This window comes from Calidris pugnax, unplaced genomic scaffold (genome assembly GCF_001431845.1).
Source record: "Calidris pugnax isolate Ruff unplaced genomic scaffold, ASM143184v1 scaffold11, whole genome shotgun sequence".
In the NCBI taxonomy this organism is placed as follows: domain Eukaryota; kingdom Metazoa; phylum Chordata; class Aves; order Charadriiformes; family Scolopacidae; genus Calidris; species Calidris pugnax.
In genome coordinates, this window is record NW_015090803.1 from 6672680 (window position 1) to 6816858 (window position 144179).

Genomic DNA, 144179 nt, shown 5'->3' on the forward strand with positions numbered 1-144179 from the left:
CTCCATTAAAAACACTAAACTGTCCCTGATTACCCTTGGCAGGCAGCTCTTCCCCAGCGTCAGTAATCTGGAGATAGTAAAAAACCCCAATACTTTTCCAAGAAAAGGAGGAGGTTTAGGGTGGATGAAGACCACAGACACAACTTGATACAGACACCTTAAGTATTTATACTCATGAACACCGAATCAGGAAGGTATTTGTTTACCGTCCTCCAGCATTGTCCCACCTCTGTAAGAACCACTCAGGTTTATGCAGACACGTCTCTGAGAGTGAATGAATGAGGATGCACAGAATCAGTAGGGCTCAGCTCACCAACAGTATCCATACCGTGCCACCTGCATGCCACAGCCTTTAGCCCAAAGCCCCCAGGTTCCTGTTGGGGCTGAAGTGTAGCCCTGCAAAGCAGCAAGACCACACCGGACTGTGAGCACCAACAGGCATTCCAGTTCAGTGGTATTTTCCTAGGATTCAGCTTCGCTTAAGGAGCTGCTGCAGGCTGTCTTCTTCTGGCACCCGGGGGCTGAAGGTGGCTCTACTGTAGCTGGCAGCACAGTGTGGTGAAGAGGTGCCGAGGCAGATTTGGCGTGGTCACTGCTGCTGCCATGGCAGTGTGAACATCAGCAGCACAGCGTGCATTAGTCCATCAAACTGGTTTCATGCAGACAGTATGGGAGGTGGAAGTAGGCCACTTGAGAAAAGGCAACCAAAAAGCAAGACTGTGATTGACTGTATTGTCTAATCAATACAGCAGAAAAGACAGCCTCAGGAAAAACAAAACGACAAAAAAATACCCCAAAAAAACAACATTAAAACCAAACCATAACAAAAAAACCCATCAGCGTTCCAATATACACCAGAATCTTTTGAAGTTCACTTGTCATACGGGCTTTGCTTACATCCACAGTCCTAAACAAATGGTTTGTATTTAGCCCTGCAAGCTACATTGTCTTCACATGCCCCCTAAAATGTTGTTTGACATCTGGGGGTCAGAACTGCTAAATTCCCTCAGGAGAACTGCTGTCGGGGGTTGCAAACAGCACTTCTCCATTTAAAAAAAAAGGAAAAAAAAGGAAGGAAGTTTACTCTGTAACCATGGCTGAACAACCACACACCATATCATCAGTACCATGTCCCTGAATACCTGAGAGTGACTGACATATTTTGGAATTTTAATGAAACCCATCAGGGAATATCTGATAGGTAAAACATCTGGAAATCAAAAATCCACGGAGCTGTGCAATACTCAAGTGAGGACTGTTTCAATTCTCGTTTTCGTCACACCTTCTTTATGTATTTTTACATGCATTTCTACCTTTAAAGTTAGCTCTGCCAAGCCTGCTGTCAGTGCATTTGGTTATTACCCGTTCCCAGCTGATGCTATCAAGCTGACCTGTGGTGAGGCAGGGCTGTCAGAGTAAGCGGATTCCAATGTACAGTAGTTGAAATAATAAATGATAGGGGCTGTACACCAGAGAAAACTGTGCTTATATCATCACTCCAGCGCCCATTAAGCTCAGCAATTTCTAGCTATTTGAAAAACTGAGATGTCATTTCTGAAACATGTAAGTGTTTTATTGAATGTAATAAAATCCACCATTTTAACAGTGATTGCTTCTCAGGATCTGCTCACAGGACTGTTATCTAAATAAACATTTCAGGAGGTTACTTACCTCTATCAGACTTTTAATTCATAATGTGAAGCTATATTGTTTTGGAAATGACAAGCACTCAGTGACTCATTTCTTTCTATGTCTGCCAATGGTCACAGCATCAGGATTTTTACCAGAACAGTGTTCAAAGCCTGGGAAGTGCTCAGGCCCTTTAATCTCTCACTTCTGGAAATCTTGCAAGGACTGGCTCTGAGAATTTCCCACACTCTCCTTCCACTCTTTGTACTAGCAAAAAAGTACAGCAAAACTGGACTTTTAACACTTAGTCTTCTTCTGCAAATGGAGAGTGTAGTTAGTTGAACTGTCTGAACCTTAGCTAGGTTTGCTTTTCATTTTGTTGTGGTTTGGACTGGCCTGGCCACTAAAATATTTGAAGATATTTTTGGAAAGCTTTTTATTTTTCCTGAAGCAGTTCTTCCTCCATGAAGTCCTAAAACAGATGACTAAATGTAAAAGTGAATTTCATCATCTATTTCTACCAGAATGTGGCACACAGTCATGGTAGAACTTGATAGAGAATTAATGAGAGGCTCCTCACAGATTTCACTGGGCTTTGCATCAGATCCTGAGAAAGTCCAAAGCTCTCTTTTTCTTCTTAGGCAACTTCCACTTCTAGTTTTGTGTCAGCTGAGTCACAAAAACAGAACTTGCCCTCCTGAAGTGGGGGAACCCAGGATCAGCATCCAGGGGAGAGATCTTAATACATAAATGCTCTCAGGGAGAAAATATAAAGCAACTCTTTCACCTTTGACCCAGAGGCACTTAATGAACCTGGATGGGAAGTACAGTTTCTAATTGCTGAAATATGTGCCCAAGAACCATCTGAATGATCATTTATGAACGATGACTGTGAATTAACTGAAAATCTGGCTCAACAAAATGGAAAAAAAAAAACAAAACACTAAAACCAACAAAAAATCTAAAGCAGGAAACAAATGTAAACAAGTTTTACCAAGAAACAGATGATACAAACACTATATAGCAGAACAGAATGAAAGGACATGTGCAGACAGACTGCAGACGCAAAATATACTTACATCTTTTTAAAACCAATTAAACAGATGACAGAAATAATTCAATCAATGCTTCTAATTTACAAGGAAAGGATGCATATAAAGATGTTTGTGAGTGTTTGTGGGAGGGCAGATTTGCAAGCAGCGTCTTGGTGGTAACAGTTTGTTTATCTGAAAATAAGGGTTAGTAAACCAGGCTTGAGCCATTTTAGATTTAAATCAAGATTTAGGGCTAAGACACCAATAATTTGCTAGTTGAGACTTCACTATCCCAAATATAGTCACAAGGGAAGATTTTAGATTGTAGAAAGGGACTAAAAAATAGTTTGATCTCTTTCTTTCTGATGTTATTGACTTCAGCAGAGTTACTCCTAATTTATTCACTGTTAGTGAGAAAGCAGAAGCAAGTATCTGCTAGTCAGTTGTTGAAGACCCATATTTTTCACTAAAAAAAGGTGAAACATCTGTTATTTGAGATTAATTTTATTTTGAACTGTTAATCCTTACAGGTTTACGGGATTCTTTCTTTATGTTCTTCTGTATTTAACTTGTAACTGTCATGGACTGAGAAACAAAGTGCAAGTAGTTCTAAAAACCTGATATTTAAAGCATATGCTTTTGCATCTTGCTAAGGCTCTGCTTTCCATGAGTTGTTTTATGCTGAAAACTACAATACAGTACTCATTCTAAGCTGCACAGTAAAAAGAAGCCCCAAAATTTTCTCCTCCATTTTCTTGAGCTAATCTGGTAACCCAGGAAAAGGTAGAAAGGTCACATCAGCAACCAGAAGATCCCTCTTGCCTGTGTTATTTGCTGCTGATTTTTCAGCTGAGTCCACAAGCATGGCCAAAAAATTCTCCTTCTGTTCTTAGCCCAGAACTCCAGGTAACTTCAGGATATAAAGCAACCTACATGGTCACCATGGTGTTTAGGAGGCCTTCCACTTCCTTTATAATTTTTTTGTGTCAGAATCTGGTCCAGATTTTTACTCTTGTGAAATGTTAGTACAAAGCTTCCAATGTAAATCTCCCCCAGTCAGTAGCTGGGAGCTTCTGGTGCCCTAGAAATGTTGAAGCTCTTAGCAAATCATGGTGTACAGAGCATCCTAAGATATCCCTTGCCACTCCTGAGATGGAAGTTGATCCATACTTCTTTGTTTCCCTTTTAGACTTTGTTTTTATTTTATCATCTTTTTTTTCAATAAAAGTTTTGGCCACCCTACTTACAGTCCCCTGAATAGCTGCATATATTTTGAAAGCTGAAATACCTTATGCTTGAATTTTACTGCATGTTGTTTGGTGGTTTTTTTTTTAAACCCCAAGACAAAGAATTTCAAGGTATACGAAATTTAATCATTCCTAAAGCCTGATTTAGGACAGAACTTACCCTGAGACACAGGGACAAGTAATAGTGAAGTCTGGACAACGAAATTTGCAATGATTCATTCCTCTAGCAAAATACTCTCCTACAAGTCCTAACACACATGAAATTCCATTTCTTTAAGTCAATAATTTGTAGCAGTAGAAAGTTAAGGAATGCCACATTTATGTGGGATGGGGATAATCTGGATCTAAAATGAAAGATGAGTCATAATAAGTGACAGTTATGTGTTAGATTGCATTTAATTTTTTTTCCCTCTTTGGCTACCTCAATATGATTACCATGTTATTACTGTCTTTTTCTGAAGAGAAATCCCTCTTCCTCCCCTTCTCCTGCCTTCTCCTCCTCCTCCAGCTTTCAAGTTAAAATATTGAGAAATATTTAAAATGTATCTTACCATTTATAAATACACGATTATGAAAATCACTGAAAGCAATGGTGCCAAACTGTATCACACCTCTTCCACCACTAGTGCCTCACTCATACACACAGAGACCACAACAAATGATCCTGTTCCTGCTCCCTTCCTGAATAGCCTGTTTGGCCCCATCACAGACTCCATATGCCCTTAACTTCCAGGGAGGACCACTGCATCCCACATTTCTGTCTGTGGCGTATGCTTTGGCAAAGGAATCCTGCCGGAGGAAAAGGGAACATCTCAGCTCAAGTACTGCAAACTTTTAGCACCAATGTAGACATTATGCTCAGAAACCCCAGTAACTTAGTAATTTAAGCATGTCACCTTCCGGAACATTAGCCACGCAAGCACGTCAGGTTTATTGATAAACTCAGTGGGACGTATGACAATAAAGAAAATGAATCCTCAGACAGACTTTGAACAGGAAAATCAATCAAGTTCAGTTATGCTTTGCCGAAGAAATACCCAGAATCAGATATAATGCTAAACAGACCTGAACCTCTTTCTTTACCACTTGAAAAACTTTTTGGGCCTAGGGCATGGGCCTATGGAAGAGAGCTTCTACGAAACCATGCCTCTGCTTAGGACATTTTCTCCATGACCTAAATTGTCTTTCTCTGCCCCAACTGTTAAATAGGACCCTCTGATTGTGACCTTGCTGGTCTTTAAGCAGTTCATCACCTTGTCCTACCAAGTTTGTAGTTGGTATTAACACTTCTTTCCCTTGCTCTGGCTCTTCCCTTGCTCTTGCTCTGCTTGCTGGCTCACAGCATTTGGAAGAAGTTGAGTCCTCCTATGATATTATCAGGCTTTAGTTCTCCCAAGACGAAGGTCTAGCCACACTATTATTGTTCCTAGTTATTTACGGAAAGACACATCAATGGCATTCCCATGTCCTTCATACCAGGACATGGAGTGAGCCCCTGTGTAAGAAGATAAATGCCTTGTGAAATCACACCAGAGCCTTCAAATTTTGGCAACCAGTGTCCAAAGCTATCAACCAAGAGATCCTCATTGTGTTTCCCACCCTTAATATTCACTTGACTTTGAATTTGAGGAGAACACCTGCTTTTTAAACACGGTGTCTGTGTTTAGACACCAGCACCTTTAACTGTGCTGACAGAGCAGGGAAAACTAATAAAGACCAGAGACACTAATCCTAAACTAATGGAAGATGTCATATCTCCATGAAAACTATTTGATGAGGTGAAAGCCTTTCTGTTGCTTTTGGTGAAAGCCACAATACCATGGGTAATAATTTCTCAGAGCTGATGTACTGGCTGTTATATATGGAAATGAATCACACCATAATTGAAGGCATTTTAAAGTTATTATTTGAGACCTTCAGTCCTTGGCCATGTACAACAGTTTTTCCTTGTGAATTCTAGGATATAGGCTGCAAGAAGCAAACACAGAGACCACGCATGTCAATGATCTTTCCTTCATAAGACCTTTTCGGGACTGATTCTGTTTTCTGAAATAAATCTAGAGTGACACCTTCTGTCAAGTAAATTGCAGCCTTCTAAAACAAATGAGCATAACAGAACCCTTTCTTCCTTCCTTTCTTTAACCTAATGTCAATGCTATTGAAGAATCTCTATTCATAGAGGTTTCTACCTTCTAGTGGCAGAGATCCTGAAATGCAGCATGCAAAGGGCCAGTTAGGGACCACATAAGGACAACTGGCAGTGAAAAAGAAAAAGAATAGGTCACATTCAGAAAGGTTGCGAGTTCTTGCAAGACACCATCTTGCTGCTTCTCACAGAGCTGTATCTTTTCAACTTAGTGTTGGTTTTTTTCTAGACTTTGTAAACTCTCTTACAGCATGAATAAACTTCAATAAATTAAGTTACTTCTGCATGTTAAAACTGGCTTAATGTGTATGTCGAAGCTTTAGAAGATTACAGCAAGAGAATCAATTAATGGGAGTCTAAAGGTGTAAATTAAGGTAGCTAACCTTAGTTACTTTATGTAGCTTCTTGACAGAGAAGTTACTATGTAGATTCAATTTCACACAAGTACGGATAAATAAATATCGGTAGATCTAAGTGAATCAAATTCTATAAGACTTTAATGTTTATGAAAACGCCGAAGTATAACTTACACAGAAGCTCTGTCTTTGTTTCAAGAACTGAATGCTTTTAAATAAGTCATTCTGAAATTAATAATTAGTCTTTGATGATTCTTCCCTTGTTGTTGTATCTTTTCGTGACACTTTGGTTGGGGTTTTGTTTTGTTTTGTTTTTTTTCCAGGTGCTCTATTCCTCTACACAGAAGAATTGGGGAGAGCTGCCATTTGGGCAGATGGGACACACAGCCAGCATGGCCACTCTTCCATCGCTTGGCACACAGCAGGAAAGCTGGAAGAGGATACAGTCTCCTGAGCCGCCTAATATAGCTGCATCCCAAAAGCATATCTGAACTAAACACAGCAGATGCAGAAGGTAGACATTGCACTGTTGATGCACATCACTACAAGCTAAAAATTCTACTGTGCATCAGACACAACACACTATAAAGAATTAAGATCATCTCTGTCACATCAAGGGAAGGAATTTGGGTTGATATGAGTTACTTCTGCCTATGATATGTGTAGGCTCTGGCTTCCACATTTGTCAAATTTATGGCTCAGAAGTTATCTGCTCGCAGCCTCCGACCTTTTAATTTAGAGCTGTATTAGGTGAAAACATCTCACTCATAGACAATTTCTGATGGCAGTAATATGATGATATACCCATTTCGTATAAGGGACGACTGTCCAAATTTGAGGCTTGGAAAGACAATAGCAATTAGTAAATCAATTGTCTTGAAGACATCCTGGGACAAATTCTGGAAAGGTCTATGGGCTGAGGAATCCTTGGCCTTTCTACAGGCACCTCAGGAGATGGGGACAAGTCAACGAGTTCTTTTTTGCAGCCCAGGGCAGTACACAGTACTACCATGCTGGGTCGAGAGAGACTTGTTGCCTGCGAATAGCCAGCAGCACATACTTGAAGAAGAGATGAAGAACAAGATATGAGGGAAGTCGCTATTCCCTTAACCTTCTTTACCAGCTGTCAAGGATTTCTTCAGGCAGGTTATCAGCTCCTTTTTCAGTGCATTCCCACTGGGGGCAAAATTTCTCCAATCAAAATGACACCTAAATGCTCATACAACACCTAGACTTTCCAAGTGTGCCTGGCAAGGAGATACTTGTAGCTTTTTCAGTGAGAAAATTTGCTCTCCCTGCCCCTCCAAGATGCCCATTCATCAAGCCCAATATTTTTTCTAATGGAGGGCCTAGGAATTTTTGAATTGTTTTTCTTCACTCTCTAGAAATATACTTTTCAAATTGTAAAAATATTTCCTAGGGAGGGAGATTGTTCTCTGCTTCAAAATAAGGGTTTGGGTGTTATTTTTGGTATTGCTGTTATTGTTTTATTAAGTTGCCTACCACTACAACTGTTTTTAATGTTAAAAAGTTAAATGAAGCATTTTGATGGATAAACAGCACATTTCTTCTGAAATTTCATTTGATGAATGTTTTTTGAAAATTAACTCTGTCTTAATATAAAACAACAATTTATTTAATCTGTGAAAAATTTTCACAAGATAGAAAAATCCTTTCTACAGTTATAATTAAGCAGGAGCTTATATGCATCTTTGCATAATATTTCCTTCCCTTATGTTTATTTGAATCTATTCCCTCTGTCCTAAAGGCAGGCTTTATGCACATAGTATAGTTGGGTCCTAAAAAAAAAGTGTTTCAAGTTTTCAAAGCTAAAAGTGGGTGATTTAGTCAGTTTGCTTAAGCTGTTTAAAAATAAGCCTGGTCTAAGCAAGTTTTTTAGGCTGTTTCTTTAGTTAATGAAAAATGAATATCAGCTGTACAGGGTGTTGGTTCAAGAACAGTGTCTAAGATAGATGGGATTAATTATCTTGAAGACTTGCCTACAGGCTGACTAGAGAGCAATCCAGGTAACTAGCTCAGACTAGATGAACATCTTTTGATGTCTAAAGTTATATGAGATTAATGTCTTCTCTCCTTCCCAATGAAGTAGTCAAAACATGTTTTTAGCTGTGTTTAAGTTGAGTTAGTCTTTTTGAATCCCTAGATTTAAATCCCTGTCATCACAGGACCATATAGGAAAAAAAGAGGATAATATTGTTGTCCTCAATTTATAGAAGACGACGCAAGGGCATACAGAGATGAAATGATGCTCCAGGTCTTCCAGAGCTTTCAGAAATTATTCATATAAATACGAGATTGGCGGTAAGTTGCTATTAGAAACAAACTAAAACTAAGTAGTAGCACAGAAGATACATACAGTTCCTCATACAGCTACATAAAGACCCATAACTGAAGAGTTCATAGACTCTTATTCAGTACTGCTTTTTTTTGGATTGTGAGCGATCTCTTAAATATGTACACTTGTTAAATATATTTATGTAGCAGATTATGTCAAAACAACAAGTAACATAATTCTTAATAAATGCAAACCTGGTTTTCTCCTGTCTTTTGGGCTCACCAACATAATGGGAAAAAACAACAATCTCTATTAAAGAAATCAAGCATCTGTAATGTAGAGTCAAGTCAAAAGTAGCAGAAATAGTGTATCACATGCTACTTTATGTTCATCTTCCATGTCTAAGCTGTCAACCTTTCAGTCTCTGTTATTTGAAAGGGAGCACAAGAATTGTCATTTAATAGTCAAAGGATATTAACAATGAAAGAACTATCATTTAAATAAAAATAAGAGTTGTGAAACTGATAATGCAGCTGTCTGATCTCCTTTTAAGTTTTGTTTTGTATGGCAGGCAATAATATTTCATTCAGTAACACCAAAACAGATACGAGGCCTTGCCTTTAGACCTCTGGAAAGACACCTGGACTGAGCGGGTTCATGGCAGGCTGCCCCAGATGATTGACGTAAGGTAAGTGCTAGATTTAGCATGTCTTCATTTGACAGCTGACCCAGCAGAACAGCACCTCAGCAGGCTGCCAGTCTTTTTTATATCTCCACTCTCTCGATTATAACATCACATCCCATTTACCACTCCAAATTCAGTCATTTACAGACGCTAACCAAGCCTAGGCATTCACCTAAAAGGATAAAACCCTCTTATTATTAGCCATCAAAGTTCTGAAACATTGTCATCTGGTGGCAAGTTGAGGACATGACAAGGGAAATAGCCGCTTCTCCAAGCTATTTCCCTGGCCCTGGAACCAACCGGCATCAGTGGGGGGATTTCAGGTGCCAGGCACACGCGTATGAATTGCTGCAGAGGATAATGTGGGCAGATTGGGACAGACTAAATCACAGCAGACTTACATGGGAAGAGCAGGTCTTTGACTTGTGGTGCTGTGTTTTGGATTCACAGTGTAGCCATACTCACTAAATACAAAGTGATCCAGGCATTAGACCCTCTCCTTTTTTTACCAGCCTTAGGACGCACCAGAAGTTTGCATAGTTATAGCTGTTGCCTGGCTACATACATAACTGACCAATAAAAATTGTACCAGACAGGTACAGGTTAAAAGGTGAGCTATAGCAACTTAATGCTAGTAACTGCTGTACCACCATTACACTTTTTTGCTTGTTTTTCGGAGAGCTCCTACAAGAAGAGTTTTGCCATCTCTGTTTTGTACTGTCACACTTCCAGAGCATCTGAAGGACATGCTAAACTCAGCACAGTTATTCCCAGCAATTACACTGGGTGCACTCATTATCCCAGAGAACAGTGTGTCACCTTACCTTGAGTCATCACTGAGTCAGAGTTTTAGCTCGATAAGGACTTCAAGACTCAGTGTCATAACTTTCTAACCACAGCTCCTGAATCAGAGGAAAAAGAAAGGAGGGCTACAAAAACCCTTCACTTCATGTAAACACTATACACATGTCCAAGTTAAGGACACATCTGTAAAGGTGTATGTAGTCACGTCTGAGACCACAGAGAATGAAATATTCAAACAGGCCCAGCAATACACCATTGCAGCTATATAGATCTTAGAGTGAAGGTCTGGGTTCAGCAAATTTGACGGCCCATGTTGACATATCACTGGATGTCTTCACTACCTAAGAGAACCCAGGCTCCAGCACCATGTGGCAGCCTTCTCCCATTCCCAGCTCTTTGCTAGTGTATTTCTAGTAGAAAACAGCTCATACAAGTCCCCAACCTCTTTCATATGAAGTCAAGTGAGTGAGTTACACTAGAAATGATCTGTCAGCATTGCATCTGGCTTAAAAGAACTACTTGAAGGTTTACTGTTTCCTGAAGAGTCAAGCCCAAGGCCATCTGGTTCACTCTGTAACGTAAATTACCATTTTCATATGCCACCTGATAGTGGATGGAAGCCTTATGGAAGCTAATGATAGCCTCATTATACGTATAAAGTTAATATGTTCCTTATTCTGACTGAAAGGTATAAACAAGAACTACCACAGCAAATGCAGGTCAAATCAGGAGCTGAGCAATGCCAGCAGGGAGAGGTTCAGTAGAGAATGAAAGCAGATGAATATAGCTTGCTTTTTTTTTTTTTTCAGTGGAGATATATGCAGGCATGTGTAAGCATAAACAGAGACACAGAGAAAGATCACAGACACAGAGCCCAACAGAAAGTCAAAGGCAGCTAGTTGTTGTTTGACCCTGACCTGAAAGCAAGCCGGGGAAGCTTTGTGAGAAGAATGCAGACTGGAAAACAAAGGAGGATGGGAATCATAAGAAGGCAAGCATTCTGCTCTTTGATTTCTACTGATTCAGGGAGACCGGCTTTTATGTACATTTTTTATTATTAAACATTATGAAATCAAAGAAATATTGTGTCCTACCTAAAGGTTTCCTCCCAGTAGAAACAACCTGCAGAAACCTAAGTGTTTGCTGAAGGATAGGGCTGCAAAAGGGAGGGATGCACCACATTTAGGCTCCTGTATGAAGGCTCCTAACCCCACTGTGGGGAGTGTAAAGGCACAGTTCTGCACTGACCTGCCTCAGACCTGGATTTCTCAGGACCACTCAGCCACATGGCCCTAACCCGGATTAGGCAGGTAGGCAAAGCTGGTTTATGCTACTCACAGGGGAGGAGAAAGTACCTGACTGAGAGTAACATCAGAACTGAGCACTCAGATAATATGTGAGCTGGCATAAAATCTAGTGCATAATTACCTGCCACAAAAATCCCTTGAGCACACCGGAACAGTCAGGGTTACTTTGCACCAGGGCTACTGCCGCACCATATGGCTATGACTTTTTAAATCCTATGTTGCATTTTCTAAACCCATATTTTCCATTCCTTGCAGCTACAGCCTAAGGAATAAATGAGCAGGGAAAACACTGCAAAGATAGCAGCCAGCTGAGAGGCAACATTAAAGCAGAAGTATGCCTCAAATCCCATCCCTCCATGGGATTTATTGAATATAAATAGACTAGCAGGAACAGAACTGAGGTGCCCCAAGCACTCCTGTATCATGTTTATTATCTGGCATGATGCACATTTATTTATTCCATATAAAACAGAAGCTTTAACAGAGGGAATGAGAACATCTTCAGTCTGCACACAGTAGTTAATCCCAGGTTCAAATCACTTCAGAAAGATGAGGAAAGTTAAATCCTTCCCATCATCATCATAAAGTCTGAGTTATAATTAGTAGGTGACTGATTAAAACAGGAATGAGATAGAGGCAGAGAGAGACATGTCAGCACCTCCAGAGATGCTCCATGTGAAGCCCAGTACAATAAGCAACACCAGAACATGCTTACAAATCAGTGACAGAGACAAGTTAGGCGATTTGTGAATCTAGCTCAGACCTTTAGGCACTTGGGGAGCTTCACTGCCACAGCATTCAGCATTTGAGCCCTTCAGGTACCACCACTGTGAGGCAGCAGTGAAGCAAGACGACAAATCCACATTTTGGACCTAACTATTTAAAGTACCAGTGGGGTGGGTCGTCAACTCCAGATGCTTTGGGTTAATAAGAACCCAACATCTGTATGAGAGCGCATGGCATAAAGGCACTACCTGCTGCTGACTTGGAGAGGACCAGGTTTTCTCCTCTAACTGTGCGAAATTGCACTGTGGATTCTTTGCTCTCATGGCTACCCTTTAGCATAGAGATTGTGTGCATGGAGCTATGAGAAGGTGGATATTTAATACCATGCCAGACAAATCCCTGGTTTAACGTCTGTCAAGACCAATAAAGTTTCACCATGGAGGAATTTGACCTACTATTATAATTCAAGGACCTTCAGGTCTAAGGGAAACTAAAGGACAATGTGCTCACTGCTTAAAGGACGGTCTAAGTAGTATTTTTCCAAAGCCATTCATTAATACATTTTTTTTTACACCTAAGAGAGTCACACTTCTATAAATGCTGTCTCATATATTTTGAAGCATGAAAGGTGACCAAACCCTACTTAAATGAATGAAAACAACATCCCTTTCTAATCACATATTAAAGGAGATCACTAATCAGCAATTTTTGAAGGAGGAACAGTAGCCAGCTAATCCATATCCTGTGATACCTTCACCTTCCCATTTATCTTCTCAGTGCCATTGTTCACACGGCTATTTAGCTGATCAGATGCTGAAATGCTGGGTTGGCGTTTATTCAAGCTACATAAGCAATTTTATGCAGACCAAGGGAAAACACCTAAACAGTACCAAAGCAAAGAGCAGATGTCTGCAGTTTATTTTCCTTGATTGGATTTCAATGGAATTTACATGAAGTCCTCTTCATATTCAAGTTATCACATTAGGGAGTCTGGGCTCGTGGTGGAGAATGACAGACGCTTGAGAAATTTGTCCAGCATTTGCCAAGGGTGAGCTTCCAGATCCAAGCAGAGAAAACAGTGCAGTTCACTTTTGCAGGACTGGAAAGGACACCGTGAATTGCTTTTGTGTTAAGCTCACAGTTGACAGTCTTCTCAAGTGGCTCATCTGATGCAGCACTTTCAATTCCTGAATTAAGCCAATGTTCTTTAGGGTAATTAGACTTTAAACTGTCTTAGCTGAGTATCTTTGAGGCTTAATATTTTGGCTTATCTTGGAGGTGAATTGTAATGTCATTTAATTTAATCAGTTTTGTTCAACAGCTGGCAGCCACTGCAGTCACACAGAGTTCTCAAGGAGTTAGGACACAAGCTCTGCTCCCCCCCCGCTTTGTAACTTTTCTTGCACTACCTTCCCAAGGCATTAGAGGAGATAAAACCTTATCATCCCCACTGATCTCTGGTGCTGGAAGGAAGGCTGAGAGGTCAGGATTATATGAATGATCCTGTCATTCCTCTGGAGAATCATGCTACCAGGAGTAGAGAAAGGGGAGTTCTTCCCTGGAGAACGAGCTGATATTATGGACTTGAAAGATGGTTGATATTCTGGTTGCTCCAGCAATTACTGAAGTAGACTTGGTGTCTGGAGTCTTTCAAAGGCAGAGTGTCAAACGATATTTTACTTTCCAGGCTAGAAGTTAAGCACATAAGTATAAACTGAGCAAGAGCCAAGAGATGCTACCTTTAAAGATGGCAAAATGCCATCTGTCAGAAGTGCTCAGCCTCTCCAGGAGGTAGTGGTTTCTGGCTCATGCTGAGTTCAAAGTCCCATGGGACTCAGGAACTGGAAAGCATCAGTATCTCCTTCATGCGCTGGCCCTGCTCTTTGCAAATCAGAGTCTCTCTGGCACCCAGCAGTACTGACTGATGACAGAGACAGCCTCCACAGCTGACAGATGTAGGCTTCTACAACCGGATTTTTAAGAGTTGGGTGTGCAGGACAAGGAAGCTTCCCAGTGCAAATCCAGTATGAATCAAGGGAACCAAGCACACTGGCATACAAGCACCGTGCATTCCCATAGCGTGCTCCTCTCCAAGACTGTAGAACACAAAAGTGACCCTGCTTGGCAGGCGTATGTTATGGGCAATCTATTCTTCTGTCAAATGGGCAGTTTCTGAAGATCTGGTTTTTATTTTTTCTCTGGCCTGGAGTGCTTCCTATGCAATATATTAGAGTACCAACCCCGGAAGAACCAGTGCCTTTTGTGTTAGCAGACACAGAAGGGCAGTTTCACATTTGCTCCACAAGCAACACCTGACAGCAGACTGCAGATCCTCTTGGAGCTCCTTCTTCAGCCTGCTGCCACCAAGAAGAGGAGCGGTTGCACTGCCACACTGCTGCCTGCACTGCAGGGCCACTCACACCCCCCTTCTCCAAGTCATCGTGTTCTGCTTGCAATGACTGCTCCTTAAACAGTGAGGGAAAGTTGGTACTTCTGGAAACCCAGAGGAGTGGCCAAGGCTGCTCAAAAGGAAATGCAGCAATTACAGGTGATCTTTTACCTCACCAGTCTCCTCACTCTCTACCTTCCTGCCTCTTTCTGTTGTCCTGATCCTTTGCATGTACATCTATCATTTCTTATCATTAAATACAGAGAGAAACAGGTACCTTTGAGGGCAAGGAAAAAAGGGACAAGGAAGAGAGTATTTTATTTGTTCAGAGCCCAGAACAACTTTAATTTGCTCTGGCACTAGCAGGCTGCCTAAAAACACATACTAATTCAGGTTAAAGAACAAGAGTAATTCATCAACTTTTCCGTTAAATCTTAACTTGCCATCTGTTCAGGCCATTGTAATTCAAATGCTTTCCCCTCCTCATGTCAGACAGAGCTTTTACTCTTAAGTACCTGTTCAGAAAAAAGCTTTTACTTTCACTACTATATATATTCATGTGTATATCAGCATAGGCATATAAAAATACAGAAGCGTCATCCATACTTCATCACAGACCGGGCACATTAGTCATCATGCTTTTTATCTTTAGTCATGAGTGGTCATTAAAAAAGCCTTTTAGGAGAATCTTTAAGCTTATTAAAACCTGTGTTACAGTACATTTCCTACTGGTCAGTCTACAGGTATGCTGATACAATGGTTATCAAGAAATTCATAGCTGCAACTAAATTACACGCTGCAAAGACAGGATGTGTACATTTGAGACTGGACTCTCTAGACTGCCAGTGAAAGACAGGTCCCATCCCCAGAAGTTTCATTCTGGTTAAAAACAGTCACGAGTGGGAGAAAGAAGCATCGTTAAGCACAGTGTACATATGGGGAACAGTAATACAAAGAAAAGGACTTGCCCAAGATCACACAGGAAGACAGGGACAGAGCTGGTAATCGAACCCAAATGTCCTGAAATGCAGCCCAGTCACCTTAATAGTAACTTTTTCCATTTTATGCTGTCTTTAATGCTTTTCACTTCACTTAGATATTATGGTGACAGCTGCCTTACGGAAACCTAAAATGAAAGCAGGTGTCAAGAATTTCTTGGACATAAAAGTAAGCAAGAGATTTTTACTTTCTCCAGGGTGTATACTGACTTGTCTGCTCTCTTCATCAGAAGAACACCACGCTACTGTGATAGCTTCTCTAGCCCTTTTATATAGCCTATTTTTGCAATTGATAGGTCTTACTGTGAAAAGCAATCTGCCGCTGAGTTAAAGATTAAACCAAAACTAAGCCCTTAGTTGGTGTGAATGTGTGTATTATTTAAGGATCCTGTTTATTATCAAGGTAATTCTACTTTTTAATGCCCATGAAGATTAAAAATAAACAAGTCAAAGCAAAGAGCTTACTATAAATTATATTCCCAGAAGGGACAAGTCTGAATTGTCATAACCAGAATAGTCTGCCTCAATCATTTTGAAAAACGTTGTGTTATAAAACAGGATGATCCATATGCATTTTATACAGCTCAATTTCACCTAATATTTTTCTTTTTAAGTTCAAGAGCTGGCAACACATACATGTTCCCACGCTTTCTTCATTAACAGGAGAGAAAGAGAGAGAGATTTTTTTTTCTTTTTCAACACAGTCCAGCTGAAGCCAAGTGCTCCAGTAGGACAGCAGAGAGAAGAAAGAAACAAGCAGCCTCACAAACCCACAAAAAGATTTCTGCTTGTTGTGTGCAAAGCACTAACCTTAAAGCACAGCTGGTTAAAGAAACAGTTCATTGTCCTGGTGGTAGCCAGGAAAATTTATCTGACTGCTGTCCACTGCATCCACTGGCATTGCCAGCACATGCAGTATTAAAAGCTTCACTGACCTGGAAGAGAGGAAAGCCAGGCTCTGGCCACAGACCAGTGGGGCTGCGTGACCTTCTGTTCTGCACCTGGTTCCTCTGACTAAACACCGATACCTACACATAAGCTAGTCACTGCAAACATAATTGAGAGCAAATGAATTCGTCCAAACTAGATGTCTCAAGTATGACAACAAAAGCCCATCCTGAAATTGCTTTTCTCTCTCCATTAGTCAGAAGAGGACTTTTTTGGCAGCTTGCTCAGCTGAGAAGGTGTAAAGCCAGTGAGATGAATCATGGCCCAGCACCTTCTTCAGACTTTTACAGTGGATAGAGCATTTGTGAGTTGTGTTGCTTCCACTATGCAAATAAGTATAGGAAAAACAGACTTGGACCTCTTAGGGTGGGTCCAGAGGAGGGCCACAGAAACGGGAAGAGGGCTGGAGCACCTCTGCTATGAAGAAAGGCTGAGAGAGTTGGGTTTGTTCAGCCTGAAGAAGAGAAAGCTCTGGGGAGACCTTGTTGTGGCTTTCAATACTCAAAGGGGGCTTATAAGAAAGGTGGAGAGAGATTTTTTACCAGGGCCTGTTGTGACAGCTCAAGAGGCAACAGCTTTAAACTAAAAGAGGGTAGATTTAGATTACAGAGGAGGAAGAAACTCTTTAAAATGGTGGTGGTGAGACACTTGAACAGGTTGCCCAGAGAAGTTGTGGATGTCTCATCATTGGAATTGTTCAAGGTCAGGTTGGATGGAGCTTTGAGCAACCTAGTTTAGTGGAGATGTCCCTACCCACGGAAGGCTGGATGGAAATAGATGATCTTTAATGATCCCTTCCAACCCAAACCATTCTATAATTCTATGATTATTAAAAAAGACTGTCTTCAAAATACCATAAATTCAATGAAAATTCATGGTCAAGATAAGCATCCCTTGGGGCCTGGGGTTGTGATCTTTCATCCCAATGTGCCTGCCCTCATCAGCTCCTCTCTTTGCTATGTAAATATGCAGCATTACTGCAGCATGAGGGGCAGCTATTCATAGCATGACTTGCTTGCATTTTTTCAGTTGCTATATATTCACAACTGATTGCCTTGCAACCCTGGTTTTGTTTACATTTCTCTAGTAATGGTTTTATCAGTTGTGCATACATACTTAAAGGCTATTTTAGTACAAGGCCATTTAAAGCCTTTCAAGCCAATCAGTGCCATTGAGAAGTCACAATTTATAGGCACACAGGGGACATGACAATTTTGCCATCTGGATCTGAAGCAAGAAATGGAAACAAGAACATTTTATGTTAATTTAAATAAGGACTAACCCCTGACACACCAATAATTATTTAGGAATCTTGGTCATCTCCCATGAATGCATTCTCTGTGTTTCAGGGACCCAGAAATGCAGCTGTGGTACCTTCTCTCTGAGGAGGGAACATGGACCTGATCCACGCTTAGAGTTTGAAGCCAGCTGCCCTACAAGCATTGTCCAGAGATCACAAAGCAGAAGCAGAAAAATGTGGACCAAAAAACCTTGCAAACACACCACTTAAGCAAAAGGCAGATTCAGCCCCCAGCCTTGTCCCTTCTTGAAACAGCAGCTGTAAGATCTTGTACAGAAGAATGCTGAATAAAATCCTCTCGCAAACCAATCTGAATGTTGAATGTACAGTTTCAGAAGAACGTTGAATAAAATCCTGTCACAAACCAATCTATTCTCAAGAAAAATTACCATCAAAAATATTTGAGATTTCTTGAATGAGATGAATCATGGCCCAGCACCTTCTTCAGACTTTTACAGTGGATAGAGCATTTGTGAGTTGTGTTGCTTCCACTATGCAAATAAGTATAGGAAAAACAGACTTGGACCTCTTAGGGTGGGTCCAGAGGAGGGCCACAGAAACGGGAAGAGGGCTGGAGCACCTCTGCTATGAAGAAAGGCTGAGAGAGTTGGGTTTGTTCAGCCTGAAGAAGAGAAAGCTCTGGGGAGACCTTGTTGTGGCTTTCAATACTCAAAGGGGGCTTATAAGAAAGGTGGAGAGAGATTTTTTACCAGGGCCTGTTGTGACAGCTCAAGAGGCAACAGCTTTAAACTAAAAGAGGGTAGATTTAGATTACAGAGGAGGAAGAAACTCTTTAAAATGGTGGTGGTGAGACACTTGAACAGGTTGCCCAGAGAAGTTGTGGATGTCTCATCATTGGAATTGTTCAAGGTCAGGTTGGATGGAGCTTTGAGCAACCTAGTTTAGTGGAGATGTCCCTACCCACGGAAGGCTGGATGGAAATAGATGATCTTTAATGATCCCTTCCAACCCAAACCATTCTATAATTCTATGATTATTAAAAAAGACTGTCTTCAAAATACCATAAATTCAATGAAAATTCATGGTCAAGATAAGCATCCCTTGGGGCCTGGGGTTGTGATCTTTCATCCCAATGTGCCTGCCCTCATCAGCTCCTCTCTTTGCTATGTAAATATGCAGCATTACTGCAGCATGAGGGGCAGCTATTCATAGCATGACTTGCTTGCATTTTTTCAGTTGCTATATATTCACAACTGATTGCCTTGCAACCCTGGTTTTGTTTACATTTCTCTAGTAATGGTTTTATCAGTTGTGCATACATACTTAAAGGCTATTTTAGTACAAGGCCATTTAAAGCCTTTCAAGCCAATCAGTGCCATTGAGAAGTCACAATTTATAGGCACACAGGGGACATGACAATTTTGCCATCTGGATCTGAAGCAAGAAATGGAAACAAGAACATTTTATGTTAATTTAAATAAGGACTAACCCCTGACACACCAATAATTATTTAGGAATCTTGGTCATCTCCCATGAATGCATTCTCTGTGTTTCAGGGACCCAGAAATGCAGCTGTGGTACCTTCTCTCTGAGGAGGGAACATGGACCTGATCCACGCTTAGAGTTTGAAGCCAGCTGCCCTACAAGCATTGTCCAGAGATCACAAAGCAGAAGCAGAAAAATGTGGACCAAAAAACCTTGCAAACACACCACTTAAGCAAAAGGCAGATTCAGCCCCCAGCCTTGTCCCTTCTTGAAACAGCAGCTGTAAGATCTTGTACAGAAGAATGCTGAATAAAATCCTCTCGCAAACCAATCTGAATGTTGAATGTACAGTTTCAGAAGAACGTTGAATAAAATCCTGTCACAAACCAATCTATTCTCAAGAAAAATTACCATCAAAAATATTTGAGATTTCTTGAAGACATTGCATATTTTGGTGGGGAAAAAGCTTAAAGTTAAAGGTCAAAACATTTTGTCTGCCATTTTCAGAACTAAATAATTTTTGATTGACACTGACTGTTGCCCCAGCAGTTACCTTTAGGGTTTTTTTTAAAATTATTCCTCAAATTAACTCCAATGAAATATTTTAAGACTTCAGCTTTTTTAATAGGATGAGCAACACCCCCCCTTCCCACCCCACCCCAAGAAATCATTCTGGGTCAATGTGAACGGAATTTCTTTCAGTCAGTGAACTGAAAAAATCAATTATTCCAACAGCCACTGCTGTGAGCAACTCAAGGGCAATGTGAGACCAAGAGACAAATTGGGAAAGAAGAACTGACTGATCCTGCCATAATACTTTTCAATATAGTGCTACCCATTTTTTTCCAACAGGTTCCACGTTCAAGTTTGCAGCTGAGTCACATCTCTTGCTCAAATCTTTCTATGGTTGGTGTTAAAAAACAGCAACAACAGAAACCAACAAACAGCACAACACAAAAAGGAAGATGAAAGCAGCAGTATTCAATTTCCACAGCTGGAAGCCAAGAAGGATATAAATTTACTTTCAATAATTACTTAAATTAGAAGCCTTTTTGAGAAACTGACCTATTAATGTCCCCTCCAATCTCAGGTAGAGTGAGCAGGGGAGAAGGGACAGTAAAATACTCTTCATAGGATCATGATACAAACGCTAACACCAGTGTACTCACACTTATTATTTTCAGTGATTCTTAAAATACCAATTCATTTCTCATTTCTGGAACTGTATTTTCATTCTCTGCTTACTCTGAAAAAAACCCTACATATTTATCTATATTTCAATACGTCTTCAGATACTTAACCTTCCACTTCCTCTTCTTCTTTCATCTCGTTTACTATAACTGGCTTGGGAAGCATTTAGAGGATATAATGTATAGCTTCAAGGCACTTGATATGTGGTTGTACTTATCTATACCACTGCAGAAACACAGAAGTTTTGTTAACTTGCGAGTTCTCCCAACAGCAGCACAAACCAAATTTAGTTCTTTTGGTAAAATTGTGTCAGATATAGGTGGGAATATCAATTCTGTTAATTGATGAGACCTGACATTTTCTCCTCTTTCTGCACACAAGGTCAAATGAAAGTAATAACAAGTTCCTTCAAACTCAAGATCCAATCCCTCACATAACAGGTCACCTAGTTCTGTGTGCACCAATATATTTCATTATCAAAAACATTTTGATATTTAGGGGGGGGGAAAAATCCATTTTTAATTTCATTTTTTCACTTCTCATTATTTCCCTGTTTTTCTACAGCAAAAGTTAAATTGGTTTGAGCGCAGCTGCAGCTGCCTGAGAAAGAGTAAAGATCTGTGCCTGGAAAGTGGTAGCATTTGATGAAGTCTGCCATCTGGCCATGGGGCATAAATGTACGATTAGCAACATCTTTTACCACCTATGACTCCCTTGCTTGGATGACTTTACAAATAGCTTAACTGGCAACATCCTGTGGCAGGATTTTTAAGTATTCTTCCACAATCGTACTAAAGGTGAAAATAATTTCATACTGAGGTACTAAAATTAAGTGACTCAGTCCTCACATGTTAACAGTATTTTCTTAGTGCCAACAAGACTTTCAATTTCCAGGTCTGAACTAATTTTTGGATTCTGTTTTTGAAAAAAAAAAAAATCTAAGGCCATTGAGTAATCTTTATGGAAGAGTAAAGGAAAAGAAGAGTAAATTAATTTTCATTTAATTGAGGATCAATGCCTTTTGCCTTTAAGCAACACTACTTAAAAGTCACTCTGTTGCCTGAAAGTAATGTGCTTTTTATTGTTTGGCATAATTCCAAGGCTTGCTATAACTACAAATAACTGGAAAAATGAAAAACTATTTCTGTTTCTTTCTACTTTGTTTACTTCTGCATTTGCATGCACTCTGTGTATCTTCAGTTTCATTATTTACCGTGTTTCTGTGCCTCTTTCACATTGCAATAGCAGAATGAAAATCATGGCTGTAATGCCCCAAGAACTTGCAGAGCAAGCACAGAGTAGGAATTTTATCAGATACTACTTTTAACACTTTTTAAAGAAATGAATACATTTCAAGTTGATAGGGTCCCTTTAAATCCTTCTACTCTGATAATCTGTATTTCTGATTATCTTATGCATAAGTAGCAGTTTGAATTTTTCAAAGCAAAACCTCATTTTCCATTTTTCTGCAAAGCTTTGCAACATACATTTTCTGGATTTTCCCACTGATGCTCAGATGAGGATTTATATGACATTTCTAAGTTCTGACAGTGACTAGATTTTCCTCTTCAAACACCCCAGGTATCTTGCCTTCTTTTAAGCATTCTCTTTCATGGGCCAGTTCAGCAAAAGCATTTAAGCACAAGCTTAATCCTCAGTCAAGTAAAGTACATAAACATGTTAATATGAATGCACACCCTAAAGCTAACTCCAAAATGTGTGACCATTCTGTCTCCTCCTGACTTCAAAAGACCGGTAGTCCAGGTATTTTTAGAAAGGCAATATATTTCATTTAATAATAAAAAAGAAATTTGTATTTCCATGATCTTTTAGAACTCATAAAGGCCAAAATTTTTCCATCTAACTATTGCCTCATCTCATACCAGAATAAAGAAAAAAAAAGTTTTAGCCGTTTTGACAACAAAATATTTTTCTTTCCATTTGATAAAGAGAGCTTCACACTGAAAACTGTAAAACTGAAAGGTACCACAGTTTAATGTGTTTGGATTCACCATCTTTAGTAGAGCAGGCTGAGAATTTTCCAACAGACTACTCCTCTGCTGGAAAACACTGCTTCATGGCTGAAATATGCTGCTTTTGGAAGTCCCCTGCTCCCCTGCCTGCCCCAGCTGGACCCAGCCCTTCGGTGTGCCTATGGGACCACGATGAGAAGGAGGAAGTGGAAGGGGAGGAGTGAGAAGCTCCTGCCAAACCTGGTGATGGCAAGCAGCCTGAGAGATAAGATTAACAAACATTTTGGGAACCAGCTATATTTCTAACAGCCAGCTGGACTGGATCACTTGCAACACGCTCTGGTTTCAATGAGGCAACACTTTATGGTGTTAATTTCCTCATTCTTTTCCTTTACTTTGTCAGGATCACTGAAGAGACACTCCACACTAAATTTTTATCTGGAAGTTTGACCCTAGTGTTCTTCAATTTCTGTTGAAATGATTCCCTTGTAAAAGGAAAGCCATCAGCATTTGTTCACTGTAGAAGCAATTTAGCAAAGTTTCACTATTTAAAGTAACTTTTTTATGCCCGAACAATCTACACAGTGATAAAACACGTACTTTGTTAAGGCACATTCGTAAATTTATAAACTTTTTCAGGTCCTTGCAATTTTTCCTTTGATTTTTACTAGAATCAATGCTTGGACTTCTTCTGACCTTTAGAAATGGGGTATCACCGCTGCTTACAGTGTCCTGACTTGCTGGATCCGGATGGTATTCCCATTTTAGGATGGGCTATTCAAGGTATTTCAGGATCCTTGGGCAAGTCCCTGCTGTTTACAGTACATTTTTGTAAAGTACATTTGTATGTGTCTTGCTGAATAGTGGCTAATAGAGTTAAATGTGGCATGGCATTTGGAAACATTGCAAGCTCAGAACTTTTCACAGCTAATAATACAGGAAAAAAACTGAACAGACTGCTTTATGGCAGTGTGGGTTTACTGTGCATCTATGTTTTGTGCGGACTGCATTTATGTTACATTAGCATGAAAATCATGCCACTAATGAGATTCAGTATGTTTTAAGAAACACTAACAATGATCTTTGAGAAAACCCAGAATATAAATTCCACACTCCATCGTCAAAAATAACATTCTACTATTCATATTTTTAAGTGTGGTGTTGTAAAGATGTCTTGATTTCTTTTCAAGCCCCGTAAGCGTTGTATAAGAGTCTGCGCTGGTGAAATTACCTGGCAGTGCCTGATGTTCCATGATCATTGTTCCTGCAGCACAGCTGGAAATTCGAAAATTCAGCACTCAGCATCTGATTAGCCATGCTTAATCATCATGAGCAGCAGTTCTGGGAATTTATGCCTCATCCTGCTAACTCAGTCCTGCCACCTTCTCCACAATAAAAAGGTTTCCCCACCGATGGGCTATTTGCTCCCAGTTTACTTGATGGTAAAGTATCCACTGGATTCTTGTCATCTCTCCAGTGATGGAGGATTATTTCTTGATCTGCCTTGAAGCAAAGCTATAACTTTTCCGGACTAGTCTGTGAGTCTGGCTGGTAATGAGGTGACTGATCCTTTTCTAGATATGAATGATTCATTTTAGATCAGAAAGGTCCAGTTTACATTACATTACATTGTTCAGTTTAAAATGCATTTCTTGCGTTGCAAATTGCCCTAGTGTTTTTGTAAAAAAATCACAAACTCATTATTTGCTATTTTACTTAAGACTGCTATGTGCTAATATGAAAAACAAGGTTAGCAGTTAAAATAATTTTCTTTAGGAATAAAAATGATGGGAACCTTACAAAATCCACCTTGTGGTAAAACCAATTTTTAATAAAAATATCTTTTATCTTCTATAAATATAAAATTCTTATTAGAGCAGGTTAAGAAATTACTTTTTTTTTTTCTGGCAAAAAATATATAAAGAGGGAACTATCTTTAGTTTTAGCCTTTTAGCTAAAAAAAAAAGCTTTTAGTTAAAAATGCCATCCAATATCAATGCATAAAATCAAAGAGGTTTAATTGGATTTAAAGCACTTTGCTTTTTTTTATTAAATTTAATGCAAAAATAAAAGTGGAGTCGTACGCATTTTGAGCAGCACTTCAGAATGCAATAAAGTGAAAACCTACATTTTTAAGTTACTCAGACTGGTTCAGGGCTTACAATTAACCATTGCTGTGCTTATTGAAGAGGTTTTCACAGACAGAGCAGAAGTGCTAATCACCTTCTCAAAAAAGTTGTTTTGAGTCATAATAATTTGAAAAGCAATACATTTCTTAGTACTTTTGTCCGTGTGACCCCTTTTTCAGAAGCAGCACTGTGCACATACCTACTCAGGCATTCCAAAATGCACAGACTGGTTTAGCAGCCCAATATAAGGGCTCTACCCTGACAAACTCTGAGCTTGAATACCTTCAAATGTCTACACGGGAACTGCCACATCTACAGGGATCTGCCTACCCAGAATGGACAAGTTCATTAGCATTTAATTCACTCTGCAGAACCTGGGTCTCATTTAGTATTTCCCTAAGCTTCCAGTGGAAGAGTTTATTCCATCCTTACTACACTCTCAGAGCCTTTTATCTTTTAACAGGAAAAGATTAAAAATGAAAAAAAAACCAACAACAACCAAACAAACAAATAAGCAAAACCCCAAGCAAAACATTTACAACTAGAAAAGTTTAGGAAAATACTTCTAACCAGTCACACGGAAGGCAAAGGAAATGTTAGAGTTCCAAAGTGTTCCAGCTGAATTTCTGAAAGGCATCTTGAAAAGCCTTCTGAAGTTTTCTTAGCTTCTGAGCTAAACAGCCATCTAAGCAGGTTTCTGAAACTCTTCTTTAATAGCAAACCGAAACCTTCCCTATCTCCTGTGCTGCTGTCAGTCTCTCTTCCATGCCCTAACCCTGCTACGATTTGCACCTGTCTTTTAGGAACATCAGAATTGCTTTAATGCTGGAATGCCCTAAGAAGACATGCCTTTTTTAGGTAATATAGATCCGTCAATCTGTCCAAAACCAGTACATCATTCCATAGTCAGTAGCTTATTTTATGACAGTCATAGGCAATAAAATAATGCAGTGAAATATTTTACCGTGAGAAGTCTAATTCAGTATAGGTTAATAAAGTCTGGGTGATTCATCATGGCACATTATTTATCCACAGTAATTTACTAGGTAGATGTGTGAAATCCCATTGTAGTCAGTTGATATTTATGTGCTGGACAGTCTTTTTCCTTTTTTTCCTTGTTTTTTTACCCGCAAAGGACATTTACTGTCCCCATAGCAATTGAACAATACCAGGAGCTGTAAGAATTGCATGATTTCTGGTTTAAAAAGCAAACCACAGGTTAATGTTGGTCTTTTTTACAATGCAGATCTGGGAAAACCTTTTAAACTGCTGCTTTTTAAAAGTGATGCAAATTCTGCTGAAAGCACTGTTACGGTTAAAAACAGTTTGGGAATAAAACCACATTTGAACACATAATTGAATAGTTAAAAATATATATACACAAATAGAAACACCTACCTAGGACAATTTTTAAAACAATTTAAGTTAAATCACTGTAGCTTACATGCTAAGACAAGCCCCACTAGTCTGAATATTGGAATAGAGCACTAGATAATGGAAATTTATGAAAAATGATCACAGAACTCTGCAAATGAAAATATTATTCATTAACTGCATGAGAAAACAGCATCATAAAGCACTTGAGGGTATTTTCCAAAAACTTCATTACTGATAGAAAAGACAGAAAACTTAAGAAAAAAGTTATCTCTTCTCTCCCACAATCAGAGCATCTCTGGTGCTAGCAACACAATGTGAGGCTTGTCTGTGAGCAAAATACTGTCTCCCTGGAAACCGCTAGAATGTGTCACTTCATCCGATCCCAAAACGAGAGATAAGCAACAAGAAGTGTGAAATCCTTTGCTGTGAAGGTTAGCATTTTATTAACAAACACCTGCAGTTTGATGTTTAGCAGTACCTGAGATGTGATTTCCTAATTGCTGCAAAAGGCATTGAATCTCCTTTACAGTTGCATCTGTCGAGACAGAGGTCCTTCCTTTCACTGTTATTTTCCTGCCTGTTTAGCAGATCATAGCCTCGAAATAAAATTATAAATATCCCTGTGTATAATTTCCCAATTAACCCACTCTTTATTAAAAATTACATTAACACTTTCCTGGAAGCAAACTTAACATATATGTTCAACACCCTCATTGGGACTTTATCAACATAATTGTTGTGTGAACACTAGACCTAGACCTAGGATTGCTCAAAGCAAAGTCACACTAACCATTTTAACCAAGAACACCTCCTAAACCAAAGCTGTAGAAAAGGGACACTGATTGATTCAGTAGCAAACCAGCCAGTGTGCATTACAAGGAACATTTTTTTCTGTTAAAGCTGCTCTGGATTCTCTGATCTGACTAAAAATTAAGGCTTGCTAGGGAGCTTCTCAGTCTCCACGCACATAATTCTCCAGATTTAGACTGGAATTTCTGGTCACAATCAGAGAGAGAGAGAGAGCGCACGAGAGCATGCTGTAGGGCAGCAGTAGTCATGAGCAGGCTGATGCCCTTCACAGCTTTTTCTGTACTATGTGACCTGGATCCATGCAGGAGAGTAGTGGAGGCTACAGCTAAAGTGTCCTTATATTTCTTGAATGAATCAGTGTATGAAAAACAAAAAAAAGGAAAGAGAACACCAAGCTTTTGGCTATCATGGGATGAATGCCTTATCCTTTTTCTCTCTGGTTGGAAGGCAAGCTGCTTCAAAAGCCCTTTGTTTCCTACCACTGCAGAAGGGAAAGGAAATTAACTTCTCTAGAAGAAACATGAGATACAAAACACCTTAATATCTAATCCAGTTATTTACAACAAGCTTTACTGACATGACCGTACTTTCCACCAGGCCTGCTGAGCATAAGCAGAACTCTGCAGTGAATAAGATATTTGAACACAGGACCCTTAACTTTTTCTAGACTTTGCAGGTGAAGATGAATTTCTGGAGGACTGCAGAAAGAGTGCCTGAACACCCAATGTATTTGAGAAGTGGACTCTACACTTGCTTTCTCCATACAGTACCAAAGCAATGGTGGGTAAGTGTCTTTGTCACAGTGATAACAGCTGCACCAGTGATGACAGTTTGTCCATCCATCATCATATAAGCCTTTGAGTTATGAACATGCTTCACAAAAACACTGTAGCAGTGAATGGATGGTGAGACATAAAAAACTACATTCATATTAAGCACTCTGGAAATAAAGCCAACCATCAATTGAATCTTATGAATTGAACATTAGGAAAGCTCCCCCAAAGTGGAATGTTCCAACCCCAAACTGCCCATGCTTTGGTGTCTCTGTCTGTAATACAAGAATGTCATAACCATTTTGTGTAGCATGTTATGAAAGTCAGTTCATTAATAGAAGAAAAGAAGCCCTCAATCCATACAGAAATAGATGTCTTTTTTTCTAGAGAACAGTTTGAATGCCATGTCAAGCAGAGGACACAGGCCAAGCGTTCAGCAGTAAGGGTAAGATGGAATGGTGAATCTCTATTCATTTAAAGATCAGTTGCACTCTGACAAGTGGAGACGGTTTAAAACAAAAAAAGTATGTCATCATGAAATTAAAGTATTATCTCTATTACAATGCAGCCTTTTATATCATGGTCATACAGTACTAATGCTACAAAATGAATCAATACTTAATTTCAGTATTTCACATCTTTCAAAAGGTAAGTTTGGAGTTCCTTCTGTATGTAATTATATATGTAACTGAGACAATACCTTCTTTTTGAATCTTGATAGGAACACTTCCATAATGCAGCTCCCAAGATGAGGTTAGCTGTACAGAAGTGATTATGGGAGAGAAGTGACTAGACTATTCTTTGAAAGAGTAATGTATTTGTTAGATTTTGTTTCCTAATGCATTAGTAAAAATGAGGCACAGTTGTCAACAAAGAGAAAACCAACCAATTATTAAAATGTTAGGTCCTAATCTGAAGCAGCAGATATGATTTTAAATTCATCCATGGAAGAATACGGTTTGTCATTCCCAGACTGACAACTTTTAAACTAGATATTCTGCTATGCATCGTGGAGAGAGATTTTTTACCAGGGCCTGTTGTGACAGCTCAAGAGGCAACAGCTTTAAACTAAAAGAGGGTAGATTTAGATTACAGAGGAGGAAGAAACTCTTTAAAATGGTGGTGGTGAGACACTTGAACAGGTTGCCCAGAGAAGTTGTGGATGTCTCATCATTGGAATTGTTCAAGGTCAGGTTGGATGGAGCTTTGAGCAACCTAGTTTAGTGGAGATGTCCCTACCCACGGAAGGCTGGATGGAAATAGATGATCTTTAATGATCCCTTCCAACCCAAACCATTCTATAATTCTATGATTATTAAAAAAGACTGTCTTCAAAATACCATAAATTCAATGAAAATTCATGGTCAAGATAAGCATCCCTTGGGGCCTGGGGTTGTGATCTTTCATCCCAATGTGCCTGCCCTCATCAGCTCCTCTCTTTGCTATGTAAATATGCAGCATTACTGCAGCATGAGGGGCAGCTATTCATAGCATGACTTGCTTGCATTTTTTCAGTTGCTATATATTCACAACTGATTGCCTTGCAACCCTGGTTTTGTTTACATTTCTCTAGTAATGGTTTTATCAGTTGTGCATACATACTTAAAGGCTATTTTAGTACAAGGCCATTTAAAGCCTTTCAAGCCAATCAGTGCCATTGAGAAGTCACAATTTATAGGCACACAGGGGACATGACAATTTTGCCATCTGGATCTGAAGCAAGAAATGGAAACAAGAACATTTTATGTTAATTTAAATAAGGACTAACCCCTGACACACCAATAATTATTTAGGAATCTTGGTCATCTCCCATGAATGCATTCTCTGTGTTTCAGGGACCCAGAAATGCAGCTGTGGTACCTTCTCTCTGAGGAGGGAACATGGACCTGATCCACGCTTAGAGTTTGAAGCCAGCTGCCCTACAAGCATTGTCCAGAGATCACAAAGCAGAAGCAGAAAAATGTGGACCAAAAAACCTTGCAAACACACCACTTAAGCAAAAGGCAGATTCAGCCCCCAGCCTTGTCCCTTCTTGAAACAGCAGCTGTAAGATCTTGTACAGAAGAATGCTGAATAAAATCCTCTCGCAAACCAATCTGAATGTTGAATGTACAGTTTCAGAAGAACGTTGAATAAAATCCTGTCACAAACCAATCTATTCTCAAGAAAAATTACCATCAAAAATATTTGAGATTTCTTGAAGACATTGCATATTTTGGTGGGGAAAAAGCTTAAAGTTAAAGGTCAAAACATTTTGTCTGCCATTTTCAGAACTAAATAATTTTTGATTGACACTGACTGTTGCCCCAGCAGTTACCTTTAGGGTTTTTTTTAAAATTATTCCTCAAATTAACTCCAATGAAATATTTTAAGACTTCAGCTTTTTTAATAGGATGAGCAACACCCCCCCTTCCCACCCCACCCCAAGAAATCATTCTGGGTCAATGTGAACGGAATTTCTTTCAGTCAGTGAACTGAAAAAATCAATTATTCCAACAGCCACTGCTGTGAGCAACTCAAGGGCAATGTGAGACCAAGAGACAAATTGGGAAAGAAGAACTGACTGATCCTGCCATAATACTTTTCAATATAGTGCTACCCATTTTTTTCCAACAGGTTCCACGTTCAAGTTTGCAGCTGAGTCACATCTCTTGCTCAAATCTTTCTATGGTTGGTGTTAAAAAACAGCAACAACAGAAACCAACAAACAGCACAACACAAAAAGGAAGATGAAAGCAGCAGTATTCAATTTCCACAGCTGGAAGCCAAGAAGGATATAAATTTACTTTCAATAATTACTTAAATTAGAAGCCTTTTTGAGAAACTGACCTATTAATGTCCCCTCCAATCTCAGGTAGAGTGAGCAGGGGAGAAGGGACAGTAAAATACTCTTCATAGGATCATGATACAAACGCTAACACCAGTGTACTCACACTTATTATTTTCAGTGATTCTTAAAATACCAATTCATTTCTCATTTCTGGAACTGTATTTTCATTCTCTGCTTACTCTGAAAAAAACCCTACATATTTATCTATATTTCAATACGTCTTCAGATACTTAACCTTCCACTTCCTCTTCTTCTTTCATCTCGTTTACTATAACTGGCTTGGGAAGCATTTAGAGGATATAATGTATAGCTTCAAGGCACTTGATATGTGGTTGTACTTATCTATACCACTGCAGAAACACAGAAGTTTTGTTAACTTGCGAGTTCTCCCAACAGCAGCACAAACCAAATTTAGTTCTTTTGGTAAAATTGTGTCAGATATAGGTGGGAATATCAATTCTGTTAATTGATGAGACCTGACATTTTCTCCTCTTTCTGCACACAAGGTCAAATGAAAGTAATAACAAGTTCCTTCAAACTCAAGATCCAATCCCTCACATAACAGGTCACCTAGTTCTGTGTGCACCAATATATTTCATTATCAAAAACATTTTGATATTTAGGGGGGGGGAAAAATCCATTTTTAATTTCATTTTTTCACTTCTCATTATTTCCCTGTTTTTCTACAGCAAAAGTTAAATTGGTTTGAGCGCAGCTGCAGCTGCCTGAGAAAGAGTAAAGATCTGTGCCTGGAAAGTGGTAGCATTTGATGAAGTCTGCCATCTGGCCATGGGGCATAAATGTACGATTAGCAACATCTTTTACCACCTATGACTCCCTTGCTTGGATGACTTTACAAATAGCTTAACTGGCAACATCCTGTGGCAGGATTTTTAAGTATTCTTCCACAATCGTACTAAAGGTGAAAATAATTTCATACTGAGGTACTAAAATTAAGTGACTCAGTCCTCACATGTTAACAGTATTTTCTTAGTGCCAACAAGACTTTCAATTTCCAGGTCTGAACTAATTTTTGGATTCTGTTTTTGAAAAAAAAAAAAATCTAAGGCCATTGAGTAATCTTTATGGAAGAGTAAAGGAAAAGAAGAGTAAATTAATTTTCATTTAATTGAGGATCAATGCCTTTTGCCTTTAAGCAACACTACTTAAAAGTCACTCTGTTGCCTGAAAGTAATGTGCTTTTTATTGTTTGGCATAATTCCAAGGCTTGCTATAACTACAAATAACTGGAAAAATGAAAAACTATTTCTGTTTCTTTCTACTTTGTTTACTTCTGCATTTGCATGCACTCTGTGTATCTTCAGTTTCATTATTTACCGTGTTTCTGTGCCTCTTTCACATTGCAATAGCAGAATGAAAATCATGGCTGTAATGCCCCAAGAACTTGCAGAGCAAGCACAGAGTAGGAATTTTATCAGATACTACTTTTAACACTTTTTAAAGAAATGAATACATTTCAAGTTGATAGGGTCCCTTTAAATCCTTCTACTCTGATAATCTGTATTTCTGATTATCTTATGCATAAGTAGCAGTTTGAATTTTTCAAAGCAAAACCTCATTTTCCATTTTTCTGCAAAGCTTTGCAACATACATTTTCTGGATTTTCCCACTGATGCTCAGATGAGGATTTATATGACATTTCTAAGTTCTGACAGTGACTAGATTTTCCTCTTCAAACACCCCAGGTATCTTGCCTTCTTTTAAGCATTCTCTTTCATGGGCCAGTTCAGCAAAAGCATTTAAGCACAAGCTTAATCCTCAGTCAAGTAAAGTACATAAACATGTTAATATGAATGCACACCCTAAAGCTAACTCCAAAATGTGTGACCATTCTGTCTCCTCCTGACTTCAAAAGACCGGTAGTCCAGGTATTTTTAGAAAGGCAATATATTTCATTTAATAATAAAAAAGAAATTTGTATTTCCATGATCTTTTAGAACTCATAAAGGCCAAAATTTTTCCATCTAACTATTGCCTCATCTCATACCAGAATAAAGAAAAAAAAAGTTTTAGCCGTTTTGACAACAAAATATTTTTCTTTCCATTTGATAAAGAGAGCTTCACACTGAAAACTGTAAAACTGAAAGGTACCACAGTTTAATGTGTTTGGATTCACCATCTTTAGTAGAGCAGGCTGAGAATTTTCCAACAGACTACTCCTCTGCTGGAAAACACTGCTTCATGGCTGAAATATGCTGCTTTTGGAAGTCCCCTGCTCCCCTGCCTGCCCCAGCTGGACCCAGCCCTTCGGTGTGCCTATGGGACCACGATGAGAAGGAGGAAGTGGAAGGGGAGGAGTGAGAAGCTCCTGCCAAACCTGGTGATGGCAAGCAGCCTGAGAGATAAGATTAACAAACATTTTGGGAACCAGCTATATTTCTAACAGCCAGCTGGACTGGATCACTTGCAACACGCTCTGGTTTCAATGAGGCAACACTTTATGGTGTTAATTTCCTCATTCTTTTCCTTTACTTTGTCAGGATCACTGAAGAGACACTCCACACTAAATTTTTATCTGGAAGTTTGACCCTAGTGTTCTTCAATTTCTGTTGAAATGATTCCCTTGTAAAAGGAAAGCCATCAGCATTTGTTCACTGTAGAAGCAATTTAGCAAAGTTTCACTATTTAAAGTAACTTTTTTATGCCCGAACAATCTACACAGTGATAAAACACGTACTTTGTTAAGGCACATTCGTAAATTTATAAACTTTTTCAGGTCCTTGCAATTTTTCCTTTGATTTTTACTAGAATCAATGCTTGGACTTCTTCTGACCTTTAGAAATGGGGTATCACCGCTGCTTACAGTGTCCTGACTTGCTGGATCCGGATGGTATTCCCATTTTAGGATGGGCTATTCAAGGTATTTCAGGATCCTTGGGCAAGTCCCTGCTGTTTACAGTACATTTTTGTAAAGTACATTTGTATGTGTCTTGCTGAATAGTGGCTAATAGAGTTAAATGTGGCATGGCATTTGGAAACATTGCAAGCTCAGAACTTTTCACAGCTAATAATACAGGAAAAAAACTGAACAGACTGCTTTATGGCAGTGTGGGTTTACTGTGCATCTATGTTTTGTGCGGACTGCATTTATGTTACATTAGCATGAAAATCATGCCACTAATGAGATTCAGTATGTTTTAAGAAACACTAACAATGATCTTTGAGAAAACCCAGAATATAAATTCCACACTCCATCGTCAAAAATAACATTCTACTATTCATATTTTTAAGTGTGGTGTTGTAAAGATGTCTTGATTTCTTTTCAAGCCCCGTAAGCGTTGTATAAGAGTCTGCGCTGGTGAAATTACCTGGCAGTGCCTGATGTTCCATGATCATTGTTCCTGCAGCACAGCTGGAAATTCGAAAATTCAGCACTCAGCATCTGATTAGCCATGCTTAATCATCATGAGCAGCAGTTCTGGGAATTTATGCCTCATCCTGCTAACTCAGTCCTGCCACCTTCTCCACAATAAAAAGGTTTCCCCACCGATGGGCTATTTGCTCCCAGTTTACTTGATGGTAAAGTATCCACTGGATTCTTGTCATCTCTCCAGTGATGGAGGATTATTTCTTGATCTGCCTTGAAGCAAAGCTATAACTTTTCCGGACTAGTCTGTGAGTCTGGCTGGTAATGAGGTGACTGATCCTTTTCTAGATATGAATGATTCATTTTAGATCAGAAAGGTCCAGTTTACATTACATTACATTGTTCAGTTTAAAATGCATTTCTTGCGTTGCAAATTGCCCTAGTGTTTTTGTAAAAAAATCACAAACTCATTATTTGCTATTTTACTTAAGACTGCTATGTGCTAATATGAAAAACAAGGTTAGCAGTTAAAATAATTTTCTTTAGGAATAAAAATGATGGGAACCTTACAAAATCCACCTTGTGGTAAAACCAATTTTTAATAAAAATATCTTTTATCTTCTATAAATATAAAATTCTTATTAGAGCAGGTTAAGAAATTACTTTTTTTTTTTCTGGCAAAAAATATATAAAGAGGGAACTATCTTTAGTTTTAGCCTTTTAGCTAAAAAAAAAAGCTTTTAGTTAAAAATGCCATCCAATATCAATGCATAAAATCAAAGAGGTTTAATTGGATTTAAAGCACTTTGCTTTTTTTTATTAAATTTAATGCAAAAATAAAAGTGGAGTCGTACGCATTTTGAGCAGCACTTCAGAATGCAATAAAGTGAAAACCTACATTTTTAAGTTACTCAGACTGGTTCAGGGCTTACAATTAACCATTGCTGTGCTTATTGAAGAGGTTTTCACAGACAGAGCAGAAGTGCTAATCACCTTCTCAAAAAAGTTGTTTTGAGTCATAATAATTTGAAAAGCAATACATTTCTTAGTACTTTTGTCCGTGTGACCCCTTTTTCAGAAGCAGCACTGTGCACATACCTACTCAGGCATTCCAAAATGTACAGACTGGTTTAGCAGCCCAATATAAGGGCTCTACCCTGACAAACTCTGAGCTTGAATACCTTCAAATGTCTACACGGGAACTGCCACATCTACAGGGATCTGCCTACCCAGAATGGACAAGTTCATTAGCATTTAATTCACTCTGCAGAACCTGGGTCTCATTTAGTATTTCCCTAAGCTTCCAGTGGAAGAGTTTATTCCATCCTTACTACACTCTCAGAGCCTTTTATCTTTTAACAGGAAAAGATTAAAAATGAAAAAAAAACCAACAACAACCAAACAAACAAATAAGCAAAACCCCAAGCAAAACATTTACAACTAGAAAAGTTTAGGAAAATACTTCTAACCAGTCACACGGAAGGCAAAGGAAATGTTAGAGTTCCAAAGTGTTCCAGCTGAATTTCTGAAAGGCATCTTGAAAAGCCTTCTGAAGTTTTCTTAGCTTCTGAGCTAAACAGCCATCTAAGCAGGTTTCTGAAACTCTTCTTTAATAGCAAACCGAAACCTTCCCTATCTCCTGTGCTGCTGTCAGTCTCTCTTCCATGCCCTAACCCTGCTACGATTTGCACCTGTCTTTTAGGAACATCAGAATTGCTTTAATGCTGGAATGCCCTAAGAAGACATGCCTTTTTTAGGTAATATAGATCCGTCAATCTGTCCAAAACCAGTACATCATTCCATAGTCAGTAGCTTATTTTATGACAGTCATAGGCAATAAAATAATGCAGTGAAATATTTTACCGTGAGAAGTCTAATTCAGTATAGGTTAATAAAGTCTGGGTGATTCATCATGGCACATTATTTATCCACAGTAATTTACTAGGTAGATGTGTGAAATCCCATTGTAGTCAGTTGATATTTATGTGCTGGACAGTCTTTTTCCTTTTTTTCCTTGTTTTTTTACCCGCAAAGGACATTTACTGTCCCCATAGCAATTGAACAATACCAGGAGCTGTAAGAATTGCATGATTTCTGGTTTAAAAAGCAAACCACAGGTTAATGTTGGTCTTTTTTACAATGCAGATCTGGGAAAACCTTTTAAACTGCTGCTTTTTAAAAGTGATGCAAATTCTGCTGAAAGCACTGTTACGGTTAAAAACAGTTTGGGAATAAAACCACATTTGAACACATAATTGAATAGTTAAAAATATATATACACAAATAGAAACACCTACCTAGGACAATTTTTAAAACAATTTAAGTTAAATCACTGTAGCTTACATGCTAAGACAAGCCCCACTAGTCTGAATATTGGAATAGAGCACTAGATAATGGAAATTTATGAAAAATGATCACAGAACTCTGCAAATGAAAATATTATTCATTAACTGCATGAGAAAACAGCATCATAAAGCACTTGAGGGTATTTTCCAAAAACTTCATTACTGATAGAAAAGACAGAAAACTTAAGAAAAAAGTTATCTCTTCTCTCCCACAATCAGAGCATCTCTGGTGCTAGCAACACAACGTGAGGCTTGTCTGTGAGCAAAATACTGTCTCCCTGGAAACCGCTAGAATGTGTCACTTCATCCGATCCCAAAACGAGAGATAAGCAACAAGAAGTGTGAAATCCTTTGCTGTGAAGGTTAGCATTTTATTAACAAACACCTGCAGTTTGATGTTTAGCAGTACCTGAGATGTGATTTCCTAATTGCTGCAAAAGGCATTGAATCTCCTTTACAGTTGCATCTGTCGAGACAGAGGTCCTTCCTTTCACTGTTATTTTCCTGCCTGTTTAGCAGATCATAGCCTCGAAATAAAATTATAAATATCCCTGTGTATAATTTCCCAATTAACCCACTCTTTATTAAAAATTACATTAACACTTTCCTGGAAGCAAACTTAACATATATGTTCAACACCCTCATTGGGACTTTATCAACATAATTGTTGTGTGAACACTAGACCTAGACCTAGGATTGCTCAAAGCAAAGTCACACTAACCATTTTAACCAAGAACACCTCCTAAACCAAAGCTGTAGAAAAGGGACACTGATTGATTCAGTAGCAAACCAGCCAGTGTGCATTACAAGGAACATTTTTTTCTGTTAAAGCTGCTCTGGATTCTCTGATCTGACTAAAAATTAAGGCTTGCTAGGGAGCTTCTCAGTCTCCACGCACATAATTCTCCAGATTTAGACTGGAATTTCTGGTCACAATCAGAGAGAGAGAGAGAGCGCACGAGAGCATGCTGTAGGGCAGCAGTAGTCATGAGCAGGCTGATGCCCTTCACAGCTTTTTCTGTACTATGTGACCTGGATCCATGCAGGAGAGTAGTGGAGGCTACAGCTAAAGTGTCCTTATATTTCTTGAATGAATCAGTGTATGAAAAACAAAAAAAAGGAAAGAGAACACCAAGCTTTTGGCTATCATGGGATGAATGCCTTATCCTTTTTCTCTCTGGTTGGAAGGCAAGCTGCTTCAAAAGCCCTTTGTTTCCTACCACTGCAGAAGGGAAAGGAAATTAACTTCTCTAGAAGAAACATGAGATACAAAACACCTTAATATCTAATCCAGTTATTTACAACAAGCTTTACTGACATGACCGTACTTTCCACCAGGCCTGCTGAGCATAAGCAGAACTCTGCAGTGAATAAGATATTTGAACACAGGACCCTTAACTTTTTCTAGACTTTGCAGGTGAAGATGAATTTCTGGAGGACTGCAGAAAGAGTGCCTGAACACCCAATGTATTTGAGAAGTGGACTCTACACTTGCTTTCTCCATACAGTACCAAAGCAATGGTGGGTAAGTGTCTTTGTCACAGTGATAACAGCTGCACCAGTGATGACAGTTTGTCCATCCATCATCATATAAGCCTTTGAGTTATGAACATGCTTCACAAAAACACTGTAGCAGTGAATGGATGGTGAGACATAAAAAACTACATTCATATTAAGCACTCTGGAAATAAAGCCAACCATCAATTGAATCTTATGAATTGAACATTAGGAAAGCTCCCCCAAAGTGGAATGTTCCAACCCCAAACTGCCCATGCTTTGGTGTCTCTGTCTGTAATACAAGAATGTCATAACCATTTTGTGTAGCATGTTATGAAAGTCAGTTCATTAATAGAAGAAAAGAAGCCCTCAATCCATACAGAAATAGATGTCTTTTTTTCTAGAGAACAGTTTGAATGCCATGTCAAGCAGAGGACACAGGCCAAGCGTTCAGCAGTAAGGGTAAGATGGAATGGTGAATCTCTATTCATTTAAAGATCAGTTGCACTCTGACAAGTGGAGACGGTTTAAAACAAAAAAAGTATGTCATCATGAAATTAAAGTATTATCTCTATTACAATGCAGCCTTTTATATCATGGTCATACAGTACTAATGCTACAAAATGAATCAATACTTAATTTCAGTATTTCACATCTTTCAAAAGGTAAGTTTGGAGTTCCTTCTGTATGTAATTATATATGTAACTGAGACAATACCTTCTTTTTGAATCTTGATAGGAACACTTCCATAATGCAGCTCCCAAGATGAGGTTAGCTGTACAGAAGTGATTATGGGAGAGAAGTGACTAGACTATTCTTTGAAAGAGTAATGTATTTGTTAGATTTTGTTTCCTAATGCATTAGTAAAAATGAGGCACAGTTGTCAACAAAGAGAAAACCAACCAATTATTAAAATGTTAGGTCCTAATCTGAAGCAGCAGATATGATTTTAAATTCATCCATGGAAGAATACGGTTTGTCATTCCCAGACTGACAACTTTTAAACTGGATATTCTGCTATGCATCCTATCTTGCCTTCCCCTGTACTCCTTAATATTTAGATAAATGACCTGCCTGTTTAGCTTCTTTGGACTCTTTTGTTATCTTTGCAGTGGAATTAATCTGTGGCTCTGCATCTCACAACTACTGTCATGATTAGGCAGTAGAGAGAACACCAAAGTGGCTAGTCTGACCAAATATTGACTACTGATAGATTAAAATGCATAGAGAAATTTCCTTACATTCCTAGAAGACATTTGTGACTTTTGTTTCTAAAAAGGAGGGACAAGATGATCTTTTGAGGTCCCTTCCAATCTGTGCTGTTCTATGAAGAACATAACATTTTCATAGAACATACAGGTCTATGAAAAACAAAATCTGTCAGGACAGGATATATTCCTTTTAGAGCAATTTATTTTTTTTTAATAGGACATATCATAATGGAAAAAAACTTTAAATAATAACTCTCTTAGCCAGCTATTAAAAAAGTTGTTGAGAAGAGGAGATAAATAAGGATTTTATGTTCTAAGTAAACAATCAAAAGAGAAGTGAACTGTTCAGCTAGTAGCTAAGGTAACAACAATAGGACACATGGATGAAAATCTGAAGAAATAGAAAGTAGGATTCATGGAAAGTATGTGACTAGCAATGTCAGGCTCTCTAACAGCCCATACTGATACCTATAAATATAGTTGGAAACTCATGCTTATTAGCATGAGGATGTTGTTTGTTGATTCTTGATTGCCTGGTGTTTCTGCCTAGAAAGAACTAACATAGTAGGAAAGTACAAAACTTGGAATTACTAGGAAATTTCTTCACTGATTCTACTTCAGAAGACCATGTTAGTTACTTTGGTGAATCTGAATTGAAGTACAGTACTGATCATATGATGGATCACGTTGCATGAGATATTTAAGTTAATGAATTTTTTAAAGAGTTAGCAATAATCTCTATCCACTGGAGCTGCAAGCCCTTGAAATATCATTTCCTCCAGCTCCAGTACTCTAATCCCAATGGAAAGCAAAAGAACCTGGTATCTAAGAATTTATAAGATAAGACCCTACAAGAACATTATAGTGATTATAGCATCATCTTTTTCCATTTTCACTGGCCCCAGACAAGTCCCCCAAATACATATGCTCACAGGAACTCTAGAAAGTTGGTTGCCTATAGCTCAATTCTGCAGCAAATCCCAAAAGGGCCCCTTGTTGCCAAGCAGCAAAAATGTAAGCAGAAGTTGCTGGAGTTGTTACACGGAAGCACCACAGAGAAAATGCTATAAGAAATTGTAATTCTTCCAAGAAACACATTCCCCCTCCACCTGGAATTTAAAGTACATGAGAATGCACCAGAGATATTAACAATGGTGAAAACAGTGGTGAAAAATTGGTGGTAGTGAGGAAAAACCCATCATTTTTATTGATGTAGAGATGAAACGGTTACTGGAAGAGGAAAAAGCAGAGTTTGAAATACATGTTCACAGTCAACCTCTGCTTACCCCAGAGATAAAGCAAGCTTTGCTAGCTACAGAAACAGAAGTTAAGAAACCCCTGCTCCTTGTGGTTATGTTTCTGTTAAATCTGTTTTGGGATCTTAAAGAAGCAAGCTTGTAGCTGAAAATTGCACTGTTAGAAAGCAGCCCTGTCTGCTAAAATTCATTAACAATAATGCTGGAAAAAAACCAGCATTTGATGTAGTTTCTCTTTCTCAAACGCTTCCCATAGTTAAAATGCAGTACTGAAAGATGAGCAACAAAAGCGTTATGAAAAGAGAGGAATGAAGTGGTAGAGGCAAAAGAGAACAGCTGCATTTTCAGTTGAGGAGGGTTTATTGTACTGAAGTCTGAGCAGAATAGTAAAGGAGCTACAGGAAAAAAGGAGTAAAAGAGTAAAGAAAAGCTAAAGAAAATTAGAAAGAAAGAAGAAAAGGATATTGCCCTCCCTTCAAAAGTATCAACGCAGTGCAGAAGTTTAGCAGTGAGTCCTAAAAGAGCACATGATTTTGAAAGCTACGGGTCTTTGCATGTCTTCAAATTCTAACACTTCCCCACATAAAACAAAGCTTTTCTGCTCTCTAATTTTGCTGTCTTCCAACTATGATTTTCTCCTGGAAGATATTCACCCGTAAAACAAATTCTATTTGAAACCTGTCCTATTGACATTGGCAATAGGAAGGAGATTAAGATTCTCCACTTTTTTCTGCTTTCCCCAGTAGACCAGGGTTACCATTGTCGATCTTCACAAGCTAGCTCAGATAACAACAACAGTCAGAAGAATAAAGCTTAGGAAATGCTAGCTTACTCTATTTTTATGATTTCTGTTCTCCACTATATCTCACCACCGAAATCTACCTTGCTGGTCAGATTTTAACGGTGAATCAGGGAGCAGAATAGGCCTTTGTGGCCCTAATGCTGCCTCAGCAGGACTCAGAGAGGTGCAGAAAGGTTTGAGTGTAGAACAGCTGTGCACCACTGCCTTATGCTGTAACTAAAGTTATGGCAGAGAATTCAGTTTCCCTGGACACTCCATTCTGATATATATGATTTAAAACAGTGCTTTGGTTATAATGGCTTCCAATATTTTCTCCATGTGCAGCCTATTTGTTGTGATGGTTTTCTTGGTTGAGTCCCTTTCCTCTATTACTATGCACTCCCTCAATGCTTCCTTTGAGCTAGCAGCATTCCTCCCACACAGATTTTCAGGACTCCTTGCTAGTGCCAAAGGTCTGATTTCCAGCTTATGTCAATATTTCATAAGATCACAATATCTTTTACCCTTCCCAAACTGTCAGATAGAAGTTGGCAGAACTCGGTAACAATTTTAATGCTGTTTTCTGAGGAAAACATGATGCTCTAACTTCTATTTTTCACATAGTTTTTTACTAATTCAGACTTTGCTTTTGGCTACAGGGCTTGTCATTAAGTCCTTACAGAGGAATGGTTTTGTTCTTGTGAATCAGGCTTACAGGCTGACAGAAGCTTTGTGTTAGCCTGCTTCTTGTTGTATGGAGTAGAAAAGGATTTAGCCTTCTAGTGAAGATAAAACAACACTTTTGGGTTTTAGCAAAAGCAAACAACTACTTTTTGTAGCTAGTCTAGACCACACTGAATTAGTTTGAGCAAGAAATTTCACAGAAACCTCTTCTGTTTTGTTGTATACGGAATCTGTTGTCCCAGCTTCCAGCAAAGGCATCACCATTTTTTTCATTCTCACAGGTGATAGACTTTAAAACACCTCAAGGGTTGTGCCAGACTACTGCACACCTTTAAACTCTGCTTCAGTACAGCTCTGGTTATTGCGTGCTCTGAACATCAAACACAAGCAAAGCACAAAGAAACTGCCACATCAGCAGGTCTAACCAACCATAACGTTGACATGGGGAATTATGACATTTACCAGTGAGGAGCAGAATACTGAATGTAGTCAATCTGAATGTTAATAAGCAAACTTTTTTCTTACACTCTTTCTTTCTCTATAGCAAAGGAAGAAAAGTATGCTAAAAATAGTGGCTTAATTGGTAAATAGGCCACTTCAGTTGGCAATCTAGTATTGTAGATAAAACTATGGAAAGGTGGAAAATAAGATTTAGCCTCCAATATTCTTGTTAATTCCTTGGTCATTACTTGGTTAGTTCCTCTCATTTATGCCCACAGCTAAATGGCACAAAAGCTAATATGAAACCCATAATTGCACATTTAAAATTCAGGAAAGCCTGCAAAAGTAAGGCCTCATCTTCCTGGACTAGGAATGCATATCAGAAGTCAAAATTAAAAATCCATTACAATCTCCAGATGAAGCAGGAACAATGACAAGTCTTTCACAAAGATCTAAGCTCTGTTTAAACCAGGAGAATAATAATAATTATATAATAATAGATATTATTAAGAAAATAGTAATAATACATCTATTCTTTTACTTCCTTGTACTGAGTTGTTTAGTCCTCAGTTAAAGGGTTGTGGATACACTTAGATGCTCTCCAGCCCTTCTGAAACATTTCAACTTTTTGTCAACTCTGGTTCCCTATGTGCCTTCTGAGACACACAGCCAGCAGCCTTGAAGTACAAGGCATAGACAGACGCAGTAACACCCCTCTCCACCATGGGAACACTGGAGGTTCAGGAGGGGAATCTTTTCGGTCCTTGCATCTCAGTGCGACTGCATTATGGCTGACATTATCTGGTCACACATGTATTGATTATTTTTTTTTTTTCCAAAAGTTATCTTCGATAAAGGGACAGGGGAGCAAGTGCCTCTTGATTTTCAGTATTCAATAAGTATTCTCTTAAAGGAGTAAGACCTCTTAGAAACCTGACTTAATACCTTCTCCTAGAAGGAAAGGAAACCCACTCAATTCCAGGGAAGTAGAATATCAAATTACATTGTGTGCTCTGGAAAACTCAACTGCATCTCATCTCTACCAAATAGTTAAAACACCATTTGAACCTATCCAAAAAAAAAAACAACTTTCAACTTCTTTATATTTGCAGCCCACACAACGTCCTCACCTCATATTTATTTCCACCTTCCTATTTTTGCTAAGGTCAATGGAGGCCCTGAAAATGTTAAATCTTTTTTCAACCAGACAGGAGAGGGAGGGACTCAAAGCATCACCTTCAGAAATTCTTGATACTATTGAAAGAATCACTGTTAAATTTGTTATCCCAAAGCAGGGTCATCTACCCAGTGTGCAGATGCCAGTATACACACAGAGTAGAGGTATTATCTATTTATTTATTTTCTGCAGAGATGGGTGCTAGGTTGTAATCCACAAAGCTAGCACACTGGCCTAAGAACTCTTAGGAATATTTATATGGTTCAAAACACAGAAATAGGCACCCTTAATTATAATAATTGGTTAGGACCTTATCTTAACAATTTCTATTGGTTAATACAGTCTCTCGCTTTCACTTAAAGTTACAAGGTCCTTTAATTGATGTGCACATGCTCCAGTACCAGGGTGCGGGGTAGTCCAATTTGGTCTCCAACTGACTTGGTGGTCACGATCTCCCATTGTCACCTTTACCTTTTCCCCAGTTACTGTAAATTTTTGTTGACTTTATGTCTTATCCAGCAGCTGTCTGGTTTTCAGTCGGTTTCAGTGCCTCCTGTTGTGGGATGTTCCTTATTATCATCTTCTGTTCTTTTCCAATGGTATATTCATTAGCAAGGCATTTATTGTTTATACCAAGTGCCCAGTTTCACAGGGCCTTGTGACCTTTTTACAGCTCTTTATTCTAGTATAGTGAGATATTCTAATTTCTAAAATATATTTTACCTTCTTAAAAGTATATTCTACATTCTTAAATCACATCTTTGCATTAATTTCAGAAGAAAAGAACCGGGTGTCGGAGTTTAGAATGGGGATGACTGTTAATGCTGTGATGGAAAAAGCTTGGGGGCACAGAGAACTGAAGATTAAGCTGCTGGTACCCATAATATCAACAAAAGATGAAACAATCCTACCAAGTACTCTGACCCCTTCCTATGAAGCATTCCTCGAAAGTCAACTAATTTTGGCTATTTTTTCCCTGCAGCCTGCTTCCAGAAATCTCTTTCACTGGTAGAGAGCCAAACAACACTCACAACCAGGGAAGAATGCAGAAAAACACAATAATCCATAATACAACATTCTGTTTCAAAAATCCTGAAACACAGCTACAACCCAGGGCTAAAGGGACAGGGGAGCAAGTGCCTCTTGATTTTCAGTATTCAATAAGTATTCTCTTAAAGGAGTAAGACCTCTTAGAAACCTGACTTAATACCTTCTCCTAGAAGGAAAGGAAACCCACTCAATTCCAGGGAAGTAGAATATCAAATTACATTGTGTGCTCTGGAAAACTCAACTGCATCTCATCTCTACCAAATAGTTAAAACACCATTTGAACCTATCCAAAAAAAAAACCAACTTTCAACTTCTTTATATTTGCAGCCCACACAACGTCCTCACCTCATATTTATTTCCACCTTCCTATTTTTGCTAAGGTCAATGGAGGCCCTGAAAATGTTAAATCTTTTTTCAACCAGACAGGAGAGGGAGGGACTCAAAGCATCACCTTCAGAAATTCTTGATACTATTGAAAGAATCACTGTTAAATTTGTTATCCCAAAGCAGGGTCATCTACCCAGTGTGCAGATGCCAGTATACACACAGAGTAGAGGTATTATCTATTTATTTATTTTCTGCAGAGATGGGTGCTAGGTTGTAATCCACAAAGCTAGCACACTGGCCTAAGAACTCTTAGGAATATTTATATGGTTCAAAACACAGAAATAGGCACCCTTAATTATAATAATTGGTTAGGACCTTATCTTAACAATTTCTATTGGTTAATACAGTCTCTCGCTTTCACTTAAAGTTACAAGGTCCTTTAATTGATGTGCACATGCTCCAGTACCAGGGTGCGGGGTAGTCCAATTTGGTCTCCAACTGACTTGGTGGTCACGATCTCCCATTGTCACCTTTACCTTTTCCCCAGTTACTGTAAATTTTTGTTGACTTTATGTCTTATCCAGCAGCTGTCTGGTTTTCAGTCGGTTTCAGTGCCTCCTGTTGTGGGATGTTCCTTATTATCATCTTCTGTTCTTTTCCAATGGTATATTCATTAGCAAGGCATTTATTGTTTATACCAAGTGCCCAGTTTCACAGGGCCTTGTGACCTTTTTACAGCTCTTTATTCTAGTATAGTGAGATATTCTAATTTCTAAAATATATTTTACCTTCTTAAAAGTATATTCTACATTCTTAAATCACATCTTTGCATTAATTTCAGAAGAAAAGAACCGGGTGTCGGAGTTTAGAATGGGGATGACTGTTAATGCTGTGATGGAAAAAGCTTGGGGGCACAGAGAACTGAAGATTAAGCTGCTGGTACCCATAATATCAACAAAAGATGAAACAATCCTACCAAGTACTCTGACCCCTTCCTATGAAGCATTCCTCGAAAGTCAACTAATTTTGGCTATTTTTTCCCTGCAGCCTGCTTCCAGAAATCTCTTTCACTGGTAGAGAGCCAAACAACACTCACAACCAGGGAAGAATGCAGAAAAACACAATAATCCATAATACAACATTCTGTTTCAAAAATCCTGAAACACAGCTACAACCCAGGGCAATTTGCAATTCTAGATTCTTCAAATGAAGCCAAACAACCAAACCTGGTAAAAATTAAGTTGGCAACTTCACAGTTTGAAACTAGCAGCCTCTCTCCTACCTCTTCCTTTTATTATTATTATTATTATTATTATTATTATTTATTTTTCATTTAGGAAAGAACACTGGAAAAGGCAACACTGAGATGGATGGCCTGGAGCTTTAATGGTGCTTATAACTTCGGGTTTACACAATGAGGAATTCATACCTAGTGCCTTAATAACATTGATAGCATCATCAATCTTGCCTACAGAAAATGGCTAATCTACTTTAGCAGCAAGTTCATTAAAGGTTGAGTCTTTTTTTTTTTTTTTTCTAGAAAAGAAGGGGGGCCAAGATAAGGACCTTCCACAGAGTATTTGCAAACTATTCCTATAAGCAGGCTAATACAGCAATTCAAAACTAGGAAGGGAGAGAGGAATGGAAAAATCATAAAGTCTTAAGAAAACATTATAGCACATAGATTAAAAAGGTTATTGCTTAGAAGATTGAAGAGTTTTAAATGAAAGTGGCTCGGGCAGAATAAAATGGATATCCACAAAAAATGAGATTCTAGGAGGAGAGTTAATGATGAAGTGCTGAGCTGGCAGAAGGCCAGCATTGTCCAGATTAGTTCAGTTGAGTAGGAGGGATAACGTCAGCTGACATGCTGGCAGCAAGAAAGGCCTAGGAGATGGATGGCAGCTTAAACACAGGCTGGTCCGGTAGTCAATGGAAAGCTTGTTGCAATGATCAGACTGATTATTCTATCCACTGGGATTTGGGGTACTTCAAAACAAGTACAGAATCCACCTGTCAGGGAAACAGTTGGGAAAAGGGCAATCCCATCAACCGAAAATGCACATGACTGGTGACAGACCAGACATATCACCAAGAGAGATGGCAGGCTGTATTCTCATCAGTGTAACACTGAAGTTAATCCAGGGCAATTTTACTGACATCGTCAGAATTGACTCCAGATTTCACAGAATCTTCATGGTTGGAAGGGACCTTTGAGATCATTGAGTCCAACCACACAGAAACAAATGTTTCTGTTTTACAAAGAAACAAATGAATTCAGAGTGTAGCCATACTGAAATTTCCTACCAAGTGTTCAGGGTTTCTTTTATAAAGAAAATCCACTGCTTTGCAAACAGAAATTGTAGTTAACATTTGCTAGAACTTCATCCATGGGCTAGATGTTCAGCCAAAGTAAATGAGCACACTTCCATGATGCCAGCACAGAGTCCAGCCCCCTAGTATCTTCCATGGAAGAGTGGCAATATTTGCAGAACTGCAGTCTCTGTAGTTTTTTATTTGTATAATAATATTTCTTTTTCATTTTATTTATATATAATATTTATACTGTAGCATAAATATTACTCACTAATGTACTAAACTGAAACTGAAAATCCAATCTTGCTGTGCATCACCACACTGAGAGGTTTTTTATTGCAGACAGAGCTAGAGGGCCTCGCCAGATGGGATCCTATCAGGCCACAGATTAAAACACAAGGAACCCGATGACACCTTGCCAAAAGGCTTATAGAGGAAAAGAAAGGCGTTATGAAATGGATAGTCAGTGTGGGATCTAGACTTGGGTAGAGTTTGACTAAATAATTGCAACTGAGCCTGGTATGGCATAGAGTAATTGTTCTGGGTATGCTGTCCTTAGAATAGAGACCAACTCTAGGGTGGATACAGTGAGTCTAGGAGTAAGATGGTAAACTGGGGACTTTCTAGGTTTGAAACTAATTTGAGCAGAGGGAGAGAAGGAGCCACCTGCAAGCTGGGGTAAGAAATCAGCAGGCAGTGACCAACCCAGGGATCAGGACCTCCATTCCACACCTAATGGGCATGAGGAAGAACTGCTCTCGAGCCAATTCTCTGGAGGAATCTGAACAGGCTAACGGCACACTTAATCATTGCCATACTTGACGGGAGTGTTTGTAGAATAACTTTCCCAGTAAGCAGGGATGGATGGAAAGATTATCAAAACTCATAAAACTGGACAATTGCAACCTATAACATCATCCACATTTTATTTTTCTGCAGATAGCATTCCATTTTTACTTTCCACTCACATTCTACGAACAAGGTTAAATGAACATCTAATTAGAGAAGGGTATGACAAACATTTATGCAAATCAATCGTTTTCATGAGTAGCATGGTGGACAAGTATGAAAATGAACTGATTTGTTGTCAGTGTTTCAGTTCCCATTTTAGAAACCCAAATTAACCATTTAATCTTTGATGAGATTGTCTTTCTCTGATGTCAAGTCTCAACATGCTTATTTATGTTGCTTTTGTTGTTTATTATCATGTTTAAGGTCAAAAAGACTCCTCTGCTGTCTCACATAACCGCAAGTAAAGTCACATTTTCAGGGTCTGTTTGAAGTCTCATTCCAGTCTAACTTCACTGATGTCACTTTGACTTAGCAAACAATTACACCAAAGATATACTTCAGGAAATAAATTCTTCCCTGAGAATGTATCTGGTTGTTTCTTTAACTTCTGCAACACAGGAACAAAGACATTCCTTAAATTAATAGGTGGACGTGAAATTTAACACGGTCACAACAGTTCCAAACAGATTGGAAGATAACGATCACATTTTCCCACAGATTTCAGTTATAGATTTAGGTCATGAAAGTAATTGATGGAATTATTTCTCCAACTCTCTCTACTTCTTGCATCCTAACTCTCAACCTTAAACTATTTGGCTCTAAGAATATCACTCTTACTGGACTTCAAGAAATATTGTAAACTGGTATTGCTCTCATCACATTAGAAGGAATGAGATTTCCATAGGTGGCAAGTATTGTTAAAGCACTGACTACAGCTGGGTGCAACACAAGCCACCATAAAGCAATCAACAGCAAGTCTGAAGCCTTAGGTTCAAGACAAAAAAAGAGAAATGGAAGTCACTGTTGTAATCAACAGGCAACCAGCTGCATCACTTGGATGCAGGAAGGGGTTAGAGGGCAAAGCAGAAATCAACGTAATAGCAGCCAGAACAAATTTAGGAAAGCTTGTGAAGCATACTTAAAGGGGATGAAATGCAAGTAAGTGAAACTTTTTTTATTATTATTTTTATAATGCTATGAAGGTCTTAAAGGATAAATGGGTTTTTAAAACTCCCTATGCAATACTGGCATACTGTATTCCTCAAGGCTAGTCAGATAAAAACTCTGGAGGTAATTGAAGAATCTGTAATTCCATCAAATAAGGATTTCTTTTTAAATTGGCCTGGCAATCATAATGCAGTAGAGGCAATAAATATACTTAAAGAATAAGTATTAGGTGTTTTACTGAGATGCACTGTTAAAGATTGTAGGCTTCAGTGCAGAGAATAGAACAATCCAGATCAACAGGGCCAAAATAGTCAGGCTGCTGATTTCACCTTTCTCCATTTTTTAATGTATGTCCTTGAATAATTACAGCTATGCTCCATGAGATGCTCAGAATCAGCAGTTTTCATGGATTTTACTAGTGTTGAGTTTCTCTGTTACTGTGGCTGGAGAAAAATAATCTAAATAGAGAACCAACAGACAACGCCTTCAAATACCTAATAATTTCAAATTGAGCACCTACATTTTTTGGGGCACCTTCTGAATTTCCTTCCTGCTGAGATGATTTTGTTGCCAATAAGAGAAGCAATGTAATGTAACATTCTGAAGGGCCTGTTTAGACTCAAAAAGCAAAGGAGATCATTTCTATTCCTATAAGCTGACTAACTTACACACATTCCTCATCTTTTGACCATTTCCAAACTTTAGGGTATTTTTTCAGATGTCGACAAATCACTGTTACTTGGATTTACAATGCCATTCTTCAAATAGAAGAAGCTTTTGATGCTTAAATAAGAGCAGTGACAAACAAAAGAATTTTACTTTAATTTGTTAGAAGAAGAGTGGAAGACTCTTCCTATCCTGGGTGACGTCCGTAAGTATTCTGGAGGAAAAGTATGTGAAAGTAGATATGGTACACCTACTTTACACAAAAAAAGAAACTACTTTGGAGAAGTTTGACAAGCATTCATTTATCTCTTTCTTTCTCTCATTTGTTCTGTAACTTTTGCCATCCAAGCATGACATCACAGTTTGTCAGAAAAGTGTGTTTTATGGCCTAAGTCCTATGATGGAGCATTCGACTAAAATCCATTATTAGTTCTGCTCATAATGGAAAGCAGTATGATACATACTTTTTAAATCAGAATTTAAAAAAACCAACAAAGTGTTCAATAAGTAGAGCTGGTGCCAGATATTCAACAGCCTTTTGGCAGGTAAGCACCAAGTTACTTGTATGTCAATGAGACGGTAGTGAAATTCAAACTACTGAAACAGCATTCTCTGTTCCCTGGCTGCAGCACCATGATCTTCAAATATGAAGTAATCCTGGCTTGGAGGAGGTCCTGCACTCAAGAGATTTGGTCCCTGTTACAGCTTCTTATTAAAGGGCAATTGTCATGGCAATGATGTCAAAGGTAGTAGAAAACTCTTGATGTAGCTTCCCCTCTACACTGTTGTTAGTTATTGTCAATTCCTGGTGGATTATCTAATCAGCCAGATTTACACTGATAACCTAGTAGTGAAAGACTACTTCAATTTCCTTTGTTTTCTAATCCTATATCAACAAGAGTTTTGTTTAACAGCATGTAAACAAATGGAAGGACTAACAACAGGCTAAAGCTGGGAATTGCCATGAAGAATGGTTGTTCCTCTCCAGGGAGTCTCTGATCAGTTCTGAGTAGGATCTCTGCTCTAAGTGTCAGACACAAGCAAGAGCTCCAACTCATTTCCCTCTGTGCATCAGCTTTGCTCTGGCATACAATGGGTAAGGTGAGCCAAAAGACAATGTATTCTGCCTTTTGCTTGGAGAAAAAGAAATTAAGGAAAAGAAATTAAGATTCCCATGGGGTTTTTTCTATGTGACCACAGGGACAGCACAGGCAGGTAAGCAAGATTAATATCTACTGAGGATCTGACCAACTGTTCAGATAAGTCACATGAAGCAGAGGGCAGCTTAAGGGACTTGCTCAAGGTGAAACAAATGACAGCACTGAGCAGAAAACTCTAACCCTTGCTTTCCCTTTCTACTAGAGAGCTTCTCTCCCAGGCACCCACTTTTGGATTTAGCTAGAGGTAGAGTCCCACCTACACTGGAAGTACATAGCACTAGCAATTTTTGGGTAGCTGGGAACCTATATTAGGCTCTTTCAGCTCTACCCAAGAAAGGAAAGAAAATGACTCAGCACCATCATTCATGATCATAAACAGCCTTGGGACATGTCAATATCCTCAAGGATACCTTACTCCCACAGAAACTGGATATCTTGCAAAAAAAGTGGGTAATTGTTTTTGACAAGGGCCTGAACAACTGAAGGAGAATAACTTGAAGCTGACTCTTAAAATATAACATTTGCACTGCATGGCATACTTCAGACAACTAATATACAGAGAAGTCAAAAAGGGAAACGTATTTACTTTTAGGTTGGGTTAATAGCTTTCTGGAATTCCCTGCAACACTGAATACATTCTGCAACAACTGCTACCACCTATTATTCTCATTTTACATCAAGGAGCAGGTAAAACACCATCTTACCTTTTCATTTTTTTTCTTCTTTCTTTCTTTATTCTTATTCCAGTTCAACTTTCATTTAAGCTAAATATTTAAGCATGAAGTCCTGAATAGTCCAGAGGTATGAATACTCAGCCTTTCGCTTCTAGCTCAGTTATGTAACTGAGATAAACAGTAACCAACATGTGATGATTAGTTGGCATAAACCCTGCTTTTAGAAGATACAGAATATTTTTTTTTAAGTGTCATCAGTTAGCATTATTTGTTACTCACTAGCCTACAGAGGAAGACAAGGTGCTAGTCATTTAAAGTCGGGACTTAAAGAGATAAATACACATTTATATTTACATTTTCTCAGGTTGCTTGACTTCATCACATTGCTTTATCACATGCCTGCTTCTAAGCAAATTAATACCTATGCATTTTTAAGGAGCAGAGAAATAATTAAAAAACAAAACATAACCAAAAAAAAAAGAAAAAAAAATTGTTAAAATAAAGTTAAGTCAGAGTCGAAACCAGTAACTTCAACAATTAAAAAAAACCCCAAAACCAACAACCAAAACCAAACCCCCAACCCTCCAAGGAACACAGAATTATCCAGTGTTATAAAGCCTAGAAAATTAGAGCCAAAGTTAATTTTAAAAGAAATCTAAACATGTCAAGGTAGAAAAATGCACAGAAAACAATGTTGTTTCTATTTTTTTGTGACTTCATTAGTAAAAGCCACATGGGAAAAGGGAATTTAAAATCACAAATAATAAAATGCAATCAGTATGCACTGATCATAATCATATGGCTATTGCATGAATTCAAGTCACTCATTCTTATACATGGATAATTTAGAAATTAAGCTGCTCATTTCACTAATGGCAATAAATATCCTTATATTTCATATCTTTTCCAAATATTTAGGCTCTGCAATCATAAGGCTCATTTCATCAAAGAACATTGTATGTACACTGGGGAAAGGATCAGAAATCAAAACAACCAGATGGCTAGGGGGCCTTAATCAGGACGTCCTACAAGAAGGATCTCTCTGAAGAGATGTGAGGAAAGAAAGCAGAGACATCAAACACAGAATCAGTGATCACAACAGGAAAAAGTAAAGGACAACACACAACACCGTAGAAACCCTTAACTGAATGATGGTGCAATTCACATGAGAGAGGAGAGACATTAAAACAAAGCAAGGGAAAGATCTCTGCAGCCATCCTGCCAGCACTCCCAGTTTTGAGGTCACTACCACTCTGGGAGACAAGCCTGCTTTCTGCCTTACTAGAAAACATCCTGCATTTCAGAAGCGAGAAGAAAACGTGTCTGAATGTTGTAGGAGAGAGAGAAATAATGAAACAGGTTGTTGCTTTTTTTCAAAAAGCATCCAAATTAGGATCACAAACACAGAAATTCCTACTAAACATGACACAGTTATTCTATGTGGCCATTACAAAAACGAGTGAGGTTGTTACAGAAGTCCTATCCTGCCATTAGCTACTGGGGCCTTAGAGTGAAGCTTAAACATAACAAGTTTCTCAAGGCTCAGATGCAAAAGGTATGTGGATATGATGACTCTAACACTCAGTTTGGAGACAAATGCAACAGCCCTGAAACAAACTTTCCTTAAACTAGTGATGGATAGTCTAAAACTCATACAATTTGGTCTATGTTATGGGAACACACACACACATTCACGTGCATGCAGAAAGACACTAATCGTTATTTTAACAAGTTTCTGACTGGTCAGCCAACACAAAGTAACTAACTCTAATTGCTTAAGCTTCTCTTTACATGGTCAAGGAACATGCAGGCAGTCAGAAGACATGTTTATGCCAAGGAGATGATAATATCCAGCTGTATGGTGCGTATGTGGGCAAGGTGAGGACAGACAGTAATATATTAGTGGACTACTGCAACCTTCCAGTCACATGAGCAAGCCAGAAGGTCTAACTGGTTTCAAGTGTATTCTTCTGTTTGCTGTTACTCATCCTTTCTGATATGCAAGTTTACCAAATTTTTCACTGCATTCCACTTATGCACAATGTGCTTGTACAACATTACATTCTATGTCCACGGACACACATTTTTGTGTGTGTTAGAACAAAACTGAGTTTGAAGCTTTACTTATCCTCCAGCAGAAATGTCTTCCCAGGTAGGGATGGCCTGTCTCAGGTGGTAACCAGGCTCACTGCTGATTCATTGCATGGGTTGGAACTCAATCCCTGCTATGAAATACTTTACATCAGCCTGACTGTTTTGCAATCCTGTTAACAAGATGATTATAAAGTACACAGATATATGTGTATATATAAATATATATATGTTATACGTGCACAAGTTAAAGGCAGGTAATACATTACTGTGAATGTTCAAGATTTCATGGCAATTGAGGGCCAAATCCCCAACTGATGTAAATTCATATACCTCAATGGATATTGATCAAAAACTATTTTTTCATTAACATTGTAAGACTTTGCCACATAAATAAATTAATTGTATGGGGTCAAAGAATTCAGTAAAAGTAGCAGTGTATGCATTCTAATGATATTATTTTCTTACTGCTTTTTAATCAGATGTGAGACTGCGATACACTTTTTCAAAAGTGAGACTTGATTTTGAGTATCTCAGTTTTGGCAGTGTTCCAGAGATCTTGTTTTTAAAGACCTAGTCCCCTTCACTGTGCCACGTCTTGAATATGCAAAGACTCAGAGCTCTGAATCACCAGTCACTAGAAATGTAGGTCATAGTTTTTTAGCTGTATTTCTCGTTCCAGTTTACTAAGCACTGACTCACTCTGATGGCTGTTAAACTCCATTACTGCTAGAATGTCAACATTTAACATGTTTCTCTAAACTGAACCATATGATTTTGTGTTCCTACAGCAGAGTGATTTCTCTCCTTTCCTCTACTTTTAATGCTCCCTTTGATTAACTATACTACCACAGTAATAACCCTGAAGTCTCAGAAGCTACTGCATACTACAAATAAATGTTCTGAGGTGCCATTCTGCAGAATGGGATATGCAATGCATCTGGATATCAATTTTGAAATTTGTATAAAAAACATCGTACAATGCAAAATAAAACTTACTGTGTAAATTACCTGTTAGCAAAAGTTATTCTGCAATTTTGCTTTCAAATTATCCAAAATTAAATAGTTCTTCATATTAAATTGTCAAGTGGCATTCCTCTTCCTGTAATATAGATGAAATTGTTGGTATAAAGAAAACAAAACACTCAAACCTCCTTCTTTTTAACTGCTCCGGTGCAGTCTACTTTTCTACATCTGCATTGCCATTTATTTAAACTAGATATGTATGGATATGCATGGAATTACCAATTGCTTTTTGCCTGACTCATATTATTTCAAAAGTTCTTAAAAGAACCAGGAATTGTGAGGAGGAATGAAAGGAGGAAGCTAGAACAGCTAAAATTGTGATTCAATGTCATCAATAATGTGACACTTGATGAAGGAAATAATTGAAATCTAAGGATATTATGTATCACAGTGACATTTTCCACTACCCCTTCTTTTTCAGCCTTGAGATTGAAAGGAGTCTTCATCTTAACTTAGATAACTGAATTGACAGCCCATCTAACATAGAGAAAAAAATATTGCCATTGAGCAAGAAATGCAAGAGTTAGGTCATCTATAGGAAGGATATACTTTTTATACAAATCACAAACATAAATTAATATTAATGTATACTTCATGGAGATAGAGGGAATTCAGAGAGGACCAAGTAAGTCTGGAGTAATTGGAAGAACTTTCTTAATTTCTAAATCTGTTTTCTAAGTAAGAGAGAAGAACACTCTGAAAGAGATTTTAGATCATAAAGCCAATGGACTGTATGAAGTAACATTTCAAGTCCACAGAATTAGAACTAGAGTACAAGGGCAAGAAGATAAATTCCCTTCTTCTGTGCTCTGATCACCAGTAAAACCAGTACAGGAAAGCAGAATATGAAGCAGAGTGTTAAGGAACAGATATGGTTTTGAAATGACGTAATTGCACAAGACAGAAAAACCAGTAACGGCTGGAAATTTAACCTTAAGTTCATCCTTACATGTTAAGCAACTCTTCATCCATAAATATATTAGGCATAATGAATAAATAACCTAGTGGCTCGGACAGACATGTCCATAGAACCCATTTTGCTGGAGCAGTATTGATAAGAAGTGGCAGTATTCATTTTGCAAGTGTTGGTAAAAAGTGTTATTGTATAACAGTCACCAGTAAAGGCTCTGGTTACAGCAATATAGTGTAAAATTTTGCACAGCTTTGAATTACTTTACTGTCCGTGTACTGTAAGTTACACTAAATCCTATAGTCTGAGACTTGGTTTGGTTTCAAACTCCAGGAAAATCTACAGAAGGAACCAAGAGTGAAGCAAACGAGTTCAAAGATTTAAAAAAAAATAAATAAATATGGTGACAGATCCATCTAGAAATTTCCATTGGTGGTGTAGTTTGCTGAAAAATAGGCCAAAGTATTCCATCAAATATTTGACCATAGTTTTCTTGGGTTTTTTTTACCCTAAAAATTATTCCAATTTCATAGAGAACAGAGGCTTCTCTATGAACCTGTGGTTCATTCCCTACAATAGTGTCTCTTCAGCTAGTCATTGAAGATTTATTTTCACATATGTTCTTTGTATATAAATATACATACAGATGCCCATGTAGTGCCAGAAACAGTAACGTCAGCATGGAAAGGAAAGCCCCAAGCAGAAGCCAGGATTACATTAGTGAGCTAACACTTTTGAGTATATATGCTTGTCTGTATTCACTACATACACAGGTACAGAAAAAACAGAATTAAAAAGAGAAGTGTCCCCAGAAAACGTCACATTGCTGAATTCAGGCAGCCTCTAGTCCTTCAATCTCATTATGAGAATACTCTCATTGAAAAGGCAAGAAATCCAGCTCTGATCTAAAACATCCGTACAAGACTATACAAACATCTATACAAAGTCACCCACTTTTTTCCAAGGAGGAATTCAAAACCAACCTACTACCGCTGTGTCACCAAAACCAGTAGTTCTTTCATTAGAGATGTCAACACACAGTAACATTGATGCATTGCAAGAGGGGAGAAAGTTGTGACTTTATGCCACAGAGATGCAGTATCTGGGGAATGACAACGTAGGCTACCGATGAGAAGGAGCACAAGAGGAAGTGGGAGGGTGCTGTGTCACTCCTGAGGAAAGGTAGGAATTGAGGCAGTTACCTCCCACATCTTTCACAGACGCAACTAGAATTTCATCTTTATTATTAGAGCAGCGTTTGGGAGGGGAAGACACTGGGTTCCATACAAAAAAATGAGATTTGGAGATTTGCTCAGCAGTCTTTGAAATTGTGCTATGTTAAATGTGATCGCTGCTACTTAGATGGGAAATGGAAATGTGAAAATGGCATAATTTCAAAATCCTTGAGCCGGATGTAACTGAGGCACGTTTGCAGGGGCACATGCAGACCAATTGCAAGGCAGGTGAAGGGCACAGTGGATCTGATTCCTTGCGTCTGAATAATCTTTGATTCATTTTATACAGCAGAGGGAGTGCTCCCAAATCCTTGATGAATTTTATATGTATGGAACTATGAAGAGAGGGAGGGCATTTTTACTTATATCAATAATGCCAGGAAGGTTTCCATGAGATACATCCTGGTTGGCAATGTCTGCAAGCAAGGTTGGCAGAGGAATATGCCAAAATCAAAATCTATGCAGTTCTGGAAATACCTGCAAAGACATTTAAATACTGTGGGAAGTTTATAGAGGTGTTCTTCACAACACCTTCAGTGACTGCAGGTGAATGGGGAGAGGGTATTGAAGTGGGAAGTCTATAGTCTGGACTTAAAGTCGAGTTACATTTGGGAATGGAGCCTTTATCTCCTCTCAGTACCTCAGTTTGTGAAATGAATACAATAGTGTTCCATAAATACTTACAGAAGTCTGTGAAACACAGAAATGATGGTAACAGGTAATTACCCACAAAATAAACATGATTTCTTTGTTAAAAAAAATTAAAATAAAAAAAAATATCCTTGGTATATAGCAATTCCCTCCACCTTGGCCCAAGATTTCCCTATATGCTCAAGATCAGATCAGACTCACGAGAACCTTTTTCCTTACCAGGATGTCAGTGTAAAGTAACAGAGTGCCTCTGACATCCCTTCAGCACTACTGGGCAAGAACCTTGCTATAAAAAAATGCCTTCAGCACAGTGCTGCAGTCAGATGGCTGCTCTTATAATAACTTACACACTATGTCAGCATCTAAGAAAGTGCTTTTTTTTTCTTCTTAATCCATGTGATGAAATTGCACAATCAAATAATTCTAAAAACTATCACAGCACATTATGATCCCCTACCATTAATACAAGCGTAGACATTATCTCCTGATCTGGTTACATAAATCCTAGTGAATCAGTCCACATTTCTGCACTCTTTACATACTCCACTCAGGGAAGAAAGAGGCGGGGAGGGAAATGCAGCTGTTTTCACAGCACAGTTCTTTATCAGTGTCTTGTGTCTCCCCACCCACCACACTGCCAGGCTGTGCGTGTTTCTCTGCCTTTTAGGAAGCTCATCAGCCTGACTCACTGGGCAAGTCATACTGACTGGGGGAGGACAGGACATTGCACTGAGCATCCTTTGCAGCACCCCCAGTGACATTCTCTGAGACGTGCAAGGCACAGGAGAGGCAGCGGAGACTCTGCAGCACAGCAACAAACACATTTTCAGCAAAATCCATCTGTGAAGCCAACCGATCATAATCAGCTAGAGGCTAGAAGGCAGCACATCATTAGCCCTTACAAAACAAACATGTGTGATACTGTTCAGCTGAGGCATAAACTCTGTCAAACACAGAACTATTTTGTTAACTAGCACTATATCCCATCTATTCCTATGTTATATTCAGAGGGAGGGAGCAGAAGGAGAGGAGATCTCTTGAATGATTGCAGGTTAACTTAGTTTTCTGTGACATTTTTCTATTGTTAAGGGTTTTCTGGTTTTTGTTTGGTTGTTTTTTTAACTGAAATGTCTCCCATCAGGTTTAATACTTTGTGGCTCTTCAGCCTGTAGCCAAATTAATATGATTGAGAGGGTTTTTCTTTCTTATTTGTTTCTGTTTCAACCAGCCTATCCCATATGATTAGGAAACAAAATCTAGCTCTGTATGCAAAAAAAATCTAATCCATAGAGGGTTTAACATCTGGGAAAACATATAATTAAAAGCAATATTTCCATGATCACTACCCATGGATCCCCAACCACCTCTTAGTTAGCTGTTGGGGGAAAAATAAGGAAAATGGTGGTGTGGCAAGTCTTTATAATTATAAAAATACAAGTACTCACTGCATAGAAATTTTCGTTTTGGTATTCAGTCACACTTGCATGCAAAATGCTGATAGATTTAGATGTATATAGTACAACAGCAGTGCAGCTTTCAACAGAAATGCTGAGCAACTGCTTATGTTGCCCCATGACTATTTTAGATTTGTTTACTTAAAATTGCACCCATGAAACAAGATTATGTCATTTTAAAAGGATAAAGGCTTTTAAAGGGAGGTACCAAGGGCCTACTCATGAAAGATTATACAGTTATGCTTCTGAGCTCAGGAGAAAATAAAATGGAAGGTTTTTGTTTTTTTTTTTTTAATTAAAATCCATTAAGTCTTACTCACATTGCCTACAAATGTTTGTCTTATAGTTACAGTACCCTAAAGGAGATTAATTTATTGCTTGGATTATAAAGAGGTGAGCCAAGAGCTCCAGGCTCTGCCACCAACATCTTGAATGATCTTGGGAAAGTTACATCATCTCCTTGAGTATTGTTTTTTGCACATAAGGAAAAGAGAGAGAGAGAGAAACAGCACTAACTTGCTCTCAGAAAGGTATTGAGATGCTAATGGATTAATTAATGTTTTTTAATTGTCTTGAGAGCCCCAAAATGGAAGTGCCATATTAATGCAAATTATCTCTATTGTTAAGTGAGAGAATGAAGCTCCCTAAGACAAAGGCTGGACAATGCATTGTTCAAATAACAAGAATCCAACTTCACTTGTTATATTAAATTGTTCAGAAATGTCAACAAAAGATCACGGTAAAGAAAAAATTTCGTACAACTCAAAAGGCCCACTCAAATCAAATGGAACTACTTCATGTAGTAGTGATGATGAACTGATGAACACGAAAATATAGACATTGGAATGAATTAACTAAAATTGATATGCTAGACCTTAGCTCACACTGGTTAATAAATTGATGAGAAGAAGAGCTACTCTATTAATTCTAGACTTCTTTTCTCAGTTCAAAATTTTGGGGTGGTGAGTAGGACAGAGGGAGCAAGTCTAACTATAGAGATGGCCATATCCACCATCTCCCAGGACCAGGATCCTTCTCTGTCACCTTCTTGATGATGGTGACAAAGAGATGATCCGACTATAAAATAAAAGAACCCACATAGCATCACTGAGACTTCTGCCTCCTTTAGGTATGTAAGTGCTATGAATCAGCTAGAATGAGAGGCTTCACTGCCCTTTCTTTTTTTTTACTTGCTTTTTTCTCCCTCTCTCTCTTTTTGCTCTCCCATCCTTTCATTTAGCATCCTACATCTGCTTGTCTTATTTATTTTCATGACACTGCTGTGAGCTCCTCTCATGGTAGAAAAGCAGCTAAAAGCACAGTAATAAGGATGTTGATATTTGAGAGACTTCACAGTGGCTGAGGAGACCAGGTGCTGGGCCTGTTTTTAACTGTAAGATTTGCAGCAAGAACCAGAAGCAAAACCTACATTTTCAGTCTTTGTTGCTCTTTTTTTCCCCCCCTCTCTCCTTCTGTGTGTGCATTGCTTTTCTTCAACAAAAGCAACCATAATAACTCAAATCCCTAGTACCTGGCTTCTTCAGTCTTCCTCTAAGCGTTATCATCCTCAGTACCTTCTAAAAGACTGTCAGACAAGATTTTCTAAAAGCAAAGCAAAAAGGAAAAACAGCCTCTCTAGAAACACTCTAAGCTAACAAGAAAGGGAATAATATTGGCTGTTAACGTGAAATCTTTTCTTAATGCTTTGCAAGTCTGAGTGGATTCCCCCACTCCACAACTTTATCTTTCTTTATCTTGAAATAAAAACTTAACATCTTGTTTGCTATGAGCATAAGCAGGCTGAATCTTGTTTGTATGCAATACTGAACATTGTTTCACATTTTGTAGTGACAAAGGTAAATTAACTGTTCTAATTCATATTTTTCAAACAAGGTTATTAGTAAGGCATTACCAATAGATTCTAGTGAACAGAGCAGGCAAACATTTCTGTGTAGGATGTCTATACATACATTTAGGTCTAGCACCCTCCTCTGTTGAAGGCAGTAGCTAATCTTTACAGAGTTGCAGAGTCTTTACAGTGTTGCAGAAGACAACCCTACGCGTCAATGGACATGGCCCACAGTTATACAGTACTGCAAAGCACAGCTGCCACAGCCAACTTTGTTTACTCAGCATCACATGAAACTCCATCTGGAGGAGTTTTAGAGCTCTTCAGATAATTGGAGAATCCATAAGAACTAAGGCATCCTTCCCCAGAGAGCATGGGGACAGTAGGAAAAAATGAGAAATATTTTCTACCTTCCCTGCTTCTCTGATGAGAGAGGATTTTTTTCCCACTCAATTTTATTTCTGTCCTGCTTGACAGCTGTAACTGATGGTGACAAATGCTATTTGGAGAGTATTGTCTCTAAAATATCTCACAGCTTACGATTATTAGATATAAAATGCCGAATCCACAGTTTAATATGTCTATGCAATACTACCTTCCTGCCATCTGCAAGGTCAGAAGATGACCAAACTGTAACCACCAGGTTATGCTAGGCAATAATCTAAATGCACTGGCTGTTGAGATGTATTGCTCAACATACCTACAGTGTTCCCCTTGAGCATAGTTCAGTAAGTCTTCATGCTGCCAGGGGAGCTTAGGATCACAAAAGGATTAGGGACAGAAAATGCAAAAATTAGGCTTTATGTAAGGCTTTTATTAGGCAGACAAAGTACCCTGAATTTCAAATGGAAGGGCTTTTATGACCATAGAGCAGTTCTACCAAGAATGGCTGAGATAGAGTGATTATCTTTCTTGGAAAGAGGTAAAGGTGAAATAGCTTAAAATAAGAGCAATATTAAGACAGATTCATTCTGATAGGGGTGAGGGGGGAAGCCCTCAGTGTAACATACACTTTTCTTCTATTTCTACTGCCTTCAGAGTAAAAAAATGTCACAAACTTAAAGGTAGTGTTTAAAACTGCCCTTATATGATCAACTTTAAAGTAGAGAAATACAACCTAGTTTTTGTTTTGTTATTACTTTTAAATCAGCTCATTACAATTTCTACAAGGTCAATTGATATTTACTTTAGATTTTAGTGCAAAGAGAATTAGCATTCAAAAATGTTGTCACCTGTCCAAGGCTGTTTACACTGGGAAGAAAAACATTTAAAATTTTCCTTCCAAAAATATTAAGAAATTTAGAGGACTAAGACTGAATATTAGACAAATAGAATCTTTCTTAAACCACCTCAAGTTTATGCAAACAAAAGATGTATGAATCTCTCAGTAGCTAATACGTTTCATATAAAGAAGCCATGCACATCTTTCTGTGAACATTCGATCTTTCAATATTGCTTAAAATTTTCTGATAAATCATCTTTTTTTTAAAGGATGTGTTTGAATAGGATCACAGTGATTGCTCATCTTAATGACGTTATGAAATCTCCTAGAAAATGTGTATTTATTTACTTCTGTATTTATTTTGCCACGACAGTTTTTAAATCAGGGTTAAATTTGTAATAATAAAAGTGTCGTCATATTTTTACCATAATTTAATCCTCAGTGTAATGCATTGGACCATAAAGCTCAGCGCAACTTATATACATAGGTTTTAATGTTAGGAATGTATTTTAAAGCATACAACACAGTATGAAGAAAGAAATGTAAGTAATAGTCACTGAAATTATATCATCTTAAGAACTTTATAAATCTTAAAGAGCTTTAAAAGTGCACCTTGCTCAATGTGCAAAATCTTTCTTCAATGTACTTCTGATAAAATGGACACTATTTTAGGATTCATGCAGCTGAAGACTATCAAAATCATCATTGTAGGTATCTGGTTCAAGATTTTCATTTGTTCAAAATTTAGAGAATGAAACAGCTTCTGTAACTGTCTCACCAAATGAGGAAAAAACTGAAGTTTTGTTACACAATTTTCAAGGAAAAATAATAACTAACCATAGGGTTTTCTGTTGTATTACACACCTTATAAAATGGGCAATTAGCTCAAAGTGTATATTCATGCTCATTTTAAACCATTAATTGATAGAGCAGTACTATGTCTACTGGACATATCACTGTGACATCTTCTTTTCCACAGATGATGCTGCTGATATAGTAAACATAAATGATTGAAGAGATTTAGGAGCTCTTTATTATTTACAGAAAACTTTTGCCCACCCCCAGTTGCAAATCATAATGTTCTGACAGTGACTACTTGTTTTGTATCTGCAGTGAGTGGGCAAGAAGTCTCAGGTGGGGTGGTGGTGAGAAGTTGTCATTCTGCAATGCTAATGTTGTGGTTCAGACTGCAGCCTGTGGGGGGAGGCCGTCTGAAAAGGCTAACTTATGTTTCTGCTAAGTCACATCGTTTCATTGCTGTCAAAAAGGAAGGGGGATAGAATTATCAGCCTCATGAATCACCAGGAAAACTGCCCACCAGTTTCTCATTTCAAAGGATTTATTGATGAGCCCTACTGAAAATACATGCAGGGCTAGATTTGATTTTCAAATATTCTGCTGAAACAATCCAGGAAATTTAAATGGCACCATTAACGTCTAGGCTGATGTGAAAAACCTAAGACTTAAAAAAAAAAAAACCCAACAAAAACCCCAAAACCAAATCATTCTCAGCTGCAAGAAACTAGCTACTGCAATAACAAGGTTGATAGAACAAGTTAAACACAGCAACTATATTACCTGTTATGCAAAAGTCCAATAAGAGGAATGCAGAAATTTGCTTTATCTATTTTTAGTTTGGTTATGGAATGTGGTTTTCAATAGTTCACTGATTTCCCCTATTTGCAGACAGCATGAAAACTGGAATTCTTTCAGGAGAAACAAAACTGGAATATGTGTTCTATTCAGCTGCTAATGGCTGTTTTGGGAACAGAATGGAGGTAGTCTGAGGTAAATTCAGAAGAAATAAGTGCAATTCTAATGACAGCTCCTCAACCAAAACTATTTCACTCCTCAAATCCTCTCTTAATGTATTACATTACATGCTAATACGTAGGTATTATTGTTTTACAGGTCTGTTAAGTTATTCTGAAGATTTCTATACTTGAAATTATAATTTTCAAAATTCAACTTCATATATTTTGACTTTATTTCTACATCAGACTTTTGAAAGCAATTTTGAAAGGCAAATTTGCAACAAGGTGAAAACTTCAGCAAAAGCCCCATATGTATACATGGCATATTTGAACAGGATAATGTCGTATGATTCCAAATTACAATGGTAGAAAACTATTGCCACAATTTAAAGCAAGAATATTAAGTATTCCAGGCTACACATTGCCACACTGAATGGACAAGTCTCTTCTTATTTTCTCAAAACTTGACTTGAAGACAATGGGCTCAATATTGGCTATTTACTTTATCTAGAATTTTGTCACTGACTTCATTGCGAGACCATTACTGGGACTAATGACATGAACTTAGGCAATGACTTGCCAAATGAATGGCCAGAGTGGTACTTTTTTTTGAAAATTGTGATGTCTTTATTCTTAGCACCTAATTAAAATGAAGTGCCCTTCTGAGAGATACGTCAGAGGTCGTGCTGAAGGAGCTACTCACTGAAATGACGTGGCCTGCACTACACAGGAGTTAACACTAAATGTCAATAATTATTTCTTCTGGCCTTAAAAAAATATTACCAGTGTACAGCAAGGACTGATTTGAAGAACACTGTCTGAGCAGTAAATCCTAGTCAACACAAATAATCATTGTTTTTTCCTCTACAAGAAAGACACTTCATCAAAGAGAAATGAAATATGAAGTTGCTCAATAAATGTTTTTAACTGTGTTTTTATAGAAACAAGGTTTGATACCTACATGCATATGGATGAAAACCAGTGTTTAACAAACTGGAAAATGTGGTAAAGGAGATTGAGCAGCAGGAAGTAACATAATTGCCAATACCCTACATAATACTCACATATTTCAGCAATGCCAACAATGGTAGACTGAGGAAAATTTGGCTTTGAGGCAAATGAATAAAAAAGAAATATTACAAAACCACAAAAGCACCTACCATGAGGTAGCAGCCACTTCAATATTGGAGGAAAACCCTAAAAAGAAGAAGAAAAGTAACCCCTAGCAAAAGAGCTACTGGAATCAGAAGTAAAAGCAGACTTCAGGTAAGAAACTACTGCTGGATTGATGCAACATCTGCCCTTGAGCCTCAGATCAGCAGAAACTGAGAAGGTGTAGAGCAGAAGTGTTTACATGTTTAACTTTTTACACCTTTCCCTAGTCATTCACCATTGGCCGTTACTGAAGGAAGAACAGAGGTTAGACAGAGCTTTAGCCAGATCAAGTCTCTTTGTTCTCATTACCCCATATCTTTAACACCAGCTACTCTTCCTGCCTCTTAATTGTAAAGGGAAAAAAAGCAAGTCAAGTAGTATATTATCAGAACCTCCATCTTTTTTACACTAGTTTCAGGGGTTTATCTCACTAGGAAAAAAATATATCTAGACTTTCCTAGCACAGCATTTGTTTCTGAAGGTGAAGGAGGAAGTATTTCACCCTACTTTACATTCTCGGTCTTTCCTGGTTCCCAGTTAAATTATTGAAACAAAGACAGTATATTAGTACATTTAGCAGATCTTGGCTGTCTTACAGCTCACTGGTGTAGATATCCACTGCCATTCAACTAATGACAAGCTGCGTAAGTTCCCATGGTTGGCAGTACCTCGAAGCGATAATGTCTGCTTCCCCTTCTGCATCTAAATCTGCACTAACATGAACATCATGTTGACACTGGCCTGACATCTACTGAATACCACCATTTCCTTTCCAGTCAAGCATGCAGGTTATTGAGCAGGTTATAAGGCATAAAACTCCAGCAAAATATGTTGGAGTAGAACCTGTTTCTCACTCTCTCACACGCACGCTATCTTTGCTCATCTGTTTTTCACAACTCAAGGCGTGGTAACGAATTGGCAGGAAAGTTGCGTCAATTTGCTCTAGTAAAACTGCAAATGGTAAAAATCTATTAACATTTATTGAAACTGGCCGACACCCCGCTCTTCTTGAGTGAATGTGGGCTTTGTTCCCCCCAAAAAAGTAGTAAAACAGACTGTTTATAATGGTTGGCAGCAATAGCAACCGTACCACAGACCTTTATATCCAGCTATTTGGATTCACGTCAGCCTCTAATATTTTGAGAAATCGATCCACAGAACAATCTCAGGGTTGTGATTCAAAATAAATTGCATTAGGTATGTCTGCCCAGATGGCTGGGTACCAGCACATAGCTGTTTTTGAGACCAGGCTGATGGCTCATGCATCCAATGAGCTTCCAAATGCAGGCTCAGAGACAGCTCAAGTGTCCTTTGAGGAACACTCTCAGACCCAGACTCCCCGCACACAGACTGCAGGCCATCCATGGGCAACCATGCTGCTGAGAGGTGACATCACACACAAAGCTGCTCTAGAAACTGTATTTCCACATTTCCAACTAGACAAAAATCACCACTGGGTTTGTCAGAAACCAAGTATCGTGACTGAATTAAAGGTGATTCAATAAATTCCAGTAAGAGGTAACAAAACTGACCACAGGCTGCCTGCCTCAGTGGGGCAACAGTCCCAGGCAGCATCTGAAACACCCATACCTAGGACATATACTTATCTTGACAGAGTAGATGGCAGAAGAGGTACATTCACTTTTGTTAACTTGTCTAAAATTTAAAAGCCAAAAATATTCCCTTTGGGCATCACCTAACTAAAAGCTTCAGTCTCAATATGCTTTATTTCACAGAAAATATCATGCTACTCCTCACTCTTCTGTCCTCCAAAGATCATGGGCCCTGTTCTTCCCACCTTATGGATTTTGAACACTGCTAAGATAAATCAATTTGATTTTAGGTTTTGGTGGTGTTGGTTCTTGTTTGGTTTTAGATCCCCTATACATTTTTGTTTCACCGCAATGGTTGAATACATAGCAGTGGGGGAAAGGCACTTGGGATTCTGTTTAAAAGAAAAGAGGATTTTCTGAAGATTAGAGAGACCCATCTTGAATTTTTGGAAAGCTTAAATTTAAGGCTAGCTCACGACAGTTTCAATTCTATTTCAAGCAGATGGAGAAATCATAAACCCAAATTGCTTATTACATCCTTCAAACCACAAACCACAGCTAACTGCATAGAGATTTTTATAACACATAACAGCCATGGAAGGCAGAGCTGAGAAGAAATGGAATCTGTATTAGAAAATAACTGGACAATTGCTGCTCAAGCGTTGCTTCTCAGTTGTCCTGTCCATAGGGAACCGAGTAAGAAATAGCATGAATAAATTTACCACACTCTTAGTTACCTTAAATAGTTTGCTTCACTAGTTCCCCCTGTGAAACAGCACATATTTTTTCTTCAATGAAATTAATTAATTAATTAATCACTGGGCAAACAGCAGAACAGAGTAAGGAAGACCTTCTTAGAAATGCTCAAAATAATTGACTTTTGCTGCCAGATTTATGGTGGGAAAGTCCATCATTCTGGCACTAACGCTGAAGTCAGGCATGAGGGAGGGGTTGCAATGGAAAGGTTGTCTATTGCTTCTAAACAAGAACCCTGTAGAAAGGCTGAATTGCTGGCAAGAATAAGCATATCTTCCAGTCTCTTCTAATGACTCATGCAATAGCTCAGAGTGTCAGGTTGCATTGCCCTGCCATTCATTTTGTTTCTCTGAGAAAAATGAAAACGAGAAAAAGGAGGAGGAAGTAAGATGAGGAAAATATGAAGCCTAAACATAAGCCCAGCAAAATGGCATGTACTAACATCAGTCAAGTGCCTATCCTGAGGCTCCCATTTCAAGTTAATGCAAATAAAAGTTACACATTCCATTAGAAACGGTATTTTAAAGCTATTTACAGTAGTGCACAGTACTACTAGTAGTACACAGTAGTTTATTTTTTAGTGCACATGGGAAAACAGTATTAGCAAATAATTTGTAAGCAAACAAATACATAGAATTTACATTATCACCGAGATTTTAAATTTCTTTCCCTTAGTGTTTTTTTTTCAAGGAAAAATATGTTCAAAGTGGATTTTTATTGGTTTTGCTATTAATTTTAGGATACTCCCACTAAATTTACACTTTTGTCATACAGTATTTTTAAAATATGTTTATTGGAAGCAGGGGTTAATGTAAAACAGCAGCTTTTACTTAGATATAATTAATTCCCTTTTCAGCACAACCGGTGGCTTGATTTAAATATTCTTTATAAAGCTATAGAAATCATGAGTAATGAAGTTGTTATTGCTTGTACCTCTTAAGTAACTATGTACAAAGTATCATATACACTCACATTTTGACTATCTTAACCATCAGAATTAGTCCTTCTAAAGGCTAAATTCTCACTGATTGTAAAGGAATTGCATTTGCCATCAGTATATGACATGTTATTCTTCCCCCACGGGTTACATCATGCAGAGCGGAAACAGTACAGCAGACAACAGAATTTCCAGCCTAGCTGTCATTTTGGCTGCTCAGTGATCTGAGGATCAACTGAAAAGTGAAAAAAGGTGATGTTTTTTGGGAGGAGGAGAGGAGGAGAAGCAGCAACAAATAAGAATGATTATTTGTATGCAATTTTGAACAGTTTAGAGTCTTTCACACACACAGAAAATTTTATATGCTTTTCCTATATTTAATCAGTACTTTGTCAAAGAAGCTGATACCTAAAGGTGCTTAAGATGTCAGCTACTGGCTACAAAAACTACTCAGTACAACAAAAAGCAATGGGTATTTTTCTTTCTCTGTTTCTTGCCTGCTTTAATTATCAGAAATTAAAATGCAATTTAAGTACCTATTTTCAACCAGACTCTTCTTGGGAACATGAAGCTTATTTAATCCAAAACAAGGTGATATTCGGCAACATATAAGTTATAATTTCACATGATAAACAATTTTTTTCCCACAGCTTGCATAATTTTATCAATAATCTTTTGAAATTAGTGAAAATGAGCTTATGAAATTCTTCCGTGCTACACACTGTTTTCTCCAGCCAAGATAACCAGGAGGAAATGTATACAAGGGACAAATACTAAAGATTATTTTTGTCATCTTTGAGTAACAAATTAATGCTGCTGATTGTTCTTTCCCTGTCCTCTCCAGCACAGGTATGCACAGCCTGTTTGATGAATGCAGTCCCCATATATGTTCTGCTTAAACTCTAATAACCGAAATTTGGAATACTGATCAAACTATAGTTCAATGTGAATTTCCTTTAAATATAATCTTTCTGAAGCCAATCATAAGTAGAGTTATATTAAAAAAAAAAAAAAAAAAAAAAATGAGAAAAGACAGAAGTATTACTTTAAAGCCAGGTTCTGCCACTCACTGTCATAGCAAGTGGTACTTTATAATTAAAGTTCTGATAATGGTGATGAGAAAAGTAGCATTCAAGATGAAAGGGAAGGGGGAGCTAGGGAATCAGTCCTTAGTGAACAGGAAAATAGACAGACAATGCCTAAAAGAATCAGAGATGATATTTGCACTGTTAATTCAACACCATAAGAATGAGATGTATTTTCAATAGTGTAAATAACCAAAGGTTAGGGAAAAAGAAAATGGAGCCTCTAAGGGATGGCCACAATAATGAGGCCAGTACTAAAAACAGCCACATCCAGTATTAACCTTGGCATTTAGAAATAACAGGAAATGATTCTGGAATCTGGCAGATGTTTCCCAGAGAAAACATATCAAATACTGTAGGGATACTGAGGCTGAGCCAGAACAGGAATGTTTGAAGTCTGACATGAAGTGGCGGATGTGACAAGAGAGAAAAGCAGTTTAGAAAGAACAATTTAAAACATCTTTGACAATTAAGGAAATGCCAAGTGTCATTGTGAAAGCTAATAGAGAACACAACAAATGTTAAGGATTACGGAGAGCTGTGCACATCTATCTAGAACGGCTACCTCATCCTTAATTAATAACCATACTTCAACAACTTGCTCCCCAGCCTCAGCTGCAGTGCAACGGGGGATTTTTAAGAGAAGGAAAGGGATACACAAAAGTGGGAGGACAACCATCCTCTCACTAGCACTGGCCAGCACAGCAAGTTCCCTGCCTCAGAGGCCACATCAACAAGGAGGCTACACCTGGTGAGCAGGAAAGATCAAGCTTTGGAAAAATACTACAAGGAAGCTCAGCCTTAGGGAGCTATTAAGTGACAGAAGTCACTGTCTGAGTGACAAGTCAAGCCTGATCCAAATAAATTTCTAGGGGCAAGTTTCTATTTGCAGATGTCTCTCAAAGCCATCATCATTCAGAGAACAGCATCAGCACAAAGCCTCAGCAGTCCAAGTTGGTGTGGGAACCAGCACTATGTTGTGGACCTGCTACGGCCATGAGGTTTTCACCCACGCTAGACCAAGCAGCCCTCCTGGCCTTGAGTCAGAAAGCAAGGATGGTGGGTATTGCTTGCATCTCTTTTGCAATGTTTATTTCAATTCATTGTGAGCAAAATGGATTTTGCTGCGTGAAAATGAATTCCACATACCAAATTTCTTTCAAGCCAGACTTTTAGGTCAAGTCCACGTCTCTCACAAGTTCATGTGTGCTTTCAAATAGCTATTTATAAAAACAGGTATATATCACACAGTCTGAGTCCTTTAGAAAGCAATCAGCGCTTGGCTACTTTTACTCAAGAACAGCCAGGACTTTTGACTATTATTACTTTTTCTAAATGCCATTCTGTCCATGATGGCACAATCATTTTCTTTAACGTTTCATTTTATGACAAGCAATTGTGCACAACCAACATGAGGTAACTACACCCTCCCAGGTCAAGTCAGCAACTCAGCATCAGCCAACATCAAGCTGTGTTGATGCTGATTGTCTTTTTTTGCAATGCGTACACAGTATTTTTATATCACTTTCAATCATCACTGGAATGATAAGGACAGTGCAGCAGGTGAAGCATTTACCTAATGAAAGCACCAGACAGTGGAGAAATTTTAGCTGAATGATTTTCACTCCTTCAGAGAGTATTGCCTCTATGCAGGTTGGAGGAAGGAATCTGTCGTGAGAAGAAATGAAGAAAAGCACTGAGATCAGTCAGAAGGAGAGCTGATCCTCGTGCAGTAATTGCTACCTTACAAAGAAGCAGAAAATGCTCAATGGTACAAGTGCTTTAAAGTAAAATTCATTGATCATTCAAATTCCAGCACAACGAGGAGTATTTTTCTGTTTATAATCAGACAGGCTTTTTCTTTCCTTGTGTGTTTTAGACAATACCACAGATTTAAGTCACTGGAAGGGGTGTAAAGGGAAAATAGACAAGCAGCCTTTGATGCCATTTGGAATGAACATAAACTTGTCTTCTGGCATCAATGCAGTGGAGATTTTCATGTCCCCATATGGTTATTCTCCTGGCTGGAGCCTGTAGAGCAGATGCACAACACATGGAAAGGAAAGAAAATTACACTTAGATAATAAAATTAAAGCTGGAAAGTAAAGGAGAGAATTTCAGGAATTACTAAAGTGAGTACCTCCCAGAATACATTCTTTGGGTTATTTCTGCTTCCAAAAAGAAAAAAAAAAAAAGAAAAAAAAAAAAAAAAAAACCCACCAACCCTCCTGTAGTTTATGAAAATGGTTTGCTTTATGAAGAGAGCTCTGCTGCCAAAGTCCTGCTGCTTTGCAGAAATGTATCCAGGGAGAGCAGGCTGAGTGCCGCTTATGCTTTTGTTTTTCCCTGACTCAAAATGGATGGAACACAGATTCTGTTTTCCATTCAAAATACATTAAGTCTTCATTTAGACATACTATTGAATGGTCATAAGAAGAACAGCTTCTCAGGGAATACCACTTCTTTACTGCCCTCTGACAACAAGCCTGGATTTGACAAGTGCACTTGATAGCAAAAATAGAGTTTCCAGCTAATAATAAGCTCCAGTAAATACAGCAACTGTGACCTTCCAAAGCTACGTCAGCTGCATATCTCTTCAGCTGTGCCCAGACCAGGCAACATTACGACTGTCTGTGCAGTGAACCATGTCTCATTCGAAAGCATCTGTGGATTTTAAGTGATCCCTAAGCATTTTAGAAATCCAAAGCTAATTAAAATTATGAAAGGATTTCTCTTCACCCTTAATGGTAGATGCTTAACTACTCTTGTTAGCTGCTGAATTCCATCTCAGCTGGAGATATTAGTGGGATGTCTGTGATGCTGTGCAAAACCAGCATCCAGTTTGGTGAATCAAACTAGGCTATCTTGGTTACCCTGCTATAGGAACACCTGATGGGACACCTGGAGGGCAAATGCCTGATGGTAGTTTCAAGTATACTAGAAGGTGCTAAATAATGGATAAACTATGGGCTGCTGCACTCTGCAAAAATATCCAAATTGCAATAGCCTGAAAGAGAAAGCTTGTAGCACTACCAATTAATTTTCATTAGGCTTTGCTGTGATGCAAAAGTGGTCCCAGCAAGCTAAGAGCTGTTGTTTCTCTCCAATGTCTCTACAGAAATACAGAAACTTTACAGGGGGGTTATGGGGGAGGCAGACAGGCAGGGAGGGAAGAATGCCCAATTTAAAGATAAATTATTAACTGTTTAGTAAAATATGGGTTAACACAATTACTGGCTTCCCTATTCTGGAGACCTGCATTCGAAGTAGGTTGCAAACAAAGCAACTCTGGTAATTTTAGTCTGGTCCCTAACAGACATCTGTGTTTCATAAAATCATATCACTTAATTAGGCAGTGGTGAGAAGACATACAGATCTGGAACGGAAAGGAAGAACTTCAAGAACATGACAGAGGTACTGCTGTGGTAATATACACACTGGGGATGACAACCACACAAATTGCATCAATTCTCTGTGAGGCAGCACCACCACCCTCCCCTTCCAGTATGAATTGCCAAGAGGTAACCCAACAGGATTATAATATGATACCATTTTGTAGAACTGGACAAGTAATGCACAGTAAGTTATTTATTTGCTGAATTTAGCTCCCTTTTTGCCCTCTCCTCCTTGCTTGCTGTTGCAGAACATCTGGTAAACTGCTGTTTACAATTCTAACCTTACCACTCTCCAACAATAATAGACAAAAAGTAGTGTAAAATTATTTACTTTCTGGGTTGCATATTAATAGTCAATTCAGATATGTTCTAACAAACCTCTTAGACTCCTGGGGTAGAAAGGTGCAGAAGTACTTTTGCTGTGAGTTTTCAGCCTTAAAATTTGGTTAGTAAATGCATACATATTTTGCCGGCATTTCTACAATAGCTGGGATCCTCACAAACTTTGCACAAAAAAAAGAAATGTGGTTTATTTTTCTTTGTTTGTGTACACAAAGGTGAAAAGAAAGGTCAAAGTCCTTGAACCACATCAAACAAAAGCATCTGGAGAAGGAATAAGGTTTAAATTCATGTCTCCCATAGCCCAGCTATACCAGAAGATGATTTTATGACTATTTGCTTTCTGAGAATCTTATGCTAGTAAAATCTGCAGCTTCAGAATTTTTATATGGACAAACAATATCAATATTGTAAATATTAATAACAGAAATAATACAGCTGAGGAGAAAATATCAACACTCACATTTTAGCCGAGTTGTGTTATGCTTACAGGACAGCAATAAGGCAATATACGTGTTGAAATACCTGCATTAAAGCCTTTTATGAATAGTTCTTAAAACCTTGGTGTTTGGAGCTCAGTTCAATTTGCAACTGAAGGATATTGTAGACATAAGAAGGATCTCCAAAGAGAGGATGAGAATCTTAAATCTGATTTAAACATAAGCCATGCCAAGTCAAGATACTGTTCAGATTCCATCTAGTATTTTTCCTCTTCTAGTTTCCACTCAGAAATTCTGAAATTGCACACATCACTGGCTAGCTTCATTAGTAAAAAAAGTAACTATCTCTTCTTCAGCTCCTGCCTTTTCTGTGTGCACGAGTTACATAGCAGATCCCTTTAAAACTAACTTTGGAAGGACTTAAGGCCATTGTCTAAGTTTTCACAATGGAAAACATTCCTAGTGAATGGAGTTTTAAAGGTGTAATTCTAGACTATATTTGAATGACAATACTTGAAATGTTGTACAGTAAGCTTTAAAGGAAACATTTTCTGTGCCCCTTAAAAGACTATCTCTGTATTTGTAGTTTGCATAGATCAGAAACAGCCTTTAAAGAGTTGTACAAACAAAAGTTCATTCCACTAACACTTAAAATAAAATTCTTACTAATTACTGTTCTGCTCAGAAAGCACAAAACTATTATTCAACAGCCAAAAAATACAGAGACTTCATGACAGCTCAAGCTCCAACCGCCTTGGAAAACATGGATTGGAACCTTGGATCTGGCTGAGATGAAACAGTGTACTGGTGGCCATTAATGGTCCTAAACAGACTACTACATTAAATCAGGCATTGCCCCTGTGGAGTCTATGATCCAGAGTCCACCTAAACCTGAAGAATATTTTTTCTGGTAGAAAGTACAAGTTGGCTGCCCAAGAAAAATCTGTTCATCTCTACCTCTGTAGTGTACTAGAACATCTATGATCATTCAAGGAGTTTCCTATAAGAATATATGACTTTGGGGGCTTGCAAGGAAATACAAAAACAATGCTCCAGCAGCTCCCAAAGAGCACAAAGATATAATATGCAGCTGACAAGTGTACATGCTTGCTTTTGTATTTATGCTCTTCCCTTACTGTTTTTAGTTTACCTCTTGTGGTTTCAGGGAAATATCTTAGATAAATATCCAATGCAGATTACCCATTATCCATCATGTCAGAACAATATTTCAAATCTTACAGACAGAAGATTCTGACTACAATCTCTGATGACTACTCTTTTACATAACCTTGCATGAGAACTCTGGCCACTATAGGTGTACCCTGAAAATAACTGTTTTCTGAAAGAAAGCTAGCCCGGCTAAGGAACAAATCTACCTTCATTAACAGTTATCACATTTAAGTACTGTAGCAGGCAGTTGCTAATACATTCCTCCAACTTTTGTACTCCTAAAATGATCAGATTGGGTGCTTCCTCGAATGGGAAGACTTTTGAAAAAGAAAAATTCAATTTAGTTCAGATTTTTCATGGAGTGCATCAATGCTGCCTGGGAACTCTGGTGGATGAATCTTTCCCAGCCCCAAATAAATGAGGAATATTTTGTTCATTTTAAAATCCTTGAAGGGACACCTGCAAAAAGCACTGACAATCCTCCAGGTTTGTTTGGGGGATTTGGAGGTTTCTGTTTGTTTTCTTGTTTTCCTGGAGACTATAATGAGCTATTAAAAGCCACGAACAACACAGAAAGATTGATCTTTCAAAGACTTCTTCTCCTCCACCTCCTTCAGAAAACTTACAGAGCACCTCCAAAGCCTAGTGTAATTCTCTCCTTCCATCCCTTGCCTGGATGTCCAGGGGAACAAAAACATGTGCTTTTGTGGGTAGGTTAAAATAAACAAAGCCCAAGTAGCCACCTAAAGAATAGCTTTTCTCCCCTCTTCACTGGTATTAATACCTCCTCCACAAAAGCTGGTACAGAACAGGAGCTGCTGACTGAGCAAGCTGTAAAATCATGGTTCTCTCTCAAACCCTTAGTTGTCATGCAGGAACCCCTATTCACACTCCTTGAATAACCCAAAGCCAGGTGCCAGCAACGGCAGAGACAGCATGATGGGTCGTGCTGACAAAGACTCCCCTTTATTCACTTTCTCAAGGGTTTTGATGATGAAAGCTATTTCCTTTCTAGGGCTGAAATCACATCAGCTAGGTCAAAATGATTCCAGAAATGTGGATTCCTTCTCAAACAATACTAAATTAAGAAAATTCTATTTCTAATAGCTGGAATAAAACCTGGCAACAGCTGTAAAAGCAGTGATGAGCTTTCCTTCTCAAGGGAAAGAAGAAAAAAGTTGCCAACACTAATTTTTCACCTTTCAGTCCAGTGGATCCCATGGAGGTCTGCATAATTACCTTCCTGTGAATATCATGTAATATATAGAAGCAACCGGATGGGAAGGACAAATTTTTGTGCAGAATCTTTTAAGTAAATCCGTAAGAAATCATAAAGATTTTTTTATCCATTATTTTTACAACACAAAGCATAGGACTATTACACCCTGTCTATACAATACAACCCTGGTGCAAACAGAGATATGACAAGCATCAGCCCTCAAAGAAAGGCCCTAAATAAAATAAAAATAGAAGCTATAATGAGAATAAAAATCTCTGAACCTCAGGGAATTCAGCTTCCACCAAAACTCAGTTGTGGAATACGAACAGCTGTAAATTCCTTTGCTCTCATTTGCATCTTAGCACTAAAATTCTGTCCAAGAATAATTAGCATAAGACACTTCAGAAAATGAAAATGGCTTTTAATAGATGGATTGTCCTCCTCCTCCTCTCTCTGGATGATTAAAATGAATGTTCTACACAGTCTCGTTCCCTGGTTTCAGGATTCAGATCTTTCCGTTCGTAAGGATTATGCTTTTAAATAAAAATGGTTAAAATGTTTTCTTAATTTGTGTCTCTGGAGAGAAGTTTTTGTCCTATCTAAAAGAATACTGTGCAGAAGTCTGTACATGAAACTGTTAGTGAACATAATTGAGAATTATTCTATCTAATTATAGTTTATTTATATGCTAAACTTGAATGAGCCACAAGAAGGAAGTTCTCCAAGAAGTATGCAGAGGGGAGTAATCCTTGCCTACTTCAAAGCCTGTCTATCCAGCATTGTGAGATCCACAGAGCCAAGCTAGTCAACGACAGTCTTAATTGCCCCATCCCATGTTTCCAATCTTCCCACGGTATCTTTACTACCTTCTGTACCAGGAACAATCTGTCCTGACACAGGGCTGAACAGAGATTTCACAGTGTGGTGAAGGACCCCACTTGTCTGGTGCCAAATTTGAAAGGTGCAAGGCAGATGAAGCAGTGGTTTGTGGGAAGACAGCAAATGGACTCTCTGCTGGGTAAGCTGCATGCTCCAACACTGGATTCTGCTCTTGCCTTTGCCACAGCCACCCTACATCATATCATTCTCCCAAAAGATACATTTCTTACTTTGCCACACCAGGAGTCTCATTTGGAGATGCTCGGTAATTCAAGTCAATGGAGGTGCCTATACACAGGATAAGTCAGACCCTAAGAGTTTCCATCTGGGTTCCCACTATCGGCCAATACTGGCGTTATTCTCTCGGCCTTTCAGGCAGACAGCTTCCAATATAGGGAAATACTTGTTCATCCCCTGCTCATCAGAATACACAGAAACATCTAAAACCACACTGGATGCAGAAATGACTAAGCTTTGAACATCTGAGTTCTGTTTGTCACTGGATTCACCAAAGTCATCAGGCAAGTTCTGTCAGTGCTGTGCTCCAAATGAGTTATGGGTCCTTGGGAAATGAAAGCACAAGGCCCAGTGATTGAAGACTTTATTTTAACACAAGCACAACACGGGGATGAGTGAAGATGGATGAGGCGATTTTAATTCCTAAAGTTCCTAACTCTTAAATGTTTGCCTTACAAAGTTAATAATTAATATAACTTTGAACATTTTAACATGCTTTTTGGGGAATATCATATGTTTTATTCAGTGATACGGCAGCATGACTAATCGATTAACAACTTTTAATATACTTGCAATTATTTTTTTTAAACTGTGTTGAAAATAAAATAGATTACTCTCTTTTAGAATGTATCAAGTTCTAAGTGATATAACCTAAAGAAGCAGAGGAATAAAAAATTATTCAAACTTCATGGCAACTGAAGATGTATTTTGCAAAGAAATCCATTCAAATCTGATAACTATTAGATACCTTACTAGATGGATGTCTAGTCTAAACCCAAATGTTGGTCCTAAAGCCCTTTTACTTGTATCTGACTTAGCATAGACTAGGTGTGAAGCTTTTCCTTCACATTGTACATTCAAACGACAGTTTATGCTATGCTTAGAGTGGCCCTGAGACACAGAGGTTACAGCCTCCAGCACACCCTTTGCTTGTCACTGCTGCATTTAGAGAAGTTGACCTTCAGCTTGACTGCCTGATTGCTCTCCAATCCATTTCTGCAAAATTATCCAGTTTTAAAATGAATAAGTAGAAAACACAGACTTGGTCAGAGGCAAAGGAGACGTAATCATAGTGCCTGGGGTTAGAACCACTCTGTCTAGATGCCCGTTAGATTGAAGTGGAACGAAAACCTCATGCAACAAACTGTCAGACTCAGTTGGAAGACAGCAGGTGACAGGATGACCTCCAGCAAGGAGATGCTAAAGTTTGTTTTCACTGCCACTCTTAACACACACACACACAGAGTAACTGATAGACATGCAGCACACCTAGATTTTCACATAGTGCAAGGCAGTTCCAACACAAGGACCAGGATGGTCTTTGTTGAAGATGTGAGCTTAGGCTCAATTATTAGCCTCCCAAATCATATGCTTATTATTGAAGAAATTCCAACCTTATATCTGGACTGAACTCGCACGAGAAGGAGGATGGGAAGAAAATGGGATTTGATGGAGAGAAACAACATAAAGTGATACATAATGCAGAAATGTCAGTAGAAGCTTGGCTTGAGTCAGGGAGGCATTGGCCAAGACTGCGGCATGACAATTGGACCTCCTCTACATTATTTCCATGCAATGATGTTATGTTGCTGAAACAGCCCCCAGTTGGCAGTAAATCAACAAGAGTCAAATTGAATCCATACTGTGTTTGTTCTGGTATTCTTAAGGAAACAACCTTTCCACTGGTATTAAAAATATTGCCATGTCTGAGAAATCCATTAGTGACTGAGGCTGAAGGATAATATGAGTCTCTCACTGCTTGGTACTTGTGATAGGAGTTTCACTTTCTTGATCTTGGATGAAATCTCCATGAGGTCTGAAGACTGGTGGAAAAGGAATCTTTTTCTCAAACAGCAGCCATAGGAGAGATTGCTTACTTATCTCTCCCTCTTAAGGTACAAACTGATTGTCAGATGTTATCTGAGTGTCTGGGTGGAATTTCTTCTGGTCTGAAGCCTCCCTGTTTCATTAAGAATCTAATATCCATTATATGCAGTGCTAGTTAAAATTACTTCAATTCAAGCTCCTTTGAAAAGCTTAACAACTGTCTCAGTGACAAGATGACATGCCCTGATGAAAGTCTAATGCAGTTCAGGTAAGGAATAAAGACTAAGTTCAATACATCCACTGAGGCTGGCTAATGGTTTAGCCTCAGAATGCAACCCTATCTCCTGGAAAGCAACATACTCCCACCAAAACACAGCTGAAAAAAAAAAAGCCAGAGCTGCCTGCTGGAAAAAAAAAACAAACCAACAAAACAATGACGACAAAAAAAACCAACCCTGCATGCATCTCAAAACACTAAGCTAAGACCAGTTACAAATAATTTTCACAAATTTGTGAAGCCTCTGCTCAAGGTCAGGTGGGTATCAGAACACTACCCCACAATTTTAAAATCAAGTAAGAGCACTGGATTGGCAGTCTGATACTACTGAAATTCAGGATATTGCCTCAACCATCTACTTTAAAACGGAGAAATTTCACTTTCAGTAGTTTTTGATTTTCTTCTCTTTTTTTTTTTTAAGACTAGGCTAATAAAAAGAAATAATATGTAAAATGGCAAGCATATCTTCTTGGTTTCGAGGGGTCACAGCAGAATCAAAGCCTGTGCAACCAAACAGAAAGTACACATTTTCTAAGCTTAAACAGTACACACTCCAACTGGGGTCCTCATCTGTTTTTCAGAGCATAGTCATGAATGCAGGATAAAATCCTAAGCTTCTGTAGAAAACTGTGTGTAAAAACCAAAGAAAACAATACGATCATGGCACGTTGTCTGTCTTCTAAGCAGACAGCCCCCATCTGTTTCCTGCCGGACAGGACCCCAACCTCTAAGTAAAGCCAGAGCTTAGCTCCACTCAGTTGTGTCTCATTAACTTAATGCAGGAAGTCATTTCCAGATGGGACTCCAATTTAAATCCAAAAGCTATGCCACTGTTTGGCTCATCAGGGCTTCCACATCACATACAGCACACCCTAAGGGATGGCAGCGTCTGCCAGGCAATACTTTCCTAATACCCTGCTGAGGTAGACATTGCTGTTATTCAGATTTTACACAGAAATGCAAGGCTGTATGAAAAAAAAAAAAAAAAAAAAAAAGAGAGAGAGAAAAAATAAACAAGCTCTTGAACTTTGTGCCCCACCTTTCTAAACTTGATGAAGAGTTCACACTTGAGAAGGCTCTCTTCCAAGGATTTCTGTTCATTTTGTTTCCTTTATCTCTATATTAGAGAGATTTTAAACAGTTAACTGATCTCCAGAGCAGACTTAAAAAAAAAAAAAAAAAAAGGAAAAAAAGCATCTGATGCACAAGAAATCCAGATTCTGTGAAGTCCACATGTTAGATAGCTTGCTCCTAATAATTTACAACATTGTGAGTTTTAGATTATTTTTGCAATGAAGATGTTTCCAGCTGGCTCACATGTAGACCTCCAGCTCACTGAGTGAACTGCAGCACTCTTCCATCATTCCTGAGCTCCTTCCCAAAAGCGTCTAAAGGACAAACAGAAAGCCTTGTAACAGTTTATGCAACAGAGCAAGTTACCATCGGGCATGGCTAAAATTCTTTCAGAATTATATTATCATTTCTGTTCCTATGAAAGCACTGAAAATATTGAAATCAATAGGCATGAATATTCACGAAGGGAAAACAATAGAGGCAGACCAGCTGCTGGAATTATCATTGGGGTGGGGCAATGGCAAAACAAGGTCTACATACTAAATCGTGTTGCTTAGCATCAGGAACCCAAGGAAACACTAGTTCACCAAACACAAGCCAGACTGTGGCCTGCGTGTTCAGAAGAAGGCAGTGATGGATACTGTATAGGGTGATGGAAGACCAACCATGCATCCAAACAGCTTCCATCTTCCTGCATCCCCACCCACTCTCATAACTGTCTGTGCTCCTTGATCACACCCAAACCATGATAAAGTGACACCATGCCATAGAAGATGTAGGCTTCTGAGGTAAAAGGCAAATGGAGAAACCTCATTTATCTTAGCTTCTTCTGAAAACATTCACCAAATTTCACTGTGTACCTGCCTGACTGATTAGCTGAACTTGATCTCCTCCAGGGAATTTTTAAGAATTGACCATAGTTATCACTCTAAGTTCACTCATAGTTCATTAAGCTGTACTAAATTCACCTGAGCCATCATCAGAGATACCAGTAATACAGACCAGTCTATTTTGATTATATAGCAACCGAGGAGCTTTCAATAAGAGAATACTGGAAATTTTGTTAGCAAACAGACACTATCTGGTGGCTAGTATCACTAACCATGGCCTATCAGAAATATTAGAGTTATTATCCCTTCTGTGCCATAGATAATTCCTTTAAGAGCATTGTCATATAGAACCAGTAATGGATTGTACAGAAAGTAAGAAATATTGGTTTACTAATCCTACTGGTTGGAGAAATTTATGTGACAAGAGAACACCACTGAGCACTACAGTAAAAGCCTGTTTCCTAGATGACATTTTGACAAAGAATAGGCAGGCTGTGCAACAAGAAATAATAGTGTTTTAAACCTTCACATGAGCACTTCAGAGCTGTACTCCTGCCATATAATTTTGAAAATGCATAGGCCTTCACTGCAGGGCCCCGATTTTTTAAAAGTTAAGATTACATAGAGGATTCATAAGAATTATAAGCATGCAATTGGTATGAGTAGCATGATTACAACAATTAAAGTCCATCTGTTAAATATGCAAACAAGCATCCTTGTGCTTTCTCCTATGCTGTATGATGATACATTTGCCTTCCGAAAACATCTGAATAGTACCTCATTAAAGGCCTTTAAATCCTTCCTTAGATTGTATTTTGTCACAACAGCTACTAACAAGTTTAAAAGATTAGGCTTTCAATGTTCTGACCCAAATATCCTTCTGTATCAACCAACACCATCTTGTTTCCATGCATCCTCCATCTGCATGCCTGTTTTAGACCATAAGCAGATGTCATGCTCCGCAACTAGGAATGGCTAGCTGTTACAATGAAAGTAGAAATAGCATTATTACTATTATCAATATAACAATAACCATGACATATTACATTAGTTTCCCTACTGAGGCAACCTTAGAAAAAGAATTCGTCTCTGTATCTCAGAAACTACACAACCATTTCACAAGCGAAATATGATTCATTCAGAGATGTACACAGCATATATGAATGCCACATTTTTTGCATTTGGATTCTGATTCATCTGACAGATGTGAGAAAATTCATGAAGTTAGACAAGTCCCAAGTGATTGCACGTGTGTGGATGCTGGAAAGCACAAGTTATTCCATCTACTTTGGCACTAAAAGTACTGAGGGTTTTTTCCTTCTGGTCAACTTTTTGTTGTGGTATAGCTACAGTTGTGCATTATTAGCAATGCCACCTGTCTTTTCTCCACTAAGATTTTACAGACCTTATAACAATCAATTGTAATGGCAGCTCACAATTTCATATTTATCCAACCTTGCATGCTTTGAAACCCTTTAAAAACAAATTAAAACCTCCCAGCAGGCATCTGAGGTAACATGGATGAAATAAGCACACGAAGAACCTTTTTTGAAATAAACTACCATAACAGAAACACTGAAATGTGAGAGAGATGCCAAAGTCATATGTTAAGCGCAAACATGTATATATTTTGCCACCCTTGCATGGTACTCATTACAGCTTTGATAATAAGCAACACATGGACTGATCCTCCTAACTTAGGTTTCAACTCCCATACAATCTACTGATATCAATAGACCAACTATTCCTGATGTTCCTCTGTGCCATACTTAACACAAACCTCACTGAGCTCCCTGGAAGTTCTCTTGCTGATCATCCTGGGTGTTAGGCTGGGTGCTTATAGACTTTGCGATGAAAATTCAAGACGTTAGTGTGGGGCAGGCTAAATTTCACAGCATCATGAATCTCCTGGACCCTCTTCAAGTGCCTCAGAGTCATTCTCTATAAAGTTCACAAACATGCACTCATGCTGAGTAAACAAACAATTTGTTTTCAGTCAACGATCTTCACCATCAAACATACAATGGAACTCAATTTCCTAGTTTATTTCTTTTTTCTTTCTCTCCCTCCTGCTGTTTATTACCAGCAAATGTGATCTCCATCATATAGACTGCAAGATCTGTTGCATACTACAGTGTTTATGTGTTTGTAGGGCACCCAGCACAGTGTGGGTTTGATCCTAATTTGGGAGTCTCACTCTGTGAATACTTTTTGTAGTGTTGCTTTCTTTGGAATTTACAAGTATATAACTCATGGCTTAAAATTAAAAAAATGAAATCTATGATTAAGCATCAGAATGAGTTATAAATGTACACAGGCTACGCTGCTACCTCTAATCTACAGCAGGTTCCTCCCACCACAGTCTCTCTGCATCTCCTTCTCGCTACATTCAGAGTGTCTGAGGATATATTTCAAGTAACTATTTTTAAAGAAGTAAATTTCGCACTTGTAAAGGTATACAGACCCAATAGCTACCATATGCTCTACTAAATGTGCCCAGTATTATGGTTCCAGAGGGACATTAATTCCTTAACTTGAAGCAAAGCAGACATTGACTAAAGGTTATGCTGTGTTCATCTGAGGTATTCCCTAAATTAGTCACTTGTAATTTCTTTGTACATTTTATAGGCTATTGCCCATCATTTACAGAGTACGTATGCAGCCCTGTGAAACATTTGTTATTTTCCTCCTGACTCTGTCATTTGTGTCAGGAGTAACCACAGAAAAGTTAGAAATTCATCCAGACAACCATTTCCCCCATCTGTAAATTTCATTAACTGCAGTCTATAAAACCATATGATGCTGTAATTCACTACTGGAGTTGTAAGCTGCTTGGGGCAGGGAACGCCACTTAATTTTGCATTTATACCACAGCTAAAGAGGCAGATCTACCAAGGGGATGCCTAGGGAAGTGGTAAGCCACCTCCTTCACCCAGCCCATTAGCCAGTATCACTCACTTCCCTGACAAATCCTGTGGACCACTGACACCCCACTGAGGCTGGGCAGCTTGACACTGTGTTGCTTAAGATGCACACAAATAGCATCATCAGCATTTCAGAAAAGGATGCTGTGATCCTCCAACAGTGGACACCAATTAAAAAAAAAATTTTCTATTAAAAAAATGTAAAATTCAGTAATTTTTTTGTGCTGTGTGGGTCTAAGAGACGGGTGACAAAACACAAGAGAGAGAGATTGGTTCTATTTCAGCATCTACTTTTTAAAGCAGGAGCTTGCCACTTAGTAAAAACAACTGGAAGGAAAATATCTCTCACTGGAGGTCACCATGGTCTCTGAAAGGTGTGGTGGTTGATTCAACATGATGTACATCCATCCAATACCCAGACAGCATGTCACATTATTTTAAGGAATATGATCAGACTTTCTCAGCCAGTTGGATTTGCTGGTTCAGCAGTCTTACGTCTAAAATCAGGGATGAAATACTTTTAGTGCCTGCTTTTAAATTATAAAGCTACAAGGAGGCTGAATCTTGATTAAGAGACAGGCAGGCAGTTGTACCTTGAATGACTAGCCTGATGTGCAATTTCCTATCATCCTGCTCAGTGAACCAGTAAGGTGAATGTAATCAAAAATAGCGTCTTGCACAGAGAGTTTACAGCACAATAATTGTAGGAAATGAATACAAATTAAAGCTTTAAAAGACAGATCCACTGCAGGTCACTGTAGCCAATGCACCGCTAGAGATTTTCTACAAACAGGAATATCCACCACAAGATGAAAAAGTGGGGTCTAAACTTTCCAAATTTAAGAAAAGGAAAACCAAAAAAAAACCCCACAAAACCAAACACAGGCACACAAACAGAAAAAACCCCAAATAAACCACACACACCCAGAGCGCACCAAAATCCCCATAGAGGTTAAACTCAATGGTTTTACAGTTTGGCCCCAGTTCTGATCTCATTACAAATTGTAATCCAGCTTGAATGATTTCACTGTGCGTTTCCAAATTTACAGTAGTATTTTCAGGAGAAAGGAGTTGTTTAAAAACTGATGGCCCAGATATTCTAGGAATGTTCATCTGGCATGGCTCAGCCAAAACAGAGGTAGTTCATCAGCAGATAGTTTTAAAAAAATAAATTAGGTTTTATTTTTATAAAACTTAGATGGGTTTGGATTCAAAGATATTTTAGCAAAGCCATCCTTCATCCTTCTATAGCAGCCTTCATTAATCACTATTATAGAATCATAAAGATAAAAATCATAATATTACTTATCGAGTGAAAGCTTCAAGGAAAAAAAAAAAAAAAAGAGAAAAAATAAATCTTCCTTCCCTTCTGGCAACTTCTGAGGCAAATACTTGTTTATACTTTTACTTTAAAAAAAAATTAAAAATTGTTCTAGATCCAGAATAAAACCAAATTCCTTCCTGTGAAGTATAAATATGCATTGTATAAAGCTGAGCTTAGACTAAGTAATAAGATTTTCCGGGTTTCTATTTTAGATTTTTACACTACAAATTGTGCTGCATCCTCCCTGTGGCTCTATTTTAAGAGATCCAATAGAAATTAAGTCTCAGCAAAACAAAGTGTGCAATCAGGGAAGCAATAAATGAGCACTCTGGGAAGACATAAGCAGGTGAGAATCAGTTTGAGAGGTTGATATAATGAACAGATCAGGTAGTGAGAATTTTTAAACAGTTTGGACCAGACAATTAACATTGGACTTGTGACAAGAAAAGCATGTGTAATAACACATTACTGACCCCTCAATGAATTCATTCAATTGTAAACTAGCTGAACAAATGGACTTTAATCTCATTTTCCCTTCTTTTTTTCTTTTATTTTTTTTTTTAATAGGAGTAGCTGAATAAGTAACACCACTAAAATACTCTCAGCTCTCACAGCGGGTTTTCAGAACAAGCTTCCAGATTGCTAAACCTAAGGTCCTCGTGGACTGCAGCCCCATTGGCAAGCTCTGCCCTTGCTGCAGAGTCACATCAATCCACCTCACCCCATGGATCCCCACAAGTGCTCCAATGCTTCTGCAGGACTACCTGTGCGTCATCTGTTGAACAGGGTCAGTGTTTCCTGAAATCAGATAGTTATAAACTATAAACTATAGGGGTTTTTCTCCCAAAAATCAGACAAGTATAGCAAAATTACTCAAGTGTACTGCGTATCTGTTGAATCAAATTCTGGTAGCTTAAATCACTTTATATCAATTATCACGACATCTACCTGCTGGTATCTTTGCCCTGCCACCTCACCCTACCCATCCCATCCCCCGCAGCTCATGCAAGGTGACAAAGTTTGGCTTAACTAAACTGAAATTATTTTGTACTTGTCACATACTAAAATGCAAGCACAGCTAGGATTGTGACCCAGAAGTCATATGCAGATCCTCAATTCCTCATAATTTGAGTATGCTACTTAACCAAGAGTACCAGCTCTTTCCACCGTAAGTCACCATGAGCTCCCCTAAAACCAGACAAGCTATTTATGTCCTAAAGACAGGAAATGGACTATCTGAACTCAGATAAACTCTAAAATAACAACTTCGAAGAACTTTTCAACCTACGCATCTCAGCAAACTTGAGGGTTTGGGGAGAAAGGCTTATTTCTCAAATCAATGGCAATTAAAAATCCTATTAGCCAATAACTTAAAATGGACAGATCATAAAAAGCTAAAAGTTATTTTCCAGTCATAAAGTTCTTGTTCGAAGAACAGATGACGCAGAATTAGAAGAAATTATTCAGGATTTAATCTACATTGGACCACAACAGTAAGGTGACCAATAGTCAGATCAACGCAGGGTGACTTCAGCAGAAAAAACTTTAGTAGAAACCAAACAGGCTAGGAATTATTGTGGATCTGTGATAAGGCAAAACTGCAGGTTTTTTGCTTGTTTTAAAATAAAACAGTATTTAATGAACTCTATATTACTTTTTTTGTTGTTTGGGTTTGGTTTTTTTGTTGTTTTGGGGTTTTTTGGTTTTTTAGTGTGACACAAGTGGTAAAGAATGGCCTTTCTTTTGGTGTTTTATCAACTAAAATGATGGCAAGTCCAATTATGATTTCTTCTCACAGCTATACTCAGGAAAGGAGCTATTGCTATTCCTGTCCCCAAGACATTTATTTCTTCTTGCTCATGCCAAATATTTTTGGGCCTTTTAGAGATCAACAAAAGTAGAATATTTATGTTAAGATGCTACTTGAGATTGACAATCACAAAGAAGAGGCTTGCAGCTGCTCACTTTACAAAAGGCAAACCAGCTTGTCCTCCTCTACAGTTCTACTGTAAAATTGCTTATAAAGCAAGTCACCTTGGTTTAGATCAAAAGAGATAGAGAAGGGGCTTTTTTTTTTTTTTTCCCCAAAAAGACTGGTTAGCAGTCATAGGTAGGACCTGCAACATATGGTTAATTCAAAAGAGTTCAAAGAATCTCATTGAAACTCAAATACTTTATGAACAGCAAAAAATAGCTACAGAAGACAAATTCACAGCAGAAACAGATAACTGAATCAATAGTACAGATCTCTATAGAAAAGATTAATATAATTTAATGCAGAGGGAAAAAAGACAAAACCTGCATAAGAAAACTAGGTGAGGCTGTAGGTATCAGTACTAGGACTTCATTGCCAGCTGTCAGATTTAAGAACAGTAACTGGTCCAGAAAAAACAGTAGAAGTTATATTTGAGGTTTCCTCTCCTGGTTTGAGTTCTCTTCTAATGCCTGGGAAAACTGCACTTTTATAAGACCCTAGTGTCTGAATTTGTGAAAATATTTACTTTACAGCCAGCTATGGTATGCGGGTTTCAAGGCCTCAGTGTTTTTCAAATTAACCAGGTACATGGATGAGGAGGACCGCAACCCAGGCACTTGACCCAAGCTGGCCAACAGGATTATTTCATACCACAAATGTCATATCCAATATAAATTAGAAACTTTGCACAGGAGATCTCTCTCTCCTACGATGGCTGCGATCCTGAGAACTTCTTGCCCCAGTGCTGGACCCCTGAGGCCTTCCCTAGCTCCCAAAGCTGTAGCACTCACAGTGTCCAACACTTGTTGTCCACTGCTGGGAGTGAGCAGCTTCCTACTGATAGAATTGGTCAAGTTTAATCCTTGCATATTTTATATTGCTATCGGTATCAATATTGGTTCTTTAGTGTTGTTAATGTTAATTACCCAGTCTTATTCTATTAAATTCTTTTATATTTCAATCCTCAGGTTTCCTTGTTTTTCCCAATTCCCCTTCCCAGGGAAGGAGGAGTCATTGGGTGATAGAATGATTGTCTGAACAACAATAAAGTCTTGTGGGTTCCTCAAACCATAACACTTTCCTACCCAAGAGGCAGGAAAGAGACAAATACAAAGATGTTCCCCCAAAGTGTGAGAAAGGACTACTGCCTACTGTAAAACGTGCCAGAGCTGCTGCTTTGCTTCCTTCTCCCTCAAGTACATGAAATTAAGTTCCTTCCCAGGACTGAAAATTAATACTAATGAAGAAACTTTACAGCAGAGCAGTCGTGGCTCTCGCTGCCCTAGCTGGCAGGAGGCATGATCTACCTTCACTGTTTGCAATGGGCTTTTCTATGCAATGCTGCAAAGAGGGGGAGATTTCTTCTCTACCTCAGTTCCAGGCCTGTTTCTGTAATACCATATGCTGTTTTGCAGGTTAGGACTTTTTTCATGGCTAGTGAATTTGCAGAGGCTATTTATGCTGTATTTGCCTCAGCAATGTCATATTCGATTATGAACATAATAATTGAATTGGCCTCTGTAGAATCAATTCAAGAAAGTTTTTAATGATGTTCTTAAGTCCATCCATTAGAACAACACTGAATCAGGTACTTAGCCTTAACTGTGAAAGACATTTTCTAAAAATCACAGATTTATTAGTAGAACAGTTCACTGCTTGTTCTCTGTCTCTTGCTCTGGAAGGAACATTCATGGGAGTTTCCACGAGTGCTTGTGCAGTGATGCCAAGGCATGAATGAGAGACATTGTAGGAGTGTCCATAAAGCATCAAGCTAGTAGTAAGCAAGGTGCTCCAGCTCTAGAAGCAGTGCTACACAGTAGTGTCTGCACTGTAAGTCATTGGCATTTCATTTTCTCTGAAAAGAAAAGAGACTTTAGACATGGAAAAGGAAGAAACTATTTATACTAGGTACCCCGCACTCAATTAACAGATGTTTTTTGTTTGAATTCCTTCCCCTCTATTTTTTTTCTTCCCCCTAAAAAAAAAAAACAAAAAAAAAAAAAACAAAAAAAAAAAAAACAAAAAAAAAAAAAACAAAAAACAAAAAACCAAAAAAAAACCTAGAAAAGCTGCAAGCCATACATGGGAAAATATGGCGTATTTTTCACCACATCAGCAAAGCATTGCCATTTAGACTGACAAGCTTCATTAACAGACAGGGCTCATTAGCCTTGGAAGGTCAGTTGTATTTTGTTATATCCCCTCTGAGGGCTGTCACGCTGCTCGGAGCCAAGATAAGAGTTCAGTTACTCCTAGCAGGACACTGCACTATGTGGGCACATACCAAAACTCCTGAATGCAGACCATTCAATTACTGCTTTTGCAGGAAACTTACAGCAAGACTTTTTCTTGATGGTAGCTCTAGAATAATTTTTACAACATATTATTAGTTATGTAAGTAGAAGAGATCACTAATTTTCTCCCCCCTCCAATAAGTAACACTCAGAAAAGCAAATGGATTTTGAAGAGCCATGCCATCTAAACTGCATGTGTATACCCATGCATGTTTTCTCTTCGTAGAAGAAGCAAAATTAAAGTTTTATATTTAGAAAGGAAACAAATCTCCATACAATCAACCCCAAAAACAGATATTCAAGGCCTCTCAAATCTTTCCTGAAATCCTGCATCTGCATTAAAAAAAAAAAAGTAATATAATAAGATAGTGTCCACGACAAGCCAAATATTTTTACATAGATATCAGGAATATCTCAAAGCATAGGATTTTCCAAAGCACTTGTAGCAGATCTGCATGCAAATTCCTAGCTGCCGGGTATCATCCTGGCTGAATTTTTGCACTGAACATCCATTTGGAATCACTTCCTATTTCTTTCTTAAACAAGGGGCCAGATCTACATAAGGTAGTCCAGTTGTTATCTGATCGTTTTTTCCTCAGATTCCAAGGGACAACATTGCAAAATTGGTATCCAAAATCCCACTGAAAATATTACTGATTTTTCTGGCCAAGTGGTTGGGGACGGTGCATTAGAAGCTTCAGAGCTTCCCAAAAGAAATTCGAGCGTCTTTGGATTCAGAATTAGCCTGCAACCCCTCATCCACGTTGGCTGTACATACAGCAGCCATCAGCTTAAAGAGAAAGCAGATATGAGAACACTTGTAGCCACAAAACCAAGTGCCTGCATTAAAGTATAAGGTAATAAAGCCTTTTGAAGCTGCTGGAGTCCCAGCACCTGGAATTTTGCACATAAATGCACACCAAATACCACAGAAGCACACCTCCCCTCTGCTTCCTGCTCTCTACAATAAAAACCTCTCTACTTATGCCAGACTCCACAGACAACGTATCTTTTTATACTAATGTGAGGCCGATAATCAGGAAGGGAAACATTTCTCCTGTTTGTGAGGGGTCTTTTGTGCTTGACCAACACCTTCCAAAGTTCAGGACACCACCACGGGCTCTGCACTGGCAGCAGAGACTGCCCTGCAGTCAGGGCTAGAGGATACAGCAATGGAAACTCCCTGAATCCCTCCTCATGCACTTCTGTGCAATAAACAGGTAAGCGAGCTAAAGGAATCTCAGAGGGTTTTTTGACAGGAAAACACACTTTTTGAATTCTGTTGTTTCACTAGATTGTAATAAGAAGCCTTTTCACACACTTCCACCTGTCACCTGGGCTTTTACAAAACCTGGAAAGTTTTCTCAAGCCAAGGTCTCCTAGTCAGGGTGCAATAGCCTGGCTCGATCTTGGGAACTGGACCTCCAGTCCAACGTGCTGGGACCCTGAACACCTTGCAGCACAATTGGTCACAGTTGCCAAAGGCTGTAAACACATACACCTGCCTACCAACCCTAACTTCTGTACCTTCAGACAAATCAAAGGTAATTCCTATTAAATTCTAGATAGCAATTATTCACAACTTAAATCACATTCAATTTCCGATATGGTATTTTCGCCTCCCCTCAGGAAACTCTTAATCTTCCCATGGTTTACCTTGTTCATAAGTCTCAGAGCTGATCCACCTACACAGAGCTGTGAATCCTGGACTTTTACCTACTTACCCTAATACAGAAGTCAGGTATTAAAACACCCAATCCCATTCTTTCCCTAGTATAAAAGAAGAAAATAACAGAATTCTAATTCAAACGTTGCTAGGTAGTTCTTTCTATCTCCCTCTAAGACTCCTATACTATACCTTTTATAGGAACCCTACACAAAACACTAAAACAAGCACATTTCACATCAGCATTACAGTGAACTTGAATCAACAAAGCACTCTCATTTTCACAGATCTAACCTAATTTACACCAATTGAGGATCCATCACTTGAAAACCATGTCTCCACACCAAAGAGACCAACAAGGATGTCCCTCTGGATAATGCTGGCCACTACCTTATACAAAGAAATCCCACCACCCCTCTTCCCCCAGGATCAAGGCATTTCACAATGCTCCCACATTCTTCTCTACACTATGAAAGACTGTGTTTCTCCAGCAGAGTCAGCTCCCTCACCTACAACTGTAGAGTCACAGCCACACACAGTAGTCTTAAAGAAGCCATCATCAAAACAGGAACTGCAAATCCATACTGTTCTACTTCAGTATGGGGATTTGTTTGCTTGTTTAAAAAAAAAAAAAAAAAAGTGCTTAGGAAGAGCAATGAGAAACATCTTTGTCATCATAATCTACTTCTTGCTCCTCAGCTGCCACAAATCAGCATTGCTCCGCTAACTTGCATTTGACCTGCTTCGACTTATACCACCTGTAGATCTCACTCTGGGTGCTGAATGTAAAGTAAGCTCATGTCTAGAGGCCAAATACTCAGCTGGATTATATCAGCATGCTCCCTTCTTTCAAGTGCATGAAGCACATGGATTCACAGCAGCTGTAGGTCTAGTCTTGAATTGTTTGAGTTTTCAACTTTGAGTAACCTACTAAGTATAAAGTGGTCAATCTGGCAAGGATGTAGTTTATAAAGCTACATATTTGACTGCATGTGAGTCTTTGATTATTATGCTCTGAGGTACACATACATAAACATGATATAAGCAAATTTCCGTTGATAGTCTGTCAAAACATTTTTCTGTATAATGGTCAATGTGGTGAAAGAAATCATGCAAAAGCCAGTGTTTGTTCCTAGAGTTTAGTTTCAGAATTCACTCTCCTGTTTCTGCTGGGATTTTTTTCAAGGCACTTAGCATTTGTGGAACGGACCCAAAAGATGCACATTTTGTTGCTGTAAACCAGTCAATGTTTGCCTAGCTAGAGCCAAGTTTACTGACACACTTTCAGCTTAGAAGGTCTGTTTTATTTATTAAAGCCAAAATTGTCAAGCTTGGCAGCCTAAAATCAAGTACCAAAATCTATATTTAGGCATTTATATAAGTGGCCTACTTTTCACAGGCAGCGAAGACCCGTAAACTTCAAAAGAAGTCAGCACCCAGCACCTCTGAAAATCAGGTCACTTGCTTAGCTGTACAGACATGCAATTACCAACATTTGAAGGAAACGTCTTCATTTTTATGGCTTAGGTATATAAAGTGACACAGTGTGCCCTGTGAAAAACACTTTGAACACCCCTTTTGAGAATTGTAATTCTTTCTGCTAGTCTTCTCACAAAAGCAATAACCTTCTAATTAAATGTATCATTGATTCCTTTCATCTAGATTGAATATGATCTGACTAGTGAATTGACTAATAATGTGTTGAAAAGACCCTGGTGTTTTGACTCACTTTCTTTTCATTTAAACATTGTATAAATCTCAGGCACTGTCTCTGCACTGGTTGCCCAGAGCTGGTTGTGTGACTTCATTTGATTTGTACAATAACACATTCATTGCAGTGCTGAGATCTGCTTAAGGTATATTGATTACCAAATGACCTTCTATAGTTCCCATTTCCCATGCTACCAAAACATCTAGTCAAAATCTTTAATGGTTGGCAGAAATGTCTGTTAGAAAAGATTTCATTTATTATCAATCTAGAACTGAGATAAAGGATGCTGTTTCCAGGATCAGAGCTGCAATATACTTGCTGCTGTTCCACTCATCACTAAGTCCCTGGTCATGAGAAAAAATCCCCTCCTCTCACTAGTCCTAACACATTCCTAATCAATTTAATTGCAATACAGTTGATTGCAAGAAACAAAGTGGCTCAGCAGGACTTGCCTTGATGGTGTTCCAAAGATGGTCTACCAATGCAGCAAGGATTTCATAAATTCATTGTGGGGGCTGAACATCTGGGCTGCTGAAGAGAGCTAAGCAGGCAATAGCAAGGCCTCCATCTAAAAAAACTCTAGCTTTCTGTCGCACTTTGGACAGATAGTAGTCTTCAGAGCATGAGCAATGTTATCTTCGGTTTGCAGTTCTGCAACCAGAACTAACAAAGATGTCACACCTAAAGTGACCTAATTAAGGTTTCTTTCCTCTTCTTCCAATACTGCAAACAAATATGCTAGCATGTAGCATCCACTCTAAAGTATGAAGTGTGAGGAACTACACAAAAGATGGTATCTACAATCTTCTTTGCATAAGTCTGCAGGAAGAATTATTCTGAAGATATCTTCTATATTCTAAAGTACATCTACTGGCTCCTTGGCAATGAACCCTTGAGATATGTACATGTATATATATGATTCTGTTTTATTAAGGTCCCTGAGAATTCTCATCAGGAAACATATTATATGCTTTATTATACTGTTTTATTATACTGTACTGATTATTCTACATGCCAGTAAAGGCGAAACAACAAGGCTCTGTCTCTGCAAAGATGTGACAGACAGAACTTCCCTGTACCTGAATTGTGGCATCCTTTCAAATGCAAAATTTTGCTGCATTTCAAATCATACAAACAGCATCATCTTGAATTGTAAAAGGAACTGAAACCTGATTTTCTTTTTCATACCATGAATTGATTGCATTTTTATGAGTTTGAGCAAAGAGGGGAAGCAATAATGTTTGGCTGTTGATTCACTGAAGTATGAAAGAGAAATTACAGGATTTTGGTCTTACAAAGAAACTTTTGAATGCTGTCCTTGCAGCACCTCTTTTTGCCTATTAACTGTATGGTACTCCATAATGTAAATATTTGCAAATTATGAAGCACAAAATATAAAATATTGTAAACACCAGCCTCAAGAAACAGCTAAAATGCAGAGAATGCACAGACTATTGCATACTTACCACAGTAAAGAAGAACTTATGACTGACTTAATAGTCCATACAGTATATACCTCCAAAAAGTTTACCTGACAGAAAAAGAGATCTGTTCTGCTGTAACACCATTGAGTTCCATCCAATTGTACTGAGCTGAGTATCTGTACATGGATGTAATTAAAAGCATTTGGCTTATGCCATCATTATTGCACTATTGTTGAAGCCTTCTACTTTCATTGAAAGAGTATGTTTCAAATTATAATCATTTTATTAAGTTATAATTTAATTGGCTGCCTCAGTTTGTACATAGCCCAAGAGAGGAAAACTGGAGATGTTAAAAGTCAGGGCTGAAATGCTTTGGCAGAGAAGTATGGAAGGAGCTTATTTAAGGACCTCCCAAAGCCATATAGTTTTATAATTCAGTTTATGAGTGAAGGGTATCAACTCCTACAATTTCTTAGAGATTCATTTCCCAAAAGCCAGGCCAAGATTTGGACACACACAAATAATAATAGGAATTAAAGAGAAAAACGGCTAGTAGCTCTTTTTTAGCCTCAACATTTTCCTGGAAATACAGAAGTGCAACTAGTTTTGCTCCTAACCAAGCAGAGGAAATAGCAGTAGGATCTTAGGTCATTTAGATACGGAGAAAATGGTACAGTATGGAAAATGCAGAGAATCACTGATTTTGCTCATCTTCTGTCAGAGAAAGATTGGCATTTTTAATATTTGCAAGTACTTTGAATAGGAAGTTTCATAACTAATTATTCATACTTCTAGCACTTCACTTGGAAGACTAAATAATTTAATATAATTAAATTAATATAGTACTTCTCAACCAGAAAGCGACAGTCTCTAAGTCCAGTCAGCCATCAAGGCAGGAAGTGCCACCTTCCACTCACAGCTAGGATCAATTAATTAAAAGGAATAAAAAGAAATTAACGTTTTCTTAATTAACTGAAATTAATATGTAGTAAAATACTTGAGAGAACCTGGTACAATTCACACTGCATTGAGATAAGTGACATTTTTAGTGCACTTGTTACCTGAACAAAGTCCAGTGAAGTCAGAAGAACCTTTCCACTGACTTAAGTGGCATTATCCTCTTTTATCTGCCACTAGACTTTCGAACTGCACTGACCTAATCGAGCTCAAAAATTGGGTTCATAAGTGCAAACTTTCTTCAATCATTTTAATTATTTTTCCTCTGCTGTATCCGTTGTGTCACATAAAAAATGTATTAAGACTACTTTGGGGTGAATGGCATCACAGATACAACGAAGAAAACAGGACGCCTGTGTTGTAGAACTTTATGACTTCAAAAATAAAACAACACCACACATTTCTTTGCTTCTTAGACTGTACCACAAGATTCCCACATTTCCAAATAACTTCATAGTTTCACCACAACCTCAGCAATTATTCATATAATAGAAAGATTGAAAAGGTAGACAGTTTTGTTCAACCAAATGTCTCAATTTTTCAAGTCTCTAGTATTTCCTGGCAAAATCACACTGGAATGGAAGAATAAAAGCCATATTTTATTTGCCTTAATGACATAAATGTTCTCAGTTGGAAAGTATAGGTATTTTTAAATGATATTATAACAATAAAATTAGACATATGTCACTTTTCCTGCTGTAATTGCTAATAGGGCATATCTGTGCCTATTGTTTGAGACACAATATACCTTTGGTTTTGACAGTATTCAGCTAGCACTTATGGAAAGATGATAGCATGAAGAAATCTCCTGGATAGGTGACAAAGCTGATTGCATGGATAATTCCACTAAAAAATAACTACCTATCTTTTAGAGAGGATTTTTTTGCCATTTGTTGAGCCCTTAAGATTTTAGCAGAGCAATAGAGATTTTTAGATACCTTGAAGTGCCTACACAGCAGGTTATATTAATAGGCAGAAATTTAATAATTCAAATTCATCTTCAACAAGAAAGAGATGTTCATGCATACAGAATTATATTACAAGAAGACAGATATATGTATCTTGCATTCATGCATATAATTACAATAGACACCATGTAAGTTCTGGTGTCCATCTGCCTTTCTGATAGCACTTGATGATCTACTCAAGCTGCGAAGTGTTTCTACTGGAAAGGAAAGCCTAATCTCATTCACTTGGTCTTCACTCATTCTACGTCCTTACTGTCTATGGGAAATCCACTGATACAATTTACCACAATTAGGATAGAGCTATTTCCCCAAAAGATCACTGTATGAGCCAGAAGAAAGCCGAAGACAGTAAAATCCAGCCAAGCTCAAAGAAGTTATTGTCCAGCTGACAACTGCATCCATCACTAGTAGATATCACATATCACCACTACTGAACAGCCTTATCAGACTTGATGAAGGGGTCTGACTTCATGAAGTCTGACAAGAATAAGCCCATTGGAAACTCTTCTTATAGCTACAGCTATAAGAAAAAGCTTTGGACAAAGAAACTGCCTCAACTGCCATAAAAGGCAAAACCATAGGCTAGAGAGATGGCCATTGAAAAGTTGGTGGATTATGTTGAACAAAATAGTCTGGGAGGTAGAGGAAGTAAAAGCAGGTACCTCTAGTGAATGTATTGTCAATAGATGCAAAAAACTGAAGAGAATGTCTTGTTAAAATTGCAGGAGGCGGAGGCCATCACTTCATCTCCCTCTTAATGGAAATGCCTTATAAATAGACCTTTCTTTCACACAGACTTTCCTCATTAATTGAGTAAATAATCCATGTACTTTTTAATCCACCTTTTTGCTCACAGAGTGCTGAGCACATTCTCCAAGTTCAATGCATAACAAATTATGGTAGCCTCAAGATAAGCAAGTGCAATTACTTTATCAGTGTGGTATTAGAATGGATCAGAAGTATTCACACACAGAATGTGTTATACAGTTTTTTGCAATGACATATTTTTATTTTAAAGACATAAAACTATAATCCGATAGATTATTAGTTCCATCATCTTTTCTTCCTCTGTCTCTACTCCCACATACACTCATCAAAATATACATCTTAGAACATGGCAATTGTCCTTGGAAAGTTCTGATTTATAAACCATTTGTCTTTCGGATAGTGGGAGCTAAAAACATATTTTAATTTCTGTGTCTTTTAAAATCCATTTTTTCTCTTGAGAATGGTGGTGTAGTGTATAAAGAAATCTTTCATAACACTGAGATAGTTATGAGCTCCATTTGGTATTAAAAGACCTAGTAGTCATGTCTGAGAAGAGATGTGCTGAATAGTTGTGGCATATCCCTGACAAATCATGTTTTTATCCGGCTCAGTCTGAAGGAAAAGCAAAGTAGATCATGAAATTCTTTCTCTTAGACCAAAAACTGTATAAAATATCAGCTGTCGAGGTCAAACAAGTTCTTTCTTCCCATAGTGTCAATAGTCCAATCTTAAAAAGTCAAGGTAGTGGAGGGCCCTATACTCCCTGCAAAAGCACACTGCTCCAATGCAGGACATTTCTTTTTATACCTAATAACTGTTAGGGCTGGGCAGGGGGAGCAGTTTGATTATTTTGTTTTTCCCGATTTCTACGGCTAACACCAGTTAACAGACCTGTCCACAATACTTGTATGCCAAAAAAAAAAAAAAAAAAAAAAAAAAAAAAAAAAAAAAAAAAAAAAAAAAAAAAAAAAAAAAAAAAAGCCTTGCATGTTTCATGTTAATTTTGCCATGCAGACAGGTCTTAAGCAGAAAAAAAAAAAAAAAAAAAAAAAAAAGAAAAAAAAAAAAGAAAAAGAAAAGAAAAAAAAGAAAAAAAAAAGGCAAACCATTAAATCATTATCACCCTTTCCAGGATACAAAGCTGTGATTTGGAATGAAAAAAAAAAATAGTTCCCTACAATTTCTGGAGTCCTTTCTGAAATTATTATCAGTGACTTTAAGCTGTTTATTAGTGTCAGTGTCAGGTTCCAAATCTGTGAAGGCAGACATATCAATCACATATAGCAATGATGACAGTAGCTGCAAATCAGGGGAAAGTGCGTTAACTGCCAAGGCCTCCCACACATGGAAAAACATTTAACAAAGACAGCTGATTAACTCATTCTCACACAGTCATTTATACTCTGCTGCTGACTGCATTTCAAGAGAAATTTCCATTACTATAATAAGCATACTATAGGACTTGCTAATAGGAACAGTTCGCAGTCTCTTTGCAACATTACCATATTAAACACAAAAGGGAAGGAAGAGGTTCTGCAGAACATTACAAGATGCCTTAGAAAATCTCTATCGAGGTATCCAAACCATGGGTAAGCCCTGGCTGCAGAGACCTTAGTATGGCCATTCCCATAAGTCATCAGACTCCACACTTTGTTCCCCAACTGTTTTCTTTAACCACATTTGCCTTCTGCATGAATATCCTAATTCACAGTGTGGGATCCCTCCCCTGGCCCTTTTGCAGCTTGCTTTTCTATTATTCCTTCTCTGGGGCAAGAACATACACTAGATTGTTTTGACTGTGAAGGTATTAGTCTCTATGTTTTTGACTTCCTTCTTCCAATACATGAATGTCTGTGCAGGGATTTCTGCGGGTTTATTTTATTAGTCACACATGATATTTATATCTTTCTATGGCTCTTCCCGTGGTTTTCATACACTACAGTTTAAAGTATTCAGAAAAATAGATGAACAGTTGGGAAAAAGTATGCAGTTTTCTGTCCAGTCTTTCTGTTTGAACACTGCCTCCTTTTTTTCCTGGCAAATGAGCTGGTTAATTCTTTGCAGACTGTGTTCCAGAAGCAGCTCTTGATGACGAGCCCTTGTGTCAGATCTAGGAAGTCCTAATAAATCAACATCTGAAAATGATAGCATGCTGAAGTGTGGCATGCATGGGCCTTTACAAAACTGCACGCAAAAGAATAATTTTGCTGTCAACTGTAACCCCCCTCTCCCCCAGTCTCAACCAGTTTGAGTGCTCTTGACTGGTACTCTTTTTCTGTTAAATAATATCATCACAAATTTTCCTTCATTTCATCACTGTTAAATCACTCATGGAAACAATATGAGTACCTTGGATATCACTTGCCAACAACAATATCAAACAACCAAAAAGCTACTTTACGTCTGAGCTTCCCCAAAGAGATTCCCCAGAGGACAACAGCAGCCTTAGAAGAAATTGAACATGCTGCACAAAATCTCCCCTATGCTGTTTAAACTTTCTGTTGCTGCAAGCCGCATCAGTAGGTTATTGACAAGAGTGTGTTTTCATACGAGGTGATCAGAGAAGCTAATACTTATACTGTGAACACAGCCATTGGCTATAACTGAATTCCAAGAAAGGAGAAAACGGCTATATAGCCCATTTGAAGATTTATGTTAAGGTACAGCAAAAGGTAATGAAGACATACCAAAAAAAGGTTGATCAATTCAGAATACAAAGTTTAGGGCCAGAGGAGATGATTGAGTCATCTTCTATGACCACCCTTACATCCCAAGATTTTATATTTTGCTTAGAAGCCACATAATAAGATAAAAATTCGTGCTTATTTCCTAGAAAAATGTCCTAAATTGAAGAGAGTACATGAAGAAATCACTATTCACTTCAATGTTTTTTCCAGTGCTTAATCATCTTCACTGTAAAAATACTGACTTAATTCCACTGTGAATTTGCATGGCTTTAAATACTAGCCAGGCACTTGTGAATCCCTTCTCCAGTGGATAAAGAAAGAACTAAGGAGTCAGCAGTACTTTCTTCCATTTGAAATGTTTAAGTGCTGCAGTCATATCGCTTCAGCCTTGGTTACTGCAACAAGAGGTGAGGCAAACCTCAAAGTGACTGGGCAGTCCTTTTGTTTTTTGGAAGAGCTGAACCCAGGGTGCTCGCCTCAAGAAGGTGATGAGGTTACAGATTTATTTCACATAGGCAGGCCGTTAACATGAAAGTCAAACTCAGTAAATGGAAGACTAGGCATGGAGAGGAGAAAGAAGAAAACAAGGATAATGAAAACTGAACAGGTGAATAGCAGCAGATGAAAACAAGGAAGCAGGATGAAAAACATGCTGTCCTGCTTAAAAAATTATATTGAATTTCCAAGTTCTTTATTTCAGATTGAGAAGAATAGTTTGACTTGGAGAGAAAAAAAAAAACACTTTCTAAATTTGTACCTCATTTCCTTGTTACACCAGAATTCCCTTCAAGGAAGCACACAATCTGGATTAGAAACTACTATCGTTGATTCAAATGGGTGTTACAAGCAATGGATTATAAGCACCTCACTAATAACCATTACTAGTTTCTGGAGCTCTAGCCAGGTTCCTTGTTTATTGTGATAGTGGTTAAACATTTCTCTCTTAGCCTTCCTCAGCTCTTGTTGCCAGAAACAAGAGAAACAGTCCTCAAAGACAACAGTCCTCTGAATGAGACAGGCTCCGTGTCCTGTGGATATGCACCTGAACAGCATCAACAACGCAGTCAGTGTTGGTGATATAAAAAGTTCATGAAAGTACTAGACTGCTTCTTCTTCGAAACTATTCTATTTTTGAAATCTAATCTGATTTACATGTACACTTAGATTATGAGAAAAGCACATTGTGAGGCATAGGTCTAGAGCCAGAGCTACTTCCTGTGTCTTCTATGGGAAGCAACCTTCAGGACTATCTCAACTGTGAGTTCAAAAGGTTACTCAGAAGATTCTTTTACAGGAAGATTCTTGAAAAATTCTTTACAGCAATAGATTCACTCTGGCTTTCTAAAATGCAACTGCTTAGATGATTACAGACAATTACACCCTTAATTTCCTACACCTTGAATTAGCCAGAACAATTCTAGTGCAGCAACCACGCAGATTCACTAGTGAAACGATATACGTAAACTAGTCTCAACTATGCCTGAACAGGCTTTATTTATTACTTTGACCAGAGATGGCTAATATATGAAGTAGGTTTTATCTGTGCAAATATAGGACTATGCATGTATATGCATGGATGTGTCTTAAGGTAATTAAAGGGAAATAGCCAAAATTGTGCCTGGGGTACAACATTTAAATAGCACTCATGAAGACAGATATATTTGTTTACATGCTTTTTCCACATATGGTTGAATATCAAATGATACACCTTAACCCTGAAGATTGAGTGATAGTATGAAATGTATCTCAGATTTAATATTTAGTTCATATAAATACAAAAATGAAGCAAGGAGAAAAAGGAGGGAAGAAGTCAGCATTTCCAGGCAAGGAAACACAGCTGTTTCTGGACTTGATAAGCCATTTTGAAAGATAAACACTCCTGAAATGCAAGAGAAGCAAAAACCTGAGGGAGATCAGCAAAACGCATGCAGTAAAAATATTCACTCTTGGTGCAATACTGAGTTTACTAACATATATAAAATCAGGTGGGCCATCTGGAGGCATTTATTTTCTGAACAGCATAAAACTAGTCTGCATGTAAAAAGGTAACTATTCCAGCCATGTCTGCAGCCATTTGCATTTATTTTGGGGAGCATAAAGAAGCCTGAGGGTATGTTTCCTTATACTTCTGTGCTGAACGTCCACTTAAAGGAAAGGAAGCCCCTGAGTCTCATTCAATAGCCACCGGAAGCCTAACTCCTTAGTCCCTCTAAAATAACCAGTCCCTGTAATCCCGATGGTAGAAGAATGCATTATCCTCTGCAGGCTGCTGTTGTCATCTCTTCAAAGTTATTATTGATTGTATTCATTCTTACCCTGAAACCACTCTCAAAAGGAAATTTGATAGACATGTTGAAACACAAGTTTTGCAGCTGCTTCCTGAGGAATTTGCATTTAAATTTGTATTTAAAAGCCCTAAATACCATACCAAACTTACCTACCATCATTTGATATCTAATATTTCGAAAGTTTGGTTAAAGTCTACCTCATAGACATCTGTTTAACATTAGTCTAAAGTGAGTGCTAGTTAAACACTGAGAAACTTGGCCCTTCATCTTTACATTTTCTAGAGTATGAAAGTTGTCTCAGAAGAACACTTCATTAAAATAAATCTTATATTTTGCCACTATCTTGTTGTTTACCTCATGGTGATACCTCAAAGTGATACCAAATAGCTTACTGAGCTTTGATACATTTGCTCACTGATATTGGCTTAATTTAACATGTCCCTTGGTTCTTTTCCTTAGTACCATCTTTTAATTTATCCTTCCCGAGGTGTATTTTTTTCTTTTTTCTCTGTACCATTTTGATGCACAGCGTGAAGCCATCCATCACCAGTCGGAAGCGATGTATCCACTAATGGAAGGCTCACTGCTTCTAGCTCAGCGAGCACATCGTTCATCTTCTTGTGGGTGCCACTGCGCTTCCGCCCTTGGCCATCTCCACCGGACGTGGCTCCTCCCTGGCTGGAGGCAGTTGTCCAAGGAACCGGGCAGGGCTTGCTGCCCCACTCACCCGCCCTGGGCCAGCTACCTTTCTGTCTCTAGATCCTTTCCCTTTTCTTCTCACCCACTCCCATAATTTATCGACATTATCTTTTATTTGAAGTTACACCCGCTTCTGTAACTATCTCAGTACCACTGCGTTAGATACCCAGAAAACTCATCACAAAAATAAATTAGGAATATTTTATAAAGCAAAACATCCCAATATTCCCACATACCTGCAACTACATACTCTGTGAAGGCTTTATTTTTACTTTATCAGATTAAAACTACGAAACTTTCCTGGTTTTTATGTTCCCATGCAATCCTCTACGGACCTGGTTTCAAAAAGGGGCCTTCCATTAATTGCAAACTCAGTTAATGGCAGGTGCAACTGATGGCATATAGACATCCATCTATCTGACTACACTCACAGGAGTCATTAGTCTGAATGCTCCCCTGTAATCACAAAATCAATAACCACCTTCTTTTAACAAGTTCCTCTGTATGTGGAAGCCCTTTAATAACTTCCTCCATTTCATGTGTCATTTTTCTGTGACTACTCAGAGTTTTTCCAAAAAGGAGTGTCTTTCCAAAATGAGATCTGATTTTATCTATTCTAAAATAGCTACACTAACAAGGTTTTTTTTCATCATTCTGGAGAGATGTAATAGTTTTTCCTTTTTTCTGTCAAGAGTCTCAGTACTTGTTCAAACATACTGAAAAGTCCACATAATACGTCGAATGATGGCTCAGTGAGAGTTATTTGGAAAGAAATTTTGCAGAACAGCAGTTCCTCAGGGTTCCATTTTAATGACATTGTTAGTGCCCATGTTAGACACACTATCCCCACCTTCTACTCTTGGTCACAGAGGATGTTAACTGAGATGTTAATTCAGTGATGCTGGCCTCAGAAGTAAACTTCTGAATTCACAATGTTTGAGAGTATCCAAAATTAGGCAAGAGGAGTTCACCCATCCCAAATAAATGGCAGCAGAATCTGTGTTACTTTTGGTTGAGAAAGTCAACTACCTTTTAACTTAAATTGACTTTGAAAACTACTTTCTTACTCTTTTCACAGCTATCATTTTTCATGTCTCTCCCTATTGTAAGACGCTCTGAGTGGCTTTCTCTCTCTTTTACTTTTGCAGTTACTGCTCAGTAACCGTAATCTTTCAAATGAAGTAGAACTCTTCAATAGTGCTGTATTAAGGGAAATTATAATAGCCTATTGACTGTAGTTTAGTCAATGATCCATTCATTATTCTGTCTTAAAGGCTTCTGGAGTTTGTAAAATAATGTATTTGATTATCTCAAAAGTCAATATAGGCACAAATGGGGGACTGCAATGAACCAAACTGGTTAAGATAATTAATATAGTTGTGAAAACACGGTATCAAACTGCTCATCCCACCCATTACACCTAAGACTGGAATGCTTTCCTAGGCTAGTAGTCTGTATAAATAATCAGGTATAATCCCACAACGAGGCACCTGTTGCTCCAAAGATCCTTAGCCTTAAATGTGAGTGCACATTTTACATAGCGATGGAACAGGATAATAGTTGTCTAAAGTGCCAGTGTTAACATTTAGAAGGTGAGACATGGTACTTCATATATTTGGTAGGCGAAGCAGCTTTTTTCTGTATTTTACTTTAAATGTCAGGCACCCTAATCAGGAAACAGTAAAAGATATAGAATGCACAGAATTTTGGTATTTACTTGCATCATCCACTCCCATAGCACACCTCTATTACTTCCTACACTATATTCTGAGCCTGATTTTTCAGTTCAATATAATTCTTTTCCTCAGAATGTAAGAACAAAGAACGGGCACACAAGATGTTGAGTTAAAAATCAAATTAATGGAAAAGTAATAAAGAATCAAGCTATAAAACTTCATTTTCTCCTCAGTTTGATTTTACATGACCTCCAGCACCAACACCCCACATGAACTTTTGAGTGATCAGTTTGGATAAAATCAGAGAGACTAGTAGACTTATGTGGGAGGCAGATGCCATGTTTATTTAGGAATCTCTGGTAGGTGAGGGCTGGCAGAGAAAAGCATGTACAACTAACCTTTCACCTTACCTCAGGAAGAACATCACTCACTCACCAGCAACCTCGCATTTCTGTACCTCCTGCAGTCACATCATTCAGACTAAAACATGCAGAAAACACTTGGCTTTCAGACAAACAATGGGGAAGGCAAACAGAATGCTCACACACAGCATGGTCCTCAGCATTCCCCATTGAGGCAGACGCTGAAGCCTCCTTTCAAGTTCCTTTCTCTTTAAAAAGCAACACAAAAACAGCAGTCCTGTCCTGCTTCAAAAACTCAGGACTGCATTAGTTCATCCTAAAATAGCTATAACTAATACTCATCTCGCTCAAATGGCATTTCTTTTGTACTTGAAAATATGTCTTTTAGGCATCAAAGCTGTATAAACAGCCATTCACCAAAATTCCTGCCTTCCTTTTTCACCCAGAACCAAATTATTTCCTTTCCCCTCCTCCATCCTTCTTTCTGACCAAAGTAAAGCTCAGTAATCTTTAATGCGTTTTCACTCAAGTAGGCTATTGCAGCAACATTTCAGAGTATTAATCTCTGGGTTAACTATATCTCCAATATAATTTGGATTGAGTTTTCAAATTTTATTTTTCCCAAGAGAAGGCCTGTGACTCTCAATAAAGTTATATAAATATGAAGTTATATGAAATCTTGTTTTAAACATGTTCCATTGCTATTTCTAAGTATGTCAAACTAAATTGGCACAGAAGAATGTTTCAATTTCAGGTATTTATCTTCTCTAGCAGTGCTGTGTATGGTATAATAACTATCCGTTAACACAACAAGCCAGCATGTATAAACACTTGTTCAGACACTGAATATTATTTACTTTGACCACACATGGAACATTTACTGTTGAAAAACTTAGAGGTTTTTGTTCATCTGTATGCCTAAGAAAGCCATTTCCTACTCAGCCATAGAGGCTTTTTATGCATCTGCTACACAGTGGCAGCCCACAGCCCCTAGTTTGCAGGAATGCTTTGCCTCCAGCCTTTTTACCGCCCTACAATGCATTTTAAAAGAGAATGGAAGTCCTTTTAATCACTGTTGTGGTTTTCCATGTCCTTATGTTTTCCTGTTTCCTCCTTTCTAAACGGCAAACTTCTTCCAGAAATTTGTGCAGACATTCTGCACTTTCCCAGAATAAGTTTTTGAGTACTTTACAGGTAACAAACCACCATTGATATTTTGGGCCATGTATTTACCACACACTTTTAGCCTGTTACACTATGCTTAACAAGACTGTTCTGCTCAATACCACCAAATGCTCGTTAAGCTTCACTGAATCAAAAAAAAATAAATATGGAGGCAGCTATTCTGGCTAGGAGATTTACAGGACACCTGGTCTGCTTGAGAATAATGGGAAAACCCTATCCTGAAAGGGGGAAAGGGTATTAGGCCAAGAGTTAGCAAAGGTCTTGCACAGGGCTTCAAACTAGAAGTGAAAGGGGAAGGGGATAAAACCAGACCCAATGGTAATGAGCCTGGGGTTAAAGTGCCAAGGATGTGGGTGAAATTGGGAGCCCAGCTGAAGTGCATCTACACAAATGCACACAGTATGGGCAACAAACAGGAGGAGCTGGAGGTCATTCTACAGCAGGAAAACTACAATATAGTCACCATCACAGAAACGTGGTGGGATGACTCACAGAACTGGAGTGCTACAATCAATGGCTACCAACTCTTCAGAAGGGATAGGCAAGGAAGGAGAGGTGGTGGGGTGGCCCTCTATGTTAGAGACAAATTTGAATGCCTAGAAGTTAATAACTATTAGAGGATTTCTATCCTACAGCAAAGGAATGGCATGCCCAGGTAAAAGAAAAAGACTTGTACCTCAGGAATTCCAGCTGTTGTTAGTCTTCCCCCAGAGACTGATAAGAAAGGTAATAGCGGTGATGCAGCCCTCTCTTCTCTGGAAAATGGCTGGAAAGCATTAACTTACGTCACATAGTCTAAGCCATAGCCATTAGGTAACACTGACACGTTATTATTGTAATTGAAATTCGGGTCTCTGCTGTTGAAACAAAATGCTCTACTAGATCAGAACCGGCTTCTGCCAGCAGTGAACAGCACTGGTATCAAAGGAAAGCACAAGTAAGTAATGTAGTGGATAGCAACTGAAAACATAGCAACCTGAAACACTCTCGTATCATATTTATATGCACTACTTTCAATTCAGCTGAATTCCTTTTGATCTTGTATAATGAAAAGGGAAAACCCAAATTATCTTCTTAATTCACCAGTTTCTGTCACGTCCTTTCATTTTGGTTCTTTTGCTTGATTATAGTACCAACATTTTCAGTCTATTTTTACACAAAGCTATTTCCATGTGTCTCTTTCACTTTTATCTCCTATATTTAGGTCACTTTTCTTTCCATAAATCCTGCTAGGAAGAATGACCAGACTTGACCACAACATTCAAAATGAGTGTTTTCTCAAATGTGTATAATGATGTTAGAGCATTTCTAGGGGTTTTTTTCCTACCCTCTTCACAGTACATCCTGTCTGTTGTTGTTCTGCCTATTACTGTACACTCAACAGAGGCTTTTATTGAGCCTTTAGGCAAAGCTCAGTAGAACCTCAAGGCCTTCCTTTAGTCCATAACACAAAATCTGCAATTCTTCTTACCTAAACCCCTCTTTCTCTTAAAACAAAACCTTTCTTGTTTGTTTGGCAATCTTTTTCTGAAATTTTTTATAGTACTCGATTCATTAAAATTTAGTTCTTCCTCTTTCTAGTGTTGCATGAAGATCCTGAAGTTCCCTCTAACTTGTCTTCATAACATTCAGGAAGATTTTAATTCATTCATCTACGTTTTCTCTCTCATAACCTACATTTATCTGTTGTAGGAGCTCTCTCTTATCTCTGCCCTTATTACATCTTAAGCTTAGTTTATAGTGTCCTCAGCACTTTCCAGAGGTATATTTAAATGACACGAGACCCACTACTTTTACATCAGTGAGTAAAAGGGACCACTGCACATTGCCATATTGATACTTTTCCTGATTATTGGAATAGGGAGACTGCATCTTCACCTATAAGCTTGTCTTCGGGAATAACTTTGCAAGGACTTGAAAAATAGATCAACCTCCTTTACTTTTTTATGGAATCTAGATTTTCTATACCACTTTTCAGAACAGTAAAAGAAATCACTTGAGAGAAAAATTCCTTAGATGGTACAGCTACAAATGCTATCATATAAACTAAGACAAATAAACAGAGCTACACCATGTTCAGTCCCTGTAAAGCTAGCTCCATAAATAATTTTGTCCCTGCTTCTCTTAATCAGTACAAAACGATTTTGGCTTCTTAAACCTGGATTCATCCTGTCTCATTTTAGCCACTCACTTGAAGAATCTGAGTCTGGAAACTCTATCATGGAGAAGACGACGGGATAATACCAGAGGGACAGTCCAGATACTAAGTAGGCTAAATTACCTTCAGACACAGCTATCAATCTTCTTCAATTACAGAGGTGCTTAAAGTAACTCAGCTTTTAACGCATACGTTACAATTAAATGTCTGAAGTTAATTGTATTTGATGTATTTCCAAATCTTATTTAAATCAGTGAAAAGGCCAAAGGGCCCTTCTACTGCTTTTACTGACTGTACATCATCCCTCTGTCAACACTACTCACTTTACCTGAAGCTGAGGGGGAAGCCTTCTTTCTACTCCATTTTGAAATGACCATATCAAAATAAGAAATATTTCTGGTATTTTCCTACTACTGCAAGAACTGTAAAAGTTTGCTAAAATACTTGAATTCATTTTTCTACCCAACTAACTCCCCTTCCTCTAACTACAGCATACTAAACTCTGTCTGAAATCTGTGTACTGGCACCTGAGAAACCATATCAGTATATCCAGTTCATATCATCTTCTTTTCAACATATCATAGAATCATTCTTGGAAAAGACCCTCGGGATCATTGAGTCCAACCATAAACCCTACTCTACAAAGTTCTCCCCTACACCATATCTCCCAACACCACATCTAAAATACTCTTAAACACATTCAGGGATGGGGACTCAATCACCTCCCTGGGCAGCCTATTCCAGTGTCTGACCACTCTTTCTGTGAAGAATTGTTTCCTAATGTCCAGTCTAAAGCTACCCCGTTGCAGCTTGAAGTCATTCCCTTTTGTTCTAGAGCCATTCCCTCTTGTTCTAATGATGCACATTATTCACATAAAGCACTCTCCCCGGCCCTTTTCCACTTTTGGTCTTGGCAATTGTATTAATTACAAATGCAACATAGAATGCTAGAAACTTTCAAAGAGGGGTAAAAAAGGCATTCCCAGGTTATTCCTTTGAAGAATATTTTTCTTGAAATAACTAATGCAGAATATGAAAATGAAATAATTTGATTTGCAGTAGAAGTGTTCTTTCTTCTAAGATCCAAAATAAATCACCAAAAGCTTTCAAAGCTGACATTTAATCCATGAATTCAAATCATTTCTAAGATTTATGATCCATTAGAAAGACAGTTTCAATTCCCCATGCCCTTGCAAGATTTTAATGTATAGCTAGCAGAAAATGCATTTACACAGTATGATTCTCATAGCAACAATATCATTTATTGATAAGGTTTTTCTTCTAAAAAAAAAAGAAAAAGAAACAAATATAGGTGGTTATGTTCTTTTTCATTTGTTTATCTATAAATAATAAAGGGAGGCTGAGTCATCTTAGGACTTTCATAACCCTGTTGGATAGAATTTTTTCTAAATAAAGGAATAACTGGAACTCTATGAAATAACAGTGATAGTTCAAATGGCAGTATAGGACTATAGAATCATGGGATTGTCTAGGTTGGAAGGGACCTTTAAGACATTCTAGTCCAACCATCAACCTAACCTAAAAAAAAACATCACTAAACCATGTCACTAAGCACTGTCTCAACCCATCTTTTAAATACCTCCAGGGATGGTGCCTCAACCACTCGGGTCCTATTCACCACGCTGTTCCTGATACAGGCCAGGACGCTGTTGGCCTTCTTGGCCACCTGGGCACACTACTGGCTCATGTTCAGCCGACAGTCGACCAACACCCCCAGGTCCTTTTCTGCCAGGCAGCTCCAGCCACTCCTCCCCAAGCCTGTAGTGCTGCAGGGGGTTGGTGTGACCCAAGTGCAGGACCCAGAACTTGGCCTTGTTGAATTTCATTCCATTGGCCTCAGCCCATCAATCCAGCCTGCCAGATCCCTCTGCAAAGCCTCTCTATCCTCCAGCAGATCAACACTCAACTTGGTGCAGTCTGTAAACTCACTGAGGGTGCACTTGATCCCCTCATCCAGATCATTGATAAAGATGTTAAAGAGAACAGGCCCCAATACCGAGCCTTGTGGGACACCACTCGTGACCAGCTGCTAACTGGATTTAACTCCATTCACCACCACTCTCTGGGCCCGGCCCTCCAGCCAGTTTTTTTACACAGTAAAGAGCTCCCATCCAAGCTGTGGGCAGCCAGTTTCTCCAGGAGGATACTGTAGGAAACCATATCAAAGGCCTTACTAAACTCCAGGTAAACAATATCCACAGCCTTTCCTTCATCTACGAAGCAAATTACCTTGTCATAGAAGGAGATCAGGTTTGTCAAGCAGGACCTGCCTTTCATGAACCCATGTTGACTGGGCCCAATCACTTGGTTATCTTTCACATGCCATGTAATAACACTCAGGATGACCTGTTCCATTACCTTCCCAGACATTGAGGTCAGACTGACAGGCCTGTAGTTCCCTGGATCATCCTGCTGACCTTGCTTGTGGATTGGTGTCACATTTGCTAGACGCCGGTCAGCTGGAACAACCCCAGTTTGCCAGGACTGCTGGTAAATGATGGAAAGAGGCTCAGAGAGCACTTCCACCAGCTCCCTCAGTACCCTTGGGTGGATCCCATCTGTCCCCATAGACTTGTTTATATCTAGGTGTTGGAGCAGGTCCCTCACCACTCCCTTTGGATTACTGGGGCTTCATTCTTCTCCCCTCCCCTATCTGCTAGCTCAGGGGTCTGGGTACTCAGGGAACAACCAGATTGGTTTTAGATTTCATCTTGATTAGATTTTATCTTAAATACAATTTTTGATGTATGTACAACAAAATTAACTCAGAATAAGACTAGTCCATCTCTCCATCTCCTTATCTAGATAGAAAGCTTCTATAGCTTTTGCTATTCTCTTGCGGTTTTGTCTTGAATCTATGGCGTGGACAACATGCATTTCAAATGTCGTGAGAGCTCAATCTAGGAATGAAGAGTAGAGAATATCTGATAACCTGTGGCATTGTAATATTAGTAAGTTAAAACTTTATCGCCCTACAGTTCTTTCCTTAATGACAGTGCCTTGTTATGCATAGTTTCAGCTAAATCAGAGACAGGAAATATCTGTTTTGCCTTCTGGTGTATAGTCTTTCTATGTAGCCATATAAAGTATAATTTCTTGATACCTCATCCTTCCCATTGCACAAGGACTCCCACTTAAGCATTTCTATTTAGTAAGGTGAAATATTTGTATATAAGAGATAAGTTTAAATAAAGAAATAAGAGTTTGCTACATTAAAAGATACAACAGATATGAATGAGAAAATTAGGTAGACAAGAGGTTCTCTTACATTGAATTACCATCAAACAATCTTACGCTCAACCAGACCTTATCTTCCCCAACTTCAACTGATCATCTGGCAGCAGAAAGATTTTTCTTTTGAAGGCCTTTTAACTCCCATTAAGAAGATGTACCTTTATTTTTATCAAATGCATCTAAAGAATAGAATTCAATTTCCATACATCATCTGAGATTTTTAGGCTGCCAGGTAAATGTATATTGACCGCTATTGGAGCCAAGTTAGATAGACTCTCTTTTAGGACTTTGTCTGAAGTCCTTCAGTTGCACATTCAGAGCTTATAGCTGTCAGTAGACTCTCTCCCTGAAACATCAATTGAATTTTGCATATGCTATTTTATTTTTAACCAAAGAAAGAAAGAAAAAAGTTACCATTTGTTACCTAAAGTTACCTAAACCATGACACCATTTTTAATTAACCATGTTAAATTGTATTTCTGTCTCAAATCAATGGATGCAGTCTGGATTCAAATGACTAATCTCTGTTCTCTGATCAGGCAATTGTACTGCTTCAGGATGACTTATCTTAGACATACACTTCACCTCATTCTCATTAAAGCATATGTTCTACTGATCCTTTTTATCAGTCCAGATAAAACAATATGCTGCTACCAGAATTCAGCTTTAATGGTGGATATTTATTCCCGTGAGCTCTACCTATCTCTTAAAACAGGCTTGAGCAAACAAGAGCAAAACGCTGTTATCAAAACAGATCAGCCAAAAACTGTGTTGCTAGGTTATGGGCATTAAACTAAAGTACAAAATATGCTTTCTGGACCTTTAAGTAAAATCATAAAATCCAGAAAGAACTTCACTTGTGATCAACTCCTTATTCTATGCCATCATCCATTGTCAACAGAAGCCAGGGTGAAATATCACACTCGCAGTCATGAATATTCAGATTTGTAGTTATATGCATGTGATCCTTGGTAGTTTGTTGGCTTTTTAATGGTTCCAAATTTGTGAAGCATAATATGAAAACTCCTAGCACAGGGATATGCTACTGGGATAAACAAATGTATTTGCATGAGGCTGTAATAAAAAGTACTATTCAAATATAATAATTGAATATTGTTTATGGTAATTATTTCTTAATGCCTCTTCTCAGCTGAATTAGTTTAGAATAGCATTTTGATCTTAGTTTAGCCTTTTTCCCATTCCAAGACAGTACTGTAATTTACAACAGAGAATAATTGCTCTTCCTGAGATAATGGGAATTTTTATACAGGCCTTGGACATTGGGTTTTAGCTTTGGTATTCTGAACATAAATCACAGCTTTCTGCACCAAAAAGTAAAATGGTGTCTCCAGAGGAGATTCATCTGGCATACTGGATGTGCAATTCTTGCTAACGACATAATTGGCTTGATAATATGTCCTCTGTGTGGCTTTCAATCGAAAGCATAGAAAAAACCTTGATCAACCAAAAAATGACAAACAGCATATATACACATATTTCTAAAATAATTTGTATTTGAGGCATCTGCAGGCATCTCACAAGTCTGCTAGAAAACTACAGCTCTAGAGGGAGGTCTCTTTGTTTTTTTTCCCCTCTCTTTTTTCCAGTTAAAAGCTTTCCAGCTTTGCCTCAGAATGACTTTCCCATCTTTTATGTGATACCACAGGCTTTTTAAAACAATTTAGTCTCAATCAGTTCCAGATGTAGGCCCTCAGAGGTGCCAAACTGGCTGCTTTTCCTTTTCTTCCCACCCACTCCCCCCTCACAGTTCCTCCTGATAGTTTTAGCTCCATTTCTTTTTCCCTTTTTTTTTTTCCCCTGGAGTAACCAATGACTCTTCTGAGACCTAAGGTCTTTGTCCTGCATTTAATAAGTGTAAGTATAAGTAAAGAGGTAGGAATATTAGTAGATTTTGAATTAAGCAGTTAAATAATTTTTTCAAACACAAACAAATGGAATAGAAATTCCAGATTTGGATTCACTTTCAGAAATACATTTCTGAGAAGGAGTATAAAAGGAAATCATTGCAAAAGTAAATCCTTTAAAAATATGGATATGTAGGTCAGAGTCTGAGTCTGCCAAATCATATATTACTCATCCTTCAGAGGAAAATGAATCTGGCCACTTTTGTGTGAAGAGTGCACCAGTATTGCATTGACATGATGGGTCTTGATCAATACATCCAAAAGCCTTCTGTACTGGACAGAAATTATCTTTTCCCATAATATTGTTCAAAAAATAAATGGTATTTGACAGCTACCTTTAAATAAAGGGGATGTGGCAGTGGGTGGTCAAAAGTAGAAAGAAAACTTAGAAAGTCTCTCTTAGACTTGCCTGATAACTCTAAGCTTTGATCCAACCATCTCTGGAGTTGATCCAAACACTTCCTAAGTGCCTATACAGTCTTCATACAGTGTCTTTACAGTCTTTAATTAGTGAGTGATTCTGAAAACAGCACTCAAACAAAGAGACCTCAGGTTTGTTGCCAACATGCTCTGAGAGGGGACAGTGACTGTTGGCAGGTGGAACCTGTTTCTGAAAGTGTGGCCTATCTAAAGGAACAATTAACAAAATCTGCAAGCCCCAAACTGATCTTGCATGATTTGATCTTGCTAAATTTGAAGGAAGACATGCAGACTCAAGGAGAAAGTACCAAAAAAACCCAACCAAACAAACAAAAACAAAAAATAAAAACAACAAACCCAAACCCCAAAAACAAACAAAAAAAATCCAAAACCACACTGAAAGATAACAACTATAAAAAGCTTAAGAATGTTTCTTTCCTGTAATAAACAAGGAACAAAGTGGTGCTTCACATTGGACACACTGAGGAAGACAGACAACTTGGAGGCTGCGCATTTTCAGAAATCATTTCCATCGCAATGAATAATTGTACTTTTGTAGTACAGTAGCCGGTTGCTGGCAAAGAAAAATGCAAAACTACATTAGAACGATTCCTAAAACAATAACATAGCCTACATGGCTTGATGCTAAAGGTTTTCAGCTGGAAATATTACTGATATTGCTAGATTCATCTTGTTGTAGCCAGTGACAGATTCTTAGTGGAAGTGTGTCAATATAATTTTTGGTATGATCATTACTAAAGGAGAATGACACCATTCTCCTTTTTAGTACACTACTCTGGAGCACTGCTGTTGAAAAATCTCTTGCACTGATTAGTTAGTTATTGAATATTTCTACATCTAGCACAATAAAAAGTTACTTATCTAATCTGAGGTTTTAGTTTACAAGAGTATTTCCCATAAGAAGTATTTACAGCAACAACCATTGCTGTGGAGATGTCTGAACTACATGGGACTGCACTGAACTTCAAGGAAGACAGGAACAATTTATTTAAGCATATAGAAAACCTGTCTGGCTGCAAAATGATAAACGGTAGAAGGGGAAAGAACTTGATGGGACTTTAAAACCTTGATTTTACTTTCATGCCTGCCTAATAAAAAAAAATGTTCTTTTTTCTGTGGCTGCAGCAAAAATTCGGAGAATTCACTAGAGACATGACTGAAGGGAGCAAGTAGAGAAAACATTGCAAAAGTGTGGCTTACATTACAGCAGAAATAACTCCTGTTTATTACAAGAATGTTCTATTGAAGAATATAAATATTCTGGTCACAATGTCCAAAATCTAGACTGAACCACAGTTTTCTCACAAAATATTTTTAGGAGAGATGGAAGAGCTAGATCAAAATAAATCTCTAAGCCCTAAGACCGAGAGACAGACAGATCCATAACCTTCTCACATCCCTCTGAAGTCCCACTCATCCTCTGTCCAAAAGGTTAAATAGGTACTTTTGGGAATATCAGTATCTTCAAAGGTTCAAACAGAATCACCCACGACTACGTGGTGTTCAAATCACTCAACTAAGAATATAATTTGCAGCTCCTTCAGTATCTATCTTGACTGGAAGAACTGTTAAATTACCAAAAAGACACAAGTCAGAAGGGAAGTCCCATGCTGCCAGTGTTACAGCCACCAGAGAATACCCAAGCTACACATGACAGTTTCCTGGCTCAAAAAGCATCGCCTCCAACTCAAAAAAATTCTTAAGTTTACATCATGTTGACAGAAACAGGAATTGATTCAAGAAGTAAAAAGCAGTTGTTCGAGTTTGAGTTCATGCCTTCACTATACCCATTGTGTAAAAAAGAAATGGAGTCCATAACAATAATAGGTATTTTGGGCTTTCCAAGACTGATTTTAAGAAAAATTGAAACAAACATAAGCTGGATTTTCCATGAAAAAAATAATTAAATTTAAAAAAAAGAAGTGGATTGTGATTTGGAACATTTCCCTAGAGGCCACAAAATTTCCAAACCTATGGTCAAGACAAGAGGATACATTAAGTAAGAAATCAGATGAAACACAGGAAAACAAACAAAACTATTGAAAATTGTCACTTAGAAAATGGGATGGTAATAGCAATGAATATGAATTAAGCAGTGGGAAGCGCAGCCACAGCATTGGGACATTGTTCAATAAGCAAGGGGCAAGTGTTAATAGCACAGAGACAGAGATTTTCAGTAAATCTGCTACGTGTCTTGCTTGTTAAAAGTAAATGATGTGTATACATGGCGGTCATGATGAACCCATTCTGTTAGTAGCAAAACAGGCTGTTAAAAGACAAGATATTTTAAATTCATTTAACTCATAAACATCTTTGACTCAGCAAATCCAGATAACTCTCAATTAATAGCTAGAAAGGAACTTGTATAGGAGCTGTCTGAATTGTTGACGTGGATTTTCAATGAGACCAAAGGCTCACTTCCAATACTAAATGGTAATTTCCAGAGGACCAAGCTAAGCGAATAATCTTCTGCCAAGACTTAGAAAAGGGTAAGTGGGGCAATACCTGAAGTAATTACAGACTTTGTCATCCTGCGTTGATACCAAAGAAAATTATGGAATAGCTGATATGGGACTCAATTAAAAGAAGGTAGTAGAATGAAGTACTAATTTAGATGCTCTTATATATAATAGGTCTCAGTCTAATTCAATATTTTTATGAGATTACATTTTTGATTGATAAAGGTTAATAATGTTATACAATACACTTGATCTCTGTAAGGCACAACTAACTGCACACTGCACAATATCCTGATTAATAAACTAGAACACAAAATCAGCATTGCATACATTAAATGGATTAAAAAAAGTCAAGGATAGGTCTTGTTGATCTCTCTGGAAATCACCGCACTGTGGCTATATATCCAAGGGCATTTACACAAAGCACAATTGTGCTATTTAATATTTTTTTTATAAGTCAGTTGTGGGGAAGGAATCAAAATGATCCAAAGATTCAGGGAAGACAGCAAGTCATTGAGACAGAACAACATAGATCACATAGTAAATAATAAAAAATAATATGCCATTCAGGATGGTACAAGCAAGGTCAAACCTTCTGGAGCATTCTAGGCAGGCCATATTAGCTCGAGTAAAATACTGCTGCATTTTAGACCATATTTTGGACCAACCACTAGATAAGTTTTAACTCAGTATACAAATGAAAATTAAGCTTTCAGGGGAATTTCTAGCATTGTGTAATTTGTAAAAACATGTCCTGAAGCCAGTGAGGAGAAGTTACACCTGAAGCCATCAGACACCCAGAAAGGCACTTCTAAGTAGCAGTCTACTTAACCCGGAAAGTCTGCAAACATACATGAAGACCATTGACTCGAAGATTTACAGAAAAGAAAAACAATATAAAAATTAAGAAGTCAATCTAAAATATCCCCAAATCGTAACAATGTGGTAATGAAATGAAATCAAATAACTTAGAAAAAAAATCTCCCACAACATTTCACATCCATCTTAGGGATTCAATATCACTGCTGAACATGATAGAACCAGAAGAGACAATTCAGACACATGGTGCTGTTTAGGTGGAATGAAAGCCAGCCTCTAAGTCTGCAGAGTCTGTATTCACAATTGATGAAAGCCCTGAGAAGAGTGTGAGAAGCCCATTTTTTGACAATCAACTGGGCATGCTCACGTGAATACTGAGATGAAAGCATAATCACTATATACTTGCTTTGTGTACTAACAAAGTGTAGTTACAGGAAAAAAATAATTTATTTTATTTACATCTCAAAATAGGTACGAGTGCCTATGTCTCTAAGCTCTTTAGAACACTGAGAAAAATGTAATAATGATGGAACATTATCAGGAAGAATTATGCACAAGACTTACAGATATGCCATGGATAAACAAAAGTCACTTCTCCATCTTACTACAAGAAGATTCTGATCCCAGGGAAAATATTTCCTCATGAAATCGCATTACGATTACAAAAGCAATAAATATCAGATGAGAATTGAATACAATGCATTTTGATTGCTCCATTAGAATTTTTACTACAACCAAGTAGTCTTCTGAACAGCGTGAAAGTACAATGATGATAAGAACTAAATGTACATGCAGTGCACAGATCATTCCTGGAGACATTTGTTCATTTATTTATTTTTAACTTGCAGCCTTTGTTTCCATAGGAATCAATATTTCCTTGGAAAGCTAATGACTACTAGAACACTTTAATGAACTATGTTAACAGGCAATAATGACGCTATTAATGTTTGTCACCCCTGCATCTGTGAACTAGACTCAACAGAGAGCAAAAAAAGTAGCATTACACTGATATGTAAATTATAGGTGAATTATGAAATCCAGAGCGATTTCTCAATTTATATATTCTTAAATCCCTTTTCACTAATATCAAACAAAACAGCAAAACATCAGCATCAGCCTTCTCTTTTGTAGCTATGCAATATTGAAAACATAGTTACACACCCACAAAGCTTTGCAAGTCCATCTATGACTTATTTTAAATATTAACAGTAATGTGGATGACATGTCTCCTTAATTAAAAGCTTATGACATTTTTGACTGCAAGTCTAATTTTTAGGATTCTGTTGCCTTCACTGAACCAAATATCCAAAAGGCAACACCCACTAGATGCTTACTTCAGGCATAGTGGAAATCTAACTTTCTGTATCAGGGTGTGGTGGTGTGCACCATCCACGACACAGGGAAAAGAGGTAAACAATCTCCAGAGAAAGTGATCCAGAATATCTAGGCATGATGCCTAAAATAGAGGTTATAACTAATTTCCTATACATATGAGCTTATGTAGGTTTGATTCTCTGTTGAGACAAATTTCAAAATTCAATAACATAATTTAAAAGTTAGTTCAACCTTCTTTTTTTCCCTTTGGTAGAAGTCCCTTGATTCCAAATTAAAGTAAAAATGTTCATGCTAATCTATGGTAAGAACTTTTGCCAAAGATTACTTTGAAGTTAATTGTTGGAATTACTGAAAGTGATATTGCATGGAGATTACAAAATGTCTATGGCTCTTAAATTGATGATTTGGATCTCATAGTCCTGAGAATTTTGCACCAGACAGAACAGCAGGACTTGTATGCTGCTAGCAATAGCAAGGAAAAAGTATAGTATACCTAGACTTCATTTGAAGAAATCAGTAAGTCATATTTGAGCCAGTAGCAACACTTAGTCACTTAACTCCCCCATTACCTTGCAACAGGTTAATAAAAAAATAATACATTGCTCTTCTAGTACAAAGTGGTAGGAAGAAGTGCTAATGTATTGTTTTAAAAGAGGTGCCTGATTTTCAGATAAAACTGTAAAAGTTAACAAAATTTATTGTCAAGATTTTAAAATAATTATGGTACAAATTAGCAAAACCACACTCTCTCATCTAGCCTATTCAAATTTCTTGACTAGGCCGTGTAAGAAGAGCACACTGAGCATCAAGAAGTGACATAGGATATTAAAATGTAATAAAAAATGCAAAACAATGAGCTACTCTGAATTACGCTACATAGTAGTTAGCTATTATTAATTATTTAAGCCTAGAAGCTCTTTGAAATATGTATAAAACAAAAAAAAGATCTTCGTCATTTTTTTTTAAGCCCATCCTGAATCTGATTTTATTGGAAAATGATCTTAAAAAATTCATTTTTAGAGTTAAGATTATGTTAAGTCTTATGCTGAAATTATGACAGCATGAACAGTTTTTCAGCTGAAAGCTTTACTTGATTGGTTGTTTTGGTGGTTGTCTTTTTTTTTCCCTCTAGTTTTGCTTTGGTTTGGAGATTTTACGATGCGTATTAGAGAAACAGCTACAAGTAAAAATAAGATCAATTTCATATAATAACTGTTGAAGTGAAGAGCACAAAGGTACGAAAGAAGAACTTTTTGTGGTGAAGTCAGATTACACTTGAAAATGCAACATTAAATTACAAAACCAGTTCCTATGATGTTCTTCTCTAAATGTAACCAGAAAATATAAACCTCCAAATTCTGACTGCAGAAGAGAAATTATTCAGCAAAAGGAAAGCTGCTACCACCTGGGTCTGTAAAATGAGCCCTTAGTCCCTATTAAATCAAAAGGGAGAAGCCCAAGCTGCCTTTTTACATCTTGCAAATTTGAAAGGAAGTGATTTAGCACGTTTCTGACACTGAAAACTTCTCATGCTAAAAATAGCTTCACACAGTGAAGCAACAGGCACAGACACACATACGAACAGGAAATTAAAGCGTAACCAACAGATTAAATGACCTCCAGGCACACTTTTCACATGTGCTCTGAAAAGACCTCTGACTACCTTGCTAGTGACTTCTTGCGCTGACCTAACATTTGCCACAGTTGACCTCAAACTGTGTAGTGATGTGTTAGTGTAAAAGACTAAAATGTGGAGCCGAGAGTCAGCTTTGCTTCTTGTTTTACCCGTGAGCTGAGAGGCAACCATGGGAAAGCCACAAAAGCCATCACATAGAGGGTTATTAATTTTAATAACCTGCTGGCCAGTTTAAGGCACTACTCCTTACAAATGCATATGAGGCAGTATATCACCTCCAACTACAAACCAACGTCTTCAGACCTTGCAGACCAGTTTGCTATCATAACTCTTCTGTGGAAACTGTGAGTGACTCCTTTGTGCCTCTGCTTTCCTGTAATTACACTTATTTGTCTTTATTAGCATTTTAGGAATGTGATATTGACAAATATAACACTGATTAAATTAATATTGGACTAAAAATGGGTGATATTAGCAAATACATACTCACATAATAATATACAAAGGACAGAAACCTGCAGTAGTGTTATGAGAAGTCCCCAGCATATAGTGGCATTTGTTAATACCCCATATCAAGCACAGAAACAGAAAAATGGCATAAAGTCTGTTATAAGTTTGTCTACTTGGAAAAGTTCCTGAACCAAAACCTGTACATCTTTCATCTCAGATGAAAGCCCTTTAGCTGTTACTTATGCCTCACTATACATCATTTCAACATATCTATATATCAGCCAGCTAGGCCTTACCAATGAGCACATTTTTGTTTTCTTTTAAATCAATTACATCACAAAAGAAGTTGACAGTTGAGCTCACATCTCTACTATGCAACGTCAAAAGTGTGTAATACAAGAGGAGAATCATTCACCAAACTATAGGGTCAAGAGTTCTGCACAGAAAGTAAGAAGGCTTTGATAAGCTTGTGGAAAAAGCAGATATCATTCTGAACATTCCTGGTCCCACAGTTTTTCTCCTTTCTACATGCCTGTCAATGTCAATGCCAGATCCTTGTGCTAATAAAGTAGTACAAAAGTTTGGTCTTGTTTAAGCGTGGCTGCATAAATGACATGCCTAATAATTGCCAAATTTCACCAAGCCAGCCAGCTCACACAACATACAATTTACGCGAGCTTTATGCTGGATTTGACCTGACTGAAGAAAGCAGATGATGCCAATCTGGTGGGAGACAGGAGTGGCACAGGCAAGGCTGGTCTGCTATAAAGCCTCCAGGTTCACCTCCTAATGGTTTCTAAAGGCACTTGAACCAGAAGGAGGTGGCAGATCAGGACTCTGTGCCAAGGGACCATAGTGTTTTTCATCTCATGCTAGGATGTGCAAGGGCAGATTTATGTTATCATGCAACCACAACTTTAGCTAAAATCTCTGCTGCCTTCATTCTGAAGTGATGTATTGATAAGAAAAATCGCTGTTCGAGAGGAGAAGATTACAGAACAACCCATCAGGGAGGATTCAGCACATGAGACGACAGAGGCTTGAATTGAAATACATAGTGTCTTATAGCTAGAGCAATAAAGTCTATTTTTCTTGCTTTCCCTTCTTTTCCTCTACTGTACAGAACACCATATTTCTTCTCTGCCTTTGGCACCTTCCATAAGTGTAAACCATCCTCTCCCTGTTCCTGAAATGGTACTTTATAAGACAGAAAATGAAGAAATATTAAATTAAATTTCCACAGAAAGCCACTAAAATGACATTGTAGCACTTCAGTATCTCTGCCTTAACATCCTTTTTCAGGAGTACATAAATTATGTAAGGTACTAGCAGGAACATTGAAAGGGTGGTGTCATTTTATTATCAAAGTATTATTTGCCTTTTTTATTCACATTCAATTTGTTACCATCCTTCCAGCAACTCCCTCTTTTCAAGAGGATACCACTGTTCTGAGTCGTTCAAGATGGGTGAGCAGTTAGAGGAGAAGAGTCTGTTCATTCACCCTAAAACCAAGTTCATGAGGGCTAACACGCTGCCCTCAGCTAAAATTCCTGGTGACACTGCCCAGAGCTAAAAAAACCTCTATTTCCTCCTTCTGGTCGCACTGGCCTTCTGACTGAGCCAGGCTACAAGATTAATGCTCAGGAATGGGAAGAGGGGATGGAAAAAAGTGATGTAATGTGATGGCAAAACCTATAATCATCCTTTAAGCATCGGCCAATGGCCAAAATTCCCTGAGATCAAAGCCGTTGGGGCAGGAAGTGTGTTCTCTGATGTGTTTTGACTTCACTGAAAGCTGGAATGCGCTGTACTCATCTTGGCCAGGATAGAGTTAATTTTCTTACTAGAAGCTAGCATAGTACTAAGTTTTGGAGTTAGGATGAGAGTAATGTTGATAGCACACTTATGTTTTTAGTTGTTGATAAGCAGTCAAGGACTTTTTCAGCTTCCCACAGAAGCTGAGAGGGAGCATACACAGGACAACTGACCCAAGCTGGCCAAAGGACTATTCCATACCATAGATGTTATGCTTGGTATATAAATGGGGGTTGGCCAGGGGGCGGGATGGGGTGGGCAATCAATCACTGGGTGGGGAGAAATCGTATTGCATCACTCATTTTGTATATTCTTTCACCATTATTATTATTTTCTCTTCTATTATTATTCTATTAAACTGCCTTTAACTCAACTCGTGAGTATTGGATTTTTCCTCTCTCTTCTCCCTGTCCCACTGTGGGGAGAGAGGAGGGAGTGAATGAACGTCTGTGTGGTCCTAGTTGCCAGCTGGGGTTAAACCACCACATGCATTTAGCATCTGGCAAAACTAGGTCCCAAGATTTTTTCTCCCCATGACCTGGGATGTCTTTAAATCAAATGAGCACCTTTATTTTTTTATTCTATTGTTGATTTCTGGGACCTCTGCCACAGCTATATCTGTACCATCTTTTTTTCATTACTGTCAGAAAATACATTTTTATTTAGTGGCAGGGAAGAAACAAGATTTAAAAAAATGCATTTAATATTTTTTTTTAAGTTTCAATGTCACTCCTAGGTAGCAGTTAATGACTAAAGTATTATCTCCCAAACAGCAAGCTCAGCAGAATTGCTGTAGACAACTGCTTGCAGATCAGGAGACATGATATTGCTTAATTAGCACTGGTTATGTGTTTCCTTGAAGTAGATAAATTTGCCTGGTTAAAACATTAAAAAGCAGCTTTTTCCCCAGTCATGAGAGCACGTAATTCCCAGGCCCTTCAGAAATGCTCACTAGTACCCATCCATCCAACCATGTATCTCTTTGTCAGGCCATCCGGACTGAAGGAAACCCTGGAGCTGCTCAGTCCTAGCTTCCTCCCAAGTATTTTTAAAAATTACTTTGGAATTTGAGGACAGAGATTTGATTTCTTCATCCTTGTTTTTACAGAGCAAAGCTCTACAAATGCTGATGCTATTGTTCTGACAGCAAGAAGAAAGGTTCATTTCTGTTACTTTTATTTCAACTGAGGGAGTCACCTGTCCCGATCATGGTACTACTAAGTTATCCCTGCCGGCAAGCACTTGTCTTTGAGGTTACAGCTTGTTGAAGTTACAGCTTGCTCTGAAGAGCAATTCTTTGCCTTTGAAAAGGACAGGGTAGCATCACATTATGGTTATGACAGAGAGAGAGAGAAGCTTTAGCCATGTGAGTCAGCAAATTGCCTTTCCATCTACTGACCAAACAAGAACCCTTTGAAAAGACAATCAAAAGGAAAATGAACTTTGGAAACCAAAATAGCCAACAAAAATTATTTTTGCTCAAAATGTTAGAAAACGCTGACTTATTATCCGCTCAGCTCTTCACAGCAGACACTGGATGACAAGAGATCTGGATCCTGACAGTGCCAGGCAGAAGGAAACCCTGCAGCCTTTCTGCACAGGGGGGAGGACACTTGCCCCCCACCTGAGCCTGCTGATTTTCTGCACATCACAAAGACCTTTCCATCTAAAGGCGGAATGCCCTTTCACGAGCAGTAAAGCATCAAGTGCAATCACACCACGTTTTTTTGGGGGGTTTTTTTGGGTTTTTTGTTTTGTTTTGTTTTTTTGCACAGGGCTGCACTGGGATAATGTAAAGGCAGATGGATGAGGCCTGAACCCAAGAGATATTTCAGTGTCTGTGTGACATCAGAGACGTGTTCACTTATAACCTCGAAGGAAGGATGCAGTCTCCGAAGGCACAACTTGATGTACTGCCTTTGAAATTCACTGGCTAGATACAAGCACCGGTGAATTATGAAGTATTCAACATGACAAAAACTTATACCGTGGCATTGTGTATTAGTGGTCCTGAGGCCGCAATATATTAATGTACCCAAACTGACAACAATAGCTCAGGGAAAGCTTGGGCGCACGCAGCCTGAGATAAAGAAACAAATTGCAGAGCTCAGCTTAATAACTACAGTGGATGGCAGCCAGCCAGTATAGTCCATAAGAAATCTTCAGAATAACTTCTGTCAGTCTGGAACTAGTATTAACACCAGCCAAGGTGCAGGGTAACACAAAAGATCTCTTCACACAGTGGTTTCAGTCCATCAACATTTCTTTCAAGGTTATCAATACTACGAGCAGACCAGCAGAGTTAACCTTTTATGCTGAGGCTGACCCCAAAAGAACAAGTTACCTTTTCAACCTTGCCTCTCCTGATTTCTTATTCCTTTATCTTGGACTATGATCTTACAAGATTTCACAAGCTAACTGAGGTTAGCTTGGGTCATTGGTTAGATATGAGATCCAAGCCACGACAGTCAGCTTCTTTCCCTTGAGTTTCTATTAAAGGTGGGTCTGCAACAATGTCATTCAGCTGAGGTCTGAGCTTCCAAGAGCTTGGGAACGTTGTGACTGAGGTCTTTGGTGTGGACTCATTATCAGGTCAGAATTGAAGTGTTATTAGGGCATGAGGTTAAGGACATAGTGATACTGAAAGATCTTGGCTACTTAGAGTCATTAAAATTCTTACGACACTGCTGAAAGGGCATTTTTTCCATTAATACACAAAATGCAATCATATGCAATGCTACAGAAATCACTGAAGTTCTCTAATTACTTTCCAAAGGCGAGTGATGAACTTTATAATCCTATTCTCTGATTTATGTATATTATTGTCTTAAAAGTTCCTTCAAGATCATTCTCGGAGAGTACTTTCTAGACAAGTATAAAATATTGTTATTCTCAAAAAGTCCAGATTCTGACTGGTCTTTACCAAAAAGAAAAAAAGTTATTTGTTGTTCAAAAACACCATTGGAATTGCATATTAATCTTATGTTTTTAAAGTGAGCATTCTGGCTTTAGTTCTACCAAAACAATAACACAATGAAGTATAGAAATAATACCTGAGTAGGTCATGGGCTTGAATGAAACAATTAATGAGATCGATGGCAACTTATTTTATAGCATCAGAAGAAGTTTATCTATTTTCCATTTCAGGTGAAGTAAAAATATTTATATTCTGTATTAAAAATAAAGCAAGGTTGCAAATACAAAGAGAATGCCAGGAGCTAATTATTCAGAACCATGTATCAAGAGTCTAACTAATATATTTAGTACTTTATTTAAAAGTCTATAATTGAAATTCATTTATTTTTTAGATATTATTTCTCTAAAATTAGAATCAATGTTAAAAATCAATCATCAAGAAACTGATTCTGCATTAGAAAACAGAAACTATCTGAAATAAAGTTTTCCCATTCTTATGGACTTATTGAAACTGGCTAAGTCTGATAATATGAGAGAAAACCAAAGGTTGAAACAGTGTGATAGATTCTTTGTGGTTTCTAGGGGTAAAAAAAAAGCCAAACAACAACAACAAAAAAACCCACAAAAACCCAACAAAAACAGAAGCCAAGATTCTGCTGTCCATGACTTATCTGCCCTTTGGATGTCAGAAAGTTCAAAGGGCAAGAAAAAGTTTCTTTTAAACACTAGAGAATGCCACTGTCTTGGAAGTTTGGATTTAGCAGTCTTGTTCAAATAAGTGAGAAAGATATTTCAGATTCTTCTAGGCTGTGAAAGAGCCGTTTTCCCCAAAGATTTTAATCTTGTCTGTGATATCTCATTGAAGAAAAAGTGTGAAATAACCATAACTGGGTCTAAGTTATGGACTGGTCTGTCCTTTAATTGAGTATCCGACATGTGCCAAAAATTTGTTCATGATACAAGATACATTCAAAAAGCAATCTGACTGAAGGGCCTTCCTCAGAAATACAATTTTAAATACATGAAGGGCCCATCAGAGAAAATAGATATATTTACCTTCCTGACAAACTATTACATTCTGGGGACTAAGGCCAAAAGGCAAAAGATACCAGGGTATTTTCTTGTTCATGTGCCCTACATGCCAGGTATAAGAGGACAGTATATGAAGCATGTAAAACTGCCAGGCTTAGGAATCACAGAGCACAGCTGAAGACCTCTCTGTGCTTGAAACAAAACAGAAAGCTTAGCATCTCCTCAGATTTGACATCTGCATTGCAACTGAATCCAAGTACCGTAGCTTACAGCTGAAGCCATGATGAAGCTGAGGAGAGGCCCTTGCACAGCTAATGAAATTCGATAAAAAAGACAAATGGGCCTGACGACAGACTCCATCAAGCCTTGAATTTTCTTATTTACAAATTACCTGAAGGGGAGGCCTCTACACTCCTGAAGTGGATGGGATTTTTATTATTGACTTCAAAATAATGCAGATTCTCATCCATTTGGCATGTGTCTGCAATATCACTGACCTAAAACTGACATGTTTTATTTGAATCCACTGAAGCTCCAGTGTTTAACATCTGCCAAATCCTGTAGCATAAATGAAACACTGGAGTGGATTTATAAAATAAGAGGTAAGTACTGTATTTTTAGAAACAGTTATTTCAGTGTGCCACCTTATGAATACATCACTAGTTCCCAGAATAGGGAATTCCTTATCTTATTACCATTACATTGCTCTTTTAACTCTACTTAATATGCAGAGAGAAGAAGCAATTGGTTATTATTACTTTCTTGACACAATACTGCATCAGAGCAGGTGCAATTGCAGAAGAGTTATGAATACAAAGTAGAACAGCAGTAAGTTAGTAGGGACATGTCATTTACGGCTGTCTTTTTTAATTCAACTACATTACTGAGAACAGGAGAGGAAAATACATGTTACTAGTCTGGTTAATATTTATATCCTACTATACAGTCCATTGGCATGAAGGGATCTCTGTATTCAAAGTACCAGATGTTACGGGAATAACGCTAGAAGGTAAACAAATTGACTCAGAGATCACATCATACACATACTCAGATACACAAATATGGAAAAATAGAACATTCAATATGTTTTTATCCTAGATTAAACACTTATTACCAACCTAAACCATTCTATGATTATATGATCTTTCCTTTGTATATCTCTGAGTCTGTTTGGAGACAGGGTCTGATTACCAGATGGTAGGAAGGAAGGCTGATGTGCTATTTTCTGCTATGCTATAGCCAGGAAAGCTAATTTAATGAAGTCAGTGCCATGTTCTTATGTACACAAGGCCTTCCTTCTTTCTCCTATAAAGAAATCTTTACATGTCACAGGCTGCCACTGAAATCTTCAAAATCAGTTGCAGCTAATATAATGCTTGCAGGAGAAAGCCCAAAACTGCAACTATGAGTCCTTATTCGTTTCTCTGGGGCATTAACTTGCGTAACCACAGATGATGGATTAAATATTAGAATTGTTAACTGCTTTGCTAACAGAAAAGGAGGACTGGCAAAACTGCAGTGGTATGTCCTGTGGAATTACCTCATTTTATTAATAACAGTGCTATGTTTCCTTCTCACTCGTCAGCCTTTAGATGTGAATGACAAGGCTTTGCTCACTTGATCTCTCTTCTGTGTTGAGAGTGGTGCAGGAGCTGCTGGTTTTTTCTGCTAGTCTTTATGGGTAGTTTAGGAAGTCCCATTTTCTCTTGCTCTGTTTCTCAGGATTGCTCAGTCCCAGGAAACATTACAGATTTTGTGTCAAGAATAGTGCAAGAAAGGAGTAGGGGAAAACAAAGCATTAGAAATTACTCTATAGCATCCTACCAGTGCTTTCAGGAAAAGAGAGGTAACCCAGGTGACTGTCTGACCATCCACCCATTCTACAATAAAATTATCTTTTTTTTCTTTTTATGTTTTGCACTTGGAAAATTTCCATGAATAGCATTTTTCTTGAGAGAAAAGACATCTTATATGATAGAAAACATAGCAAAAATACTGTGAATTACTTTCACAGGAATCACTGGAATTTCTAGTGAGAGATTCCAAGTCTCACAGAGCTCCAGCCATAATCAAGAGCCCAAGGTTGCTAGTATGCTTCATTCCTCTTCTCTACCCCAATCATTTACAGATATTTTACTCTTTATATTTCCCTGTATTTACATTCCTCTACTCATTTCCAAAATCAAAAAAAGTAAATCCATCCATTTCAGCTGCAAAGACTCAGCACTTTATTCCTATCATCTTATTTATTATTTAAGAGGCCTAATGAATCCGTACTTTAAGTTCATCCTGTAGTCATGTTACAGGATGACATTTTCTTTAGAGAATATTTGAAAGCAAAAAAGGGAACAAGGGGTTGCTCTTCAATTAGCTTCTAAAACTAATGTCAAAAGCCAAAAGAGTAAAAACCTCCATTCTGAACCAAAAGTCATTGACAAAATAAAATCCCTCCCCCCCCGCCCCGCAAAAAACCAATTATCAACAAAAAAACCCAAACCAAAACAAACAAAAAAAACCCCACCAAGATAAAAAAAAAGCAGAATATTTAGACATCAGCACAATGAATTGTGGTAAGTGGCTTACTGAAGCTATGGACTCATTTTTTATGATGTCTAAAGGCTCTGTTTTTAAAATTTATCTTAACAACAAGTTTAAGACGAATGAACACTCATGGTTTTTAAGGGAAACATGAACCTTTCCTCTATAAATTGCTGCATTATTGGTTTTAATTCAGCTCAGGTTGGTAAAGACTTAAAGTCATTACTAGTGGAATACCCTGGCAGATATCTGTGAACCTTATTTAATGAACCTGAAATTCAGTCAAGGTTCAGCACCTTCCCAGACAAACTAATAATGAACTTGCTTAAGTACTAGTGAAGGATATAATGCTTTCACTCAATCCTACGTGAAATTTGACAATTTTGCTTTTATTTTGAGGTCCTCTGGAAGTAAACAGTCAACACAAAACAAACAGAAGTTAGAAAAATACATCTTTCTATATATAATTTTTGTGTCATTCCTATATATTCAGCAGAAAAAGAGACCAAAGTTTTTTATTTTCTAGAGACCAGGTAACTTGAATTGGCAGCCAACTTTCTGTTGTCAACAGACATAAGACCACAACATATGTACTCAGAAGTAGCACAGACTGACAATGTGAAGGAAAAAAAAAAAATCAAGGTCACAGTAAGCAGGGAGGTCCAAAAACCCACTCAGGCCCTTAAAATGAGTCCATCCATCTTTGGCTACCAATTTCCAGTCCAAACTAAATCTTTCATACACATTTAAAACTTTTAGATGAGAGGCTAACAGTAAAAGCAGTGACAAGCTCACAACTGCAATGATACTACTGGATATAGGATAATAACTGTGTTGATTAACCAACCTTAATGCCTTTAGAAAAATCAGTTTTTTGGCTAAGTACACACAAATATCCTGACTTGAAGCTAGGAAGTAAGAACTTTTTTTTATTCTACTTGCATCACCTTTGGCTACCCAAAAAATGTGCAGTGCAAACCCAGCACTTCAAGGTCATTCAATTTACCAGTTTCATGTACAATTTTAGAAATTTGACTACCATTACATATCATGAGGCTGACCTATGGTCATTAGAAAAGGGTGACAAAATAATCTCTTGGGACACACTACACACATCTGATTCATTTTACGTTAGATCAGTCACTCTCACTGTATATGCCACAGACCATGAGGACTTCTGTCCATTTCTACAGAGTCAGTGAAAGACAAACAAGAAAAGGAAAATTGTTGTCACTAGGACTGAATTCTCTGTGTAAGAGCTGACATCTGCTTCAGAAAATGCTTAAAGGTTTGCAGGTGAAAGGAGACTGACAACAAATGTATTAGAATAATATTAATATAGGCTTTGGAGCCTCACAAATCTTGACACTGGTGTCTCACCCCCACAGATTTCTGCTGCTGAAATGCTGTCCAGCTGGTGACTCTTTTCAAACCTGCCACTCAGTTGATATCAACTTGTTTTCAACAATATCCTTGCAGAGAAGGTGGAAAATTTGTCTTTATTGCAGAGAAGGAAAATGAGAGCATTCTTTGCATTTCCATTTTTCCCAGATTCCTAGATCTTTGCAGCTGTGAGTTTCCAAATCTGTTTGGAAATTTAAAAAAGAATATCTATCAAAAAAATTCTGTTTTTATTTGGGCCAATGGCTCCTGCCATCCCAGTACAAGGATGACATTTCCATCAGATCTGTTCAGAATTAGAGACAGGGATGGCTTCTGCATCTCCTCACTGCCATCAACACCCTACTCAACGTCACTACCGCTCTCAGTTTTGAAAGCGACAGGAATACCATTGTCTTCAGGAGATGTAGGGATCTTATCACCTATGGGAAATTTCATGTTTGTTAAGAGTATTTATGTATAATATATGCTATATTATACATACATTTTAATACAATAAACATGAATTATATTTGTGTGTATGTATATATTTTTTTCAATTTAAATAAAAAAAAAAAAAACAAACAAAAAATCAAACAAGTAAAAGGAAAATCCCTAGCAGGGGAAGGGGAGGAAACTCTTTTCTTGATATCAACTCTGTAATATTAGTGCTTCAGTTGCTAAACATTTTGATCGTTTCCCAGGGGCATAGCATGTTCCATTTCTTTAAGCAGCTCCATTTCTGTCTCGCTTCCTAAGTCAGAAGTTTAGTGTAGGTCATTCTTTTAGTCATCACACTTCTGTGACTTCCCATCACCTTCTGCATCAAGTTCACAATCCTCATCCCCAGGGCACAAGCTACAATCTGCTAACATCCAAGTTCTCATTCCCTCTTTTTCTGTGTATTTGTTGTGGTTTTGGCTGAATTTACCAGAACCACACTGAGAGATGGCCTTTCTTCCCCCCCAACAAAAGAGAGGAGAGGAAGAGATAAGGAGATTTAGAAGTTTAGAATGAATTAAACTACTTCAATGAAGAATTAATATTAAAACCAAAAAGAAGAAAATAATAAAATAGATACAATATATACAAAACCCTATCAAGCTCCCAGGATGACAATCACGTCACCAGCAGGCACTGGGGAAGTCCCAGACTGGACTCAACAACGGATGGGAACTGAGTTCCAGCTCTGGATTCAGGAACACATGGATCAGGATCAAAGGCAGATGAACAGACAGAGTCCTCTTTGGATGCTGGCCATTGAAGAAAGAGCTGACCCTTTGACCCCTCAGTATGGGAGGGAGCATGGACTGAGCATGGGACAGACGGGATGGAATACCCCAGTTGGTCAGGTTTGGGTCAGCTGTCTTGTCTGCTCCTCCCCACAGAAGTGACCCCTCTACGCTTTTCCATTTCCGACCCTCTAATGGGACAAATAATGAAATTGGCTGACCTTAGTAGTTACAGCAGTAAGTATAAGCAAGGGCCTCTCCACATACCATTCCTTGGCATGTAGCACAAACATTGGTCTTATTCTAAGAACAAGCAGTTTTCTCCGCAATATGCCATTAATTTCAGAGAGTTATAAGAGCCCAAGCTAAAATGTAAAATTACAGAACAGAAAATTGGTTCTGTTTTACTTCAAACCAGGACAGTATTTTACCTTCCTTCCATAAAAGAACAGTTCTCCTTTACCATTTTGCCTGGTAATATTATTTTTTTAACCAATTGCTTTCTTCTTCTTTCTATACCATTCTCAAGGCATTTTTCATTGAACCTTCCAGCAATATATCTGTAATGGCATTTTACCTCACCCCATTGAAGGACACTACCTCTAGTGCTGGGCACACTTCACCACAGATGGCTAGAAGTAGCCCATGGAAACACAGACTACACACTCTATGGCATGTGATGGTCTTAAACAAACATACTTGTAACCCCAGTAAAGCAGGATTCCACTCCTGTGCCAGAAATAGGAAGTATATAAAAAGGTACCCTGTGGTCTCAGCTCATTCCCTTCATTCCCTCTCTTTGCAGCATCATGCAGATAATGGAGTCCTCTCCGGCAGGGCAATGAAGTGGATAGCCACGTGCCCTATCAACCAGCTCAAGCGAAGGAAAACACGCACAACAGGCACAGCAGGTTATTTACAAGAATCCCACAATGCTTTGAGAGTATCCTGCTTATCAGGGATAGATTGTGGAACAGCAGCTGTGCTGCACCATCTCTCCACTTTGGGTTGTAAACAACTGGGGACATTCAACAAAGTAGGACCTCTGTGTGAGTCTGCATATATATGAGGCGTGGCTGTGGGCAAGCCTGTAAAAAAACTGCTGGGTTTTAAGCATCAGTTCTTTTAGGAAACTGCTGCCAAATGGGATGTGTGCTGCTCTCTTACTTCCCCGGTTGATTATTTGCAGCAAGCAATAGATGGGCAGGCATGTTAACCATTTGTTACCATATGCATTATGTTGGTAGTCACACTGATGTGCCATCCTTTCGTCACAAAGTGCTGCAATGACCACACTTTCCATTCTAAACATTCCACACAAATATTTCCATCCAGTCACCAAGTAATGCTCCATCTAATCCTACATCCACTCTCCTGCAAAATTCATTCCTTCACTGTTTTGCTCACACAGGTGTTTGACACATTAAGTGATTATGATGGACTCTTCATTACTGACAATTTGTGGAGTTTAGTTGTTCATGGTTGATGTCTGCGTCTTAGATGTTAGGGCCAGCAGATGGGCTGCAGATGGTAGAACTGCTGCCCTGAATTTAATAGTTGCTGTGAAAGAAATTGTCATGCTAGCTTGCAGCATGGTGAGAGTTTTGACTGTGATCTGAAGTATCAGGAAGCAACCTAACCAAAACTGCTGTGATGCAGAAAGTTAAAGAAGCTGTGTTTCAATAAAATTTTAGATTGTTTTAAAGTGAGAGACTCCCTTAGAATATCTTGTCACTGTTGCTTAAATAAAATAGCATATGATCCATTATACATCATATATACTACGTAATCAAAGACAGTATACTTATAATGACTAGATCTCACTCTTGAGGTATTGATGCTCACTTCTCCGTAAACCAACAGGCAACATGGAGAGCCGGCCAGCTAAGACACCAAGGTCCTGGGAAGTGAGTAAAGATAGGAAGGATGGAAAACATTGACAGCTTCTGTTTGGAAACTGCATTTCTCCAAAGTGAATATTACCCAGAGAAAAAACCCTATAAGTCAGAACCAAGATATATTGGGAAAAAAAAAAAAAAAAAACAACAACAGTTTCAACTGCGCTGTGAAAGAGTTGCATCAGGAATCCTGATCCACTTTCAGAAATAAAGGAAAGCTTCTCCTCAAGAGGGCACTCCCAGTGCCCGCTCTAAACTATTTGGTGTGACACGCCAAAATTTCTGCTTGTATTTCCAGAGTGGTAAACTCATCTCCTCATCCACACAAATGCTTGAGGGATCTGAGCTTCAACATGGAAGGAGGTTATTTTTAATATTGGGAAAAAAAAAAAAAAAAAACAACAACAATTTCAACTGCGCTGTGAAAGAGTTGCATCAGGAATCCTGATCCACTTTCAGAAATAAAGGAAAGCTTCTCCTCAAGAGGGCACTCCCAGTGCCCGCTCTAAACTATTTGGTGTGACACGCCAAAATTTCTGCTTGTATTTCCAGAGTGGTAAACTCATCTCCTCATCCACACAAATGCTTGAGGGATCTGAGCTTCAACATGGAAGGAGGTTATTTTTAATATTCTTCCCTTTAGGAAGGATCATTCTCTATTGCACAGCCTTGGTTTTGCCACAATTCCTTTTATGCCACGCCAAGCTTTATCACACCAGTTCTCTTTCTAAAGGAGGAGGAAAGAGGTAAGCTCACAAGAGGTCCAAATAAAATTCACACCGCTAGTGAAATCAAGACTTCCCACATGTCTGATGAACCCCCTTCTGCAAAAAGGCAGCCCTTTCCCATCCCTCAGAGCATGTTTCATCTTGTATTTTACTTTTCTGACTTCTCTCCAATCAGCAAAAGAGCAATTCCTATCCACCTGTTAATTTTCTTTAACATGGATTTCCACATATCATGAAAACCTCCTGGAAACAATATAAATTCCTAGACATGCTGAAAACAATTAGGCCACCCCCTACCACATGCATGAGTGCATGGCCAAGAGAATGTGCTTCTGGGTACAGACCCACAACCAGTTCATGTTTCTAGCTGTGCACATTTGAGGTATTCAGATGGTGTGCAGATGTGACTCCTTGGCAGTGGAATTGCTGGAAGAGTGTAACATTGCCACATAAAAATGTTTCTCCACCACAGGAGCTTTCCTAGCTGTTCAGTAGGGCAGTTGTGCTCTACCACCTTAATTACGTCACCAACTCTTCCCACCCGTGCTCTCCCTTTGTGTCATGCAGTCATCAGACACGGAATCTTAGACAATGCAATATTTACATTACCTAGACCTCTTCCTCTACAGATGTCAAGCCACGTCACCCACTTTAGAAACAAAGAAGAAAAAAGACACAAAATTTGTTTTATGAGTCTCACAAATAAATTCTGCCCCTTCCTCCATATTGAATTAACACTCTGGGCCATCCTCATGTAAAGGAGAAACACAGCACTATGGGAAAAAAAAATAATCATCTATCTAGCACCATATTTCCAAGATCAAAGAAGCTATTTCCAATGGCAACACGCTAAAGAACTCAGAGATATAGCTGTTGGCCTCACATTTCACTTGCACGTGCTCTTACAGGAGTGCACAAGGCCTTTGGTAAAAGCACGGTTGTTTGCATTTACCTCTTGTAGGAAAATTCCATTCAGAGTCAGCATCTGGTATCTAACCAGGTCTTGTCTTTCATCCAGTTTTCCTGTTGAACAAAGCAAGGGCCAGGGAGATTTAACTAGCTGCCTGTGGTTGCAGAGGCACCCGTAGCTCCATCGGGCTAGAAGCCAGAGCCCCTGCTCACCTTCAACTTCCACAAGGCTCTGAGAACCTTGAGGTGCCAGACACTCTGTGCTAAAACAGTTACTCATCTGGCTCACAGGCTGGATATAACTTTTTCTTCTCTCTCTCTCTTCATTCTGAATCTGTGGCAGACATGAGTCTTCGTTTCAACCAGGTTATTTTAATAAAGAGAACAATGGTCTTTCCAAGGCCATACATTGAAAGCTTGGGAAAACCCACATCAAAGCCAATTAGGGACCAGATGTTGCTAATACGGATTGCCAGCAAAACCAACAAGAGGTGAGAGTGCTGAACAGTTTCTTAGAAACATGCACTTGAATGTTAAATCTATAGCTTCAGGCTCTCCGTGACCTGGCAAACCAAAAGTGTGAGAGTGAGGTCTCTAGCCCCATTAATATATTTTATCCAAGGCAATACTTCTTGTGTGTCCAACACTCAGGTCCGTACATATGCAACACATACCTACATGTATTTTATGTAACTATATTTAAATTATATTCCAGCATACAACTATATGAATGGAAAAAGAAAGCAAAGCTCTCATATCATGAAATGCAGCAATTTTACTCTCCAATATGGCCCCTGTTTATTAAATCATTAGGCAGTAACCTAACAGGGGAACACATTACTTAAATGCACATACAGCCTTCACGTTTCAATGGATCATTATGTTTTAATGGGAGCTAAAGGGATCATAACTAGGAAATGTTGAGTCTTAGAAAGGAGTATCAGGGACCTGTTGCTTTGAGATACATATTTCATTTATTTTCAGTCTTCCCTAACAACACCACCAGGTGTGGTTTTTTTGCATAAAATATACAGAAGATCTTCAGTAAACTTTAAAATGTCTATGTACCATCACAATGTGGTAAGCTCAAAAACAAAGTGTCAAACAGAATGAAATGAAACCTGTTTTTCTTTGACACCTTTCGTACTCCAAGTATCCTAGAGCACTTTAAAATAAATTACTTGGAAACTGGTAGCGCAGTCAAGCAGTAGTTTTTAGCTCAAACTCAGACCTGCATGTCAGAACCTATTTTGGTAAAAGAAGGAAAGTACTAGCCAAAACCAGAAGTTTCCTCCTTGCTCTTCCGTAGTGTCCATTAGCTGTTTAAATCCCACAAGGTGTAAGCAGAAGAGTTCAGCCTGGTATCTTACATTGCCAATTACTCACCAATGGTTTAAAAACTCTTTTAAACCATGTGCACAGAGATGCTCACACACACTTCTATACACCCCAGTGTTTAAAAAGCAAATCAGTTCAAACATTTTCACACTTTAATTTCCACTGCAAGACCAGATCATTCGCCCTCCTTGTCAAAAGTATAATGCTTACTTAGGGAACAAGATTACAAGAATCTGTCCCCAGGAGACTTTCAACTCTCTGCATGTCCAGCTATTGGCAATCCCACTTCACATCAAAATTCACCAGACTTTGGGTCGGTCTCTTGGGCTTCTATCCACTGTATTAGCCAAGAGTAAGAAATACTAATTCCACAGGCACTTTTGCTTGCAGGAACTATTTGCATCTCCCAATAACTTCCATGGGAGTTACACCCATGTCCATAAACCCAGTTCTGGCCTCTAGTTGTTTTTCTAAATAGTTTCTTCTAGCTGTGCAAAATCTAGTGCTTTTATTTGTAAGTCAGAATTTTCAGTCTGTCTAAATATCCATTTCCAAACAACTGTTATAGAAAAGAGAGGAGGAGCATCAAACTCTAAACTTAGATGCATTTCAGAAAGTGGCAAGTTTTCTCAGGAATAATTTCCAGAAGCTGAAGGGTAAGACAAAAGCACGGTAGAGTTTCCTCTTGACCTGCCTCCAGAACATACAATTTCATCTACATCAGGTTCATATGGCTTGTCTGTTTTTTCCCATTCTTTCAGAATTAATATCCTTTAGTAGACTAATAAGCTGCTTAAAAAGAAAGATGGATTTAAAAATTCCTCCTGGGGCCAGAACACCAGGACAACTGTCAAACCATACAGTGGACTCTAATAGAAGTCCTGACATCAGACCAGAAGCAGACAGATGGTGAAAAGCAAAAATAGTGGAGGACACACACTGCAGAAAAAGGAAAGAGGGAAATGAGAATCTTTATTAAGCAGTGTAAATTCACTGACTTTGAACCAAAAGTTCCAAGGTAACATCAAGGTCAATGGGAGGGAATAAGCAGGGAGACGGTCAGATGACATGAGGAATATCTGAGGACCAGAGAAATAGACTGAGTTTATCTTTCCTCTTATCAAAATGGTAAAGAACACTGGGCTGTCTAGGGAATTGTAGAAGGTAAAAAAGATTTTTCAGCAAGGCCACCAACACAAGCAGAGGAGCAAGCACAGCACTTGACCTCACCACATGCAAAGAAAATGGTACTCATTTGTTTTCCAGTCATGTTCTGCTGCAATTCAGACAAGAAATAGGAGCGATCAGGAAGCATTTAAATGAACACCACTAGTATGCAGGCAGAAGAACCAAGTGCTAAGGAGCTGGGAGAACAGGGGATGTACTGTCTGCCCCCCTGTTCACCCACCCACCCCCTGCCTTTTCCTTCTGCTGTAGCCAGCCCTATGTTGACTCTTGTGTGACCCTCTGCACAGCAGCACCTTGAAGCATTCAGAATGATCAATGAAAAAAACCCAACCCTTTCTTCCAGCCTTTATTTTTAGCCACGCTTGTGCCCTTCACCCAACCACTGTGTGAATAATAACAGCTGAAGAGTCATACTAAATGGCAGGTTGCTATCTATCTGAAACATGGCAGAATTGTTCAGCACCTTGCCAAAAGGAAAAGAAAAAAAATCTTTTAATAATTCATTGATGGGTTTGACCAACTGACCAGTGTCCCTGCTCTCTCTTGTCCCCTGCCGGCATCTGAGTAACAAAAGAGACCCCTCTGTGTGATTTCTTCTCACACCCTGCCAGCAGCAAGCCCTCCCTGCTTGCAAGCTGAATTGACTTGACTGTAGTAATATTGTTCTGCTGAGACAAGAACGATGATCAGCACAACAGCACTGTTAAAAATGTTATAGGCTTCATAAAAACAATCACATCAGCTATAAAACGGTAGGTGATCATGACTGCTGCACTGCTCTCATCATAACTTAGCTTGACTTGTCTGGATGGGGAAACAAATTATAGACAATTCCCTTTCCCCCATTACTGTGCAAAGTGATAGAATGTTCCTATTCCCTGCTAAACCTCTCTAGCTATAAAGATAGAACAATGATTTTTAAAAGACAGAAGATGAGATTTGGGGTTGAAAACTGTCTGCATGGTGTTACAAGGTCTGTTAAAAAGCACAACTAAGTAATACCCAGCAAATTGTCAAGGTTCATGAGAACCAGCAATGCACCCTGTACAGCTCAGCTGCAAGTGAGGAACAGATAGAGCAGCTCCATTTAAGACTCAACATCTGCATTTCTTGTCTAGGTAAGAATCCCTCTGCACAGTCACTGATAGTTCAGGATCAGGTCCTGCACACATGTTGTCTAAAAAGTTTACGCTGATATATAAACATCATTTTAATTCTCTCTCATGCCATGCACCTGTTTGCACTGCATAAGGCAAACACAGTACTGAGAAGATCAGTTATTCAAGGAAGACTCTGCTTGACTTAGGTCAGAAATTTGAATGATAGTGTCACTGAGACAATTGAGACAGCTTTCAGTTCAGAGCGATGCAGAACTCTCCAGCGAGGTCTGTTTAGGAGATATTTGTCTGCCATTGGGAGGGCTGTGCAAATATCTAATTTTCCAGAGGTCTATCCAACTGAAAGAGAGAGAAAACCAAGTGATATGCTGTAGTCTCTATCAAATCAGATTTCTTTTGTTTGCATTTTTGTTTTCCTTGCTGAAATTAAACGCCCAGAAAAAAAATCAGTATATTAAATGGAACAGCCCAAGAGGTCCAAAACTAAATGCACTGATTTGTATGAACTGTGTAAAAGGCAAAGAAAGTGCACAGCGTTGTTTACAAAGCAAGACCAAGGGAATGCCTTTCCCTTCCACCCACAGTGATGGAGAATTTGGCTCAGTTTTTTCTGCTGCCTGAAGAGACCCAAGTGAAAGCACGATGCAAACGTGGGTCAGCCACCGGGCTGCAGCACAGGGTGGGAAAGAGGAAGAAGTGAAGGGAAGTGAGCCTTGATCCTCACTTCTTACAAAGTTCTACTTTGTGTAAATAATTTAATAATGATTGGAGTAGTAACGGCTACTCGATATCCCCAGTCCCATTCAGCCCCAGCCTGGCCGCCTTCTTAATTAAAGCAACTTTATAATGAATAGGCTTTTCCTCCTAAATTATCAACATGCATTATCCATGCAGCTTTTCCATTATGTACACTTGGTATCGTGCCTTTCGAGTTAACTTAAACTATAAGTACTAAAGCTTTATTGATGTAACAACAACATGTGAGGCGTACCAAACTTAGAAGAAGCCAGTGACATATTATGAATAAAGATAAAATTATTCAGCAATCAAAAATTTATATGTAAATAATATCTGTGGCAGAGGGAGAAACACAACCTAAGTACAAGATACCATTCAGAATAGCTGTGTGTCTTACAGAAAGACTAGGGTCTCTTAAATTCTCATTGTGTAAAGTCAAGTACTATTACTATAGTAAGAGACAATTATCAAAGCCTCAGATGTAGAGAAACAACCAGTAATAAGTTTTAGAGCTTTTTTCCACATGAAATAATTTCCTGAATATAGGGACTTTGAAACCAAAGCCTTATCTTGTTGGGAAGTAGTGAGTCATGCCTTTTGAATGACAGCAAGCTGCAGCATCTAGCTCTGATGGTTCACAAGACAGTAAACTTCAGACCTGTCACTGATCCAGATGCAAATATTTTCAGTTCTGGGCCTTTGGGAGGGAAAATTGGACATCCTGACATCACTACGAACGATGCTATAGAAGAAACCACGTACCAATGAAATTCCACACTTGGATGAGCATGAGAAACATTTTTGTGTGGTCTGGTGTTTTAACCATGATTTATTGCAATAATGCCTATTTCAGAGAGACGCATCTCTGATGGAGATGTATTAGTAAAGAGGTTCATAAGCTTAATTGGGTGGCAGAGGTATCACAAAGACATGTACGACTGGCTATTATGCCATATGCTGTTATAACAGTGATTTTTCAAAAGCAAATTTGTGCAGAGAAACATTAAAATCTAAGATATCTAAGTAACCAGAAGAGTTTAGGAAATGGGGCTCAGCACTGTTTGTCATTCACTGCTGCATGCAGCCTTACAGTTTATAGCCTTACACTCTGGTGTAAAATGTGACAATGTGTTTTGAAACATTACCCCACTTGCAAAACTCATGTGGCTCAACCCTCTCAAGAGGAGATGTTTTAACATGATTTGCTGTATTCTTTTACAGAAGGAGTCCTTTGTAATAGTGATTTCACAGTTAGCTGCCCCTACATTGATCCTCCCTAAACTCATCCCGATTGTCTGAATGTAAAAATCCACTACACCTTACCACAGTCTTTTTGTCAGTGGTACACGATATATAGCTGGGCTTTGCAAAAGACACAATAGGATGGGGAAAACCAGGAGGTAGGGGAATAGATTGAAGCAATTAAAAGTGTTCAAAGCTACAAGGTCTGCTCTCAGCAAGCTCAGCACACCGCAGACCTCTGGAGCACAGAATACTACTACATGACTGTGAACTTCAAAAATAAAAGAAAGGTAAATTAAAAGAACAACTTATCTTGGAATATGCCCTTATCACAACTATGGTGAATAATATCCTGGGTTGCGTTAGGCAAAGCAACGCTGTCAGGGTGGTGATCCTTCCCCTCTTCTCAGCACTGGTGAGGCCAAACCTGGAGTTCTGTGTTCAGTTCTGAGCTCCCCAGCACAAGAGAGACATGGACATACTGGAGAGTCTCCAACAAAGGACCACTAAAATGAAGGGAGTGAAGCATCTCTCCTATGAGGAAAGGCTGAGGGAGCTGGGATCGTTTAGTCTGGAGAAGAGAAGGCTCGAGGGGATCTCATCAAAATGTACATATACCTGAAAGGAAGGTGCAAAAAGGACACCCTTAACACCTAAACGGTGTAAACAAGATGGTGCCCGACTCTTTTCAGTGGTGCCAAGTGCCAGGACAAGAAGCAATGGGCACAAACTGAAACACAGATTGTGTTTCAGCACAAACTGAAAAACTGGAACACAATCTGCACATCGGGAAACACGTTTTTACTGTGAGGCTGACTGAGCACTGGCACAGGTTGCCCAGGGAAGTTGTGGAGTTTATATCTTTGGAGATATTCAAAGGCTGTCTGGACATGGTCCTGGGCAACTGGCTGTAGGTGCCCCTGCTTGAGCAGGGGGAGTTGGAAGAGGGTCCCTGAAGGTCATCTGGTCCAACATCAACCATTCTGTGATTCTGTTATTCTGTGGAGGAGAAGTGCTGCCTCCCTTTCAGATATTTTGAAAAGTTCCATTTTTATTCAGGGTTAGACTAGATTATGTTGCAAAAACTTGGGTGATTTCTGTTGTTTGGCTTTTTCTTAAAATCTAGAAGTGCATGTTTCCAGCCAACTTTCCTATTAATGCCTCTAAACTGGGAAGAGCAGAGATTTGAACATTTACCTCTCATCACATTTTATTTTAAACCAAATACATCTTTGTGAAACATTGTGGCTGAACAAAAAAGGGTTCAGGCCTAGGACATCCATAGTGACTGTAGAAGCTTTTCTTTCTAAGCTCAGCTTAGCAGTAAAACAGTAGCAGATGATGCAAGTTAGTGCCAAATAGAAATTACAAATACAATTTTCCCAATGAAATTCATCTGACTATTTTTATTTTTACCAACTTGCATCACTGAAAAGGCCAAGGAATGGGGTGCTTTCATACACACGCATCTGAGCGCTTGCTTCACCACCCCCCAAAACAACGTGACACACACATTCCCAGCTCTCTGCTGCGAATATTTTGAGGGTGGGTCTGGAAATGGGCTGTGTACAACTGTACCTGACACTGCTAGAGCTCACTTGAGACCTCTGCAAGCTGCAGACAAGGATTTAAAGCCAGGTGACAGATCTGCTACATCCTGCTGTTATAGAGAAAGACAACTGAAATCTCTGGGGTTAACAAAGTCATCACTTTTTTAGTTGACCTAAAACCTGTGCAGTTTTAATCCAAAAATTCAGCTCTGATGAAGGATTTCCTTCTCCCCTTTTCCCCCCATCTGGCTGTTTATCCCTGACTCTCCTTCCAGCTGAGAACAGTAACTGGCACATCACCACCCACAGAGACTTTCTAATGATCCAGGGGAAAGTTAATCACACTGTACCATCACATAAATCACAGCAGTTGGTCTGCAACTTACTCAGTCCTAGTGAGGGCCAGATCTTGAGCTCCCAAATCAGCTTTTCTTCCTTTTTTTTTTTTTTCCTATTCAGCAAGAGGACTATTTTCATTCTTTCATTTCACCTATTGAGTCAGTCTGAAGGATCATAATGGCCCATAAAACTACCATCTGGGACATAAAAATCTCTGGTTTCTGCACAGGAACAAGTTCTGCTGCCTTTTCTAGTTTCCCCTGCTATGATGTGCTCTGCTTAGCCCAGGCTGTTTCAGAGGGAGATTGCGTATGTAGACAGGCCACTCCATCACAGCAGCACAGCACCTTAGAGGGTTAAAGCCTTTGCTGTTTTTTCCCTGCCGATATTTTACTTTAATGTAAAATAGTTTATTTCTGGGAAAAATTCTTATTCAATGCATACACAAGGGCATGCAAACATGCACACAGAATTCCTACTCATATCCATTCTGCTTCTGTATCTATGCTTGGAATGTTGCGATGTTGTGATATACAATAAAGAGAAAAGGAAATCAGACACTTCAACAGCACCAGGTAAGCAGAAAGACGATTTTTCCTTTTCCCAGGAGGCTATTGTTGACATCAAGCTGTGCTGAATCAGGAGAGTAATGGCACTCAGAAGCCAACAGATCCTGTACCTCAAAAGCAATGGTCCTTCTGAGCACCCACAACATCCCTTAACTACACTGAGAATTCAGTTCCGCTCACAATGGGGGAATGAACGCAGTAACCCAACAAAAAGGAAACATACAGCATGGAATGACAGAGGAGAAAATTACAGAAATCTTTTTGTTGCATCAGACACTACATGAAGTTTATGGTATCTACCTGACAATAAACCAAAACTAACTTCATACAGCTCAACCCCTCCTTTTCCTCCTAGTTTTCATTTCAGCCAAATAGTTGAAAACCTTAGGGGATAAATTTAACCAATTCTGATCTACCATCTCTACTTATAGCAGTTACCCTATCTGAAAACTAAAATCCTTGCTAAAATCAGTGATCGGTTATGTCATCAATATTTAAAGTATTCCTAAAATCTTTGTTTATCAAAACATCATAAACATGAGTTTATGTTTATGATATGATTTTATGTTAAAATATTTAAAAGATGTATTAAAACAAACATTTGACTAATTTTACCCTCTGGCCAGAGGACACAGAGAACAGCATATCCACTTGTGTATAACATTGGCTTCTGCAAAACTAGTGTCTTCCAGATTTCAGTAGGTCTAATATTTGTAGATTCAGAAGGCTAAGTTGCAATGGCTCCTTCAGAGAAAGCTACTTTTTCTTTTCATGTAAAATGAAATCCCAGTGCAACTGCCTACTAGGACAGCCATTTGAAGGAAAGAAATAATACAGAAAATAAGTTTTCACACTGAATATACCTGTTGAGACATCATTTAGTTTTGCTTGGGATCTTGACTTATATGTAGCTTTCTTGGTTGGATGGCTAAGGTACAAAACAGTAAGTGATGTCTCTTAAGATCACCAAGCAGAACCTGAAATCTCTCTCTTTCCTTAGCTCCGACACCAACACCATGACTCTGAGCTGGGAGACATCTCATCAAGTCCACTTCTAAATTTGTGTGAGAATATTCATTCCAACTCAAAAGTCTGAGACCAATAAATAGAAACTATTAAGAATTCCTGTCACAAGAAATTACTGCAATACAAAAGAAGTCTGATATTAAGACTTTAAAACAAAAAAAAAATTAGTTAACAATTACCAACTATAATTGAACAAGATCTAGTTCATATCTCTCATTTTTTCCTTTAAAAGAAAGAAGAAAATTCTGATTTCGTGCCTTGCGCAGCGTTTCACGGATGACTGCTGAATTTTAGGACATGAAATGGGTTAGTACTGCCCTTAAGAGGAAGCTGATGTCAGTAAGGCACTATTGTAACCGAGATGGCCAAAGGACACAGAGGCAAAGCGCACAGAGTTAGGTAGCACATCTGGTGAAAACAGTTGATATGCTCAGAAAAAATTACAGACACGTTTTTGGGCTCAGAGTCCTATAAGCAAGTATTAGTATAAAATGTATAGGAAATAAGCAAGTGCGGGTAAAGCTGGTAGGAAAGAATATTCCCTTGTAAGAATACGAAAAGCATACGGAGCCTCCTGCTGCCGGCCAGGACAAATCTGGCCCTGGC